Source organism: Oncorhynchus mykiss, chromosome 5 (assembly GCF_013265735.2).
Source record: "Oncorhynchus mykiss isolate Arlee chromosome 5, USDA_OmykA_1.1, whole genome shotgun sequence".
NCBI classification, from domain to species: domain Eukaryota; kingdom Metazoa; phylum Chordata; class Actinopteri; order Salmoniformes; family Salmonidae; genus Oncorhynchus; species Oncorhynchus mykiss.
Window position 1 is genome coordinate 79,907,296 of NC_048569.1, and position 144,179 is coordinate 80,051,474.

The 144,179-nt window shown below is 42.4% G+C and overlaps 4 protein-coding genes across 7 annotated transcripts; 3 read left to right on the top strand and 1 right to left on the bottom strand.

The window, feature by feature from the left end:
* Positions 1-7,505: 7,505 nt before the first annotated feature.
* LOC110524639 (desmoglein-2) lies at positions 7,506-29,010 on the top strand. Of its 2 annotated transcripts, none has more exons than XM_036978491.1 (14): positions 7,506-7,675; positions 10,493-10,624; positions 12,921-13,079; positions 13,208-13,349; positions 13,699-13,862; positions 14,284-14,418; positions 14,752-14,937; positions 15,089-15,543; positions 15,967-16,109; positions 19,434-19,655; positions 20,350-20,589; positions 22,627-22,757; positions 22,913-23,230; positions 23,932-29,010. In XM_036978491.1, the coding sequence occupies exons 1-14, from the start codon at positions 7,625-7,627 to the stop codon at positions 25,132-25,134; spliced, it is 3,681 nt and encodes a 1,226-aa protein (XP_036834386.1). In that variant the 5' UTR covers positions 7,506-7,624; the 3' UTR covers positions 25,135-29,010. The 2 variants fall into 2 exon arrangements, with proteins under 2 accessions (XP_036834386.1, XP_021460158.2); XM_021604483.2 differs by having other exon boundaries at positions 7,508-7,675; positions 10,490-10,624.
* Positions 29,011-49,269: 20,259 nt separating this feature from the next.
* LOC110524640 lies at positions 49,270-72,490 on the top strand. The gene is made up of 14 exons (XM_021604485.2): positions 49,270-49,568; positions 55,033-55,161; positions 55,969-56,124; positions 56,284-56,422; positions 56,828-56,997; positions 57,348-57,482; positions 59,725-59,910; positions 60,081-60,619; positions 62,007-62,149; positions 63,671-63,892; positions 65,078-65,323; positions 65,499-65,623; positions 66,918-67,277; positions 67,485-72,490. The coding sequence occupies exons 1-14, from the start codon at positions 49,512-49,514 to the stop codon at positions 71,148-71,150; spliced, it is 6,273 nt and encodes a 2,090-aa protein (XP_021460160.2). The 5' UTR covers positions 49,270-49,511; the 3' UTR covers positions 71,151-72,490.
* A 2,699-nt stretch (positions 72,491-75,189) lies between these two features.
* ttr (transthyretin (prealbumin, amyloidosis type I)) lies at positions 75,190-78,472 on the top strand. The gene is made up of 4 exons (XM_036978495.1): positions 75,190-75,343; positions 77,243-77,382; positions 77,543-77,678; positions 78,318-78,472. Exons 1-4 carry the CDS (start codon positions 75,278-75,280, stop codon positions 78,423-78,425), a joined length of 450 nt encoding a protein of 149 aa, XP_036834390.1. The 5' UTR covers positions 75,190-75,277; the 3' UTR covers positions 78,426-78,472.
* A 2,358-nt stretch (positions 78,473-80,830) lies between these two features.
* Positions 80,831-108,948, bottom strand: b4galt6 (UDP-Gal:betaGlcNAc beta 1,4- galactosyltransferase, polypeptide 6). 3 transcript variants are annotated; one of them, XM_036978494.1, is made up of 11 exons: positions 108,326-108,458; positions 102,725-102,824; positions 101,943-102,059; positions 98,324-98,437; positions 96,778-96,902; positions 96,311-96,427; positions 92,221-92,408; positions 91,305-91,427; positions 91,101-91,202; positions 85,788-85,869; positions 80,831-85,385 (listed from the first exon to the last, which is right to left on the bottom strand). In XM_036978494.1, the coding sequence occupies exons 3-11, from the start codon at positions 102,040-102,042 to the stop codon at positions 85,314-85,316; spliced, it is 1,023 nt and encodes a 340-aa protein (XP_036834389.1). In that variant the 5' UTR covers positions 102,043-102,059; positions 102,725-102,824; positions 108,326-108,458; the 3' UTR covers positions 80,831-85,313. The 3 variants fall into 3 exon arrangements, with proteins under 3 accessions (XP_036834389.1, XP_036834387.1, XP_036834388.1); XM_036978492.1 differs by lacking the exon at positions 102,725-102,824 and having other exon boundaries at positions 108,326-108,948; XM_036978493.1 differs by lacking the exons at positions 85,788-85,869; positions 102,725-102,824 and having other exon boundaries at positions 108,326-108,933.
* Positions 108,949-144,179: the final 35,231 nt, after the last annotated feature.

Sequence of the window (144,179 nt, forward strand, 5' to 3'; positions counted from 1 at the left end):
TGTCCATTTTAATCTCACTCAATTATACATTCTTTTTTTCACTTTTTAAATTGTCAATAGCTCCTTGGTCATGTGACCTACTTGACTCAAACAAGGTTCAGAATGTACACTCAGTGCACCTACACATTGCACACATTTAGTTTGTCCATTATCATCTCACTCGATTTTACATTAATTTTTCAAAATGTTACGTTTCAATAGCTCCTTGGTCATGTAACCTACTCACTTCAACCACGGTCCAGAATGGCCACTAATGACCCTTCTATATTGCACACCCTTTTGTTTGTCCATTTTCATGTCAGGTGATTTTACATGAATTTGTCAAAATTGTACATTTCAATAGCTCCTTGATCATGTGACCAACTTGACTCAAACAAGGTTCAGAATGTACACTCAGTGGGCCTACACATTGCACACCCTTTAGTTTGTCCATTTTCATCTCGCTCATTTTTACAAGTATTTTGTCAACTTTACAAATTCAATAGCTCCTTGGTCATGTGACCAACTTCACTCAAACAAGGTTTAGAATGTACACTCAGTGGGCCTACACATTGCACACCCTTTAATTTTTCCATTTTCATCTCACTCAATTTTACATTAATTTTTCTAAATTTTACATTTCAATAGCTCCTTGGTCATGTGACCTGCTGACCTCAACCAAGGTTCAGAATGGCCACTGTCATGACGTTGCCCTCTTTGGACACCGCGAGCACCATCTCCCTACCTTGGCACCATCTCTCTCTGTCTCCTACAACCAGGCTGCTGTTGTCAGAGAAGTCGTAAATTCCTGGAGGAGATTAAATCCTCATGGCCACAGTATAGAGAGAGAGTGAGTTTCATAGAGAGAACAAAGGAATTTCTTCCACCTCACAGAACTGGAGAACCGAACGACATTTATGTTCTGGAGAAGGTATAAAAGATCGGTGAAGAATCCAGCTACGAACTGGTCCGTTTGGTACAATTTTGTGAAACTCATGGGAGTTTGTCCATCTTCATCTCAGGTGATTTTACATACATTTTTTTAAATCTTACATTTCAATAGCTCCTTGGTCATGTGACCTGCTGACCTTAACCAAGGTTCAGAATGGCCAAGGACTACCCTTCTATATGGCACACCTTTTTGTTTGTCCCTTTTCATCTTAAGCTATTTTACATTCATTTTAAACATGTTTCATTCAATAGATTCTTGGTCATGTTGACTGACCTCAACCAAGGTTCAGAATGGCCACTAACTACCCTTCTATATTGCATACCCTTTAGTTTGTCCCTTTTCATCTCAGGTGATTTTACATTCATTTTTCAAAATTGTACATTTAAATAGCTCCTTGGTCATGTGACTGACCCTTTGACTTCCACAGCGTGTCCCAACCTGACTTACATTCCCACCAGAGGACGACCCCTGGTGGATGGGCGAACACCACCTAGCCCTCTACCTGTCCAGAGCCCCATGTCAATGTCTTACGTCTTCTACCTGCCTGCCTGGGCTCTCTCACACTGTGTCTGGCCTCTGGTCCCTGGCCCTTCTGTGTGAACATGGTAAACTGTAATAAAATAAGGAGGATGGTGGAGGAAAGATGCCTTCTGTCCCGACAAAATCTTGGACTGATAGCTGACTTTCAATAGATCACAGCGAGTGAGCTGCTCTGCTACGAATGAAACCCTGACCCAGAATCAGGTCATCTTCGAGTGATTTAGCACCAGGTTCCCCACTAAATGCGGTGCGCATCAGGAGAGGGGTGGAAACTCATCTGGCCGCACCCCTACCCCGTCTCGAACGGCTCTACTCACCTGACAAAAGAGGCAGACTATCCTGGGCCAACCGAATATCCATGGTGCTACTGTAGCCGATGTGAAATTGCTAGCTAGTTAGCGGTGGTGCTCGCTACTGTTGTTTCAATCGGTGACGTCACTTGCTCTGAGACCTTGAAGTAGTGGTTCCCCTTGCTCTGCAAGGGCCGCGGCTTTTGTGGAGCGATGGGTAACGATGCTTCGAGTGTGACTGTTGATGTGTGCAGAGCGTCCCTGGTTCGCGCCCAGGTCGGGGCGAGGGGACGGACGTAAAGTCTATACTGTTACACTACGGTATCGTTACGTTTAGGGGGGATTCTGACTTAGAGGCGTTCAGTAATAATCCCACAGACGGTAGCGTCGCACCATTAGCATACACCAAATGTGCTTGGGTGATTTGAGTGCGACCGCGACAGGTGGGTACGGTCCTTTGAATTTCATCAAGTTGACAATCAGTGATCCATGCCCAGTGGGAACCCAGGCTTCTTCTGTCCGTTTTATGGGTCCGCAGCAAATCAATGGGAGTGGGTGGTACTACCCACATCAGATGTAGGCCTCCCTCCCTAGACAATCTGGAGATACCTCTACAAGCGGATTCATGAAAGGCTCCCCGTTAACCAGCTATACTTTTGATACCAATTGGTATTAAACGCCCTCACCTTTTCATCTTTCTTCATGAAACAGATCTCAGGCAGAGGTCGACCCTCGGTTTTAATTCGCACCTTTTCATCTTTCTTCATGAAACAGATCTCAGGCAGAGGTCGACCCTCGGTTTTAATTCACACCTTTTCTGTGTACCCCAGAGAATGAAAGGGGTTCAACAAAAACTAAACACAATTTGCGGTAGCATTGGTGGTGAAAGGTGCACACTCGAGCTGGTATCTAGCTAGTTAGCTATTGCTAACAGTACTTGCTACTGAAGTTAGCAGGGCAAATTGAAATAAATTGCACTAACTGGAAACAAAAATAAAGCTATAAAACCAAGAAAACAATGTATAATCTACCTCCTCCATCTCCTGTAACTTGAAGAAACTAATTTGAATTCAATAATATAAAAAAAATACTCAACTATCACTTTTCAATCTCTATCCAATAATGCCACCAACTCAAGCTTCTCAACACATAGAACTCCTTATAATCCTCTGCGGCACAACCCCAATACAAAGCACTAGGTTTGTTTTCTGATCCTAATCGTATGATTGGATGGACAACATGTCAGTTCATACTGAAAAAGCTTTGATTGATTGGAGGATGTCCTCCAGAAGTGGTCATAATTACCATGTAGGTCTATGGAAGGGGTGAGGCCTACGAGCCTCCTAGGTTTTGTATTGAAGTCAATGGATCCAGAGGAGGACAGAAGCTAGCTGTCCTCTGACTACATCATGGTGCTGACCCAGAGAGTGCTGTTGAAATTACTATAGATCTTCCTTGCAAAATAGTGTGTTTTAATCAATTATTTGGTGACATATGAATATATTTAGTATAGTTTTATCTAAAAAGGAAACGTTTTTTTAGTGTATCACTATTTGTATTTTTATTAAATTTCACTGAGGAGGATGGTCCTCCCCTTCCTCCTCTGAGGAGCCTCCACTGGTTGTTACCTCACAATAACTAGTGTTAGACAGGGTGCTAGGCAGCACAGGTAGATCCTGCTTTTGGGTGTGTCTTCCTGGCAGGACACCCTGCCATGCCCCACCTGGTCATGCCTACCTGGTGACGGCCTTGTCACGCCCTGTCATGGCCTAGTAGGAGTGTCTCAGTCATGACAACGCCTGCCTGAGGGGGGTACATAATGATACCCAGAACGATACTGTTGCTGTCTCACTGAGAGGAGTGGACTGTGGAGTTCATATATTCACTCTGTCTCCCAAGTTACATCTAGTCTATGAGACCAGGCTGGTCTCCCTCTAGTGAGAACTAACCAAACTACTGTAACTGATATAACGATTATGGTGCTATTTGGGACTCAACCCACAAAACTTTCAACTGAACTTAGTCAAATATATATATTTTTTGTTTTATTCCCAACTCCTAAACACACCACCGACCACACACACCACACCTACAGCAGCACCCTTGAACAACTCATTAGCAGTCTTCATAAACCTTACCTCGACCCTGATCATCAATAAAACTCCCTCCAATTCTATATTTGACAGAGATGTTTCCTCTCTATCTGACCCCAATAATAACTGCCATGAAGAGGAACAGGTATGTGCATGTATGCACCTGCTTGTCAACAGACATGTCTTAGGTGAGTCACCTTTTCAGTCTGTTCCCAGAACAGTCACATCTAATTAACAAGGTGTGTCCGTCTCTAATACCTGTGTGAATATAGTACACTTGTGATCATAATATCTGTGTGAATAATAAACCTGTGATGATCATTATCTCACACTGGATTCCCCTCTTATTACTAAGAACAGCTATACCACAGAAGACAAAACACAAAACCTCCAGGACTTTCTGCAACACCTGATCAAAGTGAATTTCCTGAAGCCTTCGTAAACTAAAGTAGCATGTTATTTCCCTCAACAACTCTATTTGTAGAACAGCAAAGTGCTTCTGTTCACATTCTCATGACTGTTTAGCAGGGATGTGGAGAGAATATATGCCTGTGTACCAAAACAGCACACATTCCCTACATTGTGCATTATGTTTGACCAGGGCCCACATACTTCATTACATTTGACCAGAGTCCTATTGAGCCCAGGTCAAAAGTAGTGCACTATGTAGGGACTGGAGTAACATTTGAAATGCAGTACGATTATAATAATTTAGCTACAAAGAAACCCTCCCCCGTGTGTATTCTACTGGTTAATTTAACATCATAACCCATATGTCCACATGAGGTTGTGTCAGTATAGACTAGAGCCAGCTCAAGGATGTCTGTATACAAGCCTCTCTTTATGTCTCTCTCTGTGCCTGACGCCACCTCAGCTTGGGTTACACCAACACTGCTTCACCATGACAAGAGTGTCGTGTTTCAAATGGAGCAGATAGAAAGAGAGGACAGAGAAAAGGAGAAAGTGAGAGAGACTACGGTAGAGGGAGGGAGAGAGAGGGGGAATTTACAGCTGTACTCCACCCTTGTTATTAAGTTCCATTAAACATGTTAGAGCCAATCTCTTTGTGTGTGTGTGTGTGTGTGTGTGTGTGTGTGTGTGTGTGTGTGTGTGTGTGTGTGTGTGTGTGTGTGTGTGTGTGTGTGTGACATGCTCATACAGGGTTTGATTGTCTGTGTTTATACCTGGGGTGGACAAGTGTTGGGGCGTTTCCAGAAAGACTGGTTCTGTCTCTCTCCCTTTCCTCTCTCCAGTCCTATACCCACCTACAGTACATACTCTTCTCCCTGTCCACCGCTCAAAGTTATATTCTGCACTCTTTTTCATCCCTTATTTCATTCTCTCTTCTTCCTGTACCCCCTCTACCTCTCTCTTCATTCTCCATTTCTCCCATATCCCCACCTTCTCTCTCCCACTCCCTCATCTCTCTCTCTCTTTTTTTCTCTCATTTTCAGGTTTCCCTGAAAGTATGACTCATCCATCCAACACTCCTCTGCGGCTACACCCTCATAAAATAATTGAACAGTTCTACTGAGGGCTCCTTTTAATCCCAATGTATTTTACTCTTGGTTATTTAATTTCTTGGATACATAAAGCTGTAGATGAATTAACAGAAACACACCCGTGCATGCTCCTCATTGAATTTAACCAATATTAATGCTTTTAGCTCGAAACTGTACATCAATGATGAAGTGCAATTAATGAATTAATGTATTTTCCAGCACCCTCTCTTTATACCATATCACAACCAGCCACATGTCAGAACACGTGTATAGAACATTAATGCTAGCTATCTTTCCAGAGTGGTATACAGAAAAGAGGAATAAAGAATGCTGATAATACTGACAGACGGAAGAATCTCTACTTTTACAAGGAATTGAAAGTGGCACATTTAATTTTATTGCAGTCTGGGGTGTTTTGTTATTTATAATGAAGCAGAGTTGGCAACTTTAATTTCCATAAAAATTCCCACTTTAAAACAACATTTTCATTTAGGCCTAAAAGGCAAGAATGTTTGACTTTGGATTCCATTTAACCCTATAGGATATGTCACACAAGATTAACAAATAGTTTTGTAAATGTTCTATAGCGTGGGAAATGACTTGATAACTTCTTTCCAATACATTTTAAATGGCACTATCATAAGTCTAGGTGATGCGGCTAAGGCAGAGTCAGGCTCAGGACACAGACATTCTCATTCCAACATTCTTTAGTCACGTGCATGCAATGCATACATGTGTCACATAAAGAGAGCAAGGGTTGTGGGAATAGGGAATGTTTTTCCTAAACAAATTAGGGATTTTGGTAACAGAACTTTTCAGTCAGAAAAATGTCTGTTATTACTGTTAGCTTCAGCGCGATAAACACGGATGTTCTATGGTGGTCGCTGCAGCAGGGAGGAGAGAGAGATGACGGGTGCCAGTCACACAGTCACTCGCTGTATTTTTTCTTTTTTAACAGCGCATCAAGCCTCAGCCCGGCCCTGCACAAACAATCAAATAAATTGCTGGTCGGACTCCCTCTAGTCATTTGTGTGTCTTAATTATTTAATCAAACAGCGTGATTAAATTAATATAGTTGATTTGATTAAAACACATAAGATGTGTCAATATATGGAAAAATACACGTTTAAAAAATTCGGCCAGGATTCTCCTACCCAGTCTAACTGTGCCTAGGGGCCCCTGACAGCCTGCCTGCCTGAGTTGCCTCCTCTCACATCATCACCTAGCAGTGCACTCTAGACCTAAGCACCTTATGAAGTCACTGTGTGATTTACAGTAGGCTATACAGTATACTACCTTGCCATGTTCGTTTACCTTACATTACATTACATTACCCAACTTTACCCAACCTTACCAGAATGTGTGACTTCAACAGGTAATATTTTGTCAATAGGCTTACCACATGACAGTTTACATTGTATATACTCTCTATACAAAAGACATCCATCAAGATCCTTGAATATTTTGTCATACAATACAACGAGATATGAGATATAGCAAGAGAGGCAGAAAACATACAAATTCATCTGATATGGACACTGCATCAAGAAATAGTAGCCTGGACAAAACAATAGCTTGTCATTATAAGGTGAGTTATTTACATAGCCTTGTTCTGTTCAATGTTATCTACCTATATAACACTTTAAATGCCCCATGTCATGTTGTTATGTTCAAAAGAAAACAATATCAATATTGCTAAGCACCATTCAAACCAATGAGGTATCGGCACTTTAAAACCAATTATCTGATAATCATATTTCCCAAGCTCTTGAAAAGCAAAATAAGCATTTCGGGGCTCTTATCTCACTCGCTCTGTCTCTTTCTTGCCAAAGCAAGTGAAGTAGATAATAAACAAAAATGAAATAACAATACAAATTAACATTAAACATCACACTCACAAAAGTTCCAAAAGAATAAAGACATTATTTCACATACACAGAGAGAGAGAGAGAGAGAGAGGGAGAGAGAGATAGGAGAGAGAAGAGAGAGAGAGAGGGAGGGAGAGAGAGGGGAGAGAGAGAGAGAGAGAGAGAGAGAGAGAGAGAGAGAGAGAGAGAGAGAGATCTCCTTACCCCAGGTGAGGGTGTGGATGTGGTGTCACCAGCCAACCAAAGAAGAGGAGGAGGCACCGCCTCAATTTACCGTACATCAACAGTGCACTGAAAGAAGTATCTCACCTACGTCCACTATTATAACGTCGAGGACTCGCTTGTGGATATAGCTCGGATTCTAGCACAGGTGTTTGGATTTTGGGACATTCTTCCGGTCATGAATCGGGGTTCTTTGCCCGCCGCTGCTTTTTTGCTACTTACATTCACGGTGAGTTATCTTATTTGACGTTACCGGCGTTGTTTTTGGATTATATATATTTTTTTGTGTTGGGGAGGCTAAATTACTTGGAAAATATAGTTTACGCGCTACCAACTACGTCACACTGGAAGAAGTTAAGCTAAACTAAAGCTACCCTTAAGAAACACATAGTCTAAAGTTACTATCTATCTAAATTTGAAATGATCATCATCTGTAATTTATCATATTAAACACAAAAACGATGTTTCAAGTGAGAATTAGGCTATAGGCAGGTCTGATGGCGAAAAATAAATTCACCTATATGTTATTTTATTCTTTGCAAAATAAATAGTGTGTAACGTTAGTTAGTTTCAGTAGCTAAATTACACGGTACATGCCAACGAGTAATTAACTAGACCTACTGAAAACACTACCAATATTTGAATTTAGTACATCTAACACTACTACTGAAAAATGTAATTTAATTACTACCCAACACTGGCAATTTTACACTTTTCTTGTTGGTATTTGTTTTTTGGTCGTTCCGACATGGGCGTTCTGACACTCATAACCGTACGGATATGTTTGGCTGTAGTAGGCTACTGGTAGCCTAGCTAGTTGTTAAATACATTTATATTCCTTGCCTTTTCAGTTTATAAGTCATAAGCAGTCTCATCTCGCTCCCAGAGTGGGCCGTTATTAAAAATACAAAAAGGAGTTGTGTAATAAACACTTTTATAAATTGTATAAAAGGTGACTGTCTACTGGTCAAATATGCGCGAGACAAGTGCGCACAACTCATTGACTATCAAAGGGAATATGACGGTCCACAAGCGCACCCATTCTTTCTGTAGGTCTATACAATTATTATTTTTCTGAGGTTACAAAATAATGATGTGTCACTTTTCTAACGAATATTGACAGTAGGCTTATAGTCTTTAGGCCACACATTTCAGGTGGTTAGGCATATAACCCAGTCAATCAAGAGCCCGTAACCTTTACTTGGGGGTCACGTAGGACTGACATGTTATTTAGTTATAACCCCCTGGTCGAGCCAGAACCACCATAAAAAGGAGAAAATGTCCAAAGTTTAGTGTTTTGTTATTTGCATATAGACAGGTGTCATAACATTGCTCTCACTCATGACAATCCCTTTCATTTTGAGAGCACTGCTTGAAAGGGGTTTTGAAATATGAATAGGGCCTCCTACAATACATTTTGAAAATGGCATCCACAGAACGGTTTGCACCAAAAAGCCCTAATAGACTATAGCCCTATCATAAGAATACCTGAAAACAAATAAATGCTTTTTGGTCTGAATTTAAGGTTATGGTTTGGCATAAGCTTAGCAGTGTGGTTAAGGTTAGGGTTAAGGTTAGGTTTAAAATAACATTTTAAGAAATAAATTGAAGAAATAAGAAGGAGTTTATGACTTTGTGGCTGTGGTAACTAGTTGCAACCTTGCAGAACCGTCCCACTGGGCACAAATGTCAATTAAACGTCTTTTCCACTGTGGTTCAATGTAATTTCATTGAAATGACGTGGAAACAATGTTGATTTCAACCAGTGTGTGCCCAGTGGGTTTTGGGTGTGTATCATGGCTGCGGATCACAGCTGAGAGATATAGCGGAACTAGCCTAACCTTGTACATGATAGAAAATAGTATTTCTACAGCATTCACTGAAATGAATTTGACTAAATGTGGTTGTTACTAGTTGTTACTAGTTACCACAAGCACAAAGTCTAAATGTGCTAGGCCTGTCTATATTGTAAAAAGTCAATAATTTACTCTGTGGTTAATATTAGGTTTATGGTTAAGTTTGAAATCAGATTTGAAGAACATCAATTGTAGAAATACGCAGGGTTTAGCCATAATTAGTACTTTATGGCTGTGGTAACTAGTGACAACAGTTTCATGTTGACGATGACCTGGCTGTCAAAGCTAATTGGTCATTCCATCCACAGGGCTATTTGTCAAACATGTTAATGCATCCCAAATCGCACCCTATTCCCTATTTAGTGCACTACTTTTGACCAGGCCTATAGGACTCACGTAGGGCTCTGGTCAAAAGTAGTGCACTATATAGGGAATAGGATGCCATTTGGCATGTGTTTTTTGCCAGTCCTGATTCATCTTTTGTTCTCACGTGCCCACCCACTATTACATACAGGTTCATACTCCTCCTTGCGAGCTACAATAACTATTCTTTACTTAGGAGTGGTTGGCTGGGTGAGTCTGCAGTAGGCTTGGCACGGTCTCACTGCTTTCACAGTTATGCCTCAGTACTTAAGTTGGTTTAGGATGTACACTGTATCATAACAGGTTTAAGTTCTGGTTTAGGTTCATTACAAGTCACAGTAAACTCATGGAACCTGAGTGTTTGAATGACAGATCAAAGAGTAATTCACTACAGGAGAGGGACATACAACAATGGCTCTTCCTATACCAGGACCCCAAACTAAAATGGGAGATAAAATTGTTGACTGCCAGGTAAAAAAATATGCCAGGCTTCTATCCCAGTCCATGGACTGGAAATTGAGACACACTGATCTAGAGAAACATAATGCAAGTAATAGTCTCTCTCTTTATCTTTTTTTCTCTCTCTCCACCTCTGAAAAACATGGGGTGTGCACAATCACTCACCATAAAGTATAACTCTGCCAGGTGTTTACCATTTGGAAGATCTGACTGAGTTATGAGAACTTGAGAAGGAGGAGCAATCAGTTAATATGTTCCAGACACATTGATAGTGGATGGGGTGGGTGAGAGGATACGGGTTTCTGCTAATGCTTTGTCACTGTTATCCATGGAAGTAACCATTGATGTATTTTGTTTTATGAAAGCAGGTTTTAGTGTCTGTGGCTGTGGTGGAGGCACGTCATTCCGCTGGGCTAAGGAGACACAAGAGGGAATGGATCATCCCTCCTCAGAAACTAGATGAAAATGTAGACTACACCAAGAAAGAGTTTATCGCCAAGGTAATGCCACATGACGGAGGTGCAATTGGTCGCTAGAAGAGCCATATATTTAGAGAGTTAAGCCAACTTTTAGAATCTAGAATATTGCTCTAATTCTAGTTATTCAGTTATTGTTTAGATTTTCCTGATGTAATATTAATGGGGAGCTAACATGGTATAGTACCAGTCAAAAGTTTGAACACACCTAGCAGCATGCCACCCTGCATCCCACTGCTGGCTTGCTCTTGAAGATAAGCAGGGTTGGTCCTAGTCAGTCCCTAGATGGGAGACCAGATGCTGCTGGAAGTGGTGTTGGGGGGCCAATAGGAGGTACTATTTCCTCTGGTATAACAAAAAAAATCCCAGGGCAGTGATTGGGGACATTGCCCTGTGTAGGGATGCTGTCTTGTGGATGGGATGTTAAATGGGTGTCCTGACCTTCTGTGGTCACTAAAGATCCCATGGCACTTATTGTAAGAGTAGGTGTGTTAACCCAGGTGTCTTGGCTAAGTTCCCATTCTGGCCCATAATACCATCATGGCCACCTAATAATCCCCAGCTTACAATTGGCTTATTCATCCACTCTCTCCTGTAACTATTCCCCAGGTCATTGCTGTAAATGAGAATGTGTTCTCAGTCATCTTAACTGGTTACATTTTTTAAAAACTACTTATTCAAGGGATTTTCTTTCTTTTTTAACAATTTCTACATTGTAGAATAATAGTGAAGACATCAACACTATGAAATAACACATATGAAATCATGTAGTAACCAAAAAAGTGTTAAACACATCTACAAGTATTTAATATTATAGATTCTTCAAAGTAGCCACCCTTTGCCTTGATGACAGCTTTGCACACTCTTGGCATTCTCTCAACCAGCTTCATGAGGTAGTCACCTGGAATGCATTTCAATTAACAGGTGTGCCTTGTTAAAAGTTAATTTGTGGAATTTCCTTTCTTCTTAATCCGTTTGAGCCAATCAGTTGTGTTGTGACAAGGTAGGGGTGGTATACAGAAGATAGCCCATATTATGGCAAGAACAGCTCAAGTAAGCAAAGAGAAACAACAGTCCATCATTACTTTAGGACATGAAGGTCAGTCAATCCGGAAAATGTCAAGAACTATGAAAGTTTCCTCAAGTGCAGTCACAAAAACCATCAAGCACTATGATGAAACTGGCTCCCATGAGGACCGCCACAGGAAAGAAAGACCCAGAGTAACCTCTGGAGAGGATAAGTTCATTAGATTTACCAGACTCAGAAATTGGAAATTGCAGCCCAAATAAATGCTTCACAAAGTTCAGAGGAGACTGCGTGAATCAGACCTTCATGGTCGAATTCCTACAAAGAAACAACTACAAAACAACACCAATAAGAAGAGACTTGCTTGGGCCAAGAAACACGAGAAATGGACATTAGACCGGTGGAAATCTGTCCTTTGGTCTGATGAGTCCAAATTTTAGATTTTTGGTTCCTACCGCCGTGTCTTTGTGAGACGCAGATTAGGTGAACGGATGATCTCCGCATTTGTGGTTCCCACCATGAAGCATGGAGGAGGAGGTGTGCTGGTGTGGGGGTCGTCTGCTGGTGACACTGTCAGGGATTTATTTAGAATTCAAGGCACACTGAACCAGCATGGCTACCACAGCATTCTGCAGCGATACGCCATCCTATCTGGTTTGCTCTTAGTGGGGCTATCATTTGTTTTTCAACAGGACAATGACCCAACACACCACCAGGCTGTGTAATGGATATTTGACCAAAAAGGAGAGTGATGGAATGCTGCAACAGAGGACCTTGCCTCCACAATCACCGGACTTCTTTCCAACTCAGATGGTTTGGTATGAGTTGGACCACAGAGTGATGGAACAGAAAGAAGTGCTCAGCATATGTGGGAACTCCTTAAAGAATATTGGAAAATCATTCCAGGTGAAGCTGGTTGAGAAAATGCCAAGATTGTGCAAAGCTGTCATTAAGGCGAAGGGTGGCTACTTTGAAGAATCTCAAATATAAAATATATTTTGATTTGTTTAACACTTTTTTGGTTACTACATGATTCCATGTGTTATTTCATAGTTGTGATGTCTCCATTATTATTCTACAATGTAGAAAATAGTCAAAATAAAAAACCCTTGAATGAGTAGGTGTGTCTAAACTTTTGACTGGTACTGTAAATGCACTATAATGCGGAAACCACATTGATCCAACTCTTTAAATACGTGTCTCTCGTCTCTAGCAATGTTAATATTGCTGTCGTGTTTGTTGTATTTTGCGTTTGTGTCGACTCACCCCTCTATCTGTGTGTCTGTGTTTCAGATCCGGTCAGATTCAGACGATGGGACTGGTAATGTGCAGTACTCTCTAACTGGGGTGGGAGCTTCTAAATACCCCTTCAACCTGTTCATAGTGAACCCTGACACTGGCTTTGTACGCATCACTGGTATCCTGGACCGGGAGACTATCGCCATGTACAATGTGAGTATCACACCTACAGCAGAGCCAAATAACTGAAGATATAGCATAGGTGTATTAGTACTGCCGCAATGTATGATGTCCTTTGGTTTATTTATAGATAGATGTGATGATGTTTTTTTTCTCTTCAGTTGTCAGGTACCGCTAAGTTCACTGATGGCAGTGAAGCAGAAAAGAACATTGATTTGAGGATCCAAGTTGTGGATCAGAATGATAACCCTCCTATTTTCGGTGATATTAACCCAGGAGCAGTGTACGAGCTCAGCCCAAAAGGTAAGTGTTTGGCAATAAATCAATAACTTCCCCTAGAAAAGTGGGTTGCTCTGTTTGAGTATCTGCTAAATTATTCAAATGTAAAATGTTTACAACTTCCCCTAGAAAATGGGAATGTGCCAATGCAATCCCAATGTGTGTTCTAGCTAATGACAGCATAATCTCTCATGGACAGACAACGTAACTAATAATCGAGTAGCTGGTGCAAGATTTTCATTCTGGGTTGCCAAGTTTAATGATAGCATGACAACATCCCATTAATGTTTTTTAAATGTCCTGGGGCGATGTTATTTGATGAACATTAATAGAGATATTAGTGTTGATGACAATTTTTTTTCTGTGTCTGTAGACACGTCCATCATGACATTGACTGCAACAGACGCTGACGAACCAGGGAATGAGAACTCTAAGATTGCCTACACCATAATTAAACAGGAGCCTCCAGGAGAGAGCATGTTCTACATCACCAATGATGGAGTACTGAAAGTAAAACAGCCCACACTGGACAGAGAGGTACATACAGCATAGTCACCCATCTTTATTTATTTTTTCTTTCTATTTATTTTGTCTTTATTTTTACCCCATTTTCGTGATATCCAATTGGTAGTTACAGTCTTGTCCCTTCACTGCAACTCCCGTACGGACTAGGGAGAGGCGAAGGTCAAGAGCTGTGCGTCCTCCGAAACAACCCCGCCAAGCCGCACTGCTTCTTGACACACTGCTCGCTTAACCCGTAAGCCAGCCGCACCGATGTGTCAGAGGAAACACCGCACCCTTGGCGACCGTGCGTACATGCGCCCGGCCTGCCACAGGAGTCGCTAGAGCGCGATGGGACAAGGACTTCCCGGCCGCATGCACGCTGTTTTTAATAGACAGATTGTTATTAGACACTCAGTTTTTATATATATATATTTGAATCTCTTTTGTTTCCTAGGTGCAGGACTGGTACATGCTGACAGTGAAAGGTACAGATCTGAACGGTAGACCAGAGGGCAACACCGGCACCGGAACCTTTAGAGTCAACATCAAGGATGTGAACGACAATCCTCCCACTCTGGAGAAAGATGAGGTATCTAGAACATTACTCCATCAGCCTGATCCCAGATCTGTATGTGCTTTAGAAAACACTCCCAACAGCATACTCCAGCCTGATCCTAGATCTGTAAAATATAATTGTTTCATTGTTTCACGTCAGATGATGACTCCATATGCACTGTTCATGGTAATGCATTGCTTTGGAATGGCACCATCTGTCGGAAGACAATGTTAACTAGTTATGCTAGTCAGAGGTGTTGACTAGCACATACACAGTTCTGGGACCAGGTTAATATTACTCCCCCTCTGTATAGTATTAGGACACTAGAGGCTGATGTAGTGTCTGATACTCTGTGTGGTTCTGCAGTATGAGGGCAGTATTGAGGAGAACACAGAGAACGTGGAGGTGATGAGGTTCAAAGCGGAGGACATGGACATGGAGAACACTCCTAACTGGGTGAATCAGTTTGAAATCGTCAAGGGAAACGAGGCTGGCTACTTCAGCATTGAGACAGACCCCAAGACCAACGAGGGAGTTCTGATACTCAAGAAGGTACGGCATGAGCTCTATCACACTGCACAGTCATACATTCACAGATATACCGTGTACACACACACACATACAGATGCATTCACACACTTACACACACATTATCTCCTTTCTTTTTCTGCTGAAATGCCTTTTTGTTTCTTCCATCCATTAGTCTGTAGACTATGAAGACGTCAAAAACCTTGAGCTGGGAATAGCCGTAGCTAACCAGGCTCCACCTTATAATGGTGAAGGAGGAGGAGGAGGAGGAGGAAGTGGGACAGGAGCAGGAGGAAGTTGGACGGGAGGAGGAGGAAGTGGGACAGGAGGAGGAGGAGGAGGTGGAGGAGGAGGAGGAGGAGGAGGAGGCGGCAGTGGAGGCGGCAGTGGAGGAGGCAGCAGTGGAGGAGGAGGTGGAGGATCGTGGTTTGGTGGTGGAGGTTCTACAGGGAAACCTATGAAGACCTACCCAGTGAAGATCGCTGTGAAGAACCAGCCAGAGGGGCCACGGTTTGACCCCAAGGTCAAGGCTATCCCCATCTCAGAGGGAGGAGACTTCAACATCAACAAGGTGATCGGCTCCTACCATGCCATCGACGGAGACACACTAATGCCTGCACAGAACGTCAGGTCTGTAGTCTCTCTCTCTCTCTCTCTCTCTCACTCACTCACTCACTCACTCACTCACTCACTCACTCACTCACTCACTCGCTCACTCGCTCACTCACTCACTCACTCACTCACTCACTCACTCACTCACTCACTCACTCACTCACTCACTCACTCACTCACTCACTCACTCACTCACTCTCTCTCTCTCTCTAGTGGTTGGACTAGTAACCAAAAGTTAACCCACTGTTCCTAGGCCGTCATTGAAAATATGAATTTGTTCTTAACTGACTTGCCTAGTTAAATAAAGGTAAAATAAGCACACACACACAGACACGACAATACCTAGTCTGATCTGTTGAGCTCAAATACACAAACCCTATCCGATATGCACAAGTTCATATACCAAAACATTTTCCACTATCCCTGTTTTTCCTGATGTAGGTATGCTAAGGGCTCTGACCCTGACAACTGGCTGACCGTTGATGAGTTGACTGGGGATATTAAACTCAATAAGATGCCTGACAGAGAGTCCAAGTTCCTGGTCAACGGGACATACTACGCCAAAGTTCTCTGCATGACACAAGGTAAGCTAGTTCAGCCTCTTGGCAGTTAGCTTCTTAGACTTGACACACAACACCCTACAGTATATTGAATGTCAATGTGCCAAGGGAAGGATCTGAACCTGGGTCTCCCATGGGAGAAACCAAAATCTTAACAGTTAGCGCAATATGAAATTCCATCTTTGCCCGAGCGTGACACTGATTTGAAGCTGCACAGAGGGCTACCTCATCACATCTGCTACCTTTGTATAGGACATATGTTGCATAACATGAATAACTCAAGTTGAACTAGTTAGTCTATAGCCTTCTGTTGCATTTCTGAATGAAATGACATGATCTCTTATTACAATCTATTCTACATAGCACAAGATTATATAACATCAGTCTATATAACCCCTGAGCCTGAATCCTAACTTGTAACACTATCCATGTTCTGTGGCTCTGCTAAGCACTGAAAATAGAGAAGAGTACACTCCTGTCTCCTTATAGCCTTGTATTCTGCTCATACTCCGTAATCCATACATCAAGGCTGACCGGATGTAGCCTGTTCCCAGATCTGTTTGTGCTCTTGTAAACTCCATTGCTGTCTTTGTCAAGCCAAATATTTCATGTCATGTTTGGCATGACAATGAGTGACAAGGAGGTGACATGATAGCACAAACAGACTGGCACTAGATCTGATGTGCAGTAAAGGGGCCTGATTCACAAAACCTTCTTAACTGCCATTTTTTCCTTAACTATAGACTTGTGAAGAAAGTTCAGCAAAGTTGCTATTCCTCAATAAAGTTATTGGAAATATTCTTAATTTTTTTCCTATGTTTCTTCCTAAGAAAAACATAATGTTTTAGGATTCCTTCTTGGAAATGTACTTAACTTTAGGACAGCTAAACCCTTGTCTTGAGACGAATGGATACTTCTGTAACCATGAATGTTTTCTTGCGCCACAGACACATTTGGCTATGGGATATTTAAATGCAGCAAGAAAACAAATTAAACACGCATTATCTAGCTAGCTAGTAATTAGCAATATATTACAATATTCTAGAAGTGTTAAATATTTTAATGTTGAAAGATGAGACAGAGGAATTGAGGCGAGTAACCAGTCTTGTTCAGGACATTGCAATACATCCAATACATCTCAAGCACACCGGTAAAAACACTGAAGTTGCAGTAATTAACATTTACAGATGGCATCACTGTGCCATCTTACACCCATAACATCTTCCCGTTTATAAAATAGGACAGGAGGTGTCAATTCACTAACAAAACAAACCTAGTAATAATTTCCAACATGAACATTTTCGTTTTTTTTTCAGGTATCAACTTCACACATTTTGATAGTCTCTTCACTTTTCCCACATTTTTTATATCTCTGTCTGTCAACAATCCCTAATGGGAAACCTACAGATTAAGTATTTTTGGTGGCTGGGACAGACGCCCGCCGCGTGAAAAGAAAGGGGGCGTCTGCGAGGACTGCGTGTTCCCGCACAGGCGTGTCACCTGACTGTCTAAGGGGAGTATTGATGGGCGAGGGAGTGGCCAACCTGTGATCCCCTAGCTCTTCACCCAGTGCCTCAGGCCCCATGTGACTTGCTGGGGTTTCGTCCTTTGTCATGCGACCCCTATGACCATCAGGGTTCTGAGTAGGTGCTGGCTCAGCAATCCGAAGGTCAACCCTGTTACGATGGTACAGTGATCCATTCTATCTATTCTCTGACGGCTAGAGCAGTTCCTTCCTTGCAGTCGGGCCAGCCCATCAGAATCACAGACCTCAATGCCCGGAGGTGGTCGTCCCTTTCTGTTTGCTGTCTGATTTGTATAAGGCGCTGGTCCGTAACATTAAGGTAGTCAGCCTGGTTGATGTGTTCAACATCCACTTGCACTGTTTGTAAGCTGAACACTGCGTGTTGTTCATGCATGGAGCGTGTGTGTGTGTGTGTGTGCCTGATGCAGTAGCCCTGCCGAGCGTGTCACTCACATACATCTCCGGCCCTGGCTTATACACCACCATAGTTCTGCTCTCTTGGAGTGAGTGCCCTAGAGGCGAATGCCACAGGCTGGCCCTCCTGCATGAGGCAACAGCCAAGTCCATACAGCCAAGTCCATACGGTTGTGTTAGATCAGTGGAGATCCAGGTAAAGAGGCGGACATATATCCGGCCAGTTGCCTGACTAATTCCAATCCCTGAGATGACAGAGGACGTGGAGCGATGAGCCTTTGGAGGAGTGTGGAATTTAACAAATTTCCAGGGTGCTTGTAGAAAAGGCCTATGGAGTTGGTGGAATCACCCTTTAATTCATGGCCACTTGCACAGCAAAATCAGAAATGGGTTGCCTGCCCTAAAAATCTTCGTCCCTATTCCTTTGTGACAACTACTGATGGTAAAAAAGGGCTTTCTAAATCCAAAAACACTCCTTACCCCAGGACACCCTCAACAGGTGACTATCCAGGGAAATTAAGAAAAATGAGCCGTCTGTTTCTGCATAGATCTGATAGATTTATTAACGGGACAAACAAACAAACAGGCTGACGTTTCAGCGTAGTTCACCTTCATCGGAGCCTTGAGTTTAAAAAGGTGGGAGGCACCTATTTAACCTCACAGGGGAGTGTCACACTTTTCAAACATGTCATTTAGAGCTGTCAATAATATCAACTAGACATGGGCTATTTAACCTCACAGGGGAGTGTCACACTTTTCAAACATGTCATTTAGAGCTGTCAATAATATCAACTAGACATGGGCTATTTAACCAAGTATAATAAGCCTTCTAGATTCCTTCCTACATATACAGTGCATTCCACTTGAATAATAACAAAGGAAAGAGAAATAAACAAAAACATATTTACAAAAGAAGAGAAAGAGCTGACCCCTTCGCTCGACTGCGTCTAAGCAGTCCGTCCAAAGTGCCTCTCTCGGTAGCAATTTCCTCACAATATTGCCTCCTCTGGTGGAGAGAGAAACTTTCTCAATTCCCCAGAATTTCAAAGTGGAGGTTTGAGCCATGGTTAACACTCGCTTAGTGCCTCCCACCTTTTCCTACTCAAGGCTCTGATGAAGGCGAATTACGCCGAAACGTCAGCCTGTTTGTTTGTCTCGTTAATAAATCCATCAGATCTATGCAGAAACGGAGTGCTCCTTTTTCTGTATTCTCCCCGATAGTCACCTGTTCAAGTGTCCTGGGGTAAGGAATGTTTTGGGATTTACAAATCGAGCACATGATTCCGTTTGTTCAAGCTGGGCTGAAGTGCTTTTGGGTACACTTCCTTTCTATGTCTTTATAAATACATTTGATTGATTGATTAACTGACTGACTGATTGATTGATTGTCGCACTCTTTTCCTGTTCAGACATGCCCTCTAAGACAGCCACGGGTATGGTAGCCATCCAAGTGGAGGACTTGAACGACCACTGCCCCACGCTTACTAGTAACGTTCAGACCATGTGTATGACAGCCGATGCTATTACCGTAACTGCAGTGGACAAGGATGCGTTCCCCAACGGAGCCCCCTTCACCTTCACCATCATCCCAGAGGGAACAGAGGGAGTGTGGGTGGTCGAGCACCTAAACGGTGAGAGGCCTGGAGAATGGAGTTCCTACTGAGGGAATAAGATGATGATAGCACACAATAAAACCATTAGGATTATTTAGTCTAGAAAACAAGAAGAGCTACACTGAGTGGTAGCATAGCCAAGCATATCATATCACATATACTGTATTATATACTATTCTACTGTATCTTAGTCACTTAATGACGTTTACATATCTTGCATTACTCATCTCATATGTTTTTACTGTATTCTATACTATTCTACGGTGTCTAAATGACTTAATGTTTACATATTTGGCATTACGCATCTCATGTATATATTGTTTTCTATGCTATTCTATTGTGTCTTAGACAGTTCCACTCTGACATTGCTCGTCCACATGTATATAGTCTTAATACATTCCTACTTAGATTTGTGTGTATTGGGTGTATGTTGTGTAATTTGTTAGATATTACTTGTTAGATATTACTGCACTGTCGGAGCTAGAAGCACAAGCATTTCGCTACACCCGCAATAACATCTGCTAATCACGTGTATGTGACCAATACAATTTGATTTGATTTGACAGACTTGCCTATTTCCTTAGTCATAGAGATGAGGAAGGAAAGTGATACCGTCCATGTTGTGGTCCCAATCCCCAGACAGATGTAGTATATCTATCTGACAACCTGTCTCATGTCTGACTGTGTTTGTGTCTAACCTCTGACCCTACAGACACCTCGACCATCCTGAGGTCCCAAAAGGATTTGTGGCCGGGCTCCTACGCAGTTGCCATGGAGATCCGCGACCAGCAGGGGCACGCGTGTCCTGACCAGCAGAAGCTAAAGGTAGATGTCTGCACGTGTGTGGACAAAGGGAAGGCGTGCGCGACGCGAGGAGCTAAGGGCTCTACTGGGGCAGTTCTAGGGCCTGCAGCAATTGGACTGCTCTTCCTGGGTCTGCTGGCGCTACTGCGTGAGTATGATGTCATCATCTAGAAGAAAAAAAGGCAGAACGCATTCAGGATTTGCAGTGAAACAAGGGAAATGTATTGCATATTTTCAGGACAAATCTTTTGACCAACTGGGTTCATCAATGTCTACAATAGTGAGAAAATCAAAGTCATCATTGTGACATGGTTAGAGCTAGAGTTAGTCATCGAGGGGATGGGGATTGCCTGAGCAAGGCGCAGATTCACTGATCTTGATCATATAATGAGAAGATAATTCTTACTAAGCAGTAATTCTGCTTAGAGCCCTGCTCAGTCAGGTCGATCCTCTTAAATATTCTGGTACCATAGAGATGGATAGGTGACTCATCTTTATATCTGTTATATTATAGCGTCTGTGACAGCATGGGCAGCGCCATTGAAGCTGCAGCCCATAGGAATCCCCACCCAGTTGACTACTTTAAATTGGCCAAAGTGGTGGAAGCCCTCAATGGCAATGTCCATGCTAAAATGGGTCAGATACATGATGAATCCTCTATCTATCTCTATGGCTGGTACACTAAACTCTTCCCATAGTCCCTCCTCTCTCACACAGCTCTGAACTGATCTGTCTTTAAACAATCCCAGCTTTAGTTGAGGAGACAAGAGAGCCATATCACCAAGTCATATATTGAGCCATTTAAGACTGAATTTCCTACAGAATGCCTAATCAAACATCATTGCCTGAACTTGATTGATATTTATGTCATAGCAAGTCTGAGTCGACACCTGAAATATACTGATCAAAAATATAAACGCAACATGTAAAGTGTTGGTCCCATGTTTCATGAGCTGAAATACAAGATCCCAGAAAAGTTCCATATGCACAAAAAAATTTGTTTTCATCCCTGTTTGTGAGCATTTCTCCTTTGCCAAGATAATCCATCCACCTGACAGATGTAGCATATCAAGAAGCTGATTAAACAGCATGATCATTACACCTTGTGCTGGGGAAAATAAAAGGCCACTTAAAATGTGCAGTTTTGTCACACAACACAATGCCACAGGGGGGTTGCTGAGGAGTATTTATCTTTAATAAAGCCCTTTTGTGAGGAAAAACTCATTCTGATTGGCTGGGCCCTGGCTCCCGAATGGGTGGGCCTGGCTCCCAAGTGGGTAGACCTATGCCCTCCCTGACCCACCCATGGCTGTGCCCCTTTAACTAAATCATACGGTATAAACAAAAAAGTAGTTGGTCTCCTGCTGCACTTGTAAATCTTGTACTGTGAGTGGATTTACATTTACTATAATACCTCTAGTCTATGAGACCAGGCTGTGATTACGGCTCATCCTAAATGAATCATGAATAATTATGAGTTAGAAAGTTATAGACTCACAAATATCATACCCCCAAGACATGCTAACCTCGCACCATTACAATTACAGGGGAGGTTAGCATTTTTGGGGGGGTATGATATTTATGCCGCTGTAGCTTTCTCACTCATCATTATTCACAATTAATTCAGGATTATCCGTAATCATGGTAGTATCCACATTAATAGAGAAGTGTTTAGAAACATATTCTAGTTTAATTTACTCCAAAATAACACAATACATTATTTACCATTAATTTCTAATGGGCACAAAATAATCTGAAACGCAACCAAAACAAACAGAAAATGCATCCAACAATGTGTAGAGTCACAAGCTTGTTGTAGTCATTGCGTGCTATGAATATGGGACCACCAAATACATAACTTTTTACAACTTTAATACACATAAGTAAATTTGTCCCAATACTTTTGGTCCCCTAAAATGGGTGGGCTTTGGTCAAAAAGTGCTATAATTTCTAAACAGTTCACCCGTCAAATCTATAGTACTGGAGTACAGAGGCAAAACAACAAAAAATGTATCGCTGTCCCAATACTTTTGGAGCTCACTGTATAGTCAACATCAGCCCTACTCTTGCTTTCTTGCTTATGCCGTATAATGGCAGGTCATAGCTCTGTCATAGCTCTCAGTTTTTAATTGAAGCTGCTACTCTTATGTTTTGTCTAACCCCCCTCATGGTTCTGTCTCCACAGTAATCCCTCTCCTGCTGTTGTTCTGTACGTGTGGGGGTGCCGGAGGTCTTCCTGGGGGCTTCACTGAGATGCCCTTTGACGCCAAGGCACAACTTATTTCCTACCACACTGAGGGACAGGGGGAGAACACGGTAAGAAGGGGAAAGAAAGGTGTGTGTGCATGCGGGTTCACAGATAATCTTTTGTGTGGATGATTCCACTATGGTAGTATGTTTCTCGTTGGAGTTAATGGTCCAAGATGTCACAGTAATATTTTTTTAACCCTCTGACCCCTGACCTCTTACAGGAAGTACCTCTGCTGAACGCACCAGTTCAGGTCGACACAGGAAGGGTCAAAATGGTCAACGCGGGAACCATTGCAGCAACGGCCGGAGGGGCGGGGCTAATGATAGGTGGTGGTCAGTTCCAGAACTCCTCCTCCACGATGGGCGGTGGATTCTACCAATCAGACGGCCTTATGGATATTGGATATAAGAATGGAGGAGAGATAATCGGCCATGGGAATGGAGGGGGCTTTTATTCTGAGTATGAGAGCAGAGAAGGAGGAGGAGCCTATGAAGGCATCGCCCTGCCTGATCACTACCTGGAGGAGTACTACTCTCAGGTAAGGAGGCAGAAAATAGATCTGTCAGGTCAGTAGATTGTGAATCAACATGGAGTAGAGAGCACAAATAGAAATACAGTGTCCATATATGAACGGTTGTGTGTATATTTAACTGGTTTAACTGTCCCTGGTTGGTTGTTTAGCAACAAAACCGACATATGCGCAATTATGGGGCAAAACAGACGGGGTTGGGTTAAATTGTTGACAATATGTAAACTATATTTAATCTCCAAATGTTTATTGAAAACATAAATACATTTGCACAATGAGCACTTGATGTCTGTCAAATACATCATTGCCGTTGTTGGTTAGCTAGATAGCGTATTTTTTGCCATATTAGCATTGACATGAAATCAGTCAAAACACCTCAAAACAAGACATTGTATCAGAAACTAGCTGTAACTAGTCACTTACGATTCCCCTCATGGCAGTTTCTTGTCATCGTTGGTAGCTATCTGGCCATCCAGAATCACAACAACTCATGGACTTCTGCCTCATTGAAGTGGGCACATAATTTCTGCATTGCTTGCTGTTTGGGGTTTTAGGCTGGGTTTCTGTACAGTACTTTGAGATATCAGCTGATGTAAGAAGGGCTATATAAATACATTTGATTTGATATAATGAATGGTGGCAGGCGGTAGAATTAATTGATGTGTCTGTATTGTAACATATGTCTGTGTGGGTCTGTGTTGTATTTTCAGAAAGCTCACTGTGCGGCTGAAAACCATGTCCAGAAGGACAGTATGTTGGTGTATGACTACGAGGGCCAGGGCTCTCCTGTGGGCTCAGTGGGATGCTGCAGCCTCCTGGAATCTGACAACGACCTCCAGTTCCTCAATGACCTAGGGCCAAAGTTCAAGACCCTGGCCGAGGTGTGCCGCGGAGAGAGGTTCCAAACTGAAGTCTCTGCGCCTCTGCCACCCAGACCCATCATCTCCATGCCAACAGCAGCCAGCAGTGTGACGACCAATGTGGCGTCCAGACTGGTTTCCGCCGCCCCGGTCCCAGCCCCAGCCCCAGCCCCAGCCCCAGCACCGCCCCCTGCCCCGGCCCAGGTGACACACATTGAGAGGGCTGTGGTGCGGGAATCAGATCGTTTGTCTACTCTGAGGCAGGACATGGTGGGAGGAAGCCAGGGCCAGACCTTCCTACTGCAGCAACAGCCTATGTACTACACCACCATGCAGCCTATGATGCAGCCCGTGGTGCAGCAGATGCACTATGTAGTGGAGCAACAGGTTCCCAACATACAGGGCATGATAATGGTCAACGGGCCTCCGTCAGGCTCGGCCCAGGGCCTAGTGCTGCAAGGGCAACAAGTGGTGACCGGTACCCAGGCTCAGGGCACGCTTGGCAGGGGAGAGGGAGGCCTGATCCATATGGGGAACATGTCTGGTTCTCAGGGTATGATGGTGGTGGATGGGCCGGTGATGCAGGGGGGGCAGATGCTCCAAGGGGGGCAAATGCTGCAGGGGGGGCAGGTTTTTCAGGGAGGGCAAGTTCTTCAGGGGGGGCAGTTGGTACAAGGGGGTCAGGTCCTTCAGGGGGGTCAGGCCTGGCTGCAGCAGAGTAGCTCCCTGCAGCGAGGGGGCTTATCAGGGTCACAGAGCATGCTGGTGATGGAGGGACAGGGGGGTAGCAGCGGAGGTAGTGGGGTGCAGAAAGGCCAGGGAGGGGTGTTAGGGTTCTCCCAGGGGTCCATGCAGAGGAACGGCCTCTCTGGCTCACACAGAGTCCTTTACACCACAGAGCAGAGCTCAGCCGCACAGTCCAGCGCAGGCTCACAGAGCGGCATTGTAGGATTGAACGGGTCCTCCAGCAAGGTCAGCGTAGGCCCCGCATCCTCCTCCCGCAAGGCGGTGATAGAGAAAAGAGTTGTGACCAACCAGAGCACCAGTAAATAAGGTCTCGACCAATAATATAATACTATAAACACAAGACACATTAAATGCCACTGAAGTTATTTATGGATGGAAATGTCACCACCTTGAAAGTTTTGATTTCAATTCAGTGGTCAAGGTGGGTGTATTTTTTTGTCCCTGAAAAGCATATAATTCTTAGATGTATAGTGGGTTTTAGAATGAGAAAGTGTTAGATTGTTGTTTAAAAAATGTGGCAGTGGGCAAGTGTAAATGTGCAGGTTCAGAATATTTTACAGATTGTAACCTTGTGTCTGCTTGCACAGCGAATTCTATCAGCCAGGCCTATAAAGCATCCCACCTTAGTTTTATCAGGCAGTGTGTACATGTGTGTTTTCATGTGAGTACGATTCAGCTTCCATCTGAAATAATGAACTGTTTGATTCCCTCTTGTGTGTACAAACACAATATGGTACCTTTATTTGACTTTCTAAACTTCTGGGGGGACAATGGTAATTCTTCTTTTTAGCTGTTAAGTAAATTATGTGTGTTTATGTCCTCTACTAAAAACAATCTTGGTCGACCGAAAGATGTCTGTTCTTTCGACCAATCAATTGGTTAAAATGTGTATTTTTCCATGTATAGACACGACCTATGTGTTTTAATCAAATCAACTATATATGCATTGAGCTTGTCTGATGCTAAAGAGGGAACTAGGGATAAAGATAACCAGAATTTTTTTTAAATGTTGCCTGTCCCTACCATCCTCCTCCCGCTCCAACTGGCCTTCGCAGATTCTGATGTTACTGTCCTGAACTTGCCAGGAATAGGCTACACAAGGAGTCAGCAAACTTTCTCATGTGGAATGCAAATTTATCCTACCATTTCTACTGATCTGTGTGCCAGTTATGATTTTCATATGCACATTTTTGTGTAGCAGTTTTCATTTATATTAACATCTTTGTATCTTAAAATCATTGTCGTGTGGTTAGTCAAAATTATATCCAAATCTAAATGAAAATGATACAAAACCTAAAAAGTTACTTCTATTGCCATTGCTAACTATGTAAAAGGAGCCTATAAAGCCAACAAATAAAAACATTGCAGCCTGCAGGTAGAAAATATCCTGATAAAAATAAATATCCCATAAATCACATTGGCTACACATGACCTGTCTGCAACGAACTTGAAACATTGTATCAACTATTAACTTGGGTCTGGCCTGAAGAACCTTGCCACATTGTATAAAATATTGGGCCCTCAAGAGTTTTGCGAGCCAATGAGACACACCTGTAGGCTATTTGTGCAAGGGATAAGAAGTAATCAGGTAGGCCTATTTTATGATGTTTCCACTGATCAGAGCATGACATTTTTCCCTTTCACACTGAGTGTTTATCGAAAGGTAGAGAGCTGGAAAGATTTTTCAAATACATTGACAATAGTTCATCATTCTCAATGGATGTAAAAACAGACTTTGTTTGCTTGCTGTTTGAGGTGAAGAGAATATTACTTTGAGAAGCTCCAAAGGTCATTGTGGTGGTGTGTTAAGCCAAACAGAAATGCTATCAGATCCCCAAATGGGCACATTTATATGCCTACATGTGCCTGCAGGCCAGGTAGCCTATAGGCCTACTTCTATGGGTAATCAGGTGCACGTCCTTACTCAACATTGACAGAAGCGCTCCAAACAAAAGACAATGACTAAATTGACAAAACTCATAAATATAATTAAATTAACCAGAACTGGTTTCTCACAAGTGTAGCATAGGTTGTGCGCTCTGCAAACAACGTGACCACTCCGACATTGACAAAGGTAAAATACTGGAATTATATTGAATGCATTAACACACATTACCGTAACCAAAAAAACATTGTAGATTAGAAATTATAGGAATTAACTGGATGTACTACTGGTGATATATGTAATGGGGAATTGATAGACACTAACAATCAGACGCCAACAATTCATACTATGAAGTTATGAAACAATGAATGTGCACAAATTGGCGGGAGAGAGGGTGTTCTGGAAAGAGAAGTGCATTGTGAAGCCACATGCCCCTTCTTCTTGGACTGTGCCATCCCCGCGACCTCTGTAATAGATTAGTTCACTAAGATGGCCGCGAATAAGACAGGCATGTCCTGTGCCATAAAAATATATATTTGCTACTGCTCAACTGAAAAAAACCTTGGTCGACCAACAGCCTATCTACCAAACATTCGACCAGTCAAATAATTGGGGTCAACCCTAATTTCTGTTGATTAGCATCAAGGATCAACCTGATTTTGATTAGGGGCACTGAATTGAGTATTGAGCACTTCTTTACATGCGAAACAAATCTAAAGCTTTTTTGTTTTTCTATTGGCTGTTAGTGTGAGTTTGTCATCCACAGACGTGTGATTGCTGTTATTCTATGTGAACATCTCCACCCACGTCTCCCTGAGACAGGCTCTCAGCCCCCCACCACACGCGCATGAAGGCACACATACACACACAGACCTCCTCTTCAGTCTGTGGGACTTGTCCATGCACACCAAGAGCATGTTAGACTGTACATTTCCATACAAACCCTGACATCTTGTCCAGTCAGTTTAAGATTCTGCACCTTGTTGGCAACTTATACCTGGAACCTGCTAGTCCCGCTGAGCAGGGCTCTGAGCAAGCCTCACATAGGACAGAAGTGGATGAGCTATAGCCAATAGGCAAAGAGATACAACAGAAGTGGCTGAGCTATAACCTATATATTCTACACCCATCTCTGGTATACACATCCATGTTTGTTATTTCAGTGATTAGACAGGTTTGTTTAGATATTATTATTTTTTTTTGTCTCTGCTTGTATTGTAACTATTTGATGGTTTTGTTTGATCTGAATTTAACGTATACGTAATTAATTGGACTTTCTAAAAGCAGCAAGCATGTTCTCAGAGCTTGAAGCATGAAGAATGTGCTTCCATTTTTCAGTCTTAAGCTCAAAACATGAAGTTGGAGTTTGTCAATGTAATAGTACTGAGATTGTCACACAGTTTTTCTCACTTAACTGTTGGGTGCTCATTCTGAAACAAAGTATAATAGCTATGCCCCAAAGCTTTTAATTTTATCCAGGTTTGATTGAATCTATACTTGTAGTTGCATCAGTTATAGTACTTAAGGATGGGTCTTAGTATTTTTATGTTGTTTGTGTTTTTGTGTACAAATATTCTCATATTTTTATGTAACTTTTTTTTATACCTTGTTGTGTTTGTGTATGCACTCAGACTGTTACCTAAACATGGATTCATCCAATCAGGGTCTATTTTGTTTTTAACAAGAATGGGAAGAGGGGGAAATTATTACCACTTGTGTAAGACTATCTACTAATTCTCAAAGTACGAGGGGAACATTGTATAGTTTATTTTATGTTACTCTTCTATTAAATGCACTGGTATGTATTTTGTCAAACGCTGGGTATATCTGAAAACAGTTTTTCTTAGCCGTGTTTGTTCCAGAGAAAGTTTGGCAAAAAGGAGACGACTGAGATAAATAACTATTGCTGTATTGCAAAAGAAGACACAAACTACTGACCTCCTGCACAGTCACTGTCTTTGTGGTCTGTCTGATCTGATTTCATCAACCAAATGTCATCGAGCCAATGTTTCACCTCAACTGTATTTAGAGATCAAAGTCCTTTTGGTTATTTAGACTGAAGTTAGGAGTGTCCGATACATTAATTATATACAACACTTTTGAAGCAAGTCTATTATATAAATAACAATTATAGTACGCTATCCCTTAAGGTTTTGACATGAGTCACAGTCCAATCAGGCTTTTATCTACTGAAACGTCTCTGGAACACTCACTCTTAAGTAATGTTTCTATTTTGGTTTGTAAAAGAGACATTATTTTAAATGTTACAGCTTCAATAAAGCTCCTCTTTTATTATTCCTGATGCCGTCGACTAGCCTTTTTGACCAAAGTCAACTATGATCTCTCTCTTGTGAACTTTTTAATTTAACACTCAATGCTCAGCTCTGAGGACTGAGGTCTATCAGGACAGGGCATGCTCAGGCAGTATACTGCCACAAACACAAACCAAGTGCGAGTCTCTCCAAGTCTGCAGTCTAGAGAAACAGGTTGGGTTTCTTTGATCTCTGTTTGTCCCCATTGTCTCTGTGACATTTCTGTAGAAGTTCAAGTTACATAATTAATATGCTGTGGGTAGCTTCGCATCTATCAACAGTTTTCTTGGCACTTGTTCAACAATTATGGGTTCCATGTAACTTTCTTGTCTTACACACTTTTTAATCTGGTCGTTTAATTCTACAGAACCCTCAGGTTTCTTTGATCTCCGTTTATCCAATTTTCTCTGTGGCATTTCTAGTGAAGTTCAAGTCAGATCATTAACATATTGTACACAAAAAAACAACCTTCTTCCACCTAAGAAACGACTCAGACCCTCTCTCTTTGACCGCACTGCTGAAATTCTGTTTACTCACACCCCACTGCTGAAATTCTGTTTACTCACACCCCACTGCTGAAATTCTGTTTACTCACACCTCACTGCTGAAATTCTGTTTACTCACACCCCACTGCTGAAATTCTATTTACTCACACCCCACTGCTGAAATTCTGTTTACTCACACCCCACTGCTGAAATTCTGTTTACTCACACCCCACTGCTGAAATTCTATTTACTCACACCACACTGCTGAAATTCTGTTTTACTCACACCCCACTGCTGAAATTATGTTTACTCACACCCCACTGCTGAAATTTTATCATACCTGGACTACTGCAATGCCATTCTCTACGGACTCCCTGTCAAAACACTGGACAGAGCTGTACAAAACTCAGCTGCCCGAGTCCTCACACACACCAAACCTTGGGACCACATCACCCCCACCTCACCACATCCCTTCTCCTCCTGGCACCTTTTTATACTATTTACCCCTTTTTTAAATCCAAAATGAACGTGAAGGCAGCTTACACAAGGGCCTTCTTTATAAACACCCAGAGAGAGAAACACACGCAACGGAGACATTGGAAAGGCATTCAAAGAGACTCCAGAAAGCGGTCTTAAATCTTAAAAAGGATACAAAGAGGGTGGTACAATGAGAGGGAGAATGAGAGACAGAGAGAGCGGGAGGGAGAGAAAATAAAGGTAGAGAGAGGAGGTGGAGAGAGAGAGATGGAGGGGGTGAGGCAGCCATGTATAAGAAATAGAGTGAATACAAAGGGGAGGTGGGACAGAGGATTTAGTGAAAAGAAGATATGACCGAGAGGGTGTTCTCAGTTGGGTTTTTACCTCAGTCTGTACAGATTGTATGCTGCTGGGGAGCTGTACTGCATTGGCTTCATACCTACCTGTAAGCACTATAGCAACAGCGCTGCCTCTGAACCCTACTCATCCAGAGCAGACACTCATAACTATCTAACCACGACCAATACAAATTCCACACAAGGATAAATAGACAGACACACAGTGGATGGGCTGCAGCAGGAGCAGTAGCAGAGCAGTAGAACAGAACACAGCCGTTAGCCGTTTGCTAGGTTTACAACCACCTGTGTTATCCTGTCCTTCAGGCAGTTGTCTTCTCTACCTGCCAGGTGTACCAGCGGCGGCCAGTGAAGGTGTGGATCTGGCAAACCTAAGATGGCTCCCCTACCAGCTGTCACTCTGTTACTGGGTCTCTCTGTTGTGATGAGTTCACAGAGAGTTGTGTGTGTGTATTGCTACTTTCTACCTAAGGCTGCATCTCTATTTGTTTACTGTCAAAATAAAAATAAAGAGGGTGTAAGGTCCAGGGTGTGCGTAAACAGATTCATATTCTATCATTATTTCAGAGTATGTTATAGTCGTTGGACTCAAATGCAAAAACAGACAGAGAGTAGCGACAATGCTGTATTAAGATCAGGGTCCCTGAATAAGTCACTTAAATTGAGTACTGATAACTTGAGCCAGTGTTGAAGGACCAGTGTCAACTCAAACCGTTTAATTTGATTTAGGACCGAACCCAATTTGCTGCTTGTAAATGTGATTGTGTGTCATGACTGAGGCCCGTATTAAGTCTACTTTATTTGACCCTATTTTGCTGAGTTAGTTATCATACAGGATTTAATTCTAACATTTTCAGAGCAAAGATGTCACTTTTGTCATACTTCTGTATTTTTCAGATGTCCTGTTGGTGGCTTATTGAACAGAACGCAACCCTTTGTTGTTTGTGTGTCTTAAATCAGCCTTCGAGACTAGTGTCTTCCCACTGGGCACAGACATCAGTTCAACATCTAGTTTTGATTTACATTTGGTTGAGTTGTCAACTAACGTGAATTCAATGTAAAATCAACAAAACATTTAACCATGTTATTGGAGTTGGAAAGTTGGAATGGAGTTGGAAAAAAAGACAAAATGCCCTTATGTTGATGACTTTTTGCAAATCCAATTATTTTTCCACGTACATTTTTGGGGTTGAAACGACATGGAAACAACATCGATTCAACCAGTTTTTGCCCAGTGGGAGGTTATTTTGGAGTTGCTAGCAGGTGTATTACGGTCAGTAACAGGGAAGGGGACAACAGCAATTCAACTGTTTGTCAGTAGCAGAACAAATTCAACTCAAGCAAAGACTAGCTTGTTTTGACAGTATAGCCTAGCTAACTAGCTGATTCCTCTAGCCTACATTAGCAATGAACAGATGATACAGCCCACCCCAATTCTAGCAAAGATACTTAACTCCCTTTCATATTTGGTTGTAGCTTGATTTGGTGTAGCCTAGCCTACAATGTGTGATGTATTTTTGCAGAAAATGAAGGCCTTTGTTCAAACAAATCATGGAGAATTTGGCTACAGGAGCAGTAGAAAATGATAAATGGAATTTTCACTTTGAGCACGTGCCCCACCCAAAGGCTGTGTATGGCCCTGCATCCATGGCATCTGTGTCTGGAGAAAAGTTGGTATATTCAGTGACTAGCATGTTCAGTGACCCTTACATTCAGAAGGATAAGATTTAGTGGCAAAACGGATAGTGTAAAAAATTAAAAGACAAAGAAATAATACAAATAATAAGACAAAGAACATTTGGTTCTCTGCCTCTTTCCAGCAACTGAGTTAGGAAGGACACCTGTATTGTTGTAGTGACTGGGTGTATTGATACACCATCCAAAGCCTAATTAATAACTTCACCATGCTTAAAGGGATATTCAGTGAATTATTATTATTTTTTATCTATCTACAATAGGAGCCCTTCTTTGCGAGGCATTGGAAAACCTCCCAGGTCTTTGTGTTTGAGTCTGTGTTTAAAATGCACTTCGACTGTGAGCCATATGTTGTTGTTAAATCATTATTACTGATGTGATGTCCACATAAAGCCATATGTTGTTGTTAAATCATTATTACTGATGTGATGTCCACATAAAGCCATATGTTGTTGTTAAATCATTATTACTGATGTGATGTCCACATAAACATTGTGTATTTTTCTTCTGTAAATGAAAGTTTAACTTTGTCATCCTCTAACAACAGCATTAATCACCATAGAGAGAGAGAGAGAGAGAGAGAGAGAGAGAGAGAGAGAGAGAGAGAGAGAGAGAGAGAGAGAGAGAGAGAGAGAGAGAGAGAGAGAGAGAGAGAGAGAGAGAGAGAGAGAGAGAGAGAGAGAGAGAGAGAGAGAGAGAGAGAGAGAGAGAGAGAGAGAGAGATGCAAGTTGAGCCCCACCCTCTTCAACATACAATATAGGTCAAAAGTTTGGACACCTACTCATTCCAGGGTTTTTCTTCATTTTTACAATTTTCTATATTGTAGAATAATAGTGAAGACATCAAAACTATAAAATAACACATATGGAATCATGTAATAACCAAAAAACATGTTAAACAAATCAAATATATTTTATCTTTGATATTCTTTATAGTAGCCACCCTTTTCCTTGGTGACGGCTTTGCACACACTTGGTATTCTCTCAACCAGCTTCCTGGAATACATTTCAATTAAAAGGTGTGCCTTTTAATTTGTGGAGCTTGTTTCCTTCTTAATGCATTTGAGCCTATCAGTTGTGTTGTAGGGGTGGTATACAGAAGATAGCCCTATTTGGTAAAAGACCAAGTCCATGTTATGGCAAGAACAGCTCAAATAAGCAAAGAGAAATGACAGTCCATCATTACTTTAAGACATGAAGGTCAGTCAATCTGGAAAAATTCTAGAATTTTGAAAGTTTCTTCAAGTGCAGTTGGAAAAACCATCAAGCGCTATGATGAAACTGTCTCTCATGAGGACCACCACAGGAAAGGAAGACCCAGAGTTACCTCTGCTGCAGATGATAAGTTCCTTAGACTTACCAGCCTCAGAAATTTCAGCCCAAATAAATGCTTCACAGATTTCAAGTAAGAGACACAACTCAACATCAACTGTTCAGAGGAGACCGCGTGAATCAGGCATTCGTGGTTGAATTTCTGCAAAGAAAGAGAGCGAGAGGGAGAGATTACGAGGGAAAATGAGAGCGAGAGAGACAGATTTGACCCCAATAACTAAAGTGGGATATGCGTCAACAGCAACCTTGGGAAAATCTAATACATTATCATTAACAGCAGACTCGTACATTTCCTCAATGAAAACAATGTACTGAGCAAATGTCAAATAGGCTTTTTACCAAATTACCATACGACAGACCACGTATTCACCCTGCATACCCTAATTGACAAACAAACCAACCAAAACAGAGGCAAAGTCTTCTCATGCTTTGTTGATTTCAAAAAAGCTTTCGACTCAATTTGGCACGAACGCTTGCTATACAAAAAAAGTGAAACATCGCCTTTGATCATATTTCAATGAAAGCTGTACATCACCAGGGTACAAAGATTATCTTAGGATCATTTTTCATTTACACACAACAAAAGACACAAAGACACACACACACACACACACAAGAAATTGAGATTATGTGTGCTACTGATTGAACTCAGCCAGCAGCTCCTGAAGAGGAAGATAGTTGGCACAGTTAGAAAGAACAAGCCTGAGCTCCCCCTGCACTCCTCGCAACAAGGGGGAGAGAGGCTTTCTCATCAAAGTTTGCCTTTACCCCCTCATCACTCTAGTTTCTTACCTCCCAAAGAGGAACAAGAATGTGGTCCTCCTGAGCACACTGCACAAAGCTGAGATCAGTGATCATGAGGACAGGAAGCCAGCCATCATCCTGGACTACAATCACAACAAAGGAGGTGTGGACAACTTGGACAAGGTGATTGGAACTTACAGCTGCGGGAGGATGACTGCCCGCTGGCCCCTGGTCATCTTCCATAACATCTTTGATGTGTCCTCAATACATGCCTTTGTGATATGGAACAAGATCAACCCTACCTGGATGGCTGATAAGCGGAACAAGAGAAAGGTGTTCCTGGAGCAGCTGGGAAAGGCACTTGTAACCCCACACACTCAAAGAAGGGAGCACCTCCCCTGCACAGCAGCCTCTGCAGCGCTTGTGAAAGCTGTTCAGGGGGCTGAATCTTGTCCTGATCCACCTGAGGCTGCAGCTGGGGCAGGCAAGAGGAGGAGATACCAGTTCTGCCCCCCAAAGGACTGTAAAACAAATACTATGTGCTGCACATGTGAGAAATACATCTGCAAAGTCCAAGCACACACTTGCACACTGTCCTACACGTGCTAATTAGAGTTGAAGGATTTATGTTCTTCACATTTTTGTTTTGTATCCATCTTATTTTATTCGTATGTATTGTTGTTGTTTATACACCTTGTGGCTGGTTAAATGGTTTTTAAAAATTGTTTAAAAAATTGGAGAAGACTAGTATTTTGTAGTTGAAATCCTCATTGTACATTATATAAGAATTTAACACTATGTTGCCAAAAAAGTTCAAGACTTATTGTTTCCCTTCAATAAAATGCATTCAAAACTACTTTCTGCACATTTCTGCTACTTTCTTAGGCTACACAAGTGCTATCTCTTGCTAAAAAAAAGTATGTTTACACCTATACAGTACCTTTAGCAATAATAATAATAATAATAATAATAAACTTCTACTTTAGTAAAGAAAACAATGATGACAGGTGTGTTGTAATAAAAACGAGTGGTGTCCACTGATCAGTCTTTCTGCAAAGTGAAGACGAAACACCCAGATATTCACAAAGTTTGTGATGAATGACAGGTTGTTTCTTCATGCAAAATAGATTTGGGTTAAACAAGGGTTAAACAAATGTGGTTTCTACTGACGATTGAGATGTACAAACTATGGCATAACGGAACGATGAGTGGATAAGAGGCATTCCGACATTAATGAGCGAGCTACAGTAAGATGGACGTAGTCAATATAAATATGTGTTCAGCACTTTTGAAATGTACAGCGACAGAATGCAGAACATGGTCTGCTCTTACAGTATTTTCCATTGTACACCAAGTCAGAACCGTAGGATAATTAAAGGGGTATATAAGCAGACAATGAAACCTCTTACAATATCAGATGATGACATTTCTCAAAAACAGGTTATAGGCTACATGTGCAGCATCACTGAGTCAGAACAGTAACGTGACATTAAGAGGTGAAAATAGACCAAATTATTAGGGTGATGCACATGGGCTACTAACAGCTTACTACACAACATACATAGTGTATTACTTTCTTAGCTACAGTATACATATCTCCCTTGCATACTGCATACTAATAAAGACATTTTTGGACTCACCTTGGCTTGTGATGTGCTCACTTTAACATGGCGCAGTGGTCCTTTGTGGGCAAATTTTGTCATAAAACTTTGTCATCAAACTCTGGCATTCTCTGGATTTATGGTGGGAACTCTGAAAAGAAAAACACAGCCACAGTAATCTCCTTTTATGCACTCTGGATATGCATTGGTAGTACCCAACTCGCTAATGACAATCAGGTCGCTAATGGCCTGGTTCTCAGGGCTCTATTGTCCCTCTAACCACTCTGACATCAATGCAAATGCATCAAACACTAATCATCTAAAGAGTATGGTGCTTTTAAAGCGCACCTCATTGTGATGATGAAAGAAGTTCAACAACAGGTTGAAACTGAGTGGAAAACATGGTCATTGTGGATGTTGTTTCAGAGCCTAACACAATGAAAATGGACAGCGATTTATAAGGTGATGATTATTTCAAAACACCATACACATATTAGAGCTTATGCATAGGCCTATATATGTCTTTGGTACATATTGGTCTAGCCTATACTCCATAAATAAACAAATTCTAGAAATTGCCTTTGAGTGTAGACTATTATTATGCATACTGGTGGACTGGTTACCTATTTCTACACTTCAATTGTTCTATCCATGAGTCTGGGAGAGAATATATAGGCCTAGGCAATGCTGTTGGTCAATTGATTGGCTTACAAAGTTAACATACAATTCTAGTGAATTTGTATTTGATTTTGAATAGCCTAGTAATGAGGCATTTACGTGAAGGAGCCAATGATAGACCAGGAAGTATTTACATTTGACCTCATTGCTATAGACCAGTGTCACCCAAACACGGTCCTGGGGACCCAAAGCGGTGCACATTTTGGTTTTGGGTCAACTCATCATCAGCTGTGTTGTGCCAGAGCAAAAAAACTCAAATGTGCACCCCTTGGCGTCCCCAGGACTGAATTGGGAAACGTTGCTAAACACCAGCGTGCCTTTGTCACTGCATGTCTATATTGTGCACCTAGCCCCTAACCTTAACTCTTAACCCTTAAAAACAGAATATTTTTCAATCTGTCTACAGAGACAGAGTTCTTACATTCTGACTGTCCAAGGATCTGATATGGATGGGGCACCTGGAGGCAACACAGGGACAGCCATAGTGCACTTCAACATGCTGGACATCAATGACAATATCCCCACATTGGAGAAGAATGAGGTGACAACTGCAGCTGTAGTATTTTAACACATTATTCAAATCAGTACCTATATGCCACACAAAACCACACAGAGAGTATTTGCAAAAGTATGAGTGGACAGGTTGGTTTATCTGCATAGATGTGCATTACATATTTATAACCATTACTGGTGTGTGAGATTATTCTGAGATTATTCTTATAATTTTCATAACTGTATATCTGTCCTGTATGTGTAGTACCCTGTCAGTATAGTGAACACAGCCAACGTAGAGGTGGTAAGGATCTAGGCGTTAGATCCAGAACTGAAGAAGACAGATAACTGTCTGGCTATGTTTGAGATCGTCTTCTAGCGTCTTCTCCAATGAGACAGACCCCAAGACCAACAATGCTCCTTAAGGTAGGAGATGATTCTGTCAGTATAGTGACACACAGGTTAATGAAAACAGTGTAAATTATGCTTTTCATTCATTAACAAGAATCTCTCTAAGCTATTGTAGGATAGTAAATACTTCCACCTACTGGAGAAATGGTAATGTCACAATACAGTTCATGTTAAACAACGGAAGTGAAGATATGTGTTGTTATGGTCAGACTGGCTAGCTGTTACGGTCCGACTGGATCATTTAGCTATTTGATTTAGCATTTTAGGACCCCTTTAGGTATCCCAAAAATACACTTTAAAAGTATTTGATAAAATATTGAATTTGTCCTTTACTACTATAGCCCATATAACAACATTGAATAACACATTAATAAATGGCAAAAGCCCATAAAAAATGGTTTTGAAGTGTCTGTCCTATATCTAGGAGATATGAGAAAGCTCAGGAAATATTTATTTTTACACATATTTAACCCCATATTTTTGACCATTCGGACGCTACAGACATCTTTGCGAGAAGACCGATTTTCGGGATGTCTTATACTGTAGTCTGACAACACCGCTGTATCTCGCCCACCTTCCACAGCAGATGCGGAAGACCGGCATAGGCGGATGTGGTGGATTGATAGAGATTTTTGTATTGTGTTACTTAGCGCAATGGTCAAATAATCTTACTAGAAAATATTAATATTCTTGAAATCACAAGTGAAATATAGCGAAGCACAGCTTAGCCTTTTGTTAATCACCCTATCGTCTCAGATTTAGAAATTTACAGCGAAAACAATACAAGCGTTTGTGTAAGTTCATCGATATACTAACAAAACATTATGTACACCTAGCGGCAGGTAACTTGGTCACGAAAATCATAAAAGAAATCAAATTTACCTTTGCCTTTTTCGTTTACCTTTGATGATCTTCGGATGTTTTCACTCACAAGACTCCCAGTTAGACAGCAAATGTTCCTTTTGTTCCATAAAGATATTTTTTATATCCAAATACCTCCGTTAGTTTGATACGTTATGCCCAGGAATCCACCGAAAATAGTGGTCACGACAACGCAGACAAAACTTCCAAATTATATCCATAATATCGACAGAAACATGGCAATCATTTTTTATAATCAATCCTCAAGGTGTTTTTCAAATATCTATTCGATAATATATCAACCGGGACAGTTGGCTTTTCACTAGGACCGGGAGGAAAAATGGCTACCTCTCTGTTTTGCGCAAGAATCACACTGAGAGCCAACAACTGACCGCTTACGCAATGTGGACATTTACGCTCATTCTTCAAAATAAATTCCTGAAACTATGTCTAAAGGCTTTAGATGCCTTAGGGAAGCCGTAGAAATATGAATCTGGTTGATATCCCTTTCAATGGGTAATAGGGATGCATAGAAAGACAGGGGTTTCAAAATAAGAGTCACTTCCTGATTGGATTTTTCTCAGGCTTTCGCCTGCAATATCAGTTCTGTTATACTCACAGACAATCTTTTTACAGTTTTGGAAACTTTAGAGTGTTTTCTATCCTAAGCTGACAATTCCATTTATATTCTAGCATCTGGTCCTGAGAAATAGGCTGTTTATTTTGGGGACGTTATTTTTCCAAAAATAAAAACAGTGCCCCCCAGCGTCAAGAGGTTAAGGATTACTGTACAATAATGTCAGGCTTGTCATAACTAACCAGTCATCCATCGCTCTCTCTTGCAGCTTGTGTACTTTGAGGAGAATCCTGACATCAAGCTGCAATTGGTGGTGTATAACAAAGCACCTGTAGTCGGGGGAGAGGGGGAGGGAGATGGGGACAGGATAGAGGTGGAGCAGGTTGTGGAAGAGGTGGATGAGGAGGAGGTGGTGGTGGAGATGGGGCAGGAGCTGATGCTGATATTGACCTTGTGGCTTGGGTAGGAGCAAAGGCTGGGGCTGGTCCAAAGTATAAACCAAAACGAAGGCCAAAACGTGGTAAAATTTACCCATTGAAGATTGCTGTAAAAAAATATGCCAGAAGGGCCTGTCTTTATGCCCAAGGTGAAGGAAATACCTGTGTCAGAGAGCCCAGAGGACGGAAGCCCCTAATCAGACGTCATCGCTACATATCCTGCCTTCGACAGAGACACTTCAGAGCCGGCAGAAAAAGTCAAGTGAGAGTCGTTTACTCTAGACATTCCTCCAAATCAATGAAAAAACTGAATATGATAACAGCTCATACCACAATTACACCTCCAACACCGCCGAAGCATGTGCTATGCGGATATTGGCCAATACTAGTTAAAAAAATATATAAAGGCGATGTCCGCGCACCGCATAATAAAATATCCCCATCAAAATATGCCTGTTTAAGCTAGAGATATCTTTTGCATGGGGGCCGTCTCAATACACCACATCCGCCGATGTCGGCCTTCCGCACCTACGGTGGAAGGTGGCAGAGCTACAGCACTGTTTGTCAGACTAGGAGACATCCCGAAAATGGTTTTGACTTATAACTAATATGGAAAGATGAGACTTTCGCGAACACAATGGTGTTCTCCATTTTTCTCTAAAACAAGTGTCACTGTGTCTGAAGGTAACCCCGTACCGGGCCGAAAAATGTACGTAAGTGAATGGGGCAAAAGTATACGGATAATTCCACGAGAAAAATACAATCTCTCTCAAATATAGGACAGACACTTCAAAAATGCTTTTTTTAATGTATACCTACAGGGGTTCTAAAATTCAAAATAAAAATGGTCCTTGGTGTGACCATTATAAAACAATTCCATATGTTAGCTTAGTATAAACCTAGCCCCAGGCCCTTAGATAAAATCAAATCAAATGTATTTATATAGCCCTTCTTACATCATCTGATATCTCAAAGTGCTGTACAGAAACCCAGCCTAAAACCCTAAACAGCAAGCAATGCAGCTGTAGAAGCACCTTACTATTAATGTTGGTTAATGCTCAATCTGATTAAACCCTTACCTAACCCTAAATAAACTCTTACCCTAGCCCTAATTATTACAGTACATTGTGCTGATTGTCTGTTCCCAGACATTCCCTCTAGGACTGCTACAGGGACAATCGCCCTGCAGGTGGGAGATGCTAATGATAACTGCCCTGAGCTGACGAGCACACTAGAGTACCTGTGTACCGACGCTGAGATGGTCAACATCACCGCAGAGGACACAGATGATGATCCTAACGCAGCTCCCTATGAGTTCATGCTAGTGGAAGAGGAGACGCAGAGAGAGTGGAAGGTCGAGCCCATCAGTGGTATGACTATGAAGGCCTCTCTCTTCACATTTAGAGTGTGGGGGCCTACACTTTACCTGTAACTTTAAAGATGTACCTGAGACACGGAGGCAACTTGACATGACAATATCTATACAGGAGAGGAGATTATATACATTACAGTGAAATATAGCTCTCCTGTGGGCTCGGTGCTGCAGCCTTCTGGAATCTGACAATGACCTCCAGTTTCTCAACGACCAGGGGCCAACGTTCAAGACCCTGGCAGAGATCTCTTCTCCTCCCAAGCCCAAAGTGGATCCCATCATCGAGTAACCAGCATCACCACCACGTCCTAACATCAACATCAAAAGATGTCACCACTAGTAATGTCAACCTCACACAATCACATGTCAGTAATGTCTACATCAACCAATCATCTTCCAGCTCTGTCAACATCACCCAATCCACACTAACCAGACCTGTCTCTAATGTCAATCATTCTCCCCCTAACCAGACCTTCCTACTGCAGCAACAGCCTATGTACTACACCACCATGCAGCCTATGATGCAGCCCGTGGTGCAGCAGATGCACTATGTAGCGGAGCAACAGGTTCCCTGGGCATGATAATGGTCAACGGGACCCCTAGTGGTGGCATGCTCACGGGACACTCAGAGCACAACACACATGGGGTAGGACTACACAATGGGTTACACAATGGCACGTTCATCTTCCCCCACACAATCTTGGGAAGAGGGGAAAGGATGGTCCTTGTAGAGAAGAACAACGGTGGGGTGCAGATACTGGTGACCAGCAGAGGAGGAACATGGTCCTCATGGGGGGGTGGAGGTGGGGAACTAAGCCAACGGGTGCTGGTAGGGGGTGGAGCTGGGCTGAACCATTTCCATGTTTCCATTGGGGGACACTCTCAGGGCATCAGAAAATCATGCTGTCAAGTGAACAGGTGAAATGTGGACATGTGGGGTGAGAACAGGTGATGTCACAGCAGGTGAGGTTAGGGATGATGGTGTCAGAGCAGGTGAGGTCTGGAGTACACAGAGGTCTCGTGGAGGGAGAGGTTTTCAGTGGCCTTTTTATGGTGGGAAATCCAACAACTCTAAGTCCCATCTCTCTAAGTAGTCCAGTTTCTTTGAGTGCAGTAAGTCTTGGTCCAACTCCTGCACAGAGTGGTAGCAGTACATGTGCGTTGAGGGTCAAGCAAGAGAAGCAGGCTAGGAAGTGTGACACTGGTGGAGAGACAGCATTACCTATATAGTGCACAACTTTTGACCAGGACCCATAGGGCACAGACAATAATACAACAAAAATAAACAATACATATGAGTTTCAGCATACATTACCGGTCCAAAGGTTGTACACACGTACACATTTAAGGGTTCTTTAATTTTACTATTTTCTACATTGCAAAATAGTGAGGACATCAAAACTATGAAATAACACATATTGAATCATGTAGTAACCAAATCAAAACATATTTTACATTTGAGATTATTCAAAGCAGCCACCCTTTGCCTTGATGACAGCTTTACACACTCTTGGCATTCTCTCAACCAGCTTCATGCGGTAGTCACCTGGAATGCATTTCAATTAACAGGTGTACCTTGTTAAAAGTTCATTTGTGTAATTTCTTTCCTTCTTAATCTGTTTGACCAATCAGTTGTGTTGTGACATGGTAGGGGTGGTATACAGAAGATAGCCCGACTTGGTAAAATACCAAGTCCATATTATTCAAGTGCAGTTGCAAAAACCATCAACCGCCCAGAGTTACCTCTGCTGTTACCTCTTACCTCTGCTGCAGAGGATAAGTTCATTAGAGTCAGCCTCAGGAAGTAACAAGTACATCTCAACATCAACTGTTCAGAAGAGATTGCATGAATCAGGCCTTCATGGTCGAATTGCTACAAAGAAACCACTACTAAAGGACACCAATAATAAGAAGAGACTTGCTTGGGCCAAGAAACACGAGCAATGAACATTAGACAGGTGGAAATCTGTCCTTTCAGATTTGAGATTCTTGGTTCCAACTGCAGTGTCTTTGTGACGCAGAGTAGGTGAACGGATGATCTCCGCATGTGTGGTTCCCACCATTGAGGAGGTGTGATGGTGCTCTGCTGGTGACACTGTCTGTGATTTATTTAGAATTCAAGGCACACTGAACCAGCATGGCTACCACAGCATTTTGCAGCGATACATCATCCCATCTGGTTTGCGCTTAGTGGGACTATCAAATCAAATCAAATTTATTTATATAGCCCTTTGTATTTGATATCTCAAAGTCCTGTACAGAAACCCAGCCTAAAATCCCAAACAGCAAGCAATGCAGGTGTAGAAGCACGGTGGCTAGGAAAAACTCCCTAGAAAGGCCAAAACCTAGGAAGAAACCTAGAGAGGAACCAGGCTATGTGGGGTGGCCAGTCCTCTTCTGGCTGTGCCGGGTGGAGATTATAACAGAACATGGCCAAGATGTTCAAATGTTCATAAATGACCAGCATGGTCCAATAATAGTAAGGCATAACAGTTGAAACTGGAGCAGCAGCACGGCCAGGTGGACTGGGGACAGCAAGGAGTCATCATGTCAGGTAGTCCTGAGGCATGGTCCTAGGGCTCAGGTCCTCCGAGAGAGAGAAAGAAAGAGAGAAAGAGAGAATTAGAGAGAGCACACTTAAATTCACACAGGACACTGAATAGGACAGGATAAGTACTCCAGATATAACAAACTGACCCTAGCCCCCCGACACATAAACTACTGCAGCATAAATACTGGAGGCTGAGACAGGAGGGGTCAGGAGACACTGTGGCCCCATCCGAGGACACCCCAGGACAGGGCCAAACAGGAAGGATATAACCCCACCCACTTTGCCAAAGCACAGTCCCCACACCACTAGAGGGATATCTTCAACCACCAACTTACCATCCTGAGACAAGGCTGAGTATAGCCCACAAAGATCTCCGCCACGGCACAACCCAAGGGGGGGCGCCAACCCAGACAGGATGATCACATCAGTGACTCAACCCACTCAGGTGACGCACCCCTCCCAGGGACGGTATGAGAGAGCCCCAGTAAGCCAGTGACTCAGCCCCTGTAATAGGGTTAGAGGCAGAGAATCCCAGTGGAAAGAGGGGAACTGGCCAGGCAGAGACAGTAAGGGCGGTTCGTTGCTCCAGAGCCTTTCCGTTCACCTTCCCACTCCTGGGCCAGACTACACTCAATCATATGACCCACTAAAGAGAGGAGTCTTCAGTAAAGACTTAAAGGTTGAGACCGAGTTTGCGTCTCTGACATGGGTAGGCAGACCGTTCCATAACAATGGAGCTCTATAGGAGAAAGCCCTGCCTCCAGCTGTTTGCTTAGAAATTCTAGGGACAATTAGGAGGCCTACGTCTTGTGACCGTAGCGTACGTGTAGGTATGTACGGCAGGACCAAATCAGAGAGATAGGTAGGAGCAAGCCCATGTAATGCTTTGTAGGTTAGCAGGAAAACCTTGACATCAGCCCTTGCTTTGACAGGAAGCCAGTGTAGGGAGGCTAGCACTGGAGTAATATGATCAAATTTTTGGGTTCTAGTCAGGATTCTAGCAGCCGTATTTAGCACTAACTGAAGTTTATTTAGTGCTTTGTCCGGGTAGCCGGAAAGTAGAGCATTGCAGTAGTCTAACCTAGAAGTGACAAAAGCATGGATTAATTTTTCTGCATCATTTTTGGACAGAAAGTTTCTGATTTTTGCAATGTTATGTAGATGGAAAAAAGCTGTCCTTGAAATGGTCTTGATATGTTCTTCAAAAGAGAGATCAGGGTCCAGAGTAATGCCGAGGTCCTTCACAGTTTTATTTGAGACGACTGTACAACCATTAAGATTAATTGTCAGATTCAACAGAAGATCTCTTTGTTTCTTGGGACCTAGAACAAGCATCTCTGTTTTGTCCGAGTTTAAAAGTAGAAAGTTTGCAGCCATCCACTTCCTTATGTCTGAAACACATGCTTCTAGCGAGGGCAATTTTGGGGCTTCACCATATTTCATTGAAATGTACAGCTGTGTGTCATCCGCATAGCAGTGAAAGTTAACATTATGTTTTCGAATGACATCCCCAAGAGGTAAAATATATAGTGAAAACAATAGTGGTCCTAAAACGGAACCTTGAGGAACACCGAAATTTACAGTTGATTTGTCAGAGGACAAACCATTCACAGAGACAAACTGATAATTTATATATATAAAACCTTTGTATGCTTGCAATGCACAATGATGGAAAAGTACTGGGTAAATGGAGATATACTGCTTTAGTTCTGGAACCCAAACCAGCTGCGCGCATTCGCCATCGTGCTTTATCGTGCATAAATGTATTTTGCCCCCCCACACCAAACGAGATCACGACACGCAGGTTAAATTATCAAAACAAACTCTGAACCAATGGCATTAATTTGGGTCGAAAATCATTAAACATGTATGGCAATTTAGCTAGTTAGCTTGCACTTGCTAGCTAACGTTAATTTGTCTGATTTAGCTAGCTTGCTCTTGCTAGCTAATTTGTCCTGGGATATAAACATTGAGTTGTTATTTTACCTGAAATGCACAAGGACCTCTACTCCGACAATTAATCCACACAATAAACGGCCAACAGAATCGTTTCTAGTCATCTCTCCTCCTTCCAGGCTTTTTCATCGTTTAACTTATATGGTGATCACATCAAAACTTTCATTGTATTACCAAGACTACCGGCAAAACAGTTCGTCTTTCAGTCACCCACGTGGGTATAACCAATGAGGAGATGGCACGTGGGTACCTGCTTCTATAAACCAATGAGGAGATGGGAGAGGCAGGACTTTCAGTGCGACTTTCAAACCACCATGTTTTTCTCATTTGAGATACTTTGTATCTAATCCAATGCAACAATGTTAAGGTATGATTGACGGTAGGTTGTCCACTCTGTATGTGAATCTCTGTCTGCAATTGCATTTTATTACCAAACCGTTTTATACCAAGGTTCCTGTGTCATCTATCTGGAAGACTGGTGGATAAAGGAAACTTACATCACCCAATGCAAAGGACTACCCAACAATACCTGATGGTACCCTATCCCCGGCGTGGCCGGCTGGAACACGGGAACCTGACATACCGGCTGAGGCAGGGGAGCCTGGAGATCCGGCTGAGGCACGAAAGCCTGACGAGCCGGTGGCCGCAGGGGAGCCTGGTGATCCGATGAAGGCATGAAAGCCCAACAAGCTGGCTAAGGCAGGGGAGCTGGCTGAGGCAGGGGAGCTGGCTGAGGCAGGGGAGCCTGGCGATCTGGCTGAGGCATGAAAGCCTGTAGCTGCTCCCGGGCCCGACATCATTCCAGCTGTGGAAAAAAAACACTCCCTGATGCTTCCCTTAGGTGAGGCGTTATTCTGTAACGATGTGCGCTGAGCGTCGGGAACCAAGTTCAGGGAGTGAGTGTTTTCATAAATAAACGCAAAACAAGAAACACGAACAACGCACAGACATGAAACAGAAACAATAACACCTGGGGAAAGACACATAGGTGCACGTAACGATGGTGACAGGTGTGCGCCATAATGAGCAGCCTGGTGACCTAGAGGCCAGAGAGGGAGCACACGTGACATTCATCATGAAGTTGGTTGAGAGAATGCCAGTGTGCAAAGCTGTCATCAAGGCAAAGGGTGACTACTTTGAAGAATCTAAAATCTAAAAAATATTTTGATTTGTTTAACACTTTTTTGGTTACTACATGATTCCATGTGTTATTTCATAGTTTCGAAGTCTTCACTATTATTCTACAATGTAGAAAATGGTCAAAATAAAGAAAAACTCTTGAATGAGTAGGTGTGTCCAACCTTTTGACTGGTAGTGTATTTTGCAGAAATGTGATTACACTATGTTTTCAGAATATTGATTAAAAAATATATATCTTAAGGGGCTTAGCTAACAGCCATAGTTTGGCTTCTAAAAATACAAGTTAAATACAAACATTTGTAAAATATGGAAAATCATTCACTTGAACATCCCCAGTAAAAACAGAACCATTCTATCAGATCTTCTAACACTCCGACGGAGTTGACGTTAGACAAAAAATATGTAGGAGATTGTTTTACGAGTTGACAAAAAAAATATTTTTATTTTTCATTTAAGTTGTAAAACAGTAGCAATTTAGTTTTTCCTCAGTTGCTTAATGACAACAAAAAAAAACATATTTGAACCAAAATTAATATTATATTTTAATCTATCAGGCAGATGGAGTTGACAGTTTATGATTGTGACCACGGTGATTCCAATATTGTTTGTTTAAATCTATCAAAAGTAGAAAACATTACAGGCCATGAGTGGTCTTGTTGCATAACATATAATGAGGACATGAATAATAGTCCTTATGGTATAGCTGACCCTGCTTATTCCTGATTCATTTAGGATTTTAGACACATTTCCAGACACATCTTTTAGGAATCAAGGTTTTGTGAAAAATATTTTTTAAAGTCACAGAGTGCTATTGCAAGAAACTACATACGATACTTAATGGATAATCGCCGACGTTCTGCACATTACTTTGGAAATAATGGATGACTCAGTGGGATGAGGCGAACCCAAGTCCCTTCGCAGAGTTCATTTTTCCAAGGTAATGTACATTACTAAAGCACACCTATACCGGTAAAAATGACATGTTTTCAAGTAATATGTTCAGTGAATTCATACTTTCTCATCTTTCCACTTTGTTCTATAGCCAGGGACGCGACCCAGTTGTTAATGATTTTTGTTCTTTATTTATAGACGTGACCCAGTCATTCGTTCTTTATGTTCTGTTGCCAGCATTATCCCTTGCTTGCTCGATAGCCAACCTCTGCAGACGGAAGAACAGCAAATTAGCTGCAGTTTTGTGTTTCTTTTAGCGTTTTTTCTCACCGATGTACACACAATACCACATAATCACAAGGTGAAAACGTATTGAAAATGAAATACAAAAATATCTAATTTACATAAGTATTCACACCCCTGAGTCAATACATGTTATAATTAACTTTGGCAGTGATTACATTTGTGAATCTTTCTGGGTAAGTCTCTAAGAGCTTTACATACCTGGATTGTACAATATTTACACATCACTCTTGAAAAGATTCTTCAAGCTTTATCAAGTTGGTTGTTGATTATTGTGAGACAGCCATTTTCAAGTCTTGCAATAGATTTGAAAGCCGATATAAGTTAAACCTGTAACTAGGCCACCCAGGAACATTCAATGTGGTCTTGGTAAGTCTGTTTTAGACAATTGCCCTGCTGAAAGGTGAATCTGTCTCCCAGTGTCTGTTGGAAAGCAGACTTTTCCTTTAGTGTTTTGCTTGTGCTTAGCTCTATTCTGTTTATTTTTTTTCCCCTAAAAAAACTCCCTAGTCCTTGCCGATGACAAGCATATCCATAACATGATGCAGCCACCACTATGCTTGAAAATATGAAGAGTGGTACTCAGGGATGTGTTGTGTTGGATTTGCCCCCAAACATAACCTTTTGTATTCAAGACATAAAGTTAATTTCTTTGCAACAATATTTGCTATTTTACTTTAGTGCCTTATTGCAAACATGATGCGTGTTTTGGAATATTTTAATTCTGTACAGGCTTCCATCGTTTTACTAAGTCATTTAGGTTAGTATTGTGGAGTAACTCCAATGTTGTTGCTCCATCCTCAGTATTCTCCTATCACAGCCATTAAACTCTGTAACTGTTTTAAAGTCACCATCCTCCTCATGGTGAAATCACTGAGCGGTTTCCTTCCTTTCCGGCAACTGAGTTAGGAAGGATGCCTGTGTCTTTGTTGTGACTGGGTGTATTGATGATACACCATCCAAAGTGTAATTAATAACTTCACCATGCTCAAAGGGATATTCAATGTCTGTTTTTTTATATATTTACCCATCTACTAATAGGTGCCCATCTTTGCGAGGTATTTGGAATCATCCCTGGTCTTTCTGGTTGAATCTTTGTTTGAAATGCACTGTTCAACTGCGGGACCTTACAGATAAATGTATGTGTGAGGTACAGGGTTGAGGTAGTCTTAAAATAATTATGTTGAACACACAGAGTTAGTCCATGCAACTTATTATGTGACTTGTTAAACAAAACAGGTATGGTCATTGTATTTCCACACCTATTTCAAAATAATTACCCCCAAATAACTTTCCCTCTTAACATTATAAGCAGTCATACGTGCTTAGCAACCATACTTCCCCAGTAGTCAACTTTTTTTCCATATGGTACAAGGGTTTGAATAATTCCACACGCTGCAAATAACGCTCCACTAATTCTCACTGGTTTTTACACAACAATCCCATCAGACCCAAGACAGGTATGTGTCCTAAATGGCAAACTGTTCCCTACATAGTGTACTATTTTTGACCAGGGTCCATCAAAACTAGCGCACTTTATAGGAAATAGGGTGCAATTTGGGACTGAGCCAAGCTGTAATTCACAGCTGGCTTATCAGACAAGCTGACGTTGATGACTCTGTTTTCCTTTGTTGATGTTTTATCAACTGAGAGTGAGTCTGTGTCACAAATTGCACCTTTCTTCCTATGTAGTGCACTACTTATGACCAGGGCCCATACGGCTCTGATCAAAAGTAATGCACTATATAGGGAATAAGGTGCCATCTGGGTCACAACCTAAGACAGGCAGAGCCAGTTTAACAGTGTTACTGCGACCGCCCTGGCTGGAAGGTACTATAAAGTATATCAGCCTGCCAGCTCCCTGTGTCAGCACCACACAGGAACACACCTTTCAAAAATATTCACCCAGAGGAAGAGAGGGGGAGAAGGGGTAAGCTACATGCTGTAGCTGTCCAGTGTCCCTGAGGAGAAAGTACATAAGACACCTCCCTCCCCTCATATTTAACACCCCGCTCATGAATTCTCAAGACTAAATTCTACATTCTGAGGGAGAGAGTAAGACTAAAGAGAGAGGGGGACTGTACTGTACAATAACTGTCTGTATGGTACAGACTCTATAACACTGTCATGGCTAGGGTCAGGCATGCAGGAGTCTGCCTGCTGCTTCTGCTGATCGTGGCACTGGTGAGTACCCCTGGCACTTTATTGAAATATGATCATTTATATTGAAATGTCAATATAAAATGTTGAAGGAGAGCCTGTTGTTGCAAGTAGATAATTTATGCTTCAGGTTAGGTAATTTGATTGCAATCTGCTGTCTTGTATTAGTCTTAATTAGGCATGAGCCTTATTAAATGTGCTTTATAAAAACACCTATTTGCTCTTGTGCCACAAAGCTGGAAGCACAACTTTAAACACTGTTGATGCCTCTTTAGCAGGGTTCCCCAACTGGCGGCCCATGGGTGGTTTTATTTGGCCCCCCAATCTTTAAAAAAAAATAAAAAATACTAAAGGAAACTATTTTTTTGTGACACAAAAGACTGAAAACATCAGGAAATCAGCTCCAGGTGATTTTAATTGAAGAAATCTGTTCCCAAGTATTCTCACACATAATGGAGAGACACGGGATTGTAAACAAATGCAAGCAAGTTTTAAAATTATTATGTTTTAGTCAAACATTATATCTGTTTGGGCTTCTTGCGGTCAATTTGCAGCCTAGAAATAATTTGTAATTATGTTCCGGCCCCCAGACCATCCGCTCAAGTTAAAGTTGTCCCGTGGCTGAATGTTGTTGATGATTCCTGCTCTATAGCTGTAAGAAATTAGTGTCAGAGAACGTTCTCTTTTTCTAATTCCAAAGTTGCTTGTGCAACTATGTTGACAAACAAGTTATTGCAGAAGCCCATTCATTCCATGCAGACAAGCACAATGACCCTCATTATGAGTGATTTATGCAGTGAAACAATATACTATGCATGATTCTTCAGTGTGGTTTCATTCTTCTAGTCAGTGCTGTGTGTTGTGAGTCAAAGAGGCTAAGTGGTATTTTACTTTGGTCTTTGTTGCATCTTGGTCTTTATTATTGCTTTAACTCATTAGCCATTGTAATCTTATAAGTGCTGTTTACACTGAGTGTACAAAACATTAGGAACAACTTCCTAATATTGAGTTGCACCCCCTTTGCCCTCAGAACAGCCTCAATTTGTCGGTCATGGACTCTACAATGTTTCGAAAGCGTTCCACAGGGATGCTGGCCCATGTTGACTCCAATGCTCGCCACAATTGTGTGAAGTTGGCTGGATGTCCTTTGGGTGGTGGACCATTCTTGATACACACAGGAAACTGTTGAGGGATAAAAACCCAGAAGCGTTGCAGTTCTTGACACACTCAAACCGGTGCGCCCTTCCATATCTCAATTGTCTCTAGGTTTAAACATCCTTCCTAAATTTGTCTCCTCCCCTTCATCTACACTGATTGAAGTGGATTGAACAGGTGACCTTTTCAGATAACCTGTTGTATAACAACATGGCCTGCGGGGTTCAGGGTATAGTCTGAGTACATAATGTACAAGTAAGTGGATGGTAGTTGCAAAGAAACAGCAGCTCGCTCTGTTGAAACATCAGCCTTTGCAGTAGGTACACAGTGTCTGCCTCCATAACACCCCGGGAAGGTATGGAACAGTGGTGACACCATAGAGATCCCATAGTTCAGGACTCTCTGCAAGTGTTCTATATGAAATATAGCACATTACATATGGCTGACATAGCCAGTGGGACATCAGTAAGGGATCATAGCTCTCATCTGGATTCACCTGGCCAGTCTATGCCATGGAAAGAGCAGGTGTTCCTAATGTTTTGTACACTCAGTGTATACAGGTAAAGGTTAAATAAAAGTAATTAATTAAAAAGCAAGAAAAAGCCCATGGGCACAATTAAAATCATAACTTGTTCCAGGTGCCTCTCAACCGACCTTAACCCATTCCAGGAACAGCACAATCCAAAACAGAGAGAGAGGGAGAAGCTGAAAAATGCAACCGCTCTTTCACATACCTGTAAAGTACTTCCAACAGAGATACTTTTTGTTTGACATGCAATGCAAATAATATAGGTCACTAAAAATCAACAGAACATACACACACTTGTTGGGAAAGGGGATACCTAGTCAGTTGCACAACTGAATGCATTCCAACGAAATGAGTCTTCCACATTTAACCCAACCCCTCTGAAGCAGAGAGGTGCGGGGGGCCTCCTTAATCAACCTAATTGGCTCCTGGGGAGCAGTTGTTGGAGGTTAAATGCCTTGCTCAAGGGCAAAACTTCAGATTTTTCCAATTTACTGGGTCGGGGATTCAAACTAGCATCCTTCCAGTTACTGGCCCAATGCTCTTAACCACTAGGCTACCTGCCGCCTCATTGCAACACCATGTACTGTTCATGTAGCCTCGTGCCTCAGGTTGAAAACATACAGTATGATTGTCATTTGCTTTGTACAAAATACAAATGTAAAGGCAGGAAAAGACAGATCTATTTCCCTCAAGCAATAAACCTCTGTGATCAACACTAACTTTCTCCCCAGCTAACAGGAGGTGTGGACACTATAGGGGACAAAATGTTCCTCTCTAGAAAGAGAGACAGGCCACAATCTAGGACATGCATTATGTACATGTTCAAACACAGCTTATAATCTATAGGCTAGATACCATACAACAGGAATCATCAACTAGATTCAGCCGCTGGCAGATTTTTTTATTGAGCGGAAGGTCTGCAAATTGACTGCAAGGAGCCCAAACAGATATAATATTTCACTAAACATAATAATTTCAAACCTTGCTTACATTTGTATACGATAACATGCATCTCTCTATTATGCGTGGGAATACTTTTGCAAATACATTTGAAAAAATCTGGTGTTTTTACAGTCCAACATTAAAAATATCAAAACAATTTGCTAAGAAAACTTGGGCTGGCCGCCAGTTGGAGAACACTGCCATGCAATCAAAAGGGGACCTTTGCGCTCAGAAGCTTGGCTGGTGCGTAATGAGAGTATATCTTTATCTGATCAGACAGAAAACAGACGCAACCCGTCTGTAGCCATAATCCGCCTTATTTCTGTGCCAATAGTCAGTCAGCCAGTCAGTCAGTGTCAGTCAGTCAGTGTCTCTCTCGCTCACACACACACACACACACCACACACACACACACACAAGGAATTGGCTCAGGGGGGCCAGAACTGATTGAATTGGCCCGGAATCAGGTGTCGGACTTTGCACGAAATCAAAATGAATGACCGCCCAGAATCGGCCCAAGTACATCGGTCCGTTTCCATCTACCGGAATTTTATACTTACATTTTATACATACAAATTATATCCATCCACAAAAACATTTTGTGCCGGAGGAAACACCATACACCTGGTGGCCGTGTCAGCGTGCATGCGCCTGGCCAGACACAGGATTTGCTATCACCGCGATGGGACAAGGACATTCCGGCTGGCCAAACCCTCCCCTAAATCGGGCGACGCTGGGCCAATTGTGCGTTGCCTCATGGGTTTCCCGGTCACCGCCGGCACAGGCCTCGAACTAGCATCTGTAGTAGCGCAGCTTGCACTGCGATTCAGTGTCTTAGACCGCTGCGCCACTTGGGAGGCGCCATCCACAAAGTTTTTAATGCTTATCAGTTGCCTTGCACAAAGTATTGAAATACTAAAATACTACTTAAAACAGGACTCTTAAAGAATTTAATTTAAATGTTAATTGTATTTTTTGACCACAGAAACAATGAGAAAATATGGAAAAATAAATAAATAATGAAATGTTAATTATATAAAGCAGCCTGTGTAATCATCTGCCAGAGAGTAGCCCCAATCGTCCAGAGCACCAAGTAATACTTTTGGGCCAGATATCTCACACCGGAATCGGCCCGAGCTCAATCCCCAAATCCAAGCCATAAGTAATACTGCCTAGACTCGGGCCACATGACAGCGGCCTAGACTCGGGCCCCATGACGTTGGCCGAGTCTGACTATCAGCCGGGTGTCCCGACTCTCAGCCGGAATCTATCCAGATCCACATTGCTAGCTGGGCTCTCTCTCTCACGTTCTCTTTGTCTATTTCTCTCCCTGTCTCTCTCTCTCTCTCTCTATTTCCCCCTCTTGTTCTCTCTCTCTCTCTCTTGTTCTCTCCCTCCCTCTTTATTAACCTCTCTCGTTCTCTATTTCCATCTATATCTTGTTCTCTCGTTACCTCTCTCCCTCCATATTTCTCTCTCTCTCTCTCTCGTCTGGTCAGGCATCTCAATGATGATTGCCATTGTTAGAGGATGACAAAGTTGCACTTTAATTTTCAGAACAAAACATTCCAGATGTTTACGTGGACATCACATCAGTATTAATCATACAACAATAACATATGGCTCACTTGTTCGATTCTTTGGGATTCATAAAAAATCCTCACTATGCAGTGTTTGGTATTAAAGTGTAGGTGATGAGCCTCCCAGGTGGCGCAGTGGTCTAGGGCACTGTATCGCACTGCATCACTGTGCCACCGGAGACTCTGGGTTTCGTGCTCAGGCTCTGTCGCAGCCGGCCGCGACCGGGAGGTCTGTGGGGCGACGCAGAATTGGGCAAGTGTCGTCCGGGTTTTGGAGGGTTTTGCCGGTAGGGATAACCTTGTCTCATCATGCACCAGCGACTCCTGTGGCGGGCCGGGCGCAGCCTCTGTCCAGAATGACTGGGTTTATCACCACTTTAGGGCACCACTGTGGTGCCACCGATAGAGGGCTGTATTTCAGTCCAAGTCAAGCACTAGCCTAAACATGCATACACCATCAGATGGAATTCATAGCAAGCAGTAGGGAGGGGGTGGGAAACGAAAGGGCTATATACAGTATTGACCATTATAATACATTTTATTTGGCAGTTGCCTTTCAGGACACTCAAGGACATCTTACATATATTTTATGTACAGCACTAGATTTTATTTCATGTAAGCCTATGTAATGAATTTGAATTATGCTTGATTATTTACTGTGGGGCTATAAAGGCAAATTGTTTTAAAAAAAATACAAGGAGTTTATCACTTTCAAAATAATGGGCACGTTCTGGCATGTGTCACTTCGCACTGATACCATGTGCAGTAAACAGTAGCTATCGCTATGTTGACTAGGCTACACTGTGTAGGCTTCTCACCGTTAGCTAGCTAACTAAGACTCACTAGCCAACTTGGTTAGCAAAAAACAAGTAAAATGGCCAAACAAAGCTCACTGTTCCATTTTTTCAAGAGATGGGGTATTTAAGAGCATTTGCCAAGTTATTTGACATCAGTGATTTTGCCATGAATGGCCTTCAGTCCCCCTTTATATCAATCACTGATTGCATTGATCTAATTGAGGGCCTTAAAGACAATGATCAGAACTACAACAGCGTTTTTATTCAACACTTTTAGAAATCATGAAACACGCTCCTCAACTTCTACTCGCAGGGACTACGTTATTTATAATAAGGGGGAGGCCTATATGGAGAAAATCAGAACTCTTATTATATATGAAAATAGGCAAATGCATGGAAACAATATTTATTTCCAGTCTAGTGTACACAGACGTTAACTGTATAAGATTACCTGTAACTCTGAATGTGCTCTTTTGATATTCCAGGTTATCAGTGCTGACGCAGAAGCAGAGATGCGAAGAAAGAATCTCAGGAGACAGAAGAGAGAATGGATCCTGCCTCCTGCCAAAATCTACGAGAATACAGACTACACAAAAAGAGAGTACATTGCCAAGGTCTGCTAAACTAAGACACCAAGCAAAACCTGACTAATCATAATGACCACTGAAATAAGCTGAAATCCGCATAAAGTGAAACTGCGCCACTGTTCGCACATTTGTTATTTTGTTATTTTGTTTAGCTGGACTTGATTGAGCTTGCCTGGCTGGCACAATAGAATCAATATAATAGTTCCAAAAGTGCAAACCCACCCCACCCGTCTGGCACCCCAGGCAGGCTCAATAAAATAAGTATTTGAAAGAATACAACCACTATTTAAAACTCAGGTCTGTTCTGTGGATGGCATGAGAAACTAATCGCTTGGAGGAATGAAACCAAGAACAGGTTTCTAACACATGGTTGCCAGAATGGCATTGGCAGGCAAGGCTGATGAGCATAAGTCTAGGTATTATCTTCACTTGGTTCATGCGAGAAAAGGAGGCAGAGATTCAGGTCACCAGCTTGTTTCATCTAAAGAGACATAGAAGTTGATTGTTGTGATGCTTATTTGGATGCAAATAAGCAGTTGGGCATAATCCTTAATCGTGAGTCACTCCATCCAGGCAGAAGTGGTTTGAGTCCTATGGAATTTTAACACATGATAAACAACTATACTGACAACATAGATACGTATAATTAGATGAAATACATTAGAAATTAGAAATAATTAATTTAGACATGTAAAAAACATGTTTTTAAGACGTCAGGCCATAATATAAACGTTTTAAATGTATGGATCATTGAGGAACTCCACAGGTTATATTCAGGTGTGATTATCCCTTTGTCTCTGTTTCCTTATGTTTGAATGTCATTTGTTTGTTCAGATCCGCTCTGATAAGGACAAAGAGGTGAAGGTGGAGTATTACCTGGCAGGGAAGGGGGCTGACAAACCCCCCTTTAACCTTTTTATTGTCAACCCCGAGAACGGCTTTGTACGCATCACTGGCATCCTGGACCGGGAGAAATGCCCCATGTACAACGTGAGTCTCCTTGATGTTATGAAGTTGTCATCTATAAGAATTACATGGCAGTTATGACTGCAGCTTATAAGGTGTTTGTTAATATGTAACTGAAACAATATAACCCATATATATATATATATATATATTATATATTATATTATTTCCCCCCTGTCCCAGTTGACTGGAGTGGCCAGGTACAGAAACGGTACCTTGGCGGAAGCAAATATTCCTCTGCAGATTCATGTCATTGATCTGAACGATAACTCACCTTACTTTGAGCTCCACTCTGGGTCCATCGCAGAGTCCAGCAAAGCAGGTACATGACATTTTTTTAATTGTCACATACACCTGATAAGTGCAGTGAAATGTGTTGTTTTACAGGGTCAGCCATAGTAGTACAGCACCCCTGGAGAAGATTAGAGTTAAGTGCCTTGCTCAAGAGCACAATGGCATATTTTACACCTTGTCGGTTCGGGTATTTGAACCAGCAACCTTTCAGTAACTAGCCCAACACTCAAACCGCTAGACTACCTGCCGCCAAATGCCCTCATATAAGACAGATACCCTATTCTCATTGGTGCTGCACAATCAGATTGGGCATCATCCGATGTACCACACAGTGTTTAACAAATCCAGAAACACATAGAGGCTGCCTCTTGCCCTTGGAATAACATGTCTCACAATGTCCTCTCCCATTGCCCCCTGCCCTGTGAAACATCAGGCACAGAAATCATGCAGATCATTGGGAAAGATGATGATCAGGAGGGGAGCATCAACTCTAAGATCCATTACAAGATCCTCAGCCAGAAACCAGCAGGGTCCGGAGCCATGTTCACCATCGATGAGAATACAGGGAAACTCTCCGTAAAGGATGCCACACTGGACAGAGAGGTGCACTTGATGAGGCCTTGACAGCCCTACAAACTGTCTGTATCAGAGGAGGCTGCTGAGGGGAGAACGGCTCATAATAATGGCCGGAACGGAGCAAATGGAATGGCATCTGGAAACCATGTGTTTGATACCATTCCACTGATGACACTCCAGTCATTACCACGAGCCCGTTCTCCCTAATGAAGGTGCCATAAACCTCCTGTGGTCTGTATGGTATTTTCAGACTATTTGGTAGCCAGAAGAGTCAAGTGTATACCAGGCAAGCTCAATCAAAAGCAGCTCAAATATTAACTGAACCAAGGTCTGATGTGAAATAGTGTATGAAAGTCTCTTTGCTCTATCTTTTCTAGACTCACGATTCGTACACTATAATCGTCCAAGGGACAGATATGGGCGGGGCAGCTGGAGGCAACACGGGAACAGGAACTGTGGAAATAAAGGTCCTGGACATCAATGACAACATCCCCACACTGGAGAAGGGGCAGGTAAAAGATACAGCCTAGGTTTCAACCTTTCCTGAGATTGTTTTACATGCTGTGTTTTCCATGCCAGTGGGTCACAATCTGGGAATGATATTAATGATGAATAATAAATGTTTATAATACATTTCCTCATTTTACTGAGGTTATCCTTCAAATACATACAGTGCCTATAGAAAGTCTACACCCCCTTGAACTTCTAAAAATATTTTGTTGCGTTACAAAGTGGGAATAAAATTGATTTATTTGTATTTTTTTTGTCAACAATCTACACAAAATACATGTCAATAGTGATTAATGGAAAATAAAACGAAAATAAAACGAATATATTTTGATTACCTAAGTATTCACCACAATGAGTCAATACATGATAGAAACACCATTGGCAGCAATTACAGCTGTGAGTGTTCTTGGGTAAGTCTTATAAGAATGTTGTAACTTGTATTGTGCAATATGGTACATTTTCATGTCTTGCCATAGATTTTCAAGCAGATTTAAGTCAAAAATGTAACTCGGATACTAAGGTACTTTCTCTGTCTTCTTGGTAAGCGATTCCCGTGTAGATTTGGCTAGGTCCTCTCCTAGTGTCTGATGTAAAGCAGACTAAAGTAGGCTTTCCTCTAGGATTTTACCTGTGCTTAGCTCCATTCCATTTCTTTTCATCCTGAAAAACTCTCCAGATGTCAAGCATGCCCATACCATGATGCAGCCACCATTATTACTTTAGTGCCTTGTTGCATACAGATGCATTCACTCAGTCATTTAGGTCATTATTATGGTCACTACAATGTTGTTGATCCATCCTCAGCCATTGAACTCTGTAGCTGTTTTAAAATCACCAATGGCCTGACATCCCTAAGCAGTTTCCTTCCTGTCTTGCAGCTCAGTTTAGAGGGATGACTGCATCTATGGTGTGTCTGCGTGGTTTAATAGATTATACACAGTATCATTATTAACTTGACCATGCTTAAAGATATATTCAATGTCTGATTTGTTATTGTTACCCATCTACCAATCACTGCCCTTCTTTATGAGGCTTTCTCAAAGCTCCCTGGTCTTTGTAGTTGAATCTGTGCTTTAAAATCAATACTTGACTGAGGGACCTTACAGATGTTGTATGTATGGGGGACAGAGGAAGGGGTAGTCATTCAAAAATCATGTCGAGCCCTATTATTTCACACAGAGTGAGTCTATGTAACTTATTATGTGATTTGTTAAGCCACATTTTTCAGTGGTGGAAAAAGTACCCAATTGTCATACTTGAGTAAAAGTATAGATACGTTACTAGACAGTTACTCAAGTAAAAGTCAGCCAATAAAATACTACTTGAGAAAAAGTCTAAAAGTATTTGGTTTTAAATATACTTAAGTATCAAAAGTAAATGGAATTGCTAAAATATACATAAGGATCAAATGTAAAAGTATAAATCATTTTAAACTCCTTATATAATGCAGCAGATGGCACCATTTTCTTGTTTTAAAAATTGACAGACAGCCAGGGGCACACTAAAACACTCTGATATTATTTACAAAAGAAGCATTTGTGTTTAGTGAGTCCGCCTGCCCAGAGGCAGTAGGGATGAACAGGTGTTCTCTTGATAAGTGTGTGAATTTGACCATTTTCCTGTCCTGGTAAGCATTCAAAATGTAACGAATACTTTGGGTTGTCAGGGAAAATGTATGAAGTAAAAAGTACAATATTTTCATTAGGAATGTAGTGAAGTAAAAGTTGTAAAAAAAAATAGTAAAGTACAGATACCCCCAAAAAACTACTTAAGTAGTACTTTCAAGAATTTTTACTTAAGTACTTTACATCACTGCAAATGTTACTTCTGAACTAATTTAGGCTTGCCTAAACAAAGGGGGTGAATACTTATGCAACGACTATATTTTAGTTATTAAATTTGTAAACATTTGTAGAATTGTATTTTCAGTTTGACATTACGGAGTATTTTGTTTAGATCAATAACAAAAAATTACAATTAAATATATCTCAATCCCACTTTGTAACGCAACAAAATGTGAAAAAAGTTCAACGGGGTCTAGACTTTCTATAGGACTGTATCTGGCCGCCATTCAGCTAGCACAATCAGATGTCAAACTATAGCTTGGCATTTATATTTGTACGGTACCATTGTAACGTGGGGGATTAAACAATAAAGGGACCTCAGCCTGTTACCTATGGCAGAAACATACTGTATAACATAGTGTATATTTGTTGAGACTGATCCCTGCCATTGTTCTGTCAGTATGCAGGGAACGTTGACGAGAACATTGCTGATGTCATTGTGATGAGGATCAAAACAGTGGACAGAGATCTAGAACACACAGATAACTGGCGGGCCGTCTTTCACATCACCCAAGGCAACGAGGACGGACTCTTCTCCATCGAGACGGACCAAGACACCAACGAAGGCATTCTGAAGCTGATCAAGGTATGACTGGACTCGAAGACCTCACTCAATGTTGTTTGGACATTTTGAGCTTATGTTATCTGACTGTAGTTTCACATATGGTTTGAGTTGTCAAACTCAGTTCTGTAGATGCCTATTGACGCAGTATGTCTAAGAGTTTAATATATTTTTTCCTCATCTCAAACCCACAGGCAGTAGATTTTGAGGAAGTCCAGAAATTAGAACTTGGAATAGTCATTGAGAACGTAGCTCCTTTTGTTGTAGGGAGTGCTGAAGCGATGGATGTGGATGTTTATGCTGGGGGGGAAGGGCCGGGAGCTGGAACTGGAGCTGGGGCTGGAGCTGGAGCTGGGGCAGGGGCTGGAGCAGGGGCTGGTGTTGAAGTAGGAGTGGATGTTGGGGGAGATGTGGGGGTGAATGCAGGGGTGGATGTGAATGTAGATGCTGGAGCTGGGCCCGGGGTAGGTGTTGGGGCTGGGGTTAAACCAGGAGTTGGGCCTGGTGTTAAGCCTGATCCCAATGGGAAGCCGAAACCAAAGCCAAAGCCTAAAGGTGGGAAGAACTACCCGATTTCGATCGCAGTTAACAACATGCCGGAAGGTCCAGCATTTAAGCCCAGCACCAAACCTGTGCCTGTCTCTGAGGATCCCAACAAAATGCCGAAGGATGGAGTGATCGCCTCGTACCCTGCTGTGGACGGAGATACAGGGGAGCCTGCTGAGAACGTCAGGTTAGTGGGCTGACCAAGGAAATGACCAGAAACGGGTAAAATTATCAGTCTGGTGATCAACAGTAATATAAAAGCTAAGATGCCAAAAACATAAGAGGGTGATTCCTCACAAAAGTAAAACAAAAAAAGACCACGTTTTTGAGGATTTCCACTAAATGTAATCCATAGACAGGTCCTTTGGAGGAAAGATTGTTGACATATATTTGACATTTGCATTTTAAAAAGCATAACTGAGAAATAATTAATGATGACATTTTGGCCTCACCCAAGCCTCTTTGAGACTCCATGTTGTAGGTGTTACAAAGCTAAAGTTTGTGTAGTATTTTGATTTCAATTACACATTACTTACATACATTTAAGAATATTAAAAAAATATAACATTTTGATTTGGCAAATGTTTCTCTACATTGTTTAACATAATACTCGGGCATATCAAAGTTCCATAGTGGGATCACTGTTAGTTTAACGTTATGGCCCATTTTATACAGAGAAATTGGAAAAGTAGGCAGTGTACCCAATCACATCCCTCCTTTTACTTGCATCATTGCACATCCTGCAAATAATTAGCAAAGGACGACCATTTGTTATCCTTTTCACGTTCACTCTGTTAGTAATGCTTACAAATTGGGTCATAACACTAAAAACAGCAGATCCCACTTTGATATGCCTGTAGATTATATCATGTTCAACAATATATTGACACATTTGCCAAATCAAAAATGGTATATTTTCAATATTCATGTTAATATTCATAAATGTGTGTAGGAATTGTTTTGAAATGTGTATCTTTTTTAATTGAACCTTTATTTAACTAGGCAAGTCAGTTAAGAACAAATTATTTTTTACAATGATGGCCTACCAGGGAACAGTGGGTTAACTGCCTTGTTCAGGGGCACAACGACAGATTTTGACCTTGTCAGCTCAGGGATTTGATCCAGCAATCTTCCGGTTCGCTCTAACCACTAGGCTACCTGCCCAGCGGCCTTTGATCCAGCAACCTTCCGGTTACTGGCCCAACGTTCTAACCACTACAGGCTACCTGTAGTAGTAATTTGGAAATCAAATTACTACTACACAATTACAGAGCAAGCGGTAAAGTTTAAATGACAACAACTTTTGCTTTGTACAGATTAAACATGTCTTTTTACAAATATTCCAACTTCAATTAATTATTTACACTTTAAGATACAAATGTCAAATATCTGTCTACAATCCTTTCTCCAAAGGACCATTAGCCTAAAATAATTTAGTGGTGAAAATCCAAAATAATGGTATTTTTTGTTCTTGTTTCATTAGGAATCGCCCAAGGGTTGACATATTCAGACTCTTAATGTGTCTGTAAGTTGTCTTCTTAATATTCATCCATATTCCTTACTGCATTTTCCAGGTATGCCAAAGCCTATGACCCAGACAACTGGGTGACCATTGATGACAAGACAGCTGAGATAAGACTTATCAAGACGCCAGATCGAGAGTCTAAGTTCTTGGTGAATGGGACATACTTTGCCAAGATACTCGTCATTACCCAAGGTACTGTAAGATACTTTAGCGTCTAGCTAGGGCTTAATACAGAAATTGACTGTCATCTTCATTCTTCTACATTAATATGAAGGTTAGCCTGTTAGAAATTAGCCTCAACTGTAACTGTCATAAATACTTCTCATAATTCAAAATTATCTTCTTGTCTTATGCTGTTGGCCCAGGCCTTGCCACTGAGTTTCTAATCTAGTACAGCTGGGTGTGTTGCTCAACTCTCATCCTCCCTTAACAAGTTCAATGTTTATGAGAGCGGGTGGAAATATTTGCCGGAGATAATTCATCTTGGAAAAAGCACAGCAGAGACCGGTCCTTTTAAACAGCTTAACTAGTCAGGGTGTAGGCTTATTGCTCAACTAAGGGAATCAAATGTGATGACAATGGAGAGATGCTTGTCAAAAACAACAGCATGAAGCAACACGTCTATCCATCAGAACTGAAAACTAATGAGTTTATCCAGAAAATAAAAATGGATAGATACAGTGCCTTCGTAAAGTATTCAGACCCGTTGACTTTTTCCACATTTTGTTACGTTTCAGCCTTATTCTAAAATGGATTAAATAAAAAAAATAAAAATGCTCAGCAATCTACTCACAATACCCGATAATGACAAAGAAAAGCAAACAGGTTTTTAGATTTTTTTTCCTCAAATTTATTAAAAGAAAAATCAGAAATACCCTATTTACATAAGAAAATAGACCCTTTTCTATGAGACTCGAAATTGAGCTCAGGTGCATCTCGTTTCCATTGATCATCCTTGAGATGTTTCTAATTTGAGTCCACCTGTGGTATAGTCAATTGATTGGACATGATTTGGAAAGGCCTGTCTATATACGTTTCAACAGTAGACAGTGCATGTCAGAGCATAAACCAATCCATGAGGTCAAAGGAATTGTCCATAGAGCTCAGAGACAGGATTGTGTCGAGGCACAGCTCTGGGGAAGGGTACCAAAACATTTCTGCATGTATTGACTCAGGGGGTTCAATACTTATCTAATCAAGATACAGTAGAGTGTTTTATTTATCTTTTACAAACATTCGAATATTTCTTCTAATGAAATTAGAGAGTATTTTATATAGATTGTCGACAAAACATGACAATTAAATCCATTTGAATCCCCTTTGTAACAACAAAATGTGGAAAAATTAAAGGGATGTGAATACTTTCTGAAGGCACTGTAAACTAAAATGAAGGTCCCAGAGCTACACAAAAGGTGATATCTAGAACCGTGCAGAATCCTATCCACAGAGGGTTTAACATGGAACCCAAAAGCATTGTTCTTGGAACCAAAAAGGGCTCTCCTATAGGGACAGCTAAATAACCCTTTTGGAAGCATTATTTTTAAGAGTGTATCAAGCCAAAGTACTGTCCCTGTGGTAACACTTCACTCAATGCTGAAAGGTACAGTATAATGCAATATGATCCAGTTACAATGCATTATAAGACTTGTCATTAGTATGCCTGAAACTGTGGTCTGTATGAGTTTGACTATGAAAACATCTATTGTTTTACAGATATGCCCTCTAAGACAGCCACGGGCACCATAGCCATCCAGGTCCAAGACTCCAATGACCACTGCCCCATGCTGACTACTACCTATGAGAGCGTGTGCTCGGGCAAACATGCGGTCAACGCCACCGCGTTCGACGAGGATGTCTCGCCCAATGGAGCTCCGTTCACCTTCACCGTGGTGGCTGAGGGGACACGTGGCAAATGGGAAATAGAACACATCAATGGTAAGAACAGTACAGGAACATTTACAGTGCTTTCAGAACATATTCACACCCCTGGACTTTTCCACATGTTTTGGTGTTACAGCCTAAATTTAAAATGGATTAAATTGCCATTTATGTGTCACTGGCCTACACACAATACAGTACCCCATAATGTCAAAGTGGAATTATGTTTTTAAAAATTTGTACAAATGAATTAAACATTTAAAGATGAAATGTAATTGAGTCAGTAAGTACGCAACCAATTTGTTATGGAAAGCCTAAATAAGTTCAGGGGTAAAAATGTGTTTAATAAGTGACATAATACATTGCATGGACTCATCCATGACTTCAATCTGCTTTAAAATCTATGGCTATTTATAAATAAAAAATTAAATTGTGCCGTCTGGTTGGCTTAAAATAAGGAATCAGTGTATTTTCACAATTACATTTACTTTTGAAACTTAAGTATATTTCAAACCAAATACTTTTAGACTTTTACTCAAATAGTATTTTACTGGGGGACTTTCACTATTACTTGAGTCATTTTCTATTAAGGTATCTTTACTTTTACTCAAGTATGACAATTGAGTACTTTTTCCACCACTGTCAACAACCAATTTGACAGAGCTTGAAGAACTTTGAAAAGAACAATGGGCAAATATTGTGCAATCCAGGTGTACAAGGCTCTAAGAGACTTACCCAGAAAGACTCACAGTGGTAATCGCTGCCAAAGGTGATTCTAACATGTATTGACTCAGGGATGTGAATACTTATGTAAATGAGATATCTGTATTTCATTTAAATCCATTTAAAAAAACATGTTTTCACTTTGTCGATATAGGGTATTGTGTGTAGATTGGTGGAAAAAATTTTTTGATCCATTTTGAATTCAGGCTGTAACAACAAAATGTGGAATAAGTCAAGGGTATGAGTACTTTCTGAAGGCACTGTCCATTGTCTAACTGTTTCTCACTAGGAAGAGGAACTAGACAATGATATTTCTGCCCCCTTAACTGCTTGGAATAGCACTCAAACCCCTCACACCAACAATTCTATTAAAACAAATGACATAAAAGTAAGAGCTTACCAACATAAATGAAGTTAATATGCACTGTAATGATGCAGTCAAACATTTCATCCATATTCATGGAGATTCATAGTATCTCTCTCTGTTTCTCTCTCTCCCTACATCCCTCCATATCCTAGGCACGACGGCTGTCTTGAGATCTACTGAGGCATTATGGCCGGGTGAGTATGAGGTGAGGGTGGCGGTAGCAGACGAGCAGGGCCTGTCCTGCCCAGAGCCACAGGTGTTCAAGGTGGAGGTATGTACCTGTTTGGAGGGGGAAGACTGTGGCTCCAGGACTATCAGTTTACGCCAAAAGACCACCGGAGCCATAATTGGTACCCCTGCCATCGGACTGCTCATCTTAGCCAGCTGTGTTCTGCTACGTGAGTTGGGCTATGCTAAAGACACTCATATTTCACACACACACACACACACACACACAAAGTCATGCCTCACAAGTTTATTAGGAATACACATCAGTTCATATAGACACAACACGTGCGCACACACACGTTCATACTCCCCCTGAAGTGTGTCTCCTTGGCTCTGTGTTTGCAGTGGTACCTCTGATGCTGCTGTTCTGTCAGTGTAGAGGAGCCTTCGCTGACCAGTTCACTGACTTGCCATTCGATGCCAAGGAATACCTCATATCCTACCACACTGAGGGAAAGGGAGAGGATAAGGTGATGCCTTCTTCAAGTTCCCATATTGACATTGTAACTATTTTGTCAGTTTATGTCAGTTATGAGATGCATAGCTTATTATATGTAAAATATTCACAATTACAAACATCAACATACTGTATGTGACATACATATTCAATGCTTTTACGTAAATACACTATATGGCCACTATATACACTGCTCGTCGAACATCTCATTCCAAAATCATGTGCATTAATATGGAGTTGGTCCCCCCGTTGCTGCTATAACAGCTTCCACTATTCCAGGAAGGCTTTCCACTAGATGTTGGAACATTGCTGAGGGGACTTGCTCCCATTCAGCCACAAGCATTAGTGAGGTCGGGCACTGATGTTGGGCGATTAGACCTGGCTTGCAGTCAGTGTTCTAATTCATCCCAAAGGTGTTCGATGGAGTTTAGGTCCAGGCTCTGTGCAGGCAAGTCAAGTTCTTCCACACCGATCTTGACAAACCATTTCTGTATGGACCTCGTTTTGTGAACAGGGGCATTGTCATGCTGAACAGGAAAGGGTCTAGAATGTACAGTAATTGTATGCTGTAGCATTACGATTTCCCTTCACTGGAACTAAGGGGCCAACCCCGAACCAAGAAAACAGCCCCAAATTATTCCTCCTCCACCAAACTTTACCATTGGCACGTTCTCCTGACATCCACCAAACCCAGATTCATCCGTCGGACTGCCAGATGGTGAAGTGTGATTCATCACTCCAGAGAACACGTTTCCACTGCTCCAGAGTCCAATGGCGGCAAACTTTACACCCCTCCAGCCGACACTTGGCATTGCGCATGGTGATTTTAAGCTCCCAACAAACAGTTATTGTGCTGACGTTGCTTCCAGAGGCAGTTTGGAACTCAGTACACGCTATGCACTTCAACACTCAGCGGTCCTGTTCTGTGAGCTTGTGTGGTCTACCACTTCGCGTTTAAGCCATTGTTGTTCCTAGACGTTTCCACTTCACAATAACAGCCTTTACAACTCTAGCAGGGCAGAAATATGATGAACTGAGGTGGCATCCTATGCTGAGCTCTTCAGTACAGGCTTTTCGACTGCCAATTCTTGGCTATGGAGATTGCATGGTTGTGTGCTTGATTTTATACACCGGTCAGCAACGGGTGTGGCTGAAATAACCAAATCCAGTCATTTGAAGGAATGTCCACAAACTTTCATTGTATGTAAAATAGGTCATTTTAAGTTTGTGTTGCATTCGAATAGTTATTTGACATGTATCAACATGTCGGTTTGATAGTCTATTTGTTTTTTTGTTTTGTTGTGTAGAAGGTGCCCCTACTCAGTATTCCTACAACCGTAACTGATGGAAGGGCTGCACTAGGAACAGGATCAATTCGGCCAGCAAACATCGCCACAAAATCCTCACGTAATACTACAAACAATATACGTCAGAGCAGTGGGGTCTCCAGTGAGGACATGCACACACTGCGTCGGGAGCAGAGCCACATGGGTATGGAGATGGACTACACCTATGGACTCCAGAACGGTGGAGGCTTTGAGCCTAGTATGGGGCTGGGAAGCAGCACCATGCATTCCAGATACGCCACACACACCTCACATGTCAAACAAGACATCTATGAGGACATGGCACTCCCATGTACTTTCCTGGATGGCTACTACTCACAGGTAAATGGTTGAACATCTTTATATCTTTATTATGATGGAAAATACTGTATTTCAATAATGCAGAAACTGTTGAAAATGTCTTATGACCACATTTGATTTAGGTCCCCAACATATACAACATTAGGTCTCGAGCATGTACAATCTAAGTTCTGATCACACAAAAGGCACACGGTATGTCAAATTAGTCTATCTTATCCCCTCATGCAGAAAGTGACATGTGCATCTCAGAACCCTCCATTGAAAGACAGTAAGTTGGTGTATGACTACGAGGGCCAGGGCTCTCCTGTCGGATCGGTGGGATGCTGCAGCCTCCTGGAATCTGACAACGACCTCCAGTTCCTCAATGACCTGGGGCCAAAGTTCAAGACCCTGGCTGACATCTGCTCTCCTCCAAAACCTCAACCCAAACCTCAACCCAAACCCAGAATGGTGGAGCGCATCTTCGAGCCAAAACACCCCGAAATCAAAAGAGAGAGCATCGTCACCGCCAGCAATGTTAACATCACCAAATCTTCCATTAGAAATGTCAATATCAACCAATCGTCTACCAGCACCAGCAGAGTCAATATCTCCCAAACACCTCCCACCAGTCCCCCTGCCACTGGGGTTAGTAACTTCTCTAACAGTCAGTCCGCCACTTTCCCACCGCCTCCTACGCAGACGATTCTGCTGCAGCAACAGCCTATGTACTACACCACCATGCAGCCCGTGGTGCAGCCCCTGATGCAACCCATACAGTATGTACTGGCTGATGGCGGCTCTACCACCAACCTAAAGCGTATGGTAGTGCTCAACGGGCCCCCTATGTCTGGAAGCATGGGAAGTCTGGGAGGCCTTGTCATCCAAGGCAACAGGGTCATATCAGAGACCTCCACAAGCCCCATCAGTCCCAGTACCCCAGGAAGCCCCACCATGTTGGGGCTGGGTAGTCCCAGAAGCCCTGGGTGGATCCAAGGCTCCCTACCCAGGGGTGGCCTGGGTGGTCTGTCTGTAGTGGGGCACAGCCCTGATGGTAACTATGTTTACATGGAAAGGCAGGTTAATGTAAGTGGAGAGCCACAGGTGGGGTCTGGGGTCCCAGGTGTACCTTCTCAGGGCAGTTTGCCCAGGGGTGCGTTCCTGGTGAAGGAGGCTGCTCCCCCTCAGGGGGTTTTAGGCCTGGCAGCCCAGGGTGTGGGTGGGGGTGGTGGAGGTGTGTATGGCGTTATGCCAGGACACACCTTTACAAGGGTGAGGCAGGTTGGGGGTGGGCCTATTGGGGTTGGGCCGGCTGAAATGGGGCCAGGGGGGATAGGGCAGATAGTTATAGGATCGCAGGGACTCCCAATGTGGGTGCCACTGAGCCCCCCAGGGGGTAGCCGTGGACAGATGGAGGGGGCAGCGCCAACAGGTGATTCTCAACCAACTCCGGTTACTGTTGAAATACCAGAGTCATTTGAGTCAGTGGCAGAGATTGAGAGGAAACTGGTGTTTGAGGGCCATAGTGAACCAGGTGAGAAAATAGAGGAGGAGGAAGAGGAGGAAGAGGAAGGGGAGGAGGTGGAAGAAGAGGAGGAGGAAGAAGAGGAAAAGCAGGAGGAAGAGAATGAGGAGGAGGAGGAAGAGGAGCCTTTAGAACAGACAAAAGAAACAGCTGTGACTGAGGAAGAACCCGTAACTTTAGCTTTGGCCTCAGAGCCATCAACAGAACAGGTAGAGCCATCTGAGTCACTGGAACACAAAGTAACATACCAATCTATTGAGTCAAGCCATCCAACAGATGAAGATGCATCAACTCAATTAAATGAAGTTTCTGGAGCTCTCAATGAAGAAGGCCTAGTTGACTCTGAGGACCAGCTGTCCGATGAGGATGTGTCCATGGTAGTCGAGGCCTCCTCAGAAGAAGCATCCATGTCCGAATCAGACATTATAGATTTAGTTGGTACAGATCAGCCAACTGAGGATGAAGACTCTATAGATCTAGTTGGTACAGATCAGTCAGCCGAGGAAGAAGACATTATAGATCTAGTTGGTACAGATCAGCCAGTCAAGGAAGAAGACATTATAGATCTAGTTGGTACAGATCAGCCAGTAGAGGAAGAAGACAATATAGATCTAGTTGGTACAGATCAGCCAGCCAAGGAAGAATACATTATAGATCTAGTTGGTACAGATCAGCCAGCCAAGGAAGAAGACATTATAGATCTAGTTGATACAGGTCCGCCAGTAGAGGAAGAAGACAATATAGATCTAGTTGGTACAGATCAGCCAGAAGAGGAAGAAGACATTATAGATCTAGTTGGTACAGATCAGCCAGAAGAGGAAGAAGACATTATCGATCTAGTTGGTACAGATCAGCGAACCGAGGAAGAATCAACAGAACTGACTCTGGAAGAGGAAGTGGTTTCAGAATCGCAGGAATTTCAGCTAACGGTGGATCCAGTCACTAACGGTCAACTAGAGAAGGGTATTACTGAGACAGAAGAGATGATGGTATCAGATGCACAGCAAGATCCGGTCACAGTTGATGACATCACTGATAGCCAAGAGGAGGGTACAGCTGAGGAGGAAATTATGTCACAGCTTCAGTTAGATGAGAAGGCACCTGAAGAAGTTTTCTTAAAATCAGAATTGCTCATAGCGGCTTACAGTGCACTTGATGGCCAAGAAGAAGAGGGTAGTCCTGAGGAGGAATTGATGTCAGAGTTGCGGCAGAATCAGCCAATATCACATAGCGACACTGATGTCCAGGAGGAGGGAAGTCAGGGAGATGAGGAGGCAGCGCTGAGTGCTCAGATAGGAGAGGTGAAGGGAGAGATGGAGGAAGAAGTGGAGGAAGAGATGGAGGGAGAAGAGGAGGAAAAGGTGGAGATGGAGGAAGAGCTAGAGGGAGAGCTGGAGTCTTCCCAGGCGACAGAGGAGGAGGTGGAGGGAGAGGTGGAGTCTTCCCAGGCGACAGAGGAGGAGGTGGAGGGAGAGGTGGAGGAAGAGATGGAGGGAGGGGTGGAAGAGATGGAGGGAGAGCTGGAGGGAGAGGTGGAGTCTTCCCAGGTGACAGATACTTCTGTGGTACAGAGTGAAGCATTTGATGAGTCAGCACCAGAACAGGAGTACACAGAGGTAGATCAGGACATAGAGACATCAGAAGAGACTGAAACACAAGACTCAGAGAACATAGAGGACATACCAAGCCAGTATACTACAGGCCTGATGCCAACGTCAGGTGATGGAATGATAGACGAGGGCACTGTTGTTAGAGAGAGCCAAGTTTCTGTTGATCAAGATTTATCTGGAGGCGCAGACTTAGTGACTGTGGAGGGTGAGGTGGAGTCTGTTGAACTAGTAGCAGAAGAAGCAGGTTTTTCAGCCCTAAAGGCTACAGGTGATGTAGAGGAATCTGAAGAGGATGACGAGGTGGGAGAAAGTCTGGTCACCTCTCGCCAAATGGCTGAAGTCAAAACACTAAGAGAAGAAGTAGACGATAGTGAGAATGTTGTAGGAGAGGAGATGGAGTCTGCTGTTGAGACAGTTGAGGAAGTAGAGGCTAGTGCTGACCAACAGACAGAGTCCACAGTAGCTAAAGAAGAGATTGAGTCCCCTAGCGAAGAATTGGCCGAGGACCTAGAATTGACCTCTTCAACACCAGAGGCTACAGGTGAGGTTGCTGTTGAGGCAGGTGAGGCTATAAATGCAGTGGCAGGTGCAGCAGTGGATGATACAGTAGTGGAGGCTGCGGGTGAGACATCAGGTGAGGCCGCAGGGGCAGCTGGTGGGTCAGAACAGGCCCCAAAGCCATTGGCTTCATCTTTCCGTAGCAAATTCAGGATGGGCTCCAATAAAGATTCTACTCCCAAGAGTCCAAAGAGTCCCACAGCAAAGTGCAAACAACAGTGAGAGCTCTTTGCACTCAGCCATAATGCAGAGAATATTTTTGTATATATCCGACTTTCTGTTTATAGGTTTTTGTTCATTGGTTTTGCTTCACAGGTTTATGTTTGTCAGTCATTGTTTTCTCAATCATAGATGATCTTTTATGTAAAGCAGTATGTTGGGTCTTTCAGCTTTTGTGGTTCTGGTCAAAAGTAGTGCACTGTGACGCAGCGGTCTAAGGCACTGCATCTCAGTGCAAGAGGCAGTCCCTGGTTCGGTCCCTGGTTCGGTCCCTGGTTTGAATCAAGGCTGAATCACATCCGGCTGTGATTGGGAGTCCCATAGGGCAGCACACAATTGGCCCAGCGTCGTCTGGGTTTGGCCGAGGCAGGCCATCATTGTAAATCTGAATTTGTTCTTAACTGACATGCCTAGTTAAAGGTTAAATAAAACACATAGGGTGACACTGTGGTCTGTGGTTCTCATAGGTGTCATAAAATATCATATCAGTTGTGATTCCCCTTGGGGAATTGAGAAAATAACAATTAAAACAAACACGCAGAAACCTGCAGAGCGACTTCACACATTCACCACAAAACTCTCTAAGCACAAGTCAGGAAAACAGCACACCCATCTATTACCACAGACTGTCACGTTTTATATGCAAATACTCTGATCAACTCTTTTCCATACCTTTTAACATCACACCGTTTCTGTTCCTCCATAGTTTCCCACTCCTGTTCTAATAGCCCCTCTGATGGTTATGACAGGGCGTGGCAGGTTGAAGAAGCCAAATGTATTTATTGTCAATGTTCTGCAGAGTAGTGAACAGGCAATTACTGCTTTATGAACCAACCTTCAGAATTTGGCAAATGTGAAATATAGATCAGTTTTTTTTCCTGTTTGTAGGTTTTTGTTAATTGGTTTTGCATCACAGCTTTATGTTTGTCAGTCATTGGTTTCTCAATAATGGTTGACCTTTTATGTAAAGCAGTATGTTTGGTCTTTCGGTTTTGTGGTATGTGGTCTTATTTCAGCCTTTACTACAAAGTCAATGGGGTGTCAGCTTTTTTCAAACAGAAACTACTTAAACATCATTATTGTAAATCACAAGACAGAGTGGGGTATGTTTAGATAAGACTGTGTTTGTATGGGGGAAAATAAATGTGAAAAATAATACTTGTAATGTGCAATTTATCCTGCATCATCATATACTATATCACTGGGAATCACTACACAGACACCATTGTTTTTGTTAACAATGATGGTTTGATGTTTGAAACTTCTGACGTTGAATGTTGTTTCCTTTTTTTAACAAATATAATAAATGAAATAAATTGTCTGAACACATTAAATAAAGGTTTTGGTGAATTTTTTTAAAATTAGTGCGTATTAATCTCTTTACAGCCAGTGGTTTCTCTCGTTTGTCAGTTCTAGCTCAATAAACTGCTGAGTGTGTGCATATGTTCCAAATGGCACCCTATTCCCTTTGTGGTGCACTACTTTTGAAAAGTAGTTCACTATATAGCGAATAGGGTGCCGTTTGAGACAAACTACCTGTGGTCTGTGGTTCTCATAAGTGTCATAAACAATCATCTATATTTTGATTCCCCTCAGGGCAGTGAGAAGAGAAGCAGTAAAACAAACATGAAGAGACCTGCAGGGTGTCTTCACACACCACAAAACTCTCCAACCACGGGCCAACAGATACACTTCTCAACAGCACACGCACCTGTTACCACAGACTGTCCTGTTTTATATGGGAATACTCTGATAAAAAGATCAAAAGTATGCAGAAGAGTTTAACACCTATATACTAAACTTTTTTTTTATCTGTGTGTCGGCCTCTGAACATTGCAACCTACTGAATATAGACCTTCCCTGGTGGTTTCTCACTAACCAACATGAGCTATAAATGCTTTGGCTCCATCTGCAGGCAAAATGTAAGAAGATATGTGTCAAGCTACTGTCATACGGCTACTTGTTTACTTGTTGTACTTCTGTGTATGCTAGAGTATCCTCCAGAACCTGGATGTAGGTCTGAGTCGTATTTGAGATTGTTATGAGGTGCTATGAATCTCTGTTTGGCAGTGATGTGTTTAGTGATAGACAGCAGATACTTCTGATAACATTCTGCAATGTAATGTCATTTTACCTAATGACAGGTGAATCTGGGTCTGGGCATTGAGAGAACGTGGTTTGTAATTCTATCTCCAGGTTAATTAAGGTGACATTTATATCCGCTGCTGGATTGGACCCATCCATTGTTGTTCCAGGTTAGACTAATCTGTAATCTTAGAAGACTGGCACCTACAGTGAGGGAAAAAAGTATTTGATCCCCTGCTGATTTTGTAGGTTTGCCCACTGACAAAGAAATGATCCGTCTATAACTTTAACGGTAGGTTTATTTGAACAGTGAGAGACAGAATAACAAAAAAATCCAGAAAAACTAATGTCAAATATGTTATAAATTGATTTGCATTTTAATGAGGGAAATAAGTATTTGACCCCCTCTCAAATCAGAAAGATTTCTGGCTCCCAGGTGTCTTTTATAAAGGTAACGAGCTGAGATTCCGAGCATGCTCTTAAAGGGAGTGCTCCTAATCTCAGCTTGTTACCTGTATAAAAGACACCTGTCCACAGAAGCAATCAATCAGATTCCAAACTCTCCACCATGGCCAAGACCAAAGAGCTCTCCAAGGATGTCAGGGACAAGATTGTAGACCTACACAAGGCTGGAATGGGCTACAAGACCATCGCCAAGCAGTTTGGTGAGAAGGTGACAACAGTTGGTGCGGTTATTCGCAATTGGAATAAACACAAAAGAACTGTCAATCTCCCTCGGCCTGGGGCTCCATGCAAGATCTCACCTAGTGGAGTTGCAATGATCATGAGAACGGTGAGGAATCAGCCCAGAACTGCACGGGACGATCTTGTCAATGATCTCAAGGCAGCTGGGACCATAGAAAATAATTGGTAACACTACGCCGTGAAGGACTGAAATCCTGCAGCGCCCGCAAGGTCCCCCTGCTCAAGAAAGCACATATACATGCCCGTCTGAAGTTTGCCAATGAACATCTGAATTATTCAGAGGACAACTGGGTGAAAGTGTTGTGGTCAGATGAGACCAAAATGGATCTCTATGGCATCAACTCACCGTGTTTAGAGGAGGAGGAATGCTGCCTATGACCCCAAGAATACCATCCCCACCATCAAACATGGAGGTGGAAACATTATGCTTTGGGGGTGTTTTTCTGCTAAGGGGACAGGACAACTTCACCGCATCAAAGGGACGATGGACGGGGCCATGTACCGTCAAATCTTGGGTGAGAACCTCCTTCCCTCAGCCAGGGCATTGAAAATGGGTCGTGGATGGGTGTTCCAGCATGACAATGACCCAAAACACACGGCCAAGGCAACAAAGGAGTGGCTCAAGAAGAAGCACATTAAGGTCCTGGAGTGGCCTAGCCAGTCTCCAGACCTTAATCCAATAGAAAATCTGTGGAGGGAGCTGGAGGTTCGAGTTGCCAAACATCAGCCTCAACCTTAATGACTTGGAGAAGATCTGCAAAGAGGAGTGGGACAAAAATCCCTCCTGAGATGTGTGCAAACTTGGTGGCCAACAACAAGAAACGTCTGACCTCTGTGATTGGCAAAACCCTTCTTGGTACTAAGTCATGTTTTGCAGGTGGGTAAAATACTTATTTCCCCTCATTAAAATGCAAATCAATTTATAACATATTTGACGTGTTTTTTCAGGATTTTTTTGTTATTTTGTCTCTCACTGTTCTAATAAACCTACCATTAAAATTATAGATGGATCATTTCTTTGTCAGTGGGCAAACGTACAAAATCAGCAGGGGATCAAATACTTTTTTCCCTCACTGTACGTTATCCTCTACCCAATCACATTTTTTATAAGATGGCCACAAAGCATGATTTGTGTGTGAAAGTTACTGATTCTCTCATTATTGACCTAGTCAATAGATGCAGGCATTGGCCTCTCTTGTCAGGCACTGGGGGGGGGGGGGGGGGGGGGGGGATTCAGTGTATAAAGGTACCAGATAGGGGTGTGTTGCCCAATTCTATGCCTGTCAGTCTAAGTTTATAGGTTTGACTGTGTTAGAGCCGCCAACCAGTTATCGCTCCAAATGGACAGTTCACTGCTCTGTGTGCTGCTAGCCACTGCTGTCCTACTCTGTAGCGCCGCCCCAGTGGTGAGTATGTTTGGGCGTCTGCCGGTCTTTCTCAGGGGTCACTGCACCATTCAGTGTGGGCTTGTCAGGGCATGTTGTCAGAATGTTGTCAGGGCATAAATGATACACAATAACTGATAAGGTTTGTTAGCTGTGTAAACGTACAATATTAGATCATAAAGTCATACCTAGAATATGAAACATTTGCTCAGTTGTTTGTGTTTGAAGTTGAGATATTAGATGCCAGTGTTGGGGAATACTGAACTACATAGTTAAATTACTAGTTTAACTACATTTTGCAGTAGCAAAAAAAACCATGACTTTCTTGCCATGTAGAGGTGTAGCCAAGTACTGGAACTAGAACTACACTACTTTTTGGGGCAAAAATAAAAAGGTGAAGTAGACAATTTCTTTCTTTCTCGCCATCAGACCTGCATAACTGTCACTTAAAACACAGTTTGTGTGTTAAATTAGCCAAATTACAAGTTCTGTTAACATCTGAGTCCAGATCTGTTTTTGCAATTTGTAGTGTATGATATTTCAAATTTAGATAATTTACCACAAAATAGTTTAGATGATATGAACTACTTTGTCACTAACTTTAGTGAAGTATATTTTTCTTAAGGGTAGCTTAACTTCCTTCAGTGTGAAGTAATTGGTAGCTTGGTAAACTATATTTTCAGAGTAGCTTCTAACACTGTCAGATGCTATCAGCATCTTAGAGTGTGTGTGCGTGCATTACAGGCAGTAGTGTTTACCATCAGTGTGTGATGGAATGCAACGCAGTCAATGACCTCACATCACCACTTGTTCTCTCTGGTCCACATCCGCACTTTGACCTTCTTGTCCTCCAACTACACTGGAAATGACAAATTAGCTGGAAAAAGTAGTCCTCATTCTTTCCTCCCCCATTTTACATGGGAGCATTGGACAAAGTTCCTAGGCTTACCTACCATTTTCTATCCTCAAAATCCAAAGCTCAGACATGACAAAATGGCAGTTTTGTAATGTCTAACTTTGTCAGATACATTCATAATTAGAAAGTCAAGCCCATATTCCAAGCCTTCTGTTTCATGACTGGTTTTATCTCGTTATAGAACCAAATAAACAATATTAAGGCGGAGTGTCGTGATTACAACTGGTTAAATGTTTCTAACCATTTCTATAGCTATTATTCCAACTCTACCAGCCTTCTAACCAATAGTGATGACAGAATGCTTTACTATAGGTTAGTCTGTCTACTATGTATTTCTGACCCTGTTGGCAGAGTTGTCCCTTATTTCGTAAGACTGCAGTAATTTTGCAGTGCCACTGCAGTTATTTTATTTAACGAGGCATGTCAGTTCAGAACAAATTCTTATTTACAATGACGGCCTAGGAACAGTGGGTTAACTGCCTTGAAAAAATGTCATTCTGTCCCTGAACCTCGTCAGCTCAGGGATTAGATCTAGCAATCTTTTGAATACTGACCCAACACTCTAACCACTAGGCTACCTGCTGCCCAGTAAACTGAAGTTATTCTGCAATTACTGCATCCAAAATCCCACCGTCAACTGCAGTTAGTGCACTTTCAAAACTGCATTTCTTTTTTGTAAGGGGTGTTGTGTCTGGCTGGCGTAGGCACATGGGTGTGCTAATGCTGGGCACCAACTGATAGACAAAAAGTAACACTGAACTTAACTGTCTGGCCAGCCATGGGTGTTTATATTTGTGTGGTCAGTCTTCCCAATGTTCAGGATGTTGTTTCTAGTGTTTGTCTTTGTAAACTAGGTCCTGTGTTATGTGTATTGTTAGTTATGATTGTGTTGTGGTAAGTCTTGAATGACCTTGATACTGTGTACAGTTTGTGACAGTTGGTTTGTGGTCCACCCAGTTCATGGATTGTATTATTTACAATTATGATTGTGGTTTGGGGTCCAGGACAGGCATGGTGAGTCAGACACTCACTGCCCGTTGATGGTTAAGATTTTGGATGCGGTGAAGGGTGTACCAGCGGGCGCCGTGGCACTGAGTGTCTCCCGACGAGTCAATGGAATGACCTGGGCACAGGTTGCTAGTGGGTACGTATGAGGATGCACAACTGTTTGGGCAATGTTGTTAACGGACTTATTTAAACTAAAATAATATGCATTCAGAAAGATTTGTTAACCAATTTCATAATGAAATGTTATGCTTCTAAGCTATAAAAGAGTTTAACCTGTGACACCCTCTCTCTCTTAGAGTGACAGACTTGACAGGGGAAGTCCATAATCTGATCTCAGATCAGGACTTCCAGTCGGGGGTGTACCGAGTTGAGTTTGACACTAAAGCCTACTGGAAGTCTCAGGGAACCACACCTTTCCACGAGACTGCTGAAGTGAGTACAATCACCAACCTTTAACCCTCTCACTGCTCTGAGACCTAGTACAAACTAAGGTTGTGTTGCATGATGTACTACAGTACACTCTTAGAAAAAAAGGTTCCAAAAAAGGTTCTACGGCTGTCTCCAAAGGAAAACCCTTTTTGGTTCCATGTAGAACCTTGTGTACAACCAGTGTGTAGTAGGCCAGACAGTGGACATTTGTAACTCAGTAATGTGCCTAAAGACTAGATTACATCTAGAACTACACCAGTTGTTCCCCATAGATAAAATAATACTCACCATGGAAAGTAAGACAAACCATAAACATTTGGACCTAAAAATCTGAGACAAAATAATTAGCTGGTTAAAGGGAAAAGAAAATAACAGAATGTGACAATTTCCCCCCTTCCATTATGAATTATGGAACATCATGTGATTAAATTGCTTGCGATAGCACACTGGCTTTGACCTGTATCAATAGCTTTTTGTTTGCTACTCTACAATGTTTGTCCTCAATGGAAATAATTTGTCCTAAGTGGAAAGAGTTCATAGACCTAGTTGGACAAAAGTAAATCGGTCTTCCTGGATGTCAGTCTGTGGGAGAGAATTCATAGAAGTAAAACAGCAGTACAAACTGATGTGCCGTGTGTACAGGTGGTGTTCGAGGCCCACGCGGAGGGACATCGCCACTACACTCTGGCCCTGTTGCTGAGTCCCTTCTCCTACACTACCACGGCTGTCGTGATGAAAGCACACGAGTGACATACACACCTGACCAAGCTTAACAAATAAAAGTGCAGGTAAACGACTGACTGGGCCTTCCTTTGTTGAACATACAATGCCACACACATTCACCAACATACTCATATTCCAGACATTCATCGTTGTCCAACTACACATAGCGTGACAACTGTATGCACTGATCTGCTGAAGGACGAGGGTCTTGTATGAGTACCAGCCACCTGTCGGAAGAATTTACATTCATGGATTAGTTCAGATCCCTTCTACAGGCTACTGTGTAGGTTAACTAAGGTAATGAATAGTGGTGAAGGTTAATCAAAGGGTAGCACATACCTAAAGCCTAGTTACTGTATAATGCAACTTGTTAAGTACAGTTGAAGTCTACATACACTTAGGTCGGCGTCATTAAAACTAATTTTTCAACGACTCCACAAATTTCTTGTTAAACTAGTTTTGGCAAGTTGGTTAGGACATCTACTTAATGCATGACACAAGTCATTTTTCCAACAATTGCTTAAACAGATTATTTCACTTAAAATTCACTGTGTATCACAATTCCAGTGGGTCAGAAGTTTACATACACTAAAGTTGACTGTGCCTTTAAACAGCATGGAAAAATCCAGATTCCATGGCTTTAGTAGCTTCTGATAGGCTAATTTACATAATTTGAGTCAATTGGAGGTGTACCTGTGGATGTGTTTCAATGCCTACCTTCAAACGCAGTGCCTCTTTGCTTGACATCTTGGGAAAATCAAAAGAAATCAGCCAAGACCTCAAATTTTTTTGTTGTCCGTTTCATCCTTGGGAGCAATTTCCAAACGCCTGAAGGTACCACAAACAATAGTACGCAAGTATAAACACCATGGGACCAGGCAGCCGTCATACCACTCCGGAAGGAGACACGTTCTGTCTCCTAGTGATGAACGTACTTTGGTTTCGAAAAGTGCAAATTAATCCCAGAACAGCAAAGGACCTTGAAGATACTGGAGGAAACAGGTACAAAATTATTTGTATCCACAGTAAAACGAGTCCAATATCGATATAACCTGAAAGGCCGCTCAGCAAGGAAGAAGCCACTGCTCCAAAACCTCCATACAGTTTGCAAATGCACATGAAGACAAAGATCATACTTTTTGGAGAAATGTCCTCTGGTCTGATGAAACAAATATAGAACTGTTTGGCCATAATGACCATTTATGTTTGGAAGAAAAATGGGGATGCTTGCAAGCTGAAGAACACCATCCCAAACATGATGCTGCCACCCCCGTGCTTCATGTTGTGGGGGTGCTTTGCTGCAGGAGGGACTGGTGCACTTGACAAAATAGATGGCATCACGAGACAGGAAAATGTGGATATATTGAAGCAACATCTCAAGACATCAGTCAGGAAGTTAAAGCTTGGTTGCAAATGGGTTTTCCAAATGAACAATGACCCCAAGCATACTTCCAAAGTTGTGGCAAAATGGCTTAAGGACAACAAGGTCAAGGTGTTGGAGTGGCCATCACAAACCCCTGACCTCAATCCCATAGAAAATTTGTGGGCAGAACTGAAAAGTCATGTGCGAGCAAGGAGGCCTACAAACCTGACTCAGTTACACCAGCTCTGTCAGGAGGAATGGGCCAAAATTCACCCAACTTATTGAGGGAAGCTTGTGGAAGGCTACCCGAAATGTTTGACCCAAGTTAAACAATTTAAAAGGCAATGCTACCAAATACTAATTGAGTGTATGTAAACTTCTGACCCACTGAGAATGTGATGAAAGAAATAAAGGCTGAAATAACTTCTGACATTTCACATTCTTAAAATAAAGTGATCCTAATTGACCTAAACCAGGGAATTTTTACTAGGATTAAAATGTCAGGAATTGTGAAAAACAATGTTTAAATGTATTTGGCTAAACTTCCGAATTCAACTATGTATTGTCTTAGTTATTTCTCTATGTATGACATCTCTTTCTGTTTTGGCCTTTTGACAACCTAATGATAATGCTGAGTTAATAACCAAGTGAGGTGGTGTTTACTACATACAAATGGGATAAAAAAAATAAAGGATTTTATCACCCCTCCAACTGGTAATTACTACTGGGAAACTCGTCTATCATCTGAGCTCCGACTTCTCCCACATGCTGACCTCTGACGTCACCTACTAAGGAAATGCAGTTATATGCAACAAAACATTTATAAAAAGCTTTCTATTAACATGGCTTTTTAAACACTAATTTGTTTAAAAGTATGATCGTCGTACTTTTAGTTAATGGATTACGCAGCTTGTTGGCCATTAGCCATTCGGCGTTTCTCAACGAGTTCAAAACACACGAATGCATCCAACTGGTAATTACCACATTCCCACTTGGTTTTAAACACAGCATAAGAACCAGCGGTCCAAGATGCAGAAAAAGAACACATTCAAAAAAATCTGTCAGACTTCAGAGGTGTTTCCCAGAACCTGGCAATGAAGTTGTTTATTCATCTTTTGTTGACAAAAAGAAAAACAACTTTACAAAGTCTAACAGTTCAACTCTAGTACTCTTTTACTGGCTGTTATACCAAAGATTGTGGGAGATTGACAAGATGGCTAACCGGTCGGCTTCACCATGTAAAAAGTTGTCTAATGTCTGGGGGGAATTATAGCACATGACTATAGGCAACAAAATTGCAGAACAAGACAGAACTGCGAGAAGGTGTGTGGCGCATGAGAAGGCGCTACAACGAATTAAGGTCTTTTATTTTCACAAATGTGTCCTCCGAACAATCTAAAAATTACAAACCCACAAAGTCTAAATGAATATGCCTGACCTCAAATGAGAATTTATGATTTGTAGACCAGGTGACACTAATTTTTAAAAGTCACTACTTCCTCTGCGTCATTCTGCACTTCCTGGCGGATGGTAGTAACGCAAGAGTCTGCCTTCTGGCTCCAGTTATGACTCTTTGTTCAAACAGAGCAGAGCATATTGAGGAGACTGGAGAGCTGAGGATTCAAGAGGATTGTACATGGTCCAAGCAGCCAGACCTCTGAACAGCAGAAAAATTGATTACAAACAATCATTGATACACACCTACTCAGCCCATTGTCATGGAAACGTATCGTGCGTCTTAATCAGAGCAACTGACTGAAAAATAAAAATAAAAATGAATTAGAAAAAAGTGCACTCTAACTTCAGTTCAAAAACAATCCAAACCTTTACTGTATCTTTCAAGCAAGAATGCAGTGGAAACTGAGGGAAAAGGGAAAAAGGCACAAATATGAATACTGCAAAAATGTAATAGTCCACATTACTAATTGTGTAGTGGTGAATATAGTCATTTGAAAGAAGAAAAAACAAACAATACAGAGGCAGTAGGAAGGGTGAGGGAGGTCCTTGCCCTCCTCACAGGTCAGCTGGGGGTGTAAACCAAACCACTTGTGACCGGGTATAGCCAGCACACTGCCTGGCAGCCGCCTAACCTACCCTTCCCTCCCCCCTCAGAGGCAATAACAATAAATATGTACAACAGAGGGTGTGGCCATTTGGGACACAGACAGAACACTGATCCTAGACCAGCTCCAGTGATGGATGCTTTCCATAATTAATCTCTTCAAACTGTTCCCTGAACAAAGTGAAAGAGACAATATAACAGGATTAGATAAAAAAGAAGCGGATCCTTTGTAGCAAGTAAGATGACGGGATCCAGAGAAAGAAGCCACCGACTCAGTGTCTCTGCTACAGTAACTCATAATGCCCTCAAGAGGGACGACAGCTAAGCTGCTCACATCTTCTGCAACGTATAAAAACAACGAGAGCATTTATCCGACATTGCAAAAATCTGTTACGGAGCATAAGGCATAGCACAAGAGAAGCCCCAAACACTGACCTATACCCAGAGCCATATACAGAGAAATACCTTGTATACAGTATGTCATAGGTATATCGCTTTTAATATCTTGACCCTGATCCCTATGATCAACACTAGTCTGTCAGGTTTCTCTCAACACTGACGAGTTACTGAGACACAAGAGGATCTCATGGGAAGAGAATGAAAAGGGGAAAGAAAGGAAAGACGAGTAGAGATAAGTGCAGAAGAGAGGTAGGTAGAATGATGATAATGGGTAACAGAAGTGGAACTTTGGCACGGTTGACCATCTCCAAAAGAATGTCATTACTACCATGTCTTTTTAGATTCTGTCTCGCCTCATCTGATTGGTCAGAAATACACCATTGAGGTCTTATGTGACCGTTGTAGCCACGTCGGAGCCAAACCAAACACAGACTTTAGCCTGGTGCTTTGTTAACCACTTTAGCTTATGAGCAAAAATGACTGTTCCTCCCCAGCACTACAAGAGTGACAGGACCGAGAGAGCAAGGCTGCGTCCCAAATGACACCCTACTCCCTGTATAGTCGACTTCTTTTTACCAGGAAGCATAGAAGTCCAGTCAAAAGTAGTGCACTTTAGGACACAGGGTGCCATTTCCAACAAACCCCATGTTAGGAGCAGGACAGGAGTATCCCAGTTTGATTCACACTCTCGTTCTCCTGCATTCTTGCAGTACTGTGATGGAGAAAACCTGGGTTGTTTGAATAGAGCAGTTCTACTTGAGAAGTACACTTGACAAATGAACAAATCACTAGAAAAACACAGAAAAGTACATCTATGCATAAATATGAAGTGTATGAGAAACAACTATGTACAAGAAAAAAACACAAAGTAAAAAATAAAATACCTCCTACATTTTTCCTTGCTAATCTTAGTGCTAAATATTTAAGAATTTCAAGTCTTTATGGCCCAAGTTGCAGTCTGTACCATTCAAGAACAGGGTTAGCTGTTAGCATTAGCTTCCGTTCTCTCATTCTGGCCCCTCTCAATGCCTTGCAAGCTTATTAGGAACACACCACAGTTCAGACCAATAATGTATACAAACCCTGGATTGCTAATGCTATTGGCCAGTAAGAGGCTTTGAAGCCACTGGTCAGTAATATTGGCACTCCACAGAAGAAGCAGTCCTCCATAAGAATTAATGAAATTCTACACAGGACAAAATTACAAGTATTTTTGTTGTAGTAATGGGGACAGTAGCATTAGAACTTTCAATAAAGTATACTTTAAGGAAAACAAATTATTTGTATGTTTACTCTACTACACACTTAATGCATACTTTTAAATTGTGAGCTAAACATGAATAAATGCCTTTCCACAGTTTCAAAAATATATTTTTTGCGATGTAGACGGAGTGCCAAGATGGAGTGGTGGTAGCTTCAAAACCTCGCCTGTCGTCAGTCATCTAGTGTATATATAAATTATTGGTTCAGACACACTGCCCAATCTGCAAGCTCACTCATTAAAGACACCTAACATATGCTCAAACACATGGTCCAGTTACCTAATACATGAGCCACACACACACACGTTTGAAACATAATCCTGTACCAAACACACTGTCCACACTGTATAAACTCCTCCATAATAACAGACTACAAATACCAGAGGAAAAATGATATCCAGCTTTAGAATCTTCAGTCTTAAGCTCTGCTCCAGGTTGTTGCAGGTGGCTTGCTGTTGAAGGCTCAGCAAGCCTGACATAACAGCCTGGACCAGAGCGACTATAGTCCTCTGACCTGTCTTTCTGTACAGGAGCACACTCCATAACGTCAGTAAGTCTTTTCACGCAGTGCACCTCGAGGGAAAAAAAAAGACACAAAAAGGCTAAACTGGAACAAAATATAGACATCTCAAAATGATATAAATTATGATTAAAGGAAAAAAACATCTGGTAATAAAATAAATTAAGGCATGCAAAAGAATGTCAGCCTAAGAGATTGGTACATTTTCTTTTTTTAAGCCATCTATTGTTAGAACATCTTCCCATTTAAATGGAAGAACCAGGTAAGTCCTCAGGAAAGTAGCTGCCAAAACAAAATTCAAATCCACTGGAATAACAGGCTCTGAGCATTTAAAAGGCTGAATATTTACATACGTGTTCTATGCTCGAGCTTTAAGAGTCAAGTATTTACATACGTGCTCTGTGCATCATGCGTGTCAGCAGTGCAGCAAAGGAACAGCAAAACACTCATGTGACACAGAGAAACAGGATAGTGCTTTAAAACGTCTGTTAAAAAAAGGCAAAAACTGGAGAAAAAAAAAAACATTTCACCATTTCAGAAAATGTGCATCACAAATAAGTCACCTTCACTTAGCGCCTGTCCTCTAAGGAATATGTTTCATTTTTTTTTAACCGAACGGTGTAAAAATGATATAAAGTGAAGACACAAAATGTCTGTTGGCTTGTAAGGTGATGGTACTGAGATGTTAAAAGTGAAAACTGTGCTGAGCTGTGAGATAAAGGCAAAGTCCCAAATGGCACCTTTTCCCCCTATATAGTGCACTACTTTTGACCAGAGCACTAAGGACCCTGGGCAATATATAGGGAATAGGGTGTGGTTTGGGAGGCAACCAGAGAGCCATGGTTCTGAGGCTGAGCCTGACACTTTAAGGCTTTGCAGTAAACATCTGATGTGAAAACAACACTGCCTCTCCCTCCTCATACTGAATCATGACATGTTGATGTTAAGTAGCTTAATAGCTAAAGCCAGCATGGACACATTGACATGCAGAGACACAGACACACACCCCATCTCAACATCCACAATCCTCACAGAACACACACACAATTGTTCGATTAAACAGACCCTATGTCCCTTCCGCTTTCATATTTTAGTTGGACATTTTCTTCAGAGTAAGGTTTCTTGGCAGCGTTACACGGTGTGCCTCCCACCACACCCCCAGCCCCCCTCTGCCCTGCTTTGGGGTCCCAGTTGGAGTGTGAGGGGGTGTGATGAGGTCAGGGACAGTGGAGTTCAGTAGTCTGTAATGGGGGCCAGGTCAGGGTGGAGGTCCACGGTGATGTTCTTGTACAGGGAGCTCAGGGAGATCTCAGGGGTGTAGTTGAGGTTGTTCAGTCCATCCAGGTGCTGCCTCTCTTTGGAATACCTCAGTAACTTGTACCTGGAGAGAGGACAGGGAGGGTGAGGATAAGCTAGCAGTTAACATCCATACTGACAGTCACAAAACGGCATCCTATTCCCTAGATATAAATACATATTCCCTAGGTGCCCTGAACAAAAGTTGTTCACTACGTAAGGAATAGGGTTCCATTTCAGGTGCAGACACAGGGAAAGAGTGGAGAAGTGGTGAAGCTAGCCGTTACAGTACGATGTATACCTGGAGTCACAGTGAAACGAGAGGATTGGCCTAGTTCGTGTGGTGGGAAAATGAGAGAAGGTGATAGATATACTTGTGACTGGTGATTTGCCGGCCCTGAGGTCCAGCGTGATGACTCCATCACGATTTAGGACATTGTGTTTGGATGGCTGACCATTTGTGGGCTGTCACAGGGGTCAAACACACCTTTTCTGTGGAATTCATGGAGAAGAGATGTTCCCACAGATCCCTGGGAGCACGGACAAGTTGGTGTGAAGACTGATGAAAACTTGAGGAAATGAATGTTAGTGTGAATTAAATTGTAAATGTTTGGACTGTTTCAAGAGTTAATAAAGAGCTACGAATTTTGATGTTTTATTGTACTGTAAGTGGTACAGGTTTGTCGGACAGAGGACAGTTCAAAGGAGCAACACGGTGCGTTCCTATAATTTAAATTGAGTTGATTAGAATCTGGGTGTGTTTCCCTGTCTTTTGTTTTTAAAAATGTTAATTTAAGTTTCTGCTTGAATTTGGTTTAAAAGGACAGTGAATTTCTCCATACTTTGAGAAGTTACTAGCAAGCTCCTGTGTGTATTACACACAAGTTTACTCTTAGAGATGATTCTTAACTGAAGACATGGGTAACCACGTTAGGTTATGAACACTTTCTGAAGGCACTAACGTATTCCACATTTTGTGTTACAGCCTGAATTCAAAACATGTTTCATCCTCACCCAAAACCTCATAATGACAAAGTGAAAACCTGTTTTCAGACATATTTACAAATTGATTGAAAATGAAACACAAATCTAATTTACATAAGTATTCATACCCAAGTCAATACTTAGTAGAAGCACCTTTGGCAGTGATTACAGCTGTGAGTTTCTGGGTAAGTCTAAGAGCTTGCCACACATGTATTGTACAACATCTGCCCATTATTATTTTCAAAATTCTTCAAGGTCTGCCAAATTAGTTGTTAATAATTGCTAGACAGGTCTGCCATAGATTTTCAAGCAGTTTTAAGTCAAAACTAACTTGGCCACTCAGGAACATTCACTGTCTTCTTGGTAAGCAATTCCAGTGTAGATTTGGCCTTGTTTTTAGGTTATTATCCTGCTGAAAGGTGAAGTCATCTTCCAGTGTCTGTTGGAAAGCAACCTGAACCAGGTTTTCGTCTAGGATTTTGCCTGTGCTTAGCTACATTCCGTGTATTTTTTATACTGAAAAAACAGGCACACACATAACATGATGAAGCAACCCCTAGGTTTGAAAATAATGGTGAGTGATACTCAGTAATGTGTTATATTGGATTTGCCCCAAACATACAACTTTGTATTCAGGACAAGGGAATTGCTTTGCCACATTTTTTGAGGTACTACTTTTTATTTAACTAGGCAAGTCAGTTAAGAACAATTTCTTATTTACAATGACAGCCTACCAAAAGGTCTCCGGCGGGGTTGGGAGCTGGGATAAAAAAATATAAGACAAGACACATATCACGATAAGAGACAACACCACATAAAGAGAGACCGAAGACAACATAGCACGGCAGCAACACATGACAACACAGCATGGTAGCTATACAACATGGTAGCAGAACAAAACAGGGTACAAACAACAAAGGGAAAGAAGGTTGAGACAATACATCACGTTAGTGCCATGTTGAAAACAGGATGCATGCTTTGGAATATTTTTGTTCTGTACAAGTTTCCTGCTTTACACTCTGTCAAATCAGGTTAGTATTGTGGAGTAACTACAATGTTGCTGATCCATCCTCAGTTCTCCCATCACAGCCATTAAACTCTGTTTTAAAGTCACTACTGACCTCATGGTGAAATCCCTTAGCGGTTTCCTTCCTCTCTGGCAACTGAGTTAGGAAGGATGCCTGTAGCTTTGTAGCGACTGGGTGTATTGATACACCATCCAGTGTAATTAATAACTTCACCATGCTCAAAGGGATATTCAATGTCTGTTTTTTTTTTTTTAACCCATCTACCAATAGGAGCCCTTTGGAAAACCTCTGGTCTCAGTTTGAAATTCACTGCTAGACTGAGGGACCTTACATATAATTATCTTTATGTGTGTGTGGGGTACAGAGATAAGATGGTCATTCAAAATTCATCTTAAACATTATTGCACACAGAGTCCATGCAACTTATTATGTCACTTGTTAAGCACATGTTTACTCCTGAACTTATTTGGGCTTGCCATAATAAAAGGGTTTGAATACTTATTGACTCAAGACATTTCAGCTTTTTCATTTATGTGTAAAAATATCTAAAAAGATAATTCCACTTTGACATAGGGGAATTGTGTGTAGGCCAGAAAAATCTCAATTAAATTAATTTTAAATTCAGGCTGTAACAAAATGCGTAAAAAGTCAAGGGGTTTGAAGACTGAGGGCACTGTAAGTCAGTCTATTGCTGATGGTAATTTACTCTGAGTAGTCTAATGTATCATGTATTTCATGTACACCAATTGTTTGAGTGTTTATTATGACTAATACATTCTATTAGTTGAATTGAGTAAATGCATTCCTTGTTTATGGAGTAATTATTTGATTGACTATACACGCTTATAAATTTAGTTGAACTACTATTGGTAGTTATCTACACCAGTGGTTCCCAAACGTTTCATTTACTGTACCACCAACTGAATTTAGCTCTGCCCGGAGTATCCCTGAAGTATCCCCTCATGTGCATTTTACCAGTAGGCCTATGGTCTCATGAGTCTTCTCAAGTACCCCGCATGAATAGGACAAGTACCCCCAGGAGTCCTAGTACCCCTGGTTGGGAACCACTGATTTACACTATACATGCCTGGATAACACCTTGACGTCTCTGATCTGCTTGCTCAAATTAATGCTAGAACATTGGTCGCCAGGATTAGCTATTGTATAGTCTCGTAATAATTGTATAACGGGCAAGTTAAACATATGTTCATTATAGTGGGGCGGCAGGGTAGCCTAGTCGTTAGAGCGTTGGACTAGTAACCGGAAGGTTGCAAGTTCAAACCCCCGAGCTGACAAGGTACAAATCTGTCGTTCTGGCCCTGAACAGGCAGTTGACCCACTGTTCCTAGGCCGTCATTCAGAGACACACAGCCAGTTGCATTTATTCACATAATATTGGAGTCAGATTAAAGAATGTAGTTATTATATTCAACATAAATAGTTGAATAATTTCCACAATCCACATTAGTACTTAGTATTGACACCAAATCAATTAAACACCACAGGGATCCTTAGCTAGCATAAGCATAATGACACCAGGGCAATCCTTAGTTAGTATTAATGCTAATGAAATTAGAGGGAACCTTAGTTATCTTCAGCATTTGATTTGACTTATTAGGATCCCCGATAGCGATAGCTATAGTGCGCTAGTGTGGTACGAAGTAACAAAAAAAGACAAAATACTTTACATACATTTAAAAACATTAACACATTAAAAACGTGTATCTACACATGCATTCAGAAAGTATTCAGACCCCTTGACTTTTTCCACTTATTTTAAAATGTATAAAAAATATTTCTCTCAATCTACACACAATACCCGATAATGACAAAACGAAAACAGGTTTTTAGAAATGTATTAAAAATAAAAACAGGAATAACTTAATCAAATAAGCATTCAGACCCTTTGCTATGAGACTAAATTTAGCTCACATGCATCTGGTTTCCATTGATCACCCTTGAGGTGTTTCTACAACTTGATTGGAGTCCACAATTGGTAAATTCAATTGATTGGACATGATTTGGAAACTGAGCAACCGGGGGAGAAGGGCCTTGGTCAGGGAGGTGATCAAGAACCTAATAGTCACTGACAGAGCTCCTCTGTGGAGATGGGAGAACCTTCCAGAAGAACAACCATCTATGCAGCACTCCACCAAATCAGGCCTTTACGGTAGAGCGACCAGACGGAAGCCACTCCTCAGTAAAAGGCACATGACAGCCCGCTTGGAGTTTGCCAAAAAGGCACCTAATGGACACTCAAACCATGAGAAACAAGATTCTCTGGTCTGATGAAACCAAGATTGAACTCTTTGGCCTGAATGCTAGGTGTCACATCTTGAGAAAACCTGGCACCATCCCTACGGTGAAACATGGTAGTGGCGACTAGTTAGGATTGAGGGAAAAATGAACGGAGCAAAGTACAGAGATCCTTGATAAAAACCTGCTCCAGAGCGCTCAGGACCTCAGACTGGGGAAGGTTCACCTTCAACAGGACAATGACCCTAAGCACACAGCCAAAACAACGCAGGAGCGGCTTCGGGACAAGTCTCTGAATGTTCTTGAGTTGCCCAGCCAGAGTCCAGACTTGATCCCAATTGAACATCTCTGGAGAGACCTGAAAATAGCTGTACAGTGACACTCCCCATCCAACCTGACAATGCAAGAGAGGAACTTCAGAGAACAAAATGGTAGAAACTCCCCAAATACAGGTGTGCCAAGCTTTTAGTGTCATAACCAAGAATACTCGAGGTTGTGATCGCTGCCAAAGGTGCATTAACAAAGTACTGAGTGAAAAATACTTATATAAATGTAATACATTTAATCAATTTAGAATAAGGCTGAAACATAACAAAATATGGAAAAAGTCAAGGGGTCTGAATAATTTGAATGCACTGTACACACAAGCATAAGAACACCAGGAGGTTCCTTAGTGTAAGCTGATTCATTAGTATTAAAGCTATCTGCTCCAGTTGCAGAAAGAAAACCCTAACCCCAAAAGAGAAATGCTCCCCCTACTCTGAACCCCAGGAACAGGGAGTATCTTCTGTATGTGCAACAGCTAATGGGGATCCAAATAAACTAAACACTGTCCCTCCCTCCAGTGCTCTAGGGTAGAGTTACTCTGGAGGCTGTATGAGGATCAGTCCTCTAGGACAGAGTTACTCTGGAGGCTGTATGAGGATCAGTCCTCTAGGACAGAGTTACTCTGGAGGCTGTATGAGGATCAGTCCTGGTTTCCTTGAGTAAAGAGACATGACTCAACAGGGCAAAAGGGACTCGGCCAATGAACGGGAGATTAAATAACTCAAAGCTGGCAGAGCAAACACCTACACAAACCCTGGAAGGAAAGCAACCCCTAGTCTATTGATCATATCTCTCTGTGTACACCGAGGCTAGCAGGACTACAGAATTGTGATAGTCAGAAAGTCTGAAATATGTCACACAGTTGACTGTTCCACGAGTACAATAACATTAAAGTTATTGTTAAGATGAATAGAAGCAATTTAAAGCGAACACCAATAAAATGAGATTTAAATGCAGCGACATCCCTGCCTGCAGAGGGCGCTGGACAACCTGCTCAATGGGGAGTAATGGATGAGGAAACAGCTGCATTCAAGTAGCGAGTAACAATGAACCCTATAAGGAGATTAGAAACCTTTACCATAGCAGAGTGTATTGAAAGAGCAAAACTAATTTGACGTTTAAGGTAATGTTAGGTAAACATTCTTTGACATGGTGATGCCACCGGCGATGCACTGCTAATGCGTGTGTGTGCGCGCGTTACTGACCTGCCGAGGAACTGCACTTCTCCTCGGTGGTGGTGTGGGATGGACTTGTATTTACCCATCTCTCCCTCTGGCCTCGTGACGTTCAGACCAGCATAGTGCACTCTGGGGGAGAGAAGGGGACAGATAGTCTTTCACTAAGTTACCCAATTAGATATTACATGTCTGTCGCTCTCAAACACACAGCCAACTGACAAACTCACTGACCTGTTCCAGAGGTCATCGTCCTCGCCTCCCCAGCCCCAGAATGCATTGGGAAAGCCGTTGATCTTGCGGAACTGCTCCACTGTAAGTCCACTCACGCCCCCGAAGAACTCACTGTAGGGTAGACTATGCAAAACACACACAGACACTGTTACACATACACACCTGTAACACATACACACGGACAGGGGACAGACAACTACATAGCCAAGCTCTGCCTGGGGAGAGAGTGAGAACCCTTACCAGTCAGTATCAAAAGGTAAGCACCAAGCAACAAAGAACAAGTCTGGCTGTGTTACAACACACAATTAGGTTTTCAGACTACGTACAATACAGCCATCAAATTTAGAAGAGATGCACACATAACCAGAGAGGATAATCTGTTCATAAATTAAGCCTTACTTCAGGACCTTGTAAGAGCCAATGACAACATGGTTTAGCCTTCAAGCCTGTGTTTTACAGTCTGTTTAAATGAAGCGGTTTATTCCCAAATTATTCTCACATTGAACAAAACTCAGAGAAAATCATGAAAACATTCATTAATTCCTTTTGTTGTAGAAATAAGTCTGTAAAGAAGGAAAAGGAACATGTAAAATATTTAACAATAATGACCACAATAACTAAATCAACATAAAGAGACTCTTCAGTACATGTCTCCCATACCATGCAGGAAGTGAAACCATAGTCTGGTTATGGGAGAGCGTCAACTCTCCATGTCTCATCTTCGGTCACTAAACAAGATCAGAGGTCCTATTTTCCCCTTGAGTGAGGAGGCGGTCTAATGAAGTGCTTTTCTAAGTGTTTCTTGGAAGATGTGCCTGGGGCATTGACTTGTTGTCACGCCAAGTTCATAACTAGTCAGGTCATGACAAGGTCACTTGTGACTTGCTGTGTGCCCTGGGTGTGTTCAGTGACTTACAGGTACATGTACTTGTCCAGTTTGGCTGCGAAGTGACGAGGCATCTGACCACAGCCGTAGTAGTTACGGTCATTCTCTGGGATGTGGTCAACATCGTGGAACACCAGACAGTCCCAGTCCAGATCCTTCATGGCCTCCAGGAAACCCACATTAAACAACATGGCTCTGTTGAAGGGCTGCGTCCCAGACTGTAGGAGAGAGAGAGGGAAAGATTCAACAACATGGCTCTGTTGAAGGGCTGCGTCCCAGACTGTAGGAGAGAGAGAGGGAAAGATTAAACATGGCTCTGTTGAAGGGCTGCGTCCCAGACTGTAGGAGAGAGAGAGGGAAAGATTAAACATGGCTCTGTTGAAGGGCTGCGTCCCAGACTGTAGGAGAGAGAGAGGGAAAGATTAAACATGGCTCTGTTGAAGGGCTGCGTCCCAGACTGTAGGAGAGAGAGAGGGAAAGATTCAACAACATGGCTCTGTTGAAGGGCTGCGTCCCAGACTGTAGGAGAGAGAGAGGGAAAGATTCAACAACATGGCTCTGTTGAAGGGCTGCGTCCCAGACTGTAGGAGAGAGCGAGGGAAAGATTAAACATGGCTCTGTTGAAGGGCTGCGTCCCAGACTGTAGGAGAGAGAGAGGGAAAGATTCAACAACATGGCTCTGTTGAAGGGCTGCGTCCCAGACTGTAGGAGAGAGCGAGGGAAAGATTAAACATGGCTCTGTTGAAGGGCTGCGTCCCAGACTGTAGGAGAGAGAGAGGGAAAGATTAAACAACATGGCTCTGTTGAAGGGCTGCGTCCCAGACTGTAGGAGAGAGCGAGGGAAAGATTAAACATGGCTCTGTTGAAGGGCTGCGTCCCAGACTGTAGGAGAGAGAGAGGGAAAGATTAAACATGGCTCTGTTGAAGGGCTGCGTCCCAGACTGTAGGAGAGAGAGAGGGAAAGATTAAACAACATGGCTCTGTTGAAGGGCTGCGTCCCAGACTGTAGGAGAGAGCGAGGGAAAGATTAAACATGGCTCTGTTGAAGGGCTGCGTCCCAGACTGTAGGAGAGAGAGAGGGAAAGATTAAACAACATGGCTCTGTTGAAGGGCTGTGTCCCAGACTGTAGGAGAGAGAGAGGGAAAGATTAAACATGGCTCTGTTGAAGGGCTGCGTCCCAGACTGTAGGAGAGAGAGAGGGAAAGATTAAACATGGCTCTGTTGAAGGGCTGCGTCCCAGACTGTAGGAGAGAGAGAGGGAAAGATTAAACATGGCTCTGTTGAAGGGCTGCGTCCCAGACTGTAGGAGAGAGAGGGAAAGATTAAACAACATGGCTCTGTTGAAGGGCTGCGTCCCAGACTGTAGGAGAGAGCGAGGGAAAGATTAAACATGGCTCTGTTGAAGGGCTGCGTCCCAGACTGTAGGAGAGAGAGAGGGGAAGATTAAACATGGCTCTGTTGAAGGGCTGCGTCCCAGACTGTAGGAGAGAGAGAGGGAAAGATTAAACATGGCTCTGTTGAAGGGCTGCGTCCCAGACTGTAGGAGAGAGAGAGGGAAAGATTAAACATGGCTCTGTTGAAGGGCTGCGTCCCAGACTGTAGGAGAGAGAGAGGGAAAGATTAAACATGGCTCTGTTGAAGGGCTGCGTCCCAGACTGTAGGAGAGAGAGAGGGAAAGATTAAACATGGCTCTGTTGAAGGGCTGCGTCCCAGACTGTAGGAGAGAGAGAGGGAAAGATTCAACAACATGGCTCTGTTGAAGGGCTGCGTCCCAGACTGTAGGAGAGAGAGAGGGAAAGATTCAACAACATGGCTCTGTTGAAGGGCTGCGTCCCAGACTGTAGGAGAGAGAGAGGGAAAGATTAAACAACATGGCTCTGTTGAAGGGCTGCGTCCCAGACTGTAGGAGAAAGAGAGGGAAAGATTAAAGAACATGGCTCTGTTGAAGGGCTGCGTCCCAGACTGTAGGAGAGAGAGAGGGAAAGATTAAACATGGCTCTGTTGAAGGGCTGCGTCCCAGACTGTAGGAGAGAGAGAGGGAAAGATTAAACATGGCTCTGTTGAAGGGCTGCATCCCAGACTGTAGGAGAGAGAGAGGGAAAGATTAAACATGGCTCTGTTGAAGGGCTGCGTCCCAGACTGTAGGAGAGAGAGAGGGAAAGATTCAACAACATGGCTCTGTTGAAGGGCTGCGTCCCAGACTGTAGGAGAGAGAGAGGGAAAGATTCAACAACATGGCTCTGTTGAAGGGCTGCGTCCCAGACTGTAGGAGAGAGAGAGGGGAAGATTAAACATGGCTCTGTTGAAGGGCTGCGTCCCAGACTGTAGGAGAGAGAGAGGGAAAGATTAAACAACATGGCTCTGTTGAAGGGCTGCGTCCCAGACTGTAGGAGAGAGAGAGGGAAAGATTAAACATGGCTCTGTTGAAGGGCTGCGTCCCAGACTGTAGGAGAGAGAGAGGGAAAGATTAAACATGGCTCTGTTGAAGGGCTGCGTCCCAGACTGTAGGAGAGAGAGAGGGAAAGATTAAACATGGCTCTGTTGAAGGGCTGCGTCCCAGACTGTAGGAGAGAGAGAGAGGGAAAGATTAAACATGGCTCTGTTGAAGGGCTGCGTCCCAGACTGTAGGAGAGAGAGAGGGAAAGATTAAACATGGCTCTGTTGAAGGGCTGCGTCCCAGACTGTAGGAGAAAGAGAGGGAAAGATTAAACATGGCTCTGTTGAAGGGCTGCGTCCCAGACTGTAGAAAGAGAGGGAAAGATTAAACAACATGGCTCTGTTGAAGGGCTGCGTCCCAGACTGTAGGAGAGAGAGAGGGGAAGATTAAACATGGCTCTGTTGAAGGGCTGCGTCCCAGACTGTAGGAGAGAGAGAGGGGAAGATTAAACATGGCTCTGTTGAAGGGCTGCGTCCCAGACTGTAGGAGAGAGAGAGGGGAAGATTAAACATGGCTCTGTTGAAGGGCTGCGTCCCAGACTGTAGGAGAGAGAGAGGGAAAGATTAAACATGGCTCTGTTGAAGGGCTGCGTCCCAGACTGTAGGAGAGAGAGAGGGAAAGATTAAACATGGCTCTGTTGAAGGGCTGCGTCCCAGACTGTAGGAGAGAGAGAGGGAAAGATTAAACATGGCTCTGTTGAAGGGCTGCGTCTCAGACTGTAGGAGAGAGAGAGGGAAAGATTAAACATGGCTCTGTTGAAGGGCTGCGTCCCAGACTGTAGGAGAGAGAGAGAGGGAAAGATTAAACATGGCTCTGTTGAAGGGCTGCGTCCCAGACTGTAGGAGAGAGAGGGAAAGATTAAACATGGCTCTGTTGAAGGGCTGCGTCCCAGACTGTAGGAGAGAGAGGGAAAGATTAAACATGGCTCTGTTGAAGGGCTGCGTCCCAGACTGTAGGAGAGAGAGAGGGGAAGATTAAACATGGCTCTGTTGAAGGGCTGCGTCCCAGACTGTAGGAGAGAGAGAGGGAAAGATTAAACATGGCTCTGTTGAAGGGCTGCGTCCCAGACTGTAGGAGAGAGAGAGGGAAAGATTAAACATGGCTCTGTTGAAGGGCTGCGTCCCAGACTGTAGGAGAGAGAGAGGGAAAGATTAAACATGGCTCTGTTGAAGGGCTGCGTCCCAGACTGTAGGAGAGAGAGAGGGAAAGATTAAACATGGCTCTGTTGAAGGGCTGCGTCCCAGACTGTAGGAGAGAGAGGGGGAAAGATTAAACATGGCTCTGTTGAAGGGCTGCGTCCCAGACTGTAGGAGAGAGAGAGGGAAAGATTAAACATGGCTCTGTTGAAGGGCTGCGTCCCAGACTGTAGGAGAGAGAGGGGGAAAGATTAAACATGGCTCTGTTGAAGGGCTGCGTCCCAGACTGTAGGAGAGAGAGAGGGAAAGATTAAACATGGCTCTGTTGAAGGGCTGCGTCCCAGACTGTAGGAGAGAGAGAGAGGGGGAAAAGATGGAGGAACAAGAGAAAGACATTAAACAACATGGCTCTGTCTACATCATAGTTTCTATATTTCTCACCAGTGGGTGGCAGAGTTGACAAAACAAGAGAACAAATAGGATGACAGTATAAATGTGGGCAGTAACAACAGATCTTGTTTACAGACAAACAGAAAATGGTGTTACCTGCTCGATGACGTAGTATGCGAACTGCAGTCTCTGTCTCTGCAGTATGGGGGTGAGGTGCTGGAAAAGGATGGGAAGGTGCTCGTGGCGGTTACGGAACGGGATCAAGATGGCTACCTACACAAAGAGCGGGGACAGTCAGAGCGGGGACAGTCAGAGCGGGGACAGTCAGAGCGGGGACAGTCAGAGCGGGGACAGTCAGAGCGGGGACAGTCAGAGCGGGGACAGTCAGAGCGGGGACAGTCAGACATACCCACAGCATGTATAAGCTCATGTGTTTTGAATTCAGGGGAAGCATAAGATACACTTCTAATAAAATAAAATAAAGATAGGTGAATAGAAATATGACTAGTTACATTTCTATATTGATAACAGAGATAGGAAAAGTTGTAAAATAACTGACATGTCCACAGTCCTACATGTCCACAGTCCTACATGTCCACAGTCCTACATGTCCACAGTCCTACCTTCCAGCGTGGTTTGCAGTCCTTGGGTTTCCAGTGGCCACCAAACTGAACATCCAGATATTTAGAGAACTTCAGATCAATCTCCTCCATAGGAATCTCAGTCATATTCACATCTATAGGACCCTCTGAGAATACACAACACAGACCTGTTTAACAAACATCACTACTATACATAGCTATGGGGAAGGACACCCTACAAAGAAGGCACAACACTTAACATTCAACTAAAGGCTGTCATACGGTCAGTAATCACAGGTTTTTAAACCATGCGGGTAGAAGACACACACATCACGCATTGACGTGAACATAGTGGTAGGACTAAAGCTGGAATAGACCCCGTCACCGCAAACCAAATGTGATTAAAGTCAAATTGAACTCAAAAAAAATGTATGAGCCCGAAGAGCAAGACTGACAGAGTGTGTGGGTGTGTGTACATAACATTACGATATTGAGTTGCACCCCCTTTTGCCCTCAGAACAGCCTTGATTCATCAGGGCATGGACTCTACAAGGTGTCAAAAGCATTTCACAGGGATGCTGGCCCAAGTTGACTCCAATGCTTCCCACAGTTGTGTCAATTTGGCTAGATGTCCTTTGGGTGGTGGATCATTCTTGATTTTTTTAACTACGGAAGTCAGTTAAGAAAAAATGATTATTTACAATGACGGCCTACCTAAAGGCCTCATGCAGGGACAGGGGCTTGGGATTAAAAAATAATATCAATATTGGACAAAACACACAGCACAACAAGAGAGACAACACTACATATAGAGAGACCTAAGACAACATAGCAAGGCAGCAACACATAACAAAACAGCATGGTATTACCACAACATGGTAGCAGCATAAAACATGGCAAACATTATTGAGCACAGACAACAGCACAAAGGGTAAGAAGGTATAGACAACACATCACGCAAAGCAGCCACAATCGATACACACAGGAAACTGTTAAGTGTGAAAAACCCAGCAGCGTTGCAGTTCTTGACACAAACCGGTGCACCTGGCACCTATTACTATACCCCGTTCAAAGGCACTTAATATTTTGTCTTGCCCATTCACCCTCTGTATGGTAGACATGCACAATCCATGTCTATTTTCGCAAGGCTTACAAATAAATGGAACCATCTCCTCCCCTTCATCTACACTGATTGAAGTAGATTCAACAGGTGACATCAATAAGGGACCATAGCTTTCACCTGGTCAGTCTGTCATGGAAAGAGCAGGTGTTCTTAATGTTTGGTACACAAACTGTATGTGTGCCATAGAACAGTCCTCCCATTTGTCTTCAGACTTCACTGACAGCAGAGGGGATTATCGTTAACGCAAAACATTGAACTTTTGCCAGAGCATCCATCTAGATCTAACCAGCGTGATAACAGCCTAGAGAGGGAGAGGCAGTGTGACAAAGATGAGAGAGAGACACAAAGATACAACAAAGAGTAGCTTATCTCATGAGAGTAGTTACATAATACCGTCACCTGATCTCAGTAAGATTCTCTTAGTTGGCAAATTGATGTTTGAAGGTTAGTATTCTGGTTACTTACTCATAGAAGGTAAGCGTTCTGGGCAGGGGAGGTTCTGGGCGTATGTGAAGTTCTCAGGAAGGTATGTGGTTGGTTGAACCATATATTCACTGGAGTTACTGCCATCTGGGTAATCTACAGAAACAAAACAATGACATGTAAATAAATGTTTTTCTTTGGACTTTTCCCATCTTCCCCCTTTTAGGTAGCTAAGAGAGGGATCATGCTGATTAATAGGTAGTGTGTGTGTGTGTGTGGGGGGGGTAGACAGCAGTTCAAACAACATGAGACGAAGTGCAGGCAAAAATCACAAGAACAGAAGGAAAATAGCAATCCTCACTCCCTTAGATTAGACTCCCTTAGATTGTGAGTGAGAGCCATTTATGGGATTTCTGGCTGCCCACCGTCCCATGTTGGTTAAAGCACCGTCAAGCCTACTACCCTGCTAATACCACTTTAGCCACTTTAATAATGGGAATTGATGGGAAATGATGTAAATATATCACTAGCCACTTTAAACAATGCTACCTTATATAAATGTTACTTACCCTACATTATTCATCTCATATGCATACGTATATACTGTACTCTATATCATCGACGGTATCCTTATGTAATACATGTATCACTAGCCACTTTATACTATACTATGCCACTTTGTTTACATACTCATCTCATTTGTACATACTGTACCCGATAACATCTACTGTATCTTGCCTATGCTGCTCTGTACCATCACTCATTCATATATCCTTATGTACATATTCTTTATCCCCTTACACCACATATGTCAGAGTCAAGGCCCGCGGGCCACATCCGGCCCGCAAGAAGGTTTTTTACGGCCCCTGGGATGATCTTGATTTATTATTAGAACCGGCCCGCAGCAAGCCGGCAGCCCGCAGATCTTTTACACGCACCAATACTACATTTCCCACAATGCAAAGGTGACGCACCGAGCAGTAGGCTGCTTCATTTCAATATTTATTGGCACAGCAGTCGTCAGCATCACAGTAAAATTAACTTTCAGATACCCATCAAAAATGGCAAAACGGAAGGTGGATACTGAGAACCGGGGGTTTCAAACAAGGTGGGAGTCGGAGTATATGTTCACGAAGGTAGCTGGAAAACCTGTGTGTCTTCTGTGTGGAGAAAGTGTGGCGGTACTGAAAGAGTATAATCTGAGACGACATTATGAAACGAAACACGCGGACAAAAACAAGAATATGGACATGGAACAAAGGCTACAAAAGGCAGAGGAATTAAAACGAGGCCTCAAATCTCGACAGGCTCTGTTCAAAAAAGCCAAATCACAAGGCCAGGCTGCTGTCAAGGCCAGTTTTATTTTGGCAGAAGAGATCGCTAAATCAGCCCGGCCATTTACGGAGGGGGATTTCATCAAAAACTGCATGATTAAAGTTTGTGACGAAGTTTGCCCAGAAAAAAGGCAACTCTTTTTAAATGTGAGTCTGAGCAGAAACACCATTGCCGAGAGAGTAGACCAGTTGTCCATCAATCTAAAAGAGCAGCTTGTGAAAAAGGGAAAAGATTTTATTGCATATTCCTTGGCTGTGGATGAGAGCACCGACATTTCTGACATTGCCCAGTTGTCAATTTTCATCCGCGGAGTGGACTCCAACCTAAGCGTGACAGAGGAGTTTTTGGCTTTACGTCCTATGCATGGCACAACTACGGGGCATGATTTGTATGAAGAGGTGTCAAGATGTGTAAATGAGATGGAGCTGCCTTGGGAAAAACTCGTGGGTTTGACAACCGACGGAGCACCTGCGATGTGTGGACACAGGAGCGGACTGGTGGCGAAGATACGGGAAAAGATGCAAGAGGAAAACGCGACAGGTGAGCTGACAGCTTATCATTGTATCATACACCAGGAAGCGTTGTGCGGTAAAGCCTTGAAAATGGAGCATGTAATGAGCATCATCACGCGCACAGTTAACTTTATCAGAGCCAAAGGTTTGAATCACCGCCAGTTCAAGGCATTTCTGACGGAGTTAGAAACGGAGCATGGTGATTTGCCTTATCACACAGAGGTGCGATGGCTAAGCCAGGGAAAGGTGCTTCAAAGATGTTTCGAGCTTCGTGAGGAGATTTGTCTGTTCTTGGACAGCAAAGGGAAAGACACAACACAACTCCGAGACGAAATGTTTCTGTGTGAAATGGCTTTTCTGTGTGACATTACGAGTCATCTGAATGCAATAAACTTGCAGCTGCAGGGTCGGGATCGTGTCATCTCTGATATGTACAGTACAGTGAAGGCATTTAAAACCAAACTGACTCTGTGGGAGACGCAGATGCGGAAAGAAAATTTGAGCCACTTTCCCAGCTGCCAGACCATGAAAGAGAAGCTCTCTACCAGTGCGTTCCCGAGCACACAGTTGGCTGATAAAATAGGTATGCTTGCCGCTGACTTTCGACGCCGATTTGCTGACTTTGAAGCACAAAAAAGCAGGTTGGAACTGCTCGGTAACCCATTTGCTGTTGACGTGGAAAGCTCACCACCAAACCTCCAAATGGAGTTGATTGACCTCCAATGCAATGATGCACTGAGGGCAAAATATGCGGCAGTGGGTGCTGCGGAGTTCGCCCGTTTCCTCCCCGGCACAATGCCCCAGCTGCGCATCCAGGCTGCTCAAACGTTGTCTATGTTTGGCAGCACATACCTGTGTGAACAACTGTTTTCTTTGATGAACCTGAACAAAACATCACACAGAAGTCGACTTACTGCTGAACACCTCCACTCAATTCTGAGGATTTCTTCAGCTCAGAGCCTTACCCCGAACATTGATGAACTTGTGGAAAAGATGGGACACCACCAAGTATCACCCTCAACCTCAAACAAGTGAACATTACTGTGCAATCACATATTTAGAGTTTTTACTCAGTTCAAGTTTAAAAGTTAAAATTTAATATTTGTTTTCACTGCATGTTACTTCTCCTTAAACAAAGTGTTGTTTTTGATTAATAGATTTTTGCACTTTATTTTTTTGTATTTCAATCCAATTATATTTTAAAAATATTTCAGTTGAGTGGATGATAGAAAATTGCTATTATTGTTTTTTCTTTGAAGTAAATTTAGCCCACTTTTGCTAAAATAGAAAATATAGTCTACTGATGGTGCCTTGAATACCGGTTTCTTTCATTTAATGTTCATGTTATGGGGATATTTATATAAAGGAAATTTGTCTTTTGTGTCTGTTGAAAATTAAAGATTACTGACAGAGCCATAAGAAAATATTGCTTTATTTATCTGATCATATTGTAATATATTTGTTAGGTTTTCAGTAGGTTCAATTAGGTTCACTAGACTATATGCGTCATTTAAAATTTTTTCAATGAACATTCGAACAGTCCGGCCCTCGTCTTGTAGCTGATTTTTTTATTTGGCCCTCCGTCCATTTGACTTTGACACCCCTGCCTTACACTGTGTACAAGACAGTAGTTTTGGAATTGTTAGTTAGATTACTTGTTATTACTGCATTGTCGGAACTAGAAGCACAAGCATTTCGCTACACTCGCATTAACATCTGCTAACCATGTGTATGTGACAAATAAAATTTGATTTGATTTGATTTGATATACAGGAGGTTGGCTAGTCGGGTCGGTGGGCTCCAATCCAACTCACCTGTGCCGTTGAGGGTACTGTTCTTATTGGTGTAGAGTCTGATCATCTGGCCAATGGTCCTCACGTTATCCCTCAACATGATACCCTGGGCCTGCACCATGAAGAAGTAGGTGTTGGCTGAGAGAGGGGGATGGAGAGAGGGGGAGATGGTGGAGAGAGAGATGGAGGTAATAAGCCGGAGCGGGGCAGAGAGGTAACAAGAGGAAGACGGGGAGAAAAGGGGAATACAGGTGCAGGGACAGAGCGAGCGAGAGATAGGATGGAAGAGATGAGGACGACAAGGTGCATGGACAGAGCGAGAGAGAGATAGGATGGAAGAGATGAGGACGACAAGGTGCATGGACAGAGCGAGAGAGAGAGATGAGGATGACGAGGTGGAATACAGGTGCAGGGAGGAAGAGAGAGAGGATGGAAGAGATGAGGACGACAAGGTGCATGGACAGAGCGAGAGAGAGAGATGAGGATGACGAGGTGGAATACAGGTGCAGGGAGGAAGAGAGAGAGGATGGAAGAGAGATGAGGACGACAAGGTGCATGGACAGAGCGAGAGAGAGAGATGAGGATGACGAGGTGGAATACAGGTGCAGGGAGGAAGAGAGAGAGGATGGAAGAGAGATGGAGGACAACGAGGTGGAGGTGGAATACAGGTACAGGGAGGAATAGAGAGAGGGACAGAAAGAGGAAGAGTGAAATCAGAAGTGTTTTGAGTGGTTCAATTACACCCCCTTCACGTACCAGTCTAGTGACTCCTAAGTGCAGTGACAGTAAATTAGCAGACTCACGTCATCAGCGTTAAAGCTTCCTCTCCCTCAGCCTCTTGGCCATAAAGGAACAACCTTCGCTGTCACCGGCCCAATGCCACGGTTTAACGCCCAGCAGCAGCTAGCGATGAGACGCACCGGGCCGACGGGCAAGATAAGAGGCACGATAAGAGGAAATTCCCCGTCTCAGGTTGCATCCTAAATAGCACCCTATAGTGTGCACTACACACTATGGTGTCCAGTCAAAAGTAGTGTGGTATATAGAGAATTGGGTGCCATTTGGGACTCAGACAGGCAGCAGGGCGGTAGACTACAGACGGTAGACTACAGACAGGCAGCAGGGCCCTGAATCATTTACCACTATTCACTACTGCAGCAAAACAGCCAGGGTGCACAGACACACCTCATCAGCTAAGGTTACACACACACACACACACCGTGTCAGTTTACACACTCAAGCATTTAATCAATTACAGACACGGTCACATCAAACACACACACAAATTGCAACGCCACAAACTCACACCCCGAGACACCACACTCTCCCAGCCCCGCATTTAAGCACACCTTCTGCATGCCTTGCTTTATCACCCATTACAGAGGACCTTAAGTTGATCCTGTGTGGCAGTTCAGTTCTTTCATCTTTATAAGGATGCAAACCTGCCACAGCAAACAATGACAATGTTGTTGAATGATGGATTCCAGAAGTATGACTCCCTCTCAGTCTGCAGTGTGCGCGTGAGCGTGCGTACCCTGTGTATGTGTACAGTGTGCAAGCATTAATGTGTGTATGCGTGAGTGTATCCACTTCGGTAAAAAGGAGAATTATCGCTTCTGAGCAGTCTTATCAGAAGCAGCCAGACTGTCTTCGACCAGAGGGAGGGGGGGGGACAGGTCAAGCACTACGAGCCCATTCCAATGAAACACTAGCGAATACATTCACAGACGCCTTTTCAGGCTAAGTAACAAGGCTTCAACCAGGACTGCAGCTCTGACTAGACTATAGTATAGCCTAACAGCATAAAGCAAATAAATCTTGTTACTGTTATTAGAGACAGTGTAAGACTGAGTCTGAACCACAAACATTTGCAAATCAGGGTCAGTGCTGTGCCATCACAACTAGGGTATTATCACACTTTTTAAGCAACGTAAAAGCACAGACGAGGGTGTGTGTGTGTGTGTGTAACATGCTCTTTCTGCTGCTGACCGTAGCTAACTGTGGAATACGAACTGTGACCAACTGACTATATAATCCAGACCCGTTACATAATCAAACTGCCCCAATCATTGGAGACAAGGCGCACAAAGAAACGGAAAGATCCAATATTAAAGAACGGAGGCCAGCATCCTGGAGTCGCCTCTTGAGACTGGTGTTTTGCAGGTACTATTAAATTAAGTTGCCAGTTGAGGACTTGTGATGCATCTAGTTTGAGAAACAATGTACTTGTCCTCTTGCTCGGTTGTGCACCGGGGCCTCCCACTCTTTCTATTCTGGTTAGATACAGTTTGCTCTGTTCTGTGAAGGGAGTAGTACACAGCGTTGTACAAAATCTTCAGTTTCTTGGCAATTTCTCACATGGAATAGCCTTCATTTCTCATAACAAGAATAGACTGACGAGTTTCAGAAGAAAGTGATTTGTTTCTGGCAATTTTGAGCCTGTAATCGAACTCACAAATGCTGATGCTCCAGATACTCAACTAGTCTAAAGAAAGCCAGTTTTATTGATTATTTTATCAGGACGACAGTTTTCAGCTGTGCAAACATAATTGCAAAAGGGTTTTATAATGAACAATTAGCCTTTCAAAAGATAAACTTGGATTAGCAAACACAACATGCCTTTGGAACACAGGAGTGATTGTTGCTGATAATGGGCCTCTGTACACCCATGTAGATATTCCATTATTCCAATCAGGTGTTTCCAGCTACAATAGGCATTTACAACATTAACAATGTCTACACTGTATTTCTGATCAATTAGATGTTATTTTAAAAATTGACAAAATGTGCTTTTCTTTGAAAAACAAGGACATTTCTATGTGACCCCTAACTTTTGAACGGTATTGTACGTTTGAAATTTGTTTTTGTCCCCATCCAGACAGTTGTGTCACTGTGCTCATCTGGGAGAGCTAACAACTTTGGTGACAATTACCACATCAGCCAGTCACTCCAGGATTTTTTGTTATATTTGCAGGGGGGAAATAGTTGATTTTGCTGCAGCAATTCTGACATTTTGCGTGGCAAGATGCTATGAATTTTTTGCAAAAATGCACTGACGAGGGAAGATGTTTGTTGACGTGGCTTGATTTAGCCATATTATGCAGTGATTGGTTGAAATTGCAAGCCCCCTTTTTGTACTGTGGTGATGGGGTCCATTTTATGTGATAATATTGCAATGATTTGCCTCTTCTACGCAGAAATAGTGCAGTGATAGGTCCAACTTGCAAGTCCTCATAATATGCAGGGCATTGTTAATTTTGCTAAACACTTTGGAATCACAGAACCCTGCAGGGACTGAACAGCACACCACAACCAAACCAATGCCTAGACAGGCCGTCCCAGGCCAGCCACACAGAACCAGTCAGTGGACCACACCCATGACATTTAGGCCTAAAAACAATGTCCCCGCTCTATGTCTGTGCAGTTTCAAAATCAAACATTTTAACCAGTAGGCCCCTAACATATGGTATACAAAGTCAGGTGAATCTCTTTTTTGCCATCCAAACTAAACACATTGATCCATGTATTATTTTATTTTTTCTCTAAGTGCTGACTTTACCAGCTCCTCAGTAGAAACCCTCCCATGCATGGCCAGGGCTGAAAACTGCTTTGTCTGAGAGAGTCTTTGAAGAGAAAGGGTTAGGTTTCAGCTAATGTGACAAACGCTATAGTAGCCAGAGTTGCCCAAATTGCAAATGTAGGCGGGACATAGTCAGTGTGAAGTTCCTGAGATATCAAACAGAGCATTACTCTGTGCAGTCTTGCCAACTCCTATGGTCATAGTTAAACATTTATGTAGTGTTTCCAGATTTCTATGAAATGTGACCTATATGACTTACAATATGAGGGAAATATTTTTTCTACCAAAAAAAGGTAATTAAGCATGTTAAGAAAAGCACATGTTCTGTGTTGGACTGGTGTGGGTGTACCCCAACAACAGAATGATGTGGACATATACCAGTCAATAAAAATATTAATGCAAGTAGACCGCTGAATGACCAGATCATCTTCTTCAGGATCATGATTTTTTAATAGTCTGTTTGAGGTACAAGTTTGAGGTGGGGTTTTTAAGTGTTTTTTTCTCCGTCCAATATAAGCTTTGGCCACAAATATGAATATAGTATGAGTGAACAACATTATTTGGGTATGAGTTAACAGAATATTAACTTTTAAGTGAGATTTTAACTGAACAGTTACTTTAACTTAACTTACTTTAACTGTTGTCTTTGTCAAAACAGTGCTGCAGAACAGTAGTTATAATATCAGCACTATGTCCATAATGTGATCCTTACGGCTTAGCAGTAGCCATTACACTGTACCATTCATAGATACAGTGTGTGACTATGGACATAGGCTTAACAGCTGGTTAACTATTTGTAAACAAAAGCCTGTGTTGCTTCAGAAAACAAAAGGCCCAAGTAATTTTAGCTACTGCTAGCTATAGAGAGATTTTGCCCATGGGACAATGAATTTGCTGATCAAAGAAGCAAACGGCTCCAAAATAACTTTCAAGACAAGTGTTAGCCTACTTGGAAACAGCTGGTCTTTTGCCATCTTAGTAAGCATTGGCTGACTAATGGTATAGACATGGGTCCTTTTCTAGGTTACCTTGCTCACTCTCTGTTCATGTGAAATAAATATAGACCTATCCTTTTAGCTGTACCCTAGCTACTAAACCAGCTAGCTAGCAGGATTGGTCATGTGGACCTACTTGCAGGCTCTGTCAATGATTTGTAAATGTGGACAACCCCATATTCCCACCATGGCATGGCCCAACAGCATGACAGATGTTTACAAGAGCTTGTTGCCAATGGGTAGCTAACAGACCCAGTCAATCATCAGTTAAATGTTCTTTATGAAATCCCTGAAAGAAAATGAATTAGTTAGGATAACTAGCTAGCTTATTACATTGTTAGACGGCTGGTTTCGGAGCAAGCAGACAAGTTGCAAAATCGGGATAGCTCTCAGACAATGTTGCTACAGTAACCAGTTAGCTATATTGTGCTGCTAGCTAATTAACGGTAGTTGGCTATATTGTGCTGCTAGCTAACTACCGGTAGTTGGCTATATTGTGCTGCTAGCTAACTACCGGTAGTTGGCTATATTGTGCTGCTTGTTAACTAACGGTAGTTGGCTATATTGTGCTGCTTGTTAACTAACGGTAGTTGGCTATATTGTGCTGCTAGCTAACTAACGATAGTTGGCTATATTGTGCTGCTAGCTAACTACCGGTAGTTGGCTATATTGTGCTGCTGGTTAACTACCGGTAGTTGGCTATATTGTGCTGCTGGTTAACTACCGGTAGTTGGCTATATTGTGCTGCTGGTTAACTACCGGTAGTTGGCTATATTGTGCTGCTGGTTAACTACCGGTAGTTGGCTATATTGTGCTGCTAGCTAACTACCGGTAGTTGGCTATATTGTGCTGCTAGCTAACTACCGGTAGTTGGCTATATTGTGCTGCTTGTTAACTACCGGTAGTTGGCTATATTGTGCTGCTTGTTAACTAACGGTAGTTGGCTATATTGTGCTGCTTGTTAACTAACGGTAGTTGGCTATATTGTGCTGCTAGCTAACTACCGGTAGTTGGCTATATTGTGCTGCTGGTTAACTACCGGTAGTTGGCTATATTGTGCTGCTGGTTAACTACCGGTAGTTGGCTATATTGTGCTGCTTGTTAACTACCGGTAGTTGGCTATATTGTGCTGCTGGTTAACTAACGGTAGTTGGCTATATTGTGCTGCTAGCTAACTAACGATAGTTGGTTATATTGTGCTGCTAGCTAACTAACGATAGTTGGCTGGCTAGCTAGCTAGCAGCAACATAGCTCTCAAAAACCCTACTCCGTATGTTGCTAGGGTTTTCAACAGTTACATTCGCCCATATTTGGTTCCATGTGAACTACAATACCGACGCTGTTTGACATTTAGAAACGTGAATAATAATCGCTTTCAAACCGATTTTCGAAACATACATGTATGCACCTTATGTTTCACATCTGCAAGAATTACATTTTTTTATAAAAAAAAAATATATAATTAGCTAGTTACTGTAGCAGTTTTGCACAGATCCGTGGTAGTACTGTAGCAACATAACGCAATCATCCACATGACTAGCTAGTTAACTTAGAGCGACAAGGTACCGGTTCACTAACGAATCCTAACAGTTTGTAAACTGATCGCTAACTTGTCCGATTGGCCACACAGTCACGATGAATTAACTCTGATTTGAGTAACGTTAGCTAGCTAGCCAGCCAGCCAGCCAGCCATCCATCTAGCTAGCAACAAGCTAATTAGTAACGTTAGCCAGCTAGTTGTCAGGAAAGCATCCCTGATGATGCCATGGTTGGGTAGTTAGCGATAAGATAACATTAGTTGATCGTGTTTAGTTAGCTAATGAACTCACCTATTCCAGGAGCCACATATATGAAGTAGAGACACGTCGTAGACATGGAGAAGAAAAAAATTAAGGCCAAAAAGGAGCGGTTCGATACCCGCAGCAGCCGCCTCCAATTCACCATATTTGTTTCTGATTTACCTCTAATCCCATAAAATATACTGTTTGAATAAAAAAATATCTATACTTAAATTGACATGCTAAAAGTAGATTATATGGTCATGCAAAATCAAAGCAACGACATAACCCGCATAATTATTCGGGGATGCAGCGAAAAGGGTAATACTGGGATAGCTAGCCAAGCTGCCCAATCTTGGTTTTCCCGTCAAGAAATTTCCAGATCGAAAAAAATAGGCCTGCATCAGGAACTGCCAAACATTAAAGAACACTGTCCATCGGGCATAGTGAAACCGTTAACTACTTATGTGTAGACAAATAACTAATACTGGCACATTTCTTAGGAATACTCGTTATACTGGTCCATGTTTAGATATGTATTTCTCGCCCGGCGTTGAAGGTTTAAAATAAGACCATCGGGTGGAAGCTGGTCTGCACCGCTGCCTCCTCCCACCACACACAAGTAAGTCTCAACTATGTTTCCAAAACACTCACACTTGGCAAACTACTTCACCAAATCAGCAGGGATATCTGACGATTCTGATTGCATGGAAGCGTATCCCCGCCACGATTTTTGTAAACGTAGATAGTATGTCGACATACTATCTAAACATTTCGAGATACTAAATCGACTATTTTAATTAGTAGAGGATATTTTTCTTAATTTGTAAGATTGTGTGATTTCAGAGGTAGCACAACAGCTCCAAGATGTGAGGTGTTCACAAGTGACTGACGACACCACCATTTTTTTTGAAAGATCATAATAAAGTCAGGAAAGCTATTGAGTGTATTAATGCCTTCTCACATGAATAAGGTTTATCTCTGAATATTATGAAATGTGAATTATTTTCGTTGAAAATATGTGAATTAAACTCAGTATGTAATATCACTGTAAAAGATGTGAACACATATCTCTGTATTAAAGTTAGCAAATATCAGAAAGTAAGGGCCAATTTAAATGTCTCTCCTATTGTAGAGAAAATTGGAAAGAGATTTAACTCCTGGTTATTAAGAGATATTTCTTTATCTGGATGTGCACTTATATCAAATTCTGAAGGTCTGTCCAGATTAGTTTATACCTTCCTTGCCTTGGATGTCCTCTGTCAGTAACTAAAATGGCTGATACTGAATTATTTAACTTCATATGGAGGAATAAACCTAATTATTTATAATTTTTTAAAGAGGTAATATGTAGCACCCAAAGTGAGGGAGGGTTGAATGCTCTGGATTTTAAAACCTCTAATATAATATTTAAGATTAAATGGATACAAAACTATTTAAGAAATAAGGATTACATTTGGAATATCATCCCTAATTTAATATTCCAACAGATTGGTGGTCTAGAATTCTTACTAAAATGCAACTTTGATATGGGTAAAATCCCTATTAAGCTTGCAAACTTTCATAAACAAGTACTTATAACTTGGAACCTCATGTACAAACACAATTTTTCCCAACATAGGTATACAATCTGGAATAATAAAGACATAAAATACAAAAACAAGTCTTTATTTTTCCAGAACTGGTTTGGCAACAACATTATTTGGGTTAAACAATTATTGAATAATGATGGACAACTATATGATTATCCAGCATTCATGAGAACACACAATGTTACATTCACTCCTGAGGAGTATCAAATTGTTGTTAGAGCTGTCCCTAAAGGTGCTCTCAATACAATCAGAAGAAATTGACATTTTAAACTATAAATGTAATAACATGTATATAAGGAAACTGTCAATATGTTATTATTCCCTCTGCTAAAATGTACTGTAATGCAGCCCTAGGACAAGTGAACTGGAACAAAGTTTCATTGTTGTCTGGTAAAAATTGTATATCTAATAAGGTGAAAGAAGTATCCTACAAACTCATTCATAGAATCTACCCTGTAAAGACCTTTACATAGATTTAAAATAGCTATTGATAACAAATGTGTATTTTGTGGCTGTGACCCAGATTTTGGAATGAGTTAGAACATTTTATTTTAAAATAAACTACTATTAATGTTAATTTGTAGAGACTGATATTATGTTTTATTTTGATCCAAATGATATGGACCCTGATTTAACTTTCATTGTTCATTTGTTTATCTTTCATCGAAGATTCTTTATCCATAAAATGAAAGGGGCAGAGAACAAACCCCTCTTCACATTATTTAAGATAGAATTGAAATAGTATTTTGAAATGATCAGTAAATGTAAAAACAAAAAAGCAATACGCACCATAAAAGTATTTAACAAATTGAAAATGAATCTTAATATGTAATACCCCTGTTAGGTTTATGTACACTTGTTTGTATATTTCTGTTTTTTTGTATTTGTTGTGTTCAAAAACTTCTTTTTTTTAAAGGAAAGTTATCATATATCATCTTACATTTCATAGTTCCTTCCACTATGTGTTATGGGGGGGGGTTCCTGGGACCCAGAGTTTTTCCTGATCTGGGAGGCTAAGCACAGGAGGTTGGTGGCACTTTAATTGGAGAGAACAGGCTTGTGGTAATGACTGGACCGGAATCATTGGAATGGTATCAAACACATGGTTTCCAAGTGTTTGATGCCATTCCATTTGCACCGTTCCGGCCATTATTGTGAGCCTTTCTCCCGTCAGCAGCCTCCACTGCCGGGCTAACCCAGTGGTTCTTAAACCTCTCTTCGGGGAACCCCAGCCGGGTCATGTGTTTGATCTATTCCAGAACTAGCACACCGGATTCAACTTGTCAACTAACCATTGATTAGTTAAGGTGTCCCTGAGGAGAGGTTTGAGGACCACTGGGCTAACCTAACCAGGTAAAACTCTGGACCCTAGTTGGAGGATATGACAAACTCAGCAAAAAAAAGAAACTGCCCTTTTTCAGGACCCTGTCTTTCAAAGATAATTCGTAAAAATCCAAATAACTTCACAGATCTTCATTGTAAAGCGTTTAAACGCTGTTTCCCATGCTTGTTCAATGAACCATAAACTATTAATGTACATGCACCTGTCGTTAAGACACTAACAGCTTACAGATACAGCTATCAGCTATCAGCTATCAACATTTTAGCTGACATGAGGGCAGTGGGCATTCCATGAAATGGGAGAGTCATAGTACGAATACATAGTTTTGTATGGATTACATATATAGAGCGTGTGAGCATGTGGGCTGAGCAGACGTTTCACAGAAAACAAACAAAAAAAAATCATAAAGTACTTCTTTGTACTTTGAGACGCTATGCCTTTTTAGGGCTTTTAAGCTCCAACTCCTCTGCTAGTGTGCCAAAAGTCAGTGGATTATGTCATTGTACATACATTGGCAAAATACTGCTACTTAAGTATTGTGGTCAGTTGTATTACCTTGTAAATAACATTTGAATATAGTGGCTGGTGGGTGTCTACTTAGGGAGAGTGGGTCCACTAAGAGACTGAAGTGAGATGAGTGGAGTCCCTACACACACCTCAGAGAAGTGTCTGATGCCCTCCCAGTCACCCGGATAGAGCCACTCTCACCAATAACCACCATTGAAGTTTAGCTATAAAAACAAAGAAAAATATTGACTCGACATCCTCTCCTAATCTGTCCAGAACTCTTATTCATTTGACAGCAGGTTTTCAAGTCACAAAAATAAAGGATATTACATTCAGGGAAGAGCCCCACCTGTTTTGTGCCTGCTTTGCATGTTATTTTTGGCATTAATGTGTGTCACATATCAGATTGCAAACAATGTGAACATTTTTAAAAAATCAGTTAATAAAGCCAGGTACAAACATGATCTCTTTTTTTGTTTTCTTGAGTATGGCAGCTCCAAAATGCAGGTGTTTCAGCCTAGATCAGTGCTTTCTGTGGTGGTGGGGCAGCCAGCAGAAATACAGAGCGTGATTGGCTCAGTGTTCTGTCACTCATGGGGACACTACGTCGAAAATTCAAGCCCCTTGGGTGCTGCCATAAAGTTACAAGTGCCCATCCAAGAAGGCTCAAGGTCATTGGCCACAGATAAAATTACGTCAAATGACATTATATCTACAGTAGCTTTGATTGGACTGATCAACATCATACTTTCCTAATCTTAGCTAGCAAGCTATCAATCATCCTCATGAAGTCAACAAACTACTAGCAAATCCTTTTCCATCCTTGTCATATGAAGGAAAATTATAGATGGAACGTTTCGGTGCTCATTGGCCATTGGACATAAACATTACACAACAAGTCGGAAATTGCAAATTCAACAATGAGTGGTTTGGAAGGAAGCAGTGGCTAACTGCAAGCATCTCAAAGCAATCACTATTTGTCATCCCCTGCCTGCTATTCAGTGGAGAGGGTGTGTGGTCGAAGTCTAGGTTTAAGGATTTAAACTGTGTCTGAAATTGTCTCAAAACATGATAATTGTGCATCACATATAGACAATGCCGTTAAACTGGGATTACTGGGGAAATCAAACGTTGTGGATCAGCTAGACGTATAAACTAGCCATCCAACTTCACAGGTGAGTCTATATATTGTCTATAAAAGTGGATTCCCGGGAGTGGCGCAGCAGTTTAAGGCACTGCATCTCAGTGCTAGAGACGTCACTACAGACCCTGGTTCGATTCCACCGGTTGTCACAATCACGATTGGGAGTCCCATAGGGCGGAGCACAATTGGCCCAGCATCATTAGGGTTTGGCCGAGACAGGCCATCATTCTAAATAAGAATTTGTTCTTAACTGACTTGCCTGGTTAAATTAATTATATTGTCCTTCCTCTTTAGACCACATAGGCTAACTGCTGAGTCTGGGTTTCGCTCTCTCTTTTTCTCTCTCTGTGGTGACTTAACTTGTTAGGGTTGGTGTCATGAGAATTTTCAATCCCAATGATAATAACTAACAATCAATAAGCTTTTTTTTTTTTCTTTTTTTTTTAGGAGGGTGGATCAGCTTAATATTGCGGAAAGATTGTTGCTTCCAATGTAATTGTCTGCATCATTTCCAATCCCCCATATTTTGGGGGTAAATATATATATCCATACACGCATGAATATATATATATATACACATATATACATTTTTATTTATTTATTATTTCACCTTTATTTAACCAGGTAGGCTAGTTGAGAACAAGTTCTCATTTACAACTGCGACCTGGCCAAGATAAAGCATAGCAGTATGAGCAGACAACACAGAGTTACACATGGAGTAAACAATTAACAAGTCAATAACACAGTAGAAAACAAAGGGGGAGTCTATATACAATGTGTGCAAAAGGCATGAGGTAGGCGAATAATTACAATTTTGCAGATTAACACTGGAGTGATAAATGATCAGATGGTCATGTACAGGTAGAGATATTGGTGTGCAAAAGAGCAGAAAAATAAATAAATAAAAACAGTATGGGGATGAGGTAGGTGAAAATGGGTGGGCTATTTACCAATAGACTATGTACAGCTGCAGCGATCGGTTAGCTGCTCAGATAGCTGATGTTTGAAGTTGGTGAGGGAGATAAAAGTCTCCAACTTCAGCGATTTTTGCAATTCGTTCCAGTCACAGGCAGCAGAGTACTGGAACGAAAGGCGGCCAAATGAGGTGTTGGCTTTAGGGATGATCAGTGAGATACACCTGCTGGAGCGCGTGCTACGGATGGGTGTTGCCATCGTGACCAGTGAGCTGAGATAAGGCGGAGCTTTACCTAGCATGGACTTGTAGATGACCTGGAGCCAGTGGGTCTGGCGATGAATATGTAGCGAGGGCCAGCCGACTAGCGCATACAAGTCGCAGTGGTGGGTGGTATAAGGTGCTTTAGTGACAAAACGGATGGCACTGTGATAGACTGCATCCAGTTTGCTGAGTAGAGTGTTGGAAGCCATTTTGTAGATGACATCGCCGAAGTCGAGGATCGGTAGGATAGTCAGTTTTACTAGGGTAAGCTTGGCGGCGTGAGTGAAGGAGGCTTTGTTGCGGAATAGAAAGCCGACTCTTGATTTGATTTTCGATTGGAGATGTTTGATATGAGTCTGGAAGGAGAGTTTGCAGTCTAGCCAGACACCTAGGTACTTATAGATGTCCACATATTCTAGGTCGGAACCATCCAGGGTGGTGATGCTAGGCGGGCATGCGGGTGCAGGCAGCGATCGGTTGAAAAGCATGCATTTGGTTTTACTAGCGTTTAAGAGCAGTCGGAGGCCACGGAAGGAGTGTTGTATGGCATTGAAGCTTGTTTGGAGGTTAGATAGCACAGTGTCCAATGACGGGCCGAAAGTATATAGAATGGTGTCGTCTGCGTAGAGGTGGATCAGGGAATCGCCCGCAGCAAGAGCAACATCATTGATGTATACAGAGAAAAGAGTCGGCCCGAGAATTGAACCCTGTGGCACCCCCATAGAGACTGCCAGAGGACCGGACAGCATGCCCTCCGATTTGACACACTGAACTCTGTCTGCAAAGTAATTGGTGAACCAGGCAAGGCAGTCATCCGAAAAACCGAGGCTACTGAGTCTGCCGATAAGAATATGGTGATTGACAGAGTCGAAAGCCTTGGCAAGGTCGATGAAGACGGCTGCACAGTACTGTCTTTTATCGATGGCGGTTATGATATCGTTTAGTACCTTGAGTGTGGCTGAGGTGCACCCGTGACCGGCTCGGAAACCAGATTGCACAGCGGAGAAGGTACAGTGGGATTCGAGATGGTCAGTGACCTGTTTGTTGACTTGGCTTTCGAAGACCTTAGATAGGCAGGGCAGGATGGATATAGGTCTGTAACAGTTTGGGTCCAGGGTGTCTCCCCCTTTGAAGAGGGGGATGACTGCGGCAGCTTTCCAATCCTTGGGGATCTCAGACGATATGAAAGAGAGGTTGAACAGGCTGGTAATAGGGGTTGCGACAATGGTGGCGGATAGTTTCAGAAATAGAGGGTCCAGATTGTCAAGCCCAGCTGATTTGTACGGGTCCAGGTTTTGCAGCTCTTTTAGAACATCTGCTATCTGGATTTGGGTAAAGGAGAACCTGGAGAGGCTTGGGCGAGGAGCAGCGGGGGGGGCGGGGCTGTTGGCCGAGGTTGAAGTAGCCAGGCGGAAGGCATGGCCAGCCGTTGAGAAATGCTCATTGAAGTTTTCGATAATCATGGATTTATCGGTGGTGACCGTGTTACCTAGCCTCAGTGCAGTGGGCAGCTGGGAGGAGGTGATCTTGTTCTCCATTGACTTCACAGTGTCCCAGAACTTTTTGGAGTTGGAGCTACAGGATGCAAACTTCTGCCTGAAGAAGCTGGCCTTAGCTTTCCTGACTGACTGCGTGTATTGGTTCCGGACTTCCCTGAACAGTTGCATATCACGGGGACTATTCGATGCTATTGCAGTCCGCCACAGGATGTTTTTGTGCTGGTCGAGGGCAGTCAGGTCTGGGGTGAACCAAGGGCTGTATCTGTTCTTAGTTCTGCATTTTTTGAACGGAGCATGCTTATCTAAAATGGTGAGGAAGTTACTTTTAAAGAATGCCTATATAGACATACATACTTTTTTAAAGAATATACCTTTATTATTATTCCCCGCAAACCCGACCGCCGATCCCCCAATTGGAGTAAACTAATAAACACTTCTGCTTCTACCTTCAATCCATACATCTTATACACACTCTACAGACACAGTCTACTTTACAATAGTTCTCTCTTGTTTGTTTTTAGTCCTTCCTCTATTTCTGATGTCCATCCAGTTTGATTTCTATTTGTAACTATGCTATTTCACTAAAGTTCCGAACCTATATACATTTTACAGATCCCGTATGTTTTACATTGTTTATCCTGTTATTAGTCCCACCCTTCAGCTCCATTCAACCCCTCCCATCTGTCTCTCAACATCATCCATTTTGGATTTCTACTTGCCATATATTTGATGCTTCACAAAATAATTGAACCTTCCTATTCTCATAGCTTCTACAGATTGTTGCTAAAATAATAATTGTATTATTGATTGATTGACTATGGCTTTTCAAATCACCCAGTATTGCTATCTGCAGCGTTAGTTCTAGGCAAATGTTGCACTTCTTCAGCCATTCCTGGACCTGTGACCAAAAATGAGCTACATATGGAAAATACAAAAATAAATGATCTAATGACTCTGCCTCCTCACAGCAGAATCTGCAGAGCTGGGAAGATTGTATCCCCCATATATATATATATATAACATTCTATTTGATGCAAGAATTTTGTATAGTAATTTATATTGAAAAATTCAAAGTTTTGAATCCGGCGTTGTTTTGCATATCAATTCATAAACCATGTGCCATGGAATGGGTACATCAAAAATATCTTCCCAACTATTTTGCAATTTATATGGCACAGCTGTCAGTTTTTTGGTCCTTAAATGAAATTGGTATATGTTTTTAGTTATCACACTTTTCTTTAACCATTTATGTTCTTTAATACAGGGCCGACATACAAGTTCCTTACTTTTTTCCCCTTCTACTTGCCTCTTCCATTTTTGTGGTAATGCTGCAATTAATTGGTTGTAATTGTGGGTAGAGCAGACATTTCCATATGTCTGTGTTAGCTGCATGTGGGACATAACTCCACCAGTCCTATTTATGATATCATTCACTAAAATTATACCTTTTTTAAACATTTCTTCGATAAATACAGTTTTTTTTATCAATTGGTATATTTGAATTTAACAACAATATTTGTTGAACTATTTGTTGCATTTTTTAGTGATCCAATACGTAATATGGTACATTTATCATTAGGGTTTGGCCGGGATAGGCCATCATTCTAAATAAGAATTTGTCCTTAACTGACTTGCCTGGTTAAATTAATTAGATTGTCCTTCCTCTTTAGACCACATAGAGCGAAACCCAGACTCAGTGGTTAGCCTCTCTTTTTCTCTCTCTGTGGTGACTTAACTTCTTAGGGTTGGTGTCATAAGAATTTTCAATCCCAATGATAATAACTAACAATCAATAAGCTTTGACCAATCCCCGAGGTTTGTAAGACCCTGGATTTAATAATAATTAGGCAAAGACTCAGCTTATGCAAAAGGTTCATACAATTTATTCACGAGAACGTTCTGAAGTCCATTCACATCCATTTTATAACTCACTCCCTACTTACGCACATACCTCCACACAAACAGTAGATATCCTACGCACATACATACACACGAACAGTAGGTGAGTTGTATCCACTGTTAATCACCACCAAGCCGGCAGTTCCATTCCCCCGAGATTAGAGGAACCTTGAAAGCACTCCCTGTCCTATCGTAAGTTTCTCAGAGTTCTAGCCAGGTCAGGTCATACACAGTTGAATTGTTCACGGTATTTTCTTAGACACACACACACATTTCTCTCCCTCATATGTCTCTACCGAACCTGATAGAACGTACATTTAGTACTTTAATTATTCATTATACATGCTACATAAACTAATAATCACTAATAGTTACATTTCAGGGTGGAATTCTTTAATCATTACCTTAAACCTATATATTCCCTTGTCAGTTGGGCCCCTTTTTTCTCAATTTCCGCCTGACTGATATGTCCAAAGGAAACTGCCTGTTGCTCAGGCCCTGAAGCCAGGATATGCATATAATTGGTACCATTGAAAAAAAAACACTTTGCAGTTTGCAGAAATGTTAAAATAATGTAGGAGAATATAACACAATAGATATGGTAGGAGAAAATCCAAAGAAAATCCAACCAGAATTTGTTTTGTTGAAAAGACCTTGCTCTTACAATGGAAGGTATAGGGGCATACTGAATTCTAGCTCCCAGGATGCAATTCCTATGGCTTCCACAGGGTGTCAGAAGTCTATGTTCAATGTTTCAGGCTTGTCATCCAAAATGAGTAAGAAATATGAGTTTTAGTACAGGGACACACTCTTGGAAATTCATGTTTGGGAGAGCGATGACGACAAGACGCACCTGCTAAAATCGGTTTCCTATTGAACATACTTCTTTCCGTAAGAAATATTATAGTTTGATTACATTTTAAGGTATCTGAGGAGTACATTGAAACATATTTTGACTTGTTGAAACAAAGTTTAGTGGTAGATTTTCGGATTCCTTTCTCTCCATGTTGAACGAGTGGATTACTCAAATCGATGGCGCCAACTAAACAGACCTTTGGGGATATAAAGAAGGATTTTATCTAACAAAACGACACTACATGTTATAGCTGGGACCCTTTGGGTGACAAATTAGAGGAAGATTTTCAAAAAGTAAGTGAATATTTAAACGCTATTTGTGAATTTATGAAACCTGTGCCGGTGGAAAAATATTTTGATGTGGGGTGCCATCCTCAAACAATTACATGGCATGCTTTCGCTGTAATGGATACTATAAATCGGATTAACAAGAATTAAAACTTTCAACCGATATAAGACACTTGTATGTACCTAAATGTTTAATATCCATAATTTTTACGATTATTTATTTGAATTGCGCCCCCACCAGTTTCACCGGAAGTGGTTCCGCTAGCAGAACGCCTAGCCCAAACAGGTTTTTAAAGAAGAGTACAATTAAGGCTTCTTGCTGCATTTTTCTGAACTAATATCTATCTGAATTTCTGGCGCTGTCCATTTGCGAAATTGCTGAACGAATACGCCTACCTCATCGGAGCTCTTTGCTTGCTTATACTTAAGAGCTAAGTGCTAATTATATTAGAACAAACATTTGTGAATTTACTGAACATAAATGTAATAATGTTTGTGTATGGTTCAAAAGTCAAAACTTATGTCGGCATTCATTATTATTGAAGGAGAATGTGGTTATTATCCAGTTACACAAATCCACAAGGAGTCAGTTGAAACCATATTTATTTAAGCTAGTCATTAATTTATTTAAGCTAGTCAAGCTCCACTCTCGGGACAGCTTTATCCTCTTACAGCCACCGAGACGCCAGCGTCTCACCTAGCCAACAGGAAATGGAAATGCGTAGCGCTAAATGCTAATAGTACTCGCTAAAACTCAAACTTTCATTAAAACACACATGCAGGGTACTCAATTAAAGCTACGCTCGTTGTGAATCTAGCCAACATGTCAGATTTTTAAAATGCTTTTCGGCGAAAGCATGAGAAGCTATTATCTGATAGCATGCAACCCCCCGAAATACCTGAAGGGGACGTAAACAAAAGAATTAGCATAGCCGGCGCTACACAAAACGCAGAAATAAAATATAAAACATTCATTACCTTTGACGAGCTTCTTTGTTGGCACTCCTATATGTCCCATAAACATCACAATTGGATCTTTTTTTTCGATTAAATCCGTCCATGTATACCCAAAATGTCCATTTATATAGCCCGTCTGATCCAGGAAAAAACAGCTTTCCAAAACGCAACATTTTTTTAAATTAAAAAAGTTGCCTATAAACTTTGACAAAACACTTCAAACTACTTTTGTAACCCAACTTTAGGTATTAGTAAACGTTAATAATCGATCAAATTGATCACGGGGCGATCTGTATTCAATAGCAGCTACTCTTGAAATCATGGTCCACATTCTCTCTTCCATAAACTTCCTGTTGTGTACTCGACGAGAGGAAGTGCCTATTTCTCATACAACCAAGGATTAACTTCAATGGAATTGCCAGTACTGGCGACATCGTGTGGAAGCTGTAGGAACTGTAAACTGACCGCTATCTATTTTCCCTTGCCATAGACAATTCAGAGATTGGCGGATGGATACTGTTTTTTTTTTTTTTTTTTTTGTGAACAGGTTTTTCTTGGGATTTCGCTTGCTATTCACGTTCTGTTATAGTCACAGACATGATTTAACCCGTTTTAGAAACTTCAGAGTGTTTTCTATCCACACATACTAATCACATGCATATGCTATATTCCTGGCATGAGTAGCAGGACGTTGAAATTTTGCGCGATTTTTAACAAAATGTTGAAAAAATTCAAGAGAGCCTTAAGAGGTAGACCCTAAACGTTTGGGGGTGTTGTTTATCACCATTATAGTGCATTTAATTTATTGTTTAGAGTTGTGTAGTGGCTTTGCTGGCATGCATCTAAAAATAATGTTGTGTGCCCCACCAAGATTGACATGCTAAAATCCCCACTGTTGCATTGTAATATAGTTACATCCATCCTTCTCTCTCTCCCAAGCCAAACCCATCCCTCTCCCCCTCCTCCTCCCCTCCATATTTCTTTATCAACCCAAGCCAAGCTTGTCCCAACCTCCCGTCCTTACCCACCCTTGCCCACACAAGTCAAGCTTATCCCTACCTCCCATCCATGCCCAGCCTTACCCACCCAAGCCCATTTTGTCCCAACCTCCCATCTTTCCCATCCTCTGACACACTTAAACCCATCCCTCCATCAACTTACTCATCCATTCTCATTCATTCCTGCCTAAAACATATAACCTATTTATCCACACAATCATTCTCTCCCACCCTCCTACACATATTCATATTTACCATCCCTCACTTTTCCCTCACCCTCCCATTTATACACAGACACACCTACACTCCCACACACACGCACATCCCTAGAACAGTTATTGACATGCATGCTATATTTACCACTTTAAATTGTCTTTTCAGTGTCCATGTAGTCCATTGGCATCGGCTACTTCTATAATTACGTCATAGAGGAGAACAGTTATATGGGGAAAGTAAAGTATAGATTTTATTGGGGGGAGAGGGAAATTATATAGTCTCAATTTATGATAAGCTGTGGTCCCAGGCGTCACAGTTTGTAGCCTAGTACGCTCATTGTTATTTCCTACTTCAACCTCTTCTCAGTGCAGGGGTCTCTCCTCCTCCAACTAGGAAGGTTCCTGGGAAGGTTTCCTGAACCTTGATTAGGTCTTGATCTGTGCTTGAGAATTCCATCCATTGTGTTCCCTTCCATACCCACAGTACTGCCGGGAAGCAGAGTTGAAATTTTATTAGTTTTTCCTCCAGTGACTGTCGATCGGAATGTATTGCTTCCGTTGGTTTCTCAGCCTAACAGACAGGTCCTGGACGAATAGAATGGAGTGGCTGTGGATTTTGATCTCCTTTACCCCGGTGCCTTCAGAATGTTTATTGCTATATCGATTTTAGGTGGTTCTTTTGAACTTTGTTGTCTGGCTTATAACCACATTTTTGTCAGTACAAAAACAGAGCTTGACAAATGCATGTGCCACTGTTTCAATGTGGTTTAAATACTATCAGCTTTTATGATGCTGATACAGATATACTGTCTGTAGAAGTCCTCTCACTGCGCATTCAAATTCTCTCAAGACGCTGAAATAAATAAATAATATTTCTCCACCAAATTTAGCCTCCATTTGGTATATAATTTTAATGCAAGAAATGCTGCAAGAGTTAATATTAAGGCTATTTGAGGTTATAGACCTACAGTCTGTGTCCATATTTTAATTTCTCTATAACCCATCTGAACAGTAGGCTATAGTTCCCTTAACATGCCACAGACCTACTTGAAGTCCCCATCACCTCACAATCATCATACATAACAAGCTATCATCCTCTTTTATTACTTCACCAAATCTTTCCCAAACATTACTTTTCTGGCCCTCCCTTGTCTTTATTTTCAACTCTCCATTAAGCAGCTTTTCTCTTTTATTTTACTTTAATAAAAACATTTTTTTACCCCCTTTTCTCCCCAATTTCATGGTATTCAATTGTTTTTAGTAGCTACTATCTTGTCTCATCGCTACAACTCCCGTACGGGCTCGGGAGAGACGAAGGTTGAAAGTCATGCGTCCTCCGATACACAACCCAACCAAGCCGCACTGCTTCTTAACACAGCGCGCATCCAACCCAGAAGCCAGCCGCACCAATGTGTCGGGAGGAAACACCGTGCACCTGGCAACCTTGGTTAGCGTGCACTGCGCCCGGCCCACCACAGGAGTCGCTGGTGCACGATTAGACAAGGATATCCCTACCGACCAAGCCCTCCCTAACCCGGAAGCCAGCCGCACTAATGTGTCGGAGGAAACACCGTGCACCTGGCAACCTTGGTTAGCGCGTACCTTGGTTAGCGCACACTGCGCCCGGCCCGCCACAGGAGTCGCAGCAGCTTTTCTCTTATTGAATTAAACTCTGACATTGTCCTCTTTGCCTCTGTGGCTCGACATTTGCTTTTTCTGCCCGTTCCCAAAAGCATTTGGCGTGTTGGCTATTTGGCCCCTGTACAGTAAAGTTAGGCTTATGCACTAATGTCAGATAGCCTAAAATAATGAAAGAAAAACTTCAGCATAAACATATGAATGATTTAAGCCGCCGGCCGGTGCCCTTCATCCACACACTACTTAATGATCCTAAACCCGCCCCGTGGATATAACCGTGGGGACTGCGGGTTATGAGTCAACCCGTGTATCACTAGCAGACACTGCCATTGGATGCACATCATTGACCTAGTCTTATTAGTAATAATCCAATGGACCCTGTACACTTCGATTAGGATTATATACAGGAAATCCTTATTATTTCACTGAATGATTTTCAATTTGTGACAACCACACAAACAGCCACTCACCGATCTAACCGCTCTAATGCAGTTACACTCCTGACACCTACATACAGAATTTTTACAGAGACAGTTGTTTGGTATGGAGGCTCCAGCCACTTAACCTGACTGGATGGAGGAGACATTTCAACAGCTACACACTACAGGGGAGACGCAACGTAAGACACACACACACACACACAGACAGACACACCATTTTTTGGGGGGGGATATATTTCCATAAAATATATATTAAAATATATTGGGAAAATGTATTTATCAAATAACTAAATAAAATATGTAAATATATTTGTAAAAAACGTGTAAAATACACACACTCACACCCTTCTCTACCCAGTGGTAATGTGGAGTCTCTATTGACTTCTGGTACCTTAGCATTAGGTTCTCAAAGTGGCATTTTGCATGCAAAAGTTGGATCATTGAGTTGTAGTTGAAAATAAATTCAGCAGCTATTGAAGTGTTTATTTTGAAACGACATGTAGAACATATCTGTGAATATATTTAGAAATACATTTTTTCCGAGCTGTCAATCACAATTTGAAATGTTCCTGAGCCTCACCACGAACTGACAGAGTAGCCATTGCAATTGTGCATTTTCATCAGAAGAAGGGGAAGAGCAGCTGTCACTGCCAAAAAGATTTCTTGTGGATAATGGCATTTTATTTGATAAAATATTCACATTGCATTAAAATATGTTTTTAACCGTGTAGGTGACAGAGGAAGAACATCATTTATTAAACTGCAAGCAAGAGTTTATCTAGCTTGCTAGCAAGCTGTGTTAGCAAGCCAGATAAACTCTCCTTTAGCTTGCCACCAATGTGCAGTGTGACTGACCAAGGTAAGAATTGTTTTGGAAATTGTAGAGTAGAGTTAAGTAGAATTTATATCATGTATGTATTATATCAAATGTAATTTCCAAATCTAATATACTGCTTGCTAGCTAGGCAACTTAGCAAGCTTTAGTGAGGGTTGAGTGTCTCAGATAGAACTGGATAGCTAGATTATTTGTAGGAACAACAAACAAAAAATCATATTTTGCACTCCTGCAGTTGATCCTTCTGGTCTGAAAAGCTCAGCTGCCTATGGAAAGACCCCAGCCAATGTAAGGCATATTTTCTGTCATTTAGCTAGCAAGTTCCCAATGAAATGAACCCCTTATTTATTCTTCGTCTTGTGTGGAATTGTTTTACTGACTTTAAGTCACTGCATTATCTACAGGGTAACTGTCAATTTGTTAGTCTGCAATGGACACTGGAAGTGAAGGAATCTGCATTGTAAGTGTCAATTTGATTTTCAAAGGCAATTTTCAAATACAGATGTTAAGTGCACAGATGTCATTTGTACAGTCGTGGCCAAAAGTTTTGAGAATGACACAAATATTAATTTCCACAAAGTTTGCTGCTTCAGTGTCTTTAGATATTTTTTGTCAGATGTTACTATGGAATCCTGAAGTATAATTACAAGTATTTCATAAGTGTCAAAGGCTTTTATTGACAATTACATTAAGTTGATGCAAAGAGTCAATATTTGCAGTGTTGACCCTTCTTTTTCAAGACCTCTGCAATCCGCCCTGGCATGCTGTCAATTAACTTCTGGGTCACATCCTGACTGATGGCAGCCCATTCTTGCATAATCAATGCTTGGAGTTTGTCAGAATTTGTGGGTTTTTGTTTGTCCACCCGCCTCTTGAGGATTGACCACAAGTTCTCAATGGGATTAAGGTCTGGGGAGTTTCCTGGCCATGGACCCAAAATATCGGTTTTGTTCCCCGAGCCACTTAGTTATCACTTTTGCCTTATGGCAAGGTGCTCCATCATGCTGGAAACGGCATTGTTCATCACCAAACTGTTCCTGGATGGTTGGGAGAAGTTGCTCTCGGAGGATGTTTTGGTACCATTCTTTATTCATGGCTGTGTTCTTAGGCAAAATTGTGAGTGAGCCCACTCCCTTGGCTGAGAAGCAACCCCACACATGAATGGTCTCAGGATGCTTTACTGTTGGCATGACACAGGACTGATGATAGCGCTCACCTTGTCTTCTCCGGACAAGCTTTTTTCCAGATGCCCAAAACAATCGGAAAGGGGATTCATCAGAGAAAATGACTTTACCCCAGTCTTCAGCAGTCCAATCCCTATACCTTTTGCAGAATATCAGTCTGTCCTTGATATTTTTCCTTGAAATAAGTGGCTTCTTTACTGCCCTTCTTGACACCAGGCCATCCTCCAAAGGTCTTCCCCTCACTGTGCGTGCAAATGCACTCACACCTGCCTGCTGCCATTCCTGAGCAAGTTATGTACTGGTGGTGCCCCAATCCCGCAGCTGAATCAACTTTAGGAGACGGTCCTGGCGCTTGTTGGACTTTCTTGGGTGCCCTGAAGCCTTCTTCACAACAATTGAACCTCTCTCCTTGAAGTTCTTGATGATCCAATAAATGGTTGATTTAGGTGCAATCTTACTGGCAGCAATATCCTTGCCTGTGAAGCCCTTTTTGTGCAAAGCAATGATGACGGCACGTGTTTCCTTGCAGGTAACCATGGTTGACAGAGGAAGAATAATGATTCCAAGCACCACCCTCCTTTTGAAGCTTCCAGTCTGTTATTCGAACTCAATCAGCATGACAGAGTGATCTCCAGCCTTGTCCTCGTCAACACTCTCACCTGTGTTAACAAGAGAATAACTGACATGTCAGCTGGTCCTTTTGTGGCAGGGCTGAAATGCAGTGGATATGTTTTGGGGGGATTCAGTTCATTTGCATTGCAAAGAAGGACTTTGCAATTAATTGCAATTAATCTGATCACTCTTTATAACATTCTGGAGTATATGCAAATTGCCATCATACAAACTGAGGCAGCAGACTTTGTGAAAATTTATATTTGTGTCATTCTCAAAACTTTTGGCTACAACTGTACATTATATTTTGTGTTTCAGATGTGACTTCCAGTAACCCATGCCATAATTCAACAATGGACCATGTTATTTGAGCAAAACATTAAGATTATTTAAACCACTCCTGTAGTTGTCAGTCATGAGTCATTCATTCAATCTTTTAAAAGTGTTTTTACTGGTCTTTTGACCAATGACATCAGATCTTTTCACATCTGATATTTTTCAGGGCTGATCTGATTGGTCAAAATACCAAATAGTGGAAAAAGAGTTGGACTGCCTGGCTAAACGCAGCCTATGTAGAGTATAAGTGTGCCATGTGAGAGGTAAACAGAAGACTGCTTTTCCTCTGAGGTACTACCATAGCTTTAAAATTCAGGAAGTCAAAAGTCAGGTTGAGCCAGTCGGGTTGCATTTTTCACAATTGATTTGTGGAATCATACGTTTTATTTAGGCTCTTTGCACACAATGTTTCCCAATCAGTTGATGCTCATCCCAGAGTCGTACTCATTTATTCTGTAGCAAAAACACAGAGTACAAGGAGTGGAATGTTAGCTAAACAGACTGGTACCCAGACCAGGCTATGTATTCTAGCCAAAGGAGGCTGATGAGGGGAGGACGACTCATAATAATGACTAGAATTAAGTGAATGGAATGGTATCAAATACAAGGAAACCATGTGTTTGATTTGGTGATACCATTCCATTCCCCGGTGTTCCCTCCCTCCTGTCCTGTGATTCACCCCTGATATCTTGGCACAGCCTGGTGTTTCACACAGCAGCTGTCACCCCCAATGAATATTTTAATTCAGTTTACCATACTATCCGTCACTCGCTGCTAAATGCGCCAGATAGACTTCACAAATTATTAATGCATTCATTTATTGTAATGTATTTTTTTTTACTTTGTAATGATAGATTTTGCTTTTGAACGAGGGCCTCAAACTCAAGTCCCAGGTGCCACATCATGAAATTGCACCCATGAGAAACTTGGCCCCCAGGTATTTTAAGATTTAGGCCCCTAGCAGCGGATGACCTTGAGGTACCCTTGCATACCAAAATACCCTTGCATCCTGGTCTTATAATAGCTCACATTGTTTTTCAAGTGAAATGAAACATGAGCGCAGCAGCGATCAGTCTGCTTAACCAGGCTACCCTTCAAGCTGTGTTGTTCAGAAGTCCTTCTGTGCATGTCAGGAGATGCCCATGGCCACTAGATGGTGACACCACACAAGTTAATGCAGTCTATGCGCACCTGAAAATCATGAACACGTGTGTCCCTTTGGCACGTATGATCATTGCCCTGGCATAGCCAGAAGGGGTCATAGTTTGTCTCCAACATTTACATTTATACACACTCTCTGATCTGACTCACATGCTCTTCCTTTCCAATGAAATAATGAATAAATAACAATGCGTATCAAAATGATCAGAAGCACAGCCGCACACTGCTAGATTGCATTCCTCTCAATAAGTTAACAGGAGACACAACTCGTATTATTGCGCGCTCAACAGACATGATCAATGTCAACCATGGGACCCGAGGGGAACAAATTACAAATAATCAGACGGGTAATGAAACTAGAAGTGGCCTGGTACACACTTTGATCTTGTCCATTAGCTAATTTAGATCATCCTCTTGACTGCCTCATAAGTGCATCTGGAGACTTCTGTCTGTCCCAAATGGCACCCTATTCCCTATATAGTGCACTACATTTGACCAAAAGTAGTGCGCTATAAAGGGACAGAATAGGGTGCCATTTGGGATGGAACCTTTACCCAATGCTAAACAGAACAAGTAGTAGTAAAACCAAGGTGCCTGTGTGAAATTGATTAATCAGAAGACACAGCAACATCAGTTGTCTGATGTTTTCTGAACATTCCCCATACTCTCTGTAATTCTCTATGCAGGGACAGCTTGGCCAAATACCAGATGAGGCTGTCCATCTTTAGCCTGTCTAAATTGTTCGTTTTTTGGCAAAAAAAATATGATTATTTGGCTAGTAATGGGGACCTCACAGACAAAAATGGGCCTTTAGTGTTGAAATGCGGGAGACTATTTCTCGTCACAGTCCGTCCATTCACAAGAAGTAAGAGCAAGCGCGTGTGTACAGTACATGTGTGCAGCGGCGCAACTTTCACTAGGGACCACATTCAGAGGAGTGGCCAGCAGAGTCACCGGATCTCACATCAAGACATCAACACGGTAGCGAGTTCTGAGATGCCTGCCCTGTTCTGTATCTCCTATTCTTGTACAGGTGCCCTCGCCACTTTCTCTCTCTCTCCCCGGATCTTTGCTCGCCTACATCATACTCATACATCGCTGACTTTTTATTGATCAGCGGATGAACTATTTGATTAGTGACTTTTAGGGCATTTAACAAACATGATGCTATTGTTTATTTTGCTGGTGTCTACCCTTGGCTTTTACAATGTTGGCGTTACTTTTAGAGCCCGTTGCACTGTGAATGAGGAAATATATGATTGTTACTCCCTTGAGTAATTGTGAGAAACCCCACGCTTGCTCCAGAAATGCACATGAGAGGAAATGCCCATGAGAAATGGGACTCTTGCTCTTACATGTCAGGACTGTTCTCTTGGTACTTAACCTTGTCTCTGGACTTCACACATCTCCTGAAATATGTGTCGTTAAAGACTCTGGTGACTCTGGATTCTCCTTCAACTGCTGTCTGTAACTCCAAATGTTGCAACCCTCGATCTAGATTTGCCATTATCTTGTTGCTTCTATTGTCTGGAAATGTCCAGTCTAATCCAGGTCCTGACATTCTTACCCCTGACGAATTAAGTAGTCAGTGTGGCCTGAAGTTTTTGCATATAAATGTAAGAAGTCTTCTGCCGAAGCTTGATTTTGTGAATATATGGATAAAAACTGCCGACCCTGATGTATTTATGCTTTCTGAAACCTGGCTTAAAAAAATCTATTAATGACAAAAATATTGGCATAAATTGTTGCAATGTGTTTTGTACAGATCATAAATCTAAGGGTGTTGCTGTAGGGACAACAAGGGGACAACAAACAGATCCAGACAGGGAGGGACAACAAACAGATCCAGAGAGGGAGGGACAACAACCAGATCCAGAGAGAGAGGGACAACAACCAGATCCAGAGAGAGAGGGACAACAACCAGATCCAGAGAGAGAGGGACAACCAACAGATCCAGAAAGAGAGGAACAACAAACAGATCCAGAGAGAGAGGAACAACAACCAGATCCAGAGAGGGAGGGACAACAACCAGATCCAGAGAGGGAGGGACAACAACCAGATCCAGAGAGGGAGGGACAACAAACAGATCCAGAGAGAGGGAGGGACAACAAACAGATCCAGACAGGGAGGGACAACAAACAGATCCAGACAGGGAGGGACAACAAACAGATCCAGACAGGGAGGGACAACAAACAGATCCAGACAGGGAGGGACAACAAACAGATCCAGACAGGGAGGGAGAACAAACAGATCCAGAGAGGGAGGGACAACAAACAGATCCAGACAGGGAGGGACAACAAACAGATCCAGACAGGGAGGGACAACAAACAGATCCAGACAGGGAGGGACAACAAACAGATCCAGACAGGGAGGGACAACAAACAGATCCAGACAGGGAGGGACAACAAACAGATCCAGACAGGGAGGGACAACAGATCTAGAAAGAGAGGGACAACAAACAGATCCAGAAAGAGAGGGACAACAAAGAGGGACAACAAACAGATCAAGAGAGAGACAACAAACAGATCCAGAGAGGGAGGGACAACAAACAGATCCAGAGAGAGAGGGACAACAAACAGATCTAGAAAGAGAGGGACAACAAACAGATCCAGAAAGAGAGGGAAAACAAACAGATCCAGAGAGAGAGGGACAACAAAGAGGGACAACAAACAGATCCAGAGAGAGGGAGGGACAACAAACAGATCCAGAGAGAGGGAGGGACAACAAACTGATCCAGAGAGAGGGAGGGACAACAAACAGATCCAGAGAGAGGGAGGGACAACAAACAGATCCAGACAGGGAGGGACAACAAACAGATCCAGACAGGGAGGGACAACAAACAGATCCAGAGAGAGGGAGGGACAACAAACAGATCCAGAGAGAGGGAGGGACAACAAACAGATCCAGACAGGGAGGGACAACAAACAGATCCAGACAGGGAGGGACAACAAACAGATCCAGACAGGGAGGGACAACAAACAGATCCAGACAGGGAGGGACAACAAACAGATCCAGACAGGGAGGGACAACAAACAGATCCAGACAGGGAGGGACAACAAACAGATCCAGACAGGGAGGGACAACAAACAGATCCAGACAGGGAGGGACAACAAACAGATCTAGAAAGAGAGGGACAACAAACAGATCCAGAAAGAGAGGGACAACAAAGAGGGACAACAAACAGATCCAGAGAGGGAGGGACAACAAACAGATCCAGAGAGAGAGGGACAACAAACAGATCTAGAAAGAGAGGGACAACAAACAGATCTAGAAAGAGAGGGAAAACAAACAGATCCAGAGAGAGAGGGACAACAAACAGATCCAGAGAGAGAGGGACAACAAACAGATCCAGAGAGAGAGGGACAACAAACAGATCCAGACAGTGAGGGACAACAAACAGATCCAGACAGGGAGGGACAACAAACAGATCCAGAGAGAGGGAGGGACAACAAACAGATCCAGACAGGGAGGGACAACAAACAGATCCAGACAGGGAGGGACAACAAACAGATCCAGACAGGGAGGGACAACAAACAGATCCAGACAGGGAGGGACAACAAACAGATCCAGACAGGGAGGGACAACAAACAGATCCAGACAGGGAGGGACAACAAACAGATCCAGACAGGGAGGGACAACAAACAGATCCAGACAGGGAGGGACAACAAACAGATCCAGACAGGGAGGGACAACAAACAGATCTAGAAAGAGAGGGACAACAAACAGATCCAGAAAGAGAGGGACAACAAAGAGGGACAACAAACATATCCAGAGAGGGAGGGACAACAAACAGATCCAGAGAGAGAGGGACAACAAACAGATCTAGAAAGAGAGGGACAACAAACAGATCTAGAAAGAGAGGGACAACAAACAGATCCAGAGAGAGAGGGACAACAAACAGATCCAGAGAGAGAGGGACAACAAACAGATCCAGACAGTGAGGGACAACAAACAGAACCAGACAGGGAGGGACAACAAACAGATCCAGAGAGAGAAGGACAACAAACAGATCCAGAGAAAGAAAGTAATCAAGCCACTGCAGCAACTCCTTCCAGAAATGAGAGCGATTTAGGTGACAAAAACACTGGGCCCAAACAAGTGAAGCTGAATAGCTACCCACACAAAAGTGTTGGTACACAGAAAAGGGCACTGCTGGTAGAGTACTCTGTGCACAAAAACACAACTTTCTGCTTTCCATGTAGAGTTTTTGGCAAAAACATTAAATTTGATTATTTTGACAGTAATGGCTGCAAAAATTTGAAAAAAGCTTTGTATATCTTCGGTTAACATGAGAAGGCACAAACACAGAGAGACAGTGTTGTAGCATGGAAAAGCTACCAGGCAACTAGCAAGCATGGGAACATTGCTCAGATTTTAACATCTGCCCATGCTAGTGATATTGCAGAGAGAAGGGAGTATCTGAGAAGAATTGTTGCGGTCACTTCAATGTGAGGAAGACAGAGACTCTTTCCGTGCCAATGATGAATCTAGTGAAAGCACAAATAGAGGGAGCTTTCCTGAACGTATGGAGCATTTGAAGGAGTTTGACCCTTTCCTGCAAAGGTACAATACTCCATCAAATGCAATGTATCTTTCTTCAGAATCTCCGAATGACATGATCGAATGCTGTTGTTGTGACGTATTAGTTAATGTGACAACTGTTGTTCATCGAATGATTAAAAGTTTCTAATTGCGTGATTAACTGAATCAAGCAATTATTAACCTGGGGCACCATGGGAAAACTAGTTTTTATTGAGTTTCTATTTCCAAAAATTAACTCAAAGAATATCAGAATATCTATTTTACAACAGCCGCTAATTAACCAGTTACCTCTGCAATCTCGTTCTGAACGTTGTATAGTCCGTGAATCTGCACGGACCCGGGTCTCACCAATGAGTTTCGTACCACACAAATCTTAGTTGAATTTTTATTTACTAGAAAGCTAAAATGATGATAAAAGATACACATAGACAAAACACATCATAGGCTATTGATTAGAACTTAGTATAAACGGGCCAACACACTATGGCGCGTGTCACCCAAAATGGGGATTTGAAAGAGAGAGGAAAAAGAAAGTACACGAGAGAAATATACATTTGGGTGAATTTGTCAGCTATGCTATTCTAACACTTGCCCCAAACTGCCGCTCTTATGGGTCAGAATATAATGATGTAATTACGTGGGGAAGGTCTCCGAGGATTCTCTGCATGGACCGTTCAGCTGCTCGATGACGCACTTCTCTGGCGCACCTCTCTGATCGTCCTCCCGATGTCAGTGTCCTTTTGGCTTAGGAGTCTGTTCTCTCACCCTTGCCCTGGAAGGGGTCTTCTGAGGACAGACAGCTCTGTAGCTCAGAGCTCACAGCATATGAATGAAACAGTGTAGATACCACGATTCGATGGGAGATGGAGGCTAGGTGGTTCGACTTGAATTCACCCGCTTAGACACAGCTACTCATCCGTAACTTGGGTAGAAAATGATTTCTTTGTCTTCAAACTTGCGTTGCGTTTTGGGTTCGTTGACTTTTTAGACCTTGGCTGCAGCTTGGGTCACGTAGTCTTCTCTGTAAAGTCTTTACTCACAAGTTTTATACCCTTGGGTCAGAAGTGGGCGTAACCCCCTTTAGGGCAATTCTCTGGGCGTACCAAGTTAATAGCAAGGTCTAGGTTTTTCTCAAATCCAATTTTGGACAACTAACTTCACATTTCATCTTTACCAAAACATTCCCTTTGATTTGGACATTTTCCACACAACGTATAAACATCAAACATATACTAGGAAAACGGTTGATGTTACAATGTTTTCGTAATAACGTCATCTATTAACCTTTAATAACAAAACAAAAATGACATACATTTTCATATTCCATTTATCGTCATGACCACCATTGTGGCTGATGGAAACCATTGTTCCAAAGTCCCTTTATTTCATGTTTAATGGTCTGAGGTTGGTTCTCCATAGTAACACGACAAAGGAATTTGTCTGTGGCCTAAGTTTTATCAGGGGCGTGAGGGGTCATAAAACCCCAGATCTTCAGACCCCTAGATTTTTCCTCCTCTGTTGGGGTTTAGAGATAATCTGTAGGGTTGTGGTCTCCTGTAACCTGACCTGATCAGGACAGTCATGACAAGAGATTCAAGAGATTACATACACCATCGTCTCTGAGATGTCAAAGTCTGGAATGTATGCCATTGTGGAGGTTGAGGCCAGGGATGGGCAGTCTGAACAGTTGGCTCTGTGTGTTAGGTATGTGACTGAGGGGACAGTTAAGGAGCATTTACTAGCACGAGCATAAATCAAGTCATTTGATGCCTAATCGATAGTAAATGAGTTGCAACAGCAGCTCCAAAGGAGAGGGATAGCAGTTCTGAAGTGCGTTGCACAGACCTATGATGGTGCAGCTGTCATGAGTGGGTCCAAAGGAGGTGAGCAAGCACAGAGTGCTGCATCCGGAGGCAATTTATGTACATTGCTATGCCCATGAGCTTAATTTGGTGTTGTGTCATACTTGCAGGGATATTCCCGAGGCTGCTGAGTTTCAGTTTCTTGGAGAATGTGTATTTGTTTTTCAGTACATCCCTAGTCAATCACCACAAGTTCAAAGAAGCCCAGTCCAAACTTGGAATAGCATCAGCTGAACTTGTACAGTCTCAAACACTAGCTGGGCATGTCAGCTAATTAATGACGAATTAATGAATATGATGTCAGTTCAGTTGGCGTCTGAGACATGATTACTGATGATAGGACGACAAACTGTATCTTGGAAAATCTACACATTCTAGTTAGCAGATTCACATGGAATTGTTGTGCAATTTAAATGTTTAAATATGAAACTATTTGTGAAAAGATTAAATGTAATTTTAAGCTTCTTAATGAGAGAACGGTTTGTCAGAAGAACACCCCTCTGCTCACTCAGAGGCCCCGCCCAATTGAACAGACATGGGTTGTAAACTATGAAACGCGCCCTTCTTTCACCACTATATAAACCCGTTGACAAAAATGTAACTTTCTGTTCCAAGGACGTGCGGACTGGCACTCCCCACGTTGAAAGGACAAAGACCACCTACGGAACTAAGCCAACATCAGCAAGAACCTAACACAATTGGCAACATATTTCAATGTGAAGGTGACAACCTACACACCGGAAGGATGAATTTCAACTATACCAGCCAGAATATAGCATGACCTTAAAGTATGGCAACTTGATATGAACTTAGAACTCTTATTCACTAAAGTAGTGCTACCCCCTCCGCCCGCTAAACGTGGGTTAGAAGAGGACGGACAGAGTTTCCATTCTACCACGCTCCAGTTCACCACTAGACAGTCTTCAGAGGACCAGAGATCCATGCTGTACCACCCGACCTCCCATCTACGAACAATCTACCGAAGCGCAGCGCAGAGTAAATATTTATTGCATCCTCCTTTTTCAAATAGGCGGTTATTTAGAATGCATAAGATTTTGTATTTACGATAGCATAGCTTCTCCCTTTGTTACTCAGTCTTCCTGCTATTTCACTCAAACCCAACCCCCTCTCTTTGTGTAACCAGCCGTCGTATCTGTTCCGTCCGCCAGGGACGTTTTCCTTTGACATCATTTGTAATCAATGTATGATACATTCTGTGTATATGTAATTCTGTGTGATTATTTAGGTATTTAGTAAATAAATAATTAAACCAAATTTTGTATTGCTGATTCAACTTGTTAGCCAGGGTTCATGAAGATAACCAATAATTTGCAACTTTCAGATGAGACTAAATGAAGTGATGATTAAATATTGACTGCTATTGAGGTAAAAGATTACTAGGTCTTTAAGAGTTTATTCGGAAGATTACAGCTCTATAAACATTATTTTGTGGTGCCCCATCTTTCTAGTTAATTATTTACCTGATTAGCTTAATCAGGTAATATTAATTTCAGATAAATTATTTTATAGAATAGCATGTCATATCACTTAATCCGGCATAGCCAAAGACGCAACACCGTGGATTGATGGCAGCATTCGCGCAAAACTGAAAGCGCGATCCACCGCTTTTAATCATGGCAAGGCGACTGTTACAGTTTTCTTGATGAGAAGGAGAGTCGGACCAAAATGCGGCGTGTCTATTGCAATCCATGTTTAATGAAGTAACACACTAAACACAAACACTACCAAAACAATAAACTTAACGAAAACCGAAACAGCCTATACTTGTGTAACCTAACACAGAACAATGACATCAGGACAATAAGGCCATTCACCCACCACAAACTCAAAGAATATGGCTGCCTAAATATGGTTCCCAATCAGAGACAACGATAAACACCTGCCTCTGATTGAGAACCACTTCAGACAGCCATAGACTTAGCTAGAACACCCCACTAGCTACAATCCCCATACATACACACCACATACACAAACCCATGCCACACCCTGGCCTGACCAAATAAATAAAGATAAACACAAAATACTTTGACCAGGGTGTGACAGAACCCCCCCCCTAAGGTGCGGACTCCCGAACGCACCTCAAAACAATAGGGAGGGTCCGGGTGGGTGTCTGTCCATGGTGGCGGCTCCGGCGCGGGACGTGGACCCCACTCAATGTCTTAGTCCCTTCTCCTCGCGTCCCTGGATAGTCCACCCTCGCCGCCGACCATGGCCTAGTAGTCCTCACCCAGAACCCCACTGGACTGAGGAGCAGATCGGGACTGAGGGGCAGCTCGGGACTGAGGCAGCTCAGGACTGAGGGGAAGCTCAGGAGTGAGAGGAAGCTCAGGAGTGAGAGGAAGCTCAGGCAGGTTGATGAATCTACCAGATCCTGGCTGGCTGGCAGATCCTGGCCGACTGGCAGATCTGGAAGAGTCTGGTCGACTGGCAGATCTGGAAGAGTCTGGTCGACTGGCAGATCTGGAAGAGTCTGGTCGACTGGCAGATCTGGAAGAGTCTGGTCGACTGGCAGATCTGGAAGAGTCTGGTCGACTGGCAGATCTGGAAGAGTCTGGTCGACTGGCAGATCTGGAAGAGTCTGGTCGACTGGCAGATCTGGGAGAGTCTGGTCGACTGGCAGATCTGGGAGAGTCTGGTCGACTGGCAGATCTGGGAGAGTCTGGTCGACTGGCAGATCTGGGAGAGTCTGGTCGACTGGCAGATCTGGGAGAGTCTGGTCGACTGGCAGATCTGGGAGAGTCTGGTCGACTGGCAGATCTGGGAGAGTCTGGTCGACTGGCAGATCTGGGAGAGTCTGGTCGACTGGCAGATCTGGGAGAGTCTGGTCGACTGGCAGCTCTGGCTGCTCCATGCTGACTGGCAGCTCTGGCTGCTCCATGCTGACTGGCTGCTCCATGCTGACTGGCAGCTCTGGCTGCTCCATGCTGACTGGCTGCTCCATGCTGACTGGCAGCTCTGGCTGCTCCATGCTGACTGGCTGCTCCATGCTGACTGGCTGCTCCATGCTGACTGGCGGCCCTGGCTGCTCCATGCTGACTGGCGGCCCTGGCTGCTCCATGCTGACTGGCGGCCCTGGCTGCTCCATGCTGACTGGCGGCCCTGGCTGCTCCATGCTGACTGGCGGCCCTGGCTGCTCCATGCTAACTGGCAGCTCTGGCGGCTCCTTGCAGACTGGCAGCTCTGGCGGCTCCTTGCAGACTGGCAGCTCTGGCGACATCCTGCAGACAGGCAGCTCTGGCGGCTCCTTGCAGACTGGCAGCTCCTTGCAGACTGGCAGCTCTATGCAGACTGGCAGCTCCTTGCAGACTGGCAGCTCCTTGCAGACTGGCAGCTCCTTGCTAACTGGCAGCTCTATGCTAACTGGCAGCTCTATGCTAACTGGCAGCTCTATGCTAACTGGCAGTTCTGAACAGGCGGGAGACTCCGGCAGCGCTGTAGAGAAGGAAGGCTCTAACAGCACTAAACAGGCGGGAGACTCCGACAGCGCTGGAGAGGAGGAGGGCTCCGACAGCGCTGGACAGGCGAGGCGCACTGTAGGCCTGATGCGCGGTGCTGGCACTGGTGGTACTGGGCCGAGGACACGCACAGGAAGCCTGGTGCGGGGAGCTGCTACCGGAGGGCTGGGGTGTGGAGGTGGCACAGGATGGGTTAGACCGTGAAGGCGTACTGGAGATCTTGAGAGCGGTGCTGGCACAGGATGTGCAAGGCTAGGGAGGTGCACAGGAGGCCTGGTACGTGAGACTGGCACCATCTTCACCAGCCGACTAACACGCACCTCAGGACGAGTATGGAGCGCTGACCCAGGTGCCATCAAATCCCCGACACGCTCCGTCGGGCGAATTCCATGTTTAAAACACCAACACAGCAACTCCCTCATTTCTCTCTCCTCCAATTTCCCCATTAACTCCTTCACAGTCTCTGTTTCGCTCACCTCCAACACCGGCTCTGGTTCTGGTCTCCTCCTTGGCTCCTCACGATAAACAGGGAGAGTTGGCTCAGGTCTGGCTCCTGACTCTGCCACACTCTCCCTGAGCCCCCCCCCCCCAAGAAATTTTTGGGGCTGACTATGGGGCCTCCGTCCGCGCCGCCTTGCTTGCTTCGCAAACTCCATTCTCCTATATCCTTCCGCGCACTGCTCCATCGAATCCCAGGCGGGCTCCGGCACTCTCCCTGGGTCGACCGCCCACCTGTCTATCTCCTCCCAAGAAGTATAGTCCATACTGTACTCCACTTTGGGCTGTTCCTGCCTGTTGACACGCTGCTTGGTCCCTTTGTGGTGGGTGATTCTGTTACGGTTTTCTTGATGAGAAGGAGAGTCGGACCAAAATGCGGCGTGTCTATTGCAATCCATGTTTAATGAAGTAACACACTAAACACAAACACTACCAAAACAATAAACTTAACGAAAACCGAAACAGCCTATACTTGTGTAACCTAACACAGAACAATGACATCAGGACACTAAGGACAATAAGGCCATTCACCCACCACAAACTCAAAGAATATGGCTGCCTAAATATGGTTCCCAATCAGAGACAACGATAAACACCTGCCTCTGATTGAGAACCACTTCAGACAGCCATAGACTTAGCTAGAACACCCCACTAGCTACAATCCCCATACATACACACCACATACACAAACCCATGCCACACCCTGGCCTGACCAAATAAATAAAGATAAACACAAAATACTTTGACCAGGGTGTGACAGCGACCCTGAAACATGATCCACCCACACAGACAGTGTGGTGAAGAAGGCGCAACAGCCACACAGGAATACTGTTTTGGAGAGACATCCATTTTGGGCACACAAGTTCAATGAACAGGCAGGTATTAACAGGTTTATAGCCGAACTGAGACTGGGAACATGTAACTGAGTTCAAAGACACTGAGAATCTAATGCGAAGGGACAATATCATATTTAGTGTCACAAATAGTGGGCTAAGAGAGGAACTACTCTCCATTTCAGATTTAACTCTAGCTAAGGCAATAGATGTTTGCCGTGCAAAATAAGTTACATCAGCTCAGGCTAAACAACTGTAGGTCAGCTAGCAATAGCACAGACCAGTTTGTGCGTTGTATGGGGAAAAAAGTGCTGCCATGTTAAGCAATCATGAGGTCAGTCAGAACAAAGACAGGCCGAGCACTCAACCAGTGAGCAGCAGACGAAGACTTGTGGCAAATGTGGAAAAACAGACAAAGAGGTGTCCTGCATTCAATGTTGAGTATAAAAAAATGTGTCAAGAGAAATCACTTTGCAGCTGTGTGTAGGTCAGGGACAGATGTTGCTCCTGATGAAACAGAGGTCAAGGAAGTGGACATGTTCATAGATGCAGTGACACAAGCACTCAAAAAAGCTGCTGGCTGGCTGGCACAAACTTGCTTATAGGGTGACAGATGGTCAACTTTAAGTTAGACACAGGAGCTGAAGCTAATGTACTCCCACAAGCAAATTGCCCAAGCAATTCAAACTGAAAAAGACTGAGACTGTACTCATAGCCTATGGAAGCACCTGAGTTAAACCAAACGGCACCATGACATTGCTAGTGCACACGCGGCACAAACAAGCCCTGCTACAGTTCTGTTACAGATGCATCTGACACACCACTACTAGGAAGAGAGGCCTGTGTGCAGCTTGACCACATCAGAAAAGTTGTAACAGTTGCACGCCATGCTCCAAGGAGGAGCCACTCAAGCGCTATGCATCTGTGTTTAAAGGACTCCAGGCCAGTGCCACATCTACATTGATCCAAAAGTCCCTCCTGTTGTTCATGGATGTAGTAAAATTCCATATGCTGTGCTTAACTGGCTGAAAGAGACATTGGACAATCAAGAGCAGAGGGGTGTGGTGAGCAAAGTAACAAAACCAACTGAGTGGGTGAGCAGCCTAGTCATAACAGAAAATAAAAATGGTTCTCTTAGGGTGTGTTTGGATCCTAAGGACCTGAACAAGGCCATACAGCACCAACACTTCTCCATTCCCACCTCAGAGGATGTGCAATGCAAGCTAGCAGTCAAGAAGATCTTCACTATCCTAGATGAGAAGGAGGGGTATTGACAAATCAAACTGGATGAGGAATCAGCTGATCTCATCACATTCAATACCACATGTCAAGTTAATTCTACCGTGCCATCCAGAGCACAACATACCCTTACTAACCTATAGGGAAGTCAGTGACTCAGTGTAAATGATCAAACACATATGTGGTAGATATTGTGGAATATATTATTTAGTCTGGACGTGTTGCTTTGCCTTTTGGGAAATCTGTGACTCAGTCAGTGGACCACGAGAGCTGAACTGATGAGAATGATATCACAAACACGCTCATTGACATTCTTCATGTGATCTATTGTTGCCTTGCTCTCATGTTTGAGACTGTTTCAGTCAATGTAGACTTTAGGCTTTGTCTGGTTGGTTGGTTGGTTGATCGGATTCCCCACAACCCTGAAATAGAGAAGAAAGGAAATGTCACACTAATAAACTGCTTGGGTTCCATGGAAATGGCTAATCAGTGTGTTCCCCATTGCTTTAATCTGCTAGCAGCCAGTGTTTGGGAAGCTACTCTGAAAGTATAGTTTACCAAGCTACCAATTAGTTCACACTGGAAGAAGTTAAGATAGATATCATTCACTTAACTAAAGCTACTTTGAATACTTAGTGAAAAACTATATCTGAAAAGTCATAGAATACAGATTGCAAGAACAGATCACTGTAGTCAGATGTTAACAGATGTAAACACAAAAACTGTTTCAAGTGAGAATTAGTTAGGACTGATGCCTAAAAATAAAGTCAATTCTTACCTACTTCACCCATATTTTCATTTTGCAAAAAAAAGTAGTGTGTAGTTCCAGTAGTTAGCTACATGGCAAAACAATTTAAATAAGTACTGAAAATACTATCTAGATTTGAATTTAGCTCAACTATCACCAAGCTACTGCAAAATGAAGTTAAATTACTGGATGAACTACATGTAGTTCACTTCTTCCCAACACTGCTGCCGAACCTATTCCAGCTCGCACATAGATACACACATGACAGCACGCACACACACACACTCATATGCGTGCATGACACACACTCACACACTCGTTTCATGACACACACCGGCAGGCAGATGCTTCACGAGACTGGCATCTTTCCCAGAGAAAACTGTGAAGAGAAACAAATGACGCTCTCTATGCTGGCATTAACTCTCCAGTTTACGTAGTGAGTGTTTCTATACAGTATGCATGATCTATCTAATAAGCTGCTTATCAGGACCTTGATTAGCTGAATTAGGTGTGTCAGTGTAGGGCTAGAGCAAAAGCCTGCACACCCACTACTGTAGTTCTCCTCCTGTTCACCCTGGGCAGTGAAGATGACTGTGTATCTGTGTCATTTGGTTTTATTGTCCTTGTGGGTACCAGGGCCCAGATTCACAAAACACTTTTTATGCAAAAACTTAAGAAGCTTCTTAAGAAAAAAACATGGCCATAAGATAGTTCGGAAGTGCAATTCCTCAACAATAACTCATACATTCTTACAAATCTTCTTAAGATGTTTGTTGCTAGGCAACTGTTTTAGCTAGCTATCTAGCTAGCAATGGCAATCATGTTAGCATATTTCATACCGATATTACTGTTCTAAAACGTGTTCTTGGGTTTAAAATAATCAATATGGAAACTTTCAGATGAAGTTTGAGTGAATTAACATGTTCAATTGCTTTCATGAGCTTTTTCTCTCACTGCCCTGAGAAAATGGTTTAGCTATCTTGGAATTAAGAACATTTCCAATAACTTTATTTTCAATAATCTAATTTCTTAACTTCTTAACATTAAAACAGCACAATACATGTTCCAATAACATTTTTGAGGAATAGCTACTTTGTTTAACATTCTTCTTAAGTTTATAGTTAAGGAAAAAAATGTCAGTTAAGAAGACATTTCGTCTTAAGAAGGTTTTGTGAATCTGGGACCAGAACACGGATAATAAAACAAGGAAAATGACTGTTTGTGTGGGTGTGTGTGTGTGTGTTTGTGTGTGCGTGTTGCATGGCAGGCTCACCGAAGGGTGAGTTTTCAGGGAACTAAGTATGCACTCTGAAATATTAAAGACTAAGCGTTGCACTTAGTCAATTAGCCTTTATTAAAGAATGCACAGCATCATAATTATCCTACTTTATCCTGCTGGTGTGTGTGTGGAAAGCTCTCCCCACAGCAGCAGCACAGACATATAGTGCATTCGGAAAGTATTCAAGCCCCTTCCCTGATTCCGCCTTATTTTAAAATGTATTAAATTAAATGTTTTCCCCATCAATCTACACACAATACCCTGTAATGACAAAGCAAAAACAGGTTATTAGGCATTTTTGCAAATGTATTAAAAAAGAAACTGATACCTTATTCACATAAGTATTCAGACCCTTTCCTATAAGACTCGAAATTGAGCTCAGATGCACCCTGTTTCCATTGACCATCCTTGAGATGTTTCTACAAATTGATTTGAGTCCACCTGTGGTAAATTCCATTGATTGGACATGATTTGGAAAGGCACACACCTGTCTATATAAGGTCCCACAGTTGACAGTGCATGTCAGAGCAAAAACCAAGCCATGAGGTCAAAGGAATTGTCCATAGAGCTCCGAGACAGGATTGTGTCGAGGCACAGCTCTGGGGAAGGGTACCAAAATATTTCTACAGCATTGAAGGTCCCCAAGAACAGAGTGGCCTCTATTATTATTAAATGGAAGAAATTAGAAACTGCCAGGACTCTTCCTAGAGCTGTCCGCCTGGCTAAACTGAGCAATCGGGGGATAATGGCCTTGGTCAGGGAGGTGACCAAGAACCCGATGGTCAATGTGACAAAGCTCTAGAGTCCCTCTGTGGAGATGGGAGAACCTTCCAGAAGGACAACCATCGCTGCAGCACTCCAGCCTTATTCAGGCCTTATTGGTAGTGGCCAGGCGCAAGCCACTCCTCAGTAAAATGCACAACTGCCTGCTTGGAGTATGCCAAAAGGACTCTGACCATGAGAAACTAAATTCTCTGGTCTGATGAAACTAAGATTGAACTCTTTGGCCTGAATGACAGACTACCTAGTCTGGAGGAAACCTGACAACATCCTTACAGTGAAGCATGGCAGTGGCAGCATCATAATATGGGGATTTTTTTCAGCAGCAGGGACTGGGAGACTAGTCAGGATCCAGGGAAAGATGAATGGAGCAAAGTACAGAGAGATCCCTAATGAAAACCTGCTCCAGAGAATTCAGGACCTCAGACTGCGGCGAAGGTTTTACCTTCCAACAAGACAACGACCCTAAGCACACAGCCGATCGAACATCTCTGGAGAGACCTGAAAATAGCTGTGCAGCGACGCTCCCAATCCAACCTGAAAGAGCTTAAAAGGATCTTCAGAGAAGAATGGTAGAAACTCCCCAAATACATGTGTGCCAAGCTTGTAGGGTCATACCCAAGAAGACTTGAGGCTGTAAACGCTGCCAACAGTGCTTCAAAGTACTGAGTAAAGGGTCTGAATAAATGTGATATTTCCATTTTATATTTTTTGAAACATTTCTAAAAACCTGTTTTTGGTTTGTCATTATGCGGTATTGTGTGTAGGATGAGAATTTAAAAAAAATAATTTAATCAATTTTAGAATAAGGCTAACGTAACAAAATGTGGAAAAAGTGGATGGTTCTGAATACTTTCTGAATGCACTGTATTCCCAGCGAGATGTGACTGATTGGGAAGAGGAGAGGACATTGGGGAATTATAACATAGTAGAGTACAGTGGAACAGCCTCTTTGGTCCCTCAGGGGAATACTAAAGGACCTGCCCTGAATATTTATGATCTACTGGTCTAAACCATCCTATATTGCACACACTAACTACTGCACACTTAGTGCTACCAAAACATAAGCGGCTGCATTATCACTTTGATAATGCCCTGTCTTTAGAACTATCTGTTTTCTGTTATCCACCTGGGGTTTATCCACCTGGGGTTTATCCACCTGGGGTTTGAAGTGTTGTGTCATTTGAATTAGTGTGTCGGATATGGATGATATTGGTAGATAATTGGTGATTGGTATGGATGATATTGGTAGATAGTGATTAGTTGCATTAATAAAGAATGAGAATGTGCTGAGTAAAATTACTGTAAGTCTCTTTCTTCCTGCTCTCCAACCTGGACCTCTCTGCTTCTCTTGACCTTAGTGCTTGCCAACTCTTTATGACAGAGTGTGTGTGTGGTTTGAGCCCTGACCTTGCCTACTCTTCATGATTCCCTCTATAAAAGAGATAATTCCTTAATGAATTTCAGCATCGAGGCAATGTTAAAATCCACTATCTCATCCCCCAGTTTCCAGCTACAGGGTCAGCCACTCTCTCATATCTGTCAATCTGCCTGGTTAAAACAAGACACTGACAGCCCAGCTGAAGGGGGACACTGGCAGAGGGACATAGGCACGCGCACACGGATCTACATCAGTAGATTACTTTCTTGACTCTCTGAGCTTCCTGCCATCCAGGACCTCCATACCAGGCAGTATCAGAGGATGGCCCAAAAAAAGACTCCAGCCACCCAAGCCAAAGACTTTTCTCTCTGCTACCGCATGACAAGCTGTACCAGTGCACCAAGTCTGGAACTAACAGGACCCTGAACAGCTTCTACCCCCAAGCCATAAGGTCTGTCCATAATAAAGAGATGCTCAGTTTTTAAAACGTTTTTTTACACCACACTCCAAAAAAGCAAGTCATGCAGGCTCTAGGTTTTTCTTATCTTGATTATTGTCCAGTCATGTGGTCAAGTGCTGCAAAGAAAG

What these genes read in the sequence shown, in the direction of transcription:
- b4galt6 (XM_036978492.1), bottom strand. Translation starts at nt 108,440, where the DNA reads ATGGTGAATTGGAGGCGGCTGCTGCGGGTATCGAACCGCTCCTTTTTG. An exon ending in CTGGACAAGTACATGTACCT is followed by an intron (nt 91,428 to 92,220) that starts GTAAGTCACTGA and finishes TGTTTTGCATAG; the next exon opens with TCTACCCTACAGTGAGTTCT. An exon ending in GACGATGACCTCTGGAACAG is followed by an intron (nt 91,203 to 91,304) that starts GTCAGTGAGTTT and finishes TCTCTCCCCCAG; the next exon opens with AGTGCACTATGCTGGTCTGA.
- ttr (XM_036978495.1), top strand. Translation starts at nt 75,278, where the DNA reads ATGGACAGTTCACTGCTCTGTGTGCTGCTAGCCACTGCTGTCCTACTC. An exon ending in TCTGTAGCGCCGCCCCAGTG is followed by an intron (nt 75,344 to 77,242) that starts GTGAGTATGTTT and finishes TTTGGGGTCCAG; the next exon opens with GACAGGCATGGTGAGTCAGA. An exon ending in TGGGCACAGGTTGCTAGTGG is followed by an intron (nt 77,383 to 77,542) that starts GTACGTATGAGG and finishes TCTCTCTCTTAG; the next exon opens with AGTGACAGACTTGACAGGGG.
- LOC110524640 (XM_021604485.2), top strand. Translation starts at nt 49,512, where the DNA reads ATGGCTAGGGTCAGGCATGCAGGAGTCTGCCTGCTGCTTCTGCTGATC. An exon ending in AAAGAGAGTACATTGCCAAG is followed by an intron (nt 55,162 to 55,968) that starts GTCTGCTAAACT and finishes TTGTTTGTTCAG; the next exon opens with ATCCGCTCTGATAAGGACAA. An exon ending in TGGATGGCTACTACTCACAG is followed by an intron (nt 67,278 to 67,484) that starts GTAAATGGTTGA and finishes CCCCTCATGCAG; the next exon opens with AAAGTGACATGTGCATCTCA.
- LOC110524639 (XM_021604483.2), top strand. Translation starts at nt 7,625, where the DNA reads ATGAATCGGGGTTCTTTGCCCGCCGCTGCTTTTTTGCTACTTACATTC. An exon ending in TTTTGCTACTTACATTCACG is followed by an intron (nt 7,676 to 10,489) that starts GTGAGTTATCTT and finishes GTTTTATGAAAG; the next exon opens with CAGGTTTTAGTGTCTGTGGC. An exon ending in AGAAAGAGTTTATCGCCAAG is followed by an intron (nt 10,625 to 12,920) that starts GTAATGCCACAT and finishes TCTGTGTTTCAG; the next exon opens with ATCCGGTCAGATTCAGACGA.